This window comes from Cervus canadensis, chromosome 2 (genome assembly GCF_019320065.1).
Source record: "Cervus canadensis isolate Bull #8, Minnesota chromosome 2, ASM1932006v1, whole genome shotgun sequence".
Classification (NCBI taxonomy): domain Eukaryota; kingdom Metazoa; phylum Chordata; class Mammalia; order Artiodactyla; family Cervidae; genus Cervus; species Cervus canadensis.
This window is the reverse complement of record NC_057387.1, coordinates 2,340,905-2,485,083: the sequence shown is the minus strand read 5'-3', so window position 1 is coordinate 2,485,083 and position 144,179 is coordinate 2,340,905. Positions and strand designations below refer to the sequence as shown.

The window sequence follows — 144,179 nt, the reverse complement described above, 5'->3', positions numbered from 1 at the left end:
TTCAGTGGTATTAAGGAGTTTATGGGCACATTTCCCCTAGGTCTTAGAGGAGGAGGAAGAGAAGGGCCTTAGATTGATTTGCTTAGATGTCAGCCCAGCCTGCTTGGTCATCGTCTCCATCAAATCTACCAGGTCCTGGTGGGGCCACCCACATCCTGGAAGGACACCACAGATGTGCCAGGAATGGGTCAGAGGTACACAGAAAGGTCGTTGCTTGTTAAAAATCTTGATTGCTCTCTGCCTATTTGCGTCTGAGTCCTTTTGTTTTTTGTTTCCAAAATCCCTAGGAGTTTTCAGGGCTCTCAAAATGCCTGATGGTTTCGGAGACATGCTGCTCCTGGCAGACACTCTGACACTTCCCTCCAGGCAGGAGGACCTTGGGCCAGGGCTGGGAAGAGCTGCTCCCAGCTGGAGCTGCTGGGGTCAGGGCCCGTGGACATGCCCACCCGGACTGTGACAGTCCTAGGCTTTCACTCACAATTCACCATTTTAGCTTCCCAGGGTTTGACAAAAACCCAGCTTTTACACCACCAGCGTAGTATGAAACTTACTGTTTGAAATATATTAGCAACTGCTGTTATATCCAGCTGGCATGGTGCCAGGGAAGGAAATTAAGCCTTGCATTTCCCCAGCCCTCCCTCCCTACTTCCTGGTAACCCATCAATTCTGTTCAGAATGTGCCCAAGAGAGCCAACCCTTGCCATTTGCCAGAGTCATGGCACTGGGAACTCTCAGTGAATCTGTGTATCCATTTAGCCTCTGCCAACCCATTGACGGGCTCTGAGAATTCTGTTATTCCACGGAGAATCATTCTTGTCTACCCTGAGGTGCGTGTAGCCAGTGGAGAGATGGAGAGGGGGGTGATGCTGCCAACATCCCAATTTGACTTTTCAGTGATAGGAAATAATTTATGAAAGTCACAAAAGGGATATATGTCAATAAATTATGGCTCTATTTATTCTGTGAAACAAAACTGTAATCTTCCACTGAGAGAGAAAATAACAAATTTACTGTCTTCTCTTGGAGATAACCACCACTACCATGCTAAGGAATCTTTGTCCTTCTTTTCCAAACCATTTACCCAGACTGCCTCTCAGCCCATGTCTGGTAGGGGCCACAGGAACGTGGAAGGCCCCTTCTAACACTGGGGAATTTATGGCCCACTTAGGGAGAGAGCAAACATGCTCATTTATATCTCTAACATAAGGCTGTGTAAACACTTGTCTGAGGGAAGAGGCATCTACAACAAACATAGGGCACAGCTCATATCCATTCATTCTTTCAGAAAACATTTACTGAACTCTTATGATGCTCTCAGATTGATTCTTGCATGTGGGATTCAAAGATTAAACATGTTAAAAAAAAGTTTCTATCCTCAAAGAATTCGCCATGAGGAGCCAGGAAAAGAACATGACTTCTGTAGAGAAGACTTGTGCTCAAGTCCTATATCTGCCTCTTGCCAGCTGAATAACCCTGGGCAAGTCTCTTTTCCACTCTGAGTCTGTGTTTCCTCACCAACAAAATAGAGGCGAATGAGAACAATCTCAAAGGGATGGTGAAGATGAAGTGAGATAAAGCACGTGAAGAGCATTGTAAGTACAAATAAATCACTGCATAAATGGGACTATCCTAGGTCATCAGGTGGATTGAGAGCTGGGCAGGCTAACTGAGGCCTCCCGGTTGGACGTTTCATCACCAGACCTGACTGCTCCTCCTGTTGAGGGTCTGGGGACCCTGCAGTCTCAGGGCTCCAGACCTGGAGCCTGGGATTCACCACCTCTGTTTCTCTGCCTGCTGGCCTGGCCTTTTGGGGGATGAGTCCTCTTGGCCACAAAGCTCACCTACCTCTCCCCCTGCCAGATATCTGGAACCCTGGTAAGACTCCAGCGTGATGTGGCATGGAATCTGCTGAGTGCCTTGTCCTTTGTTTATCATTTATAATTTTTATTCTGGAAAATTTCAGACATATATAAAAGCAGAGAAAGTAGTATGACAAACCCTCATGTCTTTTTAATGTCAATAGCTACCCGTGCATATCCAATATTATTTCATTCGTAATTCCACTTGCTCCTCCTGCCCTCCGGATTATTTTAAAGGAAAGCACTTTTTAAAAAATCATAATTGCAATACCACTATCAAACCTAAAAATTAAGAAAAAAGTTTCTTAATATTAGCAAGCATTTAGTAGGAATTCACTTTTCCCTGATTGTGCCACAAATGCTTATATGGAGTAGATTTCTTTAAACTGTGGTGTGAACAAGGTCCAGAGGATGTACTTTGTAGCTATTTTGGCCTGTGTGTGCTGATGGGAATAATCTAGTAGGGAGGGTTAACTTATTAATGCAGGACTGTGAGAGATAATTTCAGTACCAAAGTGCTGTTGTGGATGGAGGGTTCAGGGCACAATCAGAAAAGTTGACATTAGAGAGGGGTAAAGACACTTTCCCATTTGACCAAAGGAGGAGGCAGGGGGTATGGCTTTAAGGCAACAGTCCCCAACATTTTGGCATAGGGACTGGTTTTGTGGAAGCAGTTTTTCCATGGACTGAGAGCGGGGTGGGGTAGATAGTTTGGGGATGATTCAAATGCATTACATTTTTTTGTGCACTTTATTTCTATTATTATTACATGAGCTCCTCCTCAGATCATCAGATATTAGATCCAGGAGGTTGGGGACCCCTTCTTTAGAGGAAGGTGGTTAAGAAGTTGGAGATGATTCTTAGCTGGTTGCTTTCGCTTTCTCAGTTTGGTGTGAGGAGGATAAGAGATTTGATTTGAGTTGGGGAGAGCCTGAGGGCCTCTTTGAAAAACCTTTGTTTAACAGATAAGGAGAGCAAGGTCCCAGAAGAGATTTGCCCAAGATTCCATAGCTAGTTAATGAGAGGTTTCAGAGCAGAACCTAAGTCTCCTGGGTCTTAGGCCAGTGCTCTCTTAACTGACCCTGACTGTTCATAAACAGGAGACTTTGTGGTTTTCCTGTCTCCCTCTAGTGATGGTTTGTTGGGCTCCACTGGGGCTAACAAGGAGTGTGTGTCCCTGGAGATGGTCATTGCTATTCCATGTTGGTTTGGGTGAGTCTGGATATTGAGTAGCACAATTTAAGTCTAAGAGCTTTGCCAAAGAAGGGACTCAAAATCACAGAATCTCAAACCTAAAGAGGCCCCTTCCAGTGGTCCTCAAGTCCCACCACATTTGCTAAAATGTTCCCAAGGCATCCTGTTCAGTTCGTTCAGTTCAGTTCAATTCAGTTGCTCAGTTGTGTCCGACTCTTTATGACCCCATGGACTGCAGCATGCCAGGCTTCCCTGTCCATCACTAACTCCCCAAGCTTGCTCAAACTCATGTCTGTCAAGTCAGTGATGCCATCAACCATATCATCCTCTGTCATCCCCTTCTCCTGTCTTCAATCTTTCCCAGCATCAGGGTCTTTTCCAATGAGTCAATTCTTCCCATCAGGTGGCCAAAGTATTGGAGTTTTAGCATTAGCATCAGTCCTTCCAATGAATATTTGGGGTTGATTTCCTTTAGGACTAGCTTGATCTCCTTGCAGTCCAAGGGGCTCTCAAGAGTCTTCTCCAACACCACAGTTCAAAAGCATCAATTCTATGGCACTCAGCTTTCTTTATAGTTCAACTCTCACATCTATACATGACTCTGGAAAAACCATAGTTTTGACTATATGAAACTTTGTCGGCAAAGTAATATCTCTGCTTTTTAATATGCTGTCTAGGTTGGTCATAGCTTTTCTTGCAAGGAGCAAGCGTCTTTTAATTTCATGGCTGCAGTCACCATCTGCAGTGATTTTGGAGCCCAAGAAAATAAAGTCTGTCACTGTTTCCATTGTTTCCCCATCTATTTGCCATGAAGTGGTGGGACTGGATGCCATGATTTTCATTTTTTGAATCTTGAGGTTTAAGCCAGCTTTTTCACTCTCCTCTTTCACTTTTATCAAAGGGATCTTTAATTCCTCTTCACTTTCTGCAATAAGAGTGGTGTCATCTGGAACCTGAGGTTATTGATATTTCTTCTGGCAATCTTGATTTCAGCTTGTACTTCATCTAGCCCAGCATTTTGCATGATGTACTCTGCATATAAGTTAATTAAGCAGGGTGACAATATGCAGCTATTATGTACTCCTTTCCATTATGTTGTTCCTTGTTCTGTTTTAACTGTTTCTTCTTGACCTGCGTACAGATTTCTCTGGAGGAGCGTAAGGTGGGCCCATCTCTTTAAGAATTTTCCACAGTTTGTTGTGATCCACATAGTCAAAGGCTTTGGAGTAGTTAATGAAGCAGAAGTAGATGTTTTTCTGGAACTCTCTTGCTTTTTCCATGATCCAATGGATGTTGGCAATTTGATCTCTGGTTCCTCTGCCTTTTCTAAATCCAGCTTGGAAGATGGCAGAGTAGAAGGGCGTGTGCTCATCTTTCCTATGAGAACTTCAAAACTGCAACTTGCTGCTGAACAACTATCGACAGGAGAATGTTTGATTCCACCAAAAAATGATACCCCACATCTAAGAGCAAAGGAGAAGCCCCAAGAAGATGGTAGGAAGGGTGAAATAGCATTTAGACTCAAACTCCAAGGCTTCCTACAATCCCTCAGTGGGTGGTTGTCCAGCTACTTTTTGATCACGTGCAGTGACTGGCCAGCCACCACTCAAGCTGTGTACCCTATCAGGGGACATCTTTAATGGCAAGAAAACATCAGGCTAATGTTGGGTTGAAATCTGCCTCCCTATAATTTCTACCCGCTGAGCTGAATTCTGCCCCTGAAGCTATACACATAAACTCATCCTTCTCCTTCCTGACAGCCTTTCAGATCCTTGGAGCCACCTCAGCTCCCCCTGCTGAGAAGTGACGCTGCTTCTGAGCCTGTCCCCAGAGCAGAAGCCTCACTCTGGAACTTAGAGGGTTGATTCTCTCGAGAGCTCAATTTTTGTTACTTGCTTTGTGGAATCCAGGAAATAAACTCTGCTGTCTATTTCATATTCTATTTCTGAAAATTGCTTTCTTTTTTCATTTCAGTGCCCTGGGACCCCAATCAAAGCTGTTTAGTACATCCTACTTCTCTTCCAAGAATGTTGCCTGCACCATCTCATGTGCCTCAGGCACACCACAGGGCCTGCTTGCAAGAGACAAGCTCCTTCCTTCTCCATTAAATTCCAACAAGGAGCTCCAGGGCACCAAGCCTCAATCAGAGGCTTCTCCTCCACCAACTCATTGATCTACAACTAATAGGAAATCTTTGTGGGATGGGGGGAATGCTGCTCAATGCAGCAGACATAGTTGTGGGATCTTGACTGGAATCCTTATACATATCCCTTCTTATTTACATTCTTCCCACAGAATCTCAGATTTTGTTCACCTGAGAAGTCTTTTCAAGCTACTCTAACCTACGTTAACCTTTCTTGGGAATCTTTACCTTAAGACTAGTAGTGTATGGGTAGGAGCCGTCTTTGCCTGTGAGGAGGAATATTCTATCAGAGATGTTATTTAATTACAGCAATGGTGATAATAAAAATCAGATCTGCCTTCAGTGAGTGTTTTGCTTCTATATTCTTTCTGCACAGTATACCAGCTTACCACTTGCACTGGATGGATGCTCCACCGATTAGCCTTGGCATGCTGCTTCTTGACCGTGACTTGTAGCTTACCCTGTGGTTTCTCAAATGTTTTCATGAACCTTGGTTTTCTCCCCCAGCCCAGGGATAAGCTGTTGGTGCCTGGGAGGAATCTGGCTGCTTTTACCCACAGCCTAAGCCTGGCACAGACCTGGGCACATGGTCACCACTTAACACATGACTCCCTGATTTTGTGAGTGAATAATTGGAGTGGTTCCCTGTTCCCAACTCCAGAACAAGGCACTGTGATTTTCATTTTTTCTTTTGAAACATCCCTTCAGATCTGCCTCAAGGAGGAGAGAGACAGGGGTAAGCAAGCTTTTATACTTACCTGAATAAAGAAGAGTGATACACACGGGCTAACCGTCCTGGCTTTCCCACACCTGTCACCCTCAGCTGCCTGACAAGGCAGAGCTCAAGGCTGTCTGGCAGGCGGGGTCCACAGGTTTCTGATTAGTCAGGGGCAGGAATCTGACTTTTCCCTACTTCTCTCATCCTCCTTCTCAGCCCCACCTTCCTTTCCTAATTACTATGATCGGATTTCAAAGACCAGAGCATCTTTTTTTGTTGTTGCTGTTCCTAACCTCAGCAGTCCATATGATTTCATTCTGGTTTTGCTTTGGCTGAGTCCTTGACCTGTTATAATTATTTTCCCAAACTGCCTGCAGTCCCCAGGGCACACAGCTAATTATCTGCGGAGCAGGCCCGGAGTGTTCTGTCTGCTTCTGTTGGATATGGGGCTCTGCATCCCTTGTCTGTTGGTTGGGTGCTGGGTGCCCTGGCTGGACAGCTCTGGCCTATGGGAGGCTCTGTAAGGGCCCCATCCCTTACCCAGGCTGGTTGTCTGTGAGGATCACCCAGTGACCACCTGTTAGTTTCTCCTGAATCTCCATTCCAGCCACAGCCACTAGTCTACTTCCTGGGAATGAGGCCATCCTGGGAAATGATTTCATTCAATTATTTATTCAACTCATTCCTTCATGTCTTCAGCATCTTTTGAGACATGACTATGTGCTAGACATCATTCCAGGTGCTATGTGTCTGATTCAAGAGTCAGTAAGCCATGGCATCCGCCCTAAAGAATATCATTCCAGTTGAGCAAACAAGTACACAAGGAAGTCTTGTATGCTATGAGGGGGGCACAGTTCAAATACTCCCGGAGCTCAGAGGACAGGGGGGAAATTTACTTTTAAATGGGAGAGCAGGGAAGTCTTCTTGGGAAAGGCTATGGTGAAGCTGGATCTGAAGGGTGGATGCAATCTGGACATTGGAAGCAGGAAGTGGAAGAAACCATTTGTGTGAGTGAGTCTGCAGGACCCTGTTGAAGGCCAATCAGGATCCTGGCTTCCCCAAGGCCAGCTGCTGGCTGTCTTCAGAAACTTTGCCAGCCACCTATCTGCCAGCCCCCGTTCTTACTTTCTCAAGTTGGAGCAGTGATGAAGACTGATGGTCAAGGTTACATTCATTCAGTGTCAGGCTCATGACTCCACTATCTTCTTTCTGGCTCATTGCATGAGAGCTGAGGAAGCTCCCCACTTCTAACTTCTACCTTCTTATTCTACACTGCATCTTCTCCAAGTACTGGATGAATTACTCTAGAATGTCAAAAATGCATCACTCAGACTGACGACCCATAGAAGCCCTCATCCCCTGCCCTCAGACCAATGCTATTTTTCATCTTTGTTCCTTAGCATAAGCTAGTCTTCCCATCTCCTCACTCCTCTTGATAGGCTGACTCCTTACAGCCTTCCAGACTCAGCTCCAGTGTTGCCCCTCCTCCTGACTCAGGCTGGATTATGTGCCCCTCTCAGTGTTCCCCTATATATCACCGTTGCCCATAACCACAATACCTAAAATTATGTTTGTATTTGAACCTGTGTGCTATGTTCTGTGAGCCCCTGAATACTGTCTTCTTTGAGGATAGCAACTCTGTATTGTCCCATCATGGTGCATATGTTGTAAATGTTTAGTTGGCATTTGTTGGGTCAAGAAATGCAAGCAGGGTACTCTATAAAGCAGATGTCTCTACAATCTGTATGGTGAGATTTGACTTGAGGAATTAAAGGGAAAGACTGCAAATTTTTTCTTAAAACTGTCATGATATTTAAATTATCTCTGCTCTGGCCATTTTCTGGCTAGCAAGAAGGCTCTGGGAGCACATTCAAAAGCAGGAAAAGCTTTTTGGACATGATGGAAGGCAGTGGTCTAGAGTGGCCTACAGGTCTGGGGGCTGGGGACCTTCTAGGTAAGACTCTTCTTTTACCCAGAGGAGTGGCCTCAGTAGTCGTCAGGAGGTCAGTGGTTCTCCAGGTGTGTTCCCCAGGCCAGCAGCATCGGCATCCCCTGGGACTTTGTTGAAAAGTCAAATTCTCAGGCTGCACCTTAGACCTACTGTGTCAGGGGCTCCAGGACTGGAACTCAGTTATCTGTGACTTAATAAGTCATCTAGGTGACTCTGATAGATGCTAAGGTTGGACAACCTGTGGACTAGCTCAGTGCTTCTTAAATTTCCCTCTGTGTAAGAAACACTTCAGTTCAGTTCAGTTCAGTTGCTCAGTTGTATCCGACTCTTTGTGACCCCATGAACCGCAGCATGCCAGGCCTCCCTGTCCATCACCAACTCCCAAAGTTTACTCAAACTCATGTCCATTGAGTCGGTGATGGCATCCAATCATCTCATCCTCTGTCATCCCCTTCTCCCGCCTTCAATCTTTCCCAGAACCAGGGTTTTTTCAGATGAGTCAGTTCTTCCCATCAGGTGGCCAAAGTATTGGATCAGTCCTTCCAATGAACACTCAGGACTGATCTCCTTTTGGATGGACTGGTTGCATCTCCTTGCAGTCCAAGAGACTTTCAAAAGTCTTCTCCAGCACCACAGTTCAAAAGCATCAATTCTTCTGCAATCAGCTTTCCTTATAGTCCAACTTTCACATCCATACATGACTACTGGAAAAACCATAGCCTTGACTAGACAGACCTTTGTTGGCAAAGAAATGTCTCTGCTTTTTAATATGCTGTCTAGATTGGTCATAATTTTCCTTCTAAGGAGTAAGCGTCTTTTAATTTCTTGGCTGCAGTCACCATCTGAAGTGATTTTGGAGCCCAAAAAAATAGTCTGCCACTGTTTCCCCATCTGGGGTAACTTATTTAGAATGATGATCCCTAGACTGCATCAGAGAAGTACTGATTTGGAAAGTCAGAGATCCCAGGAAGCTGCACCTTTAACAAGCACCCTGGGAGATTCAGAATTCATCTCCAGATCCTGCCTTCAGTTCGTCAACACCACAGGAGATGATCCCTGAAGCCCCTATGGCAGCAGCTGGCCTTTGGTTCTGATTGGCTAGGAGTTCTTGGTACAAGTGGCAGAAAGGTGGGTCTGGGAGGCAGGTATTTGGCCTGCCTTCTGATTGGCCAAGAGAGTCCCTTGGAGAGAAAAATGATGACCATGCAGTGGTCAGAACTCTGAAAGGAAAGAGGCTCTGTGCCTGGAGTAGGATATTCTTTCCCCGAAATAGCCCAGAGGGGTATCGAAGGTAGGGTGTAGCACTTCTGCCCCTTTAAACACCCTTGTATATTTGCATTTAAAAATAGAAAGAAGCTCATGAATAATTTGCGAGTCATGAGCAAGCCCCTTCAAAATACAGTCATGAATAAAATATCCTACTTTGCCTCCTCTAATGGCACCGGCCTTTGATGTTTTATTGATGGTTTGCCTGTCCTGAGTGCTGCTGGCTCCTGGATTAATTCCTGTGATTGAGCCCTCGACCCTCCCAGGTTGGGGGACTTGGCCTCGCTGGCTGTCGGGCTTGCTTACACATAAATACACTGCCCTGTTTTAGACAGTCCAGCAGGACTGCCTCAGACCCCTTCAGAACAAGAAGCATAATTACAGGGTCGTGGGAACCTCTGCCTGGCCCTACTGGGAGCATGGGATGTAAATTACCAGAAACCACTGTTTGCAGCAAGGTGAGTCTTTGGGGCAGATGCGAGTGTGTCTCCCATTTTATTGCTTCCTAAGAAGATGGGTATGGAAAGCAGACATTAAGAAGCTGTAAATAATAATCTCCCAATACCTGTATTGACCAAGGCTCTGAGGCTGTGCCCCATTGGAACAGAGGTTCCACTTGCCCAGGGGCTGTGTGTGTGAAACAAGGCAGAAGCCCCACCAAAGGAGATGGGGCGGGGGGGGGGGGGCGGGGGGGGGCGCTTGGCTTTGTATCAACCTAGGGAGTTGGTGGGTCTGGGCAGCTGTCAGGAACCCTATTTTAGGCAGAGTCCCCAAAAGCTGCCAGGGGTATATTGCTCTCTATACAGGCACAGGAAAAATTGTGGGGGAGAGTAGGGGAGGGGAGTTACATGGCTTTTAAAATTAAAAAATAAAATAAAACTTATAAGAAAGAAAGCTCCATGGATAACAAAGAACACCAAGAATGAAGCTTCTAGACACTGGATGTCCTAGTTGTGGCCAAGAAGTGACCCTGGCTTCACAGAGGATGACCCTGGAAAGACAGGGAGCCAATGAGCTGGGACCCCTAAGGATTGTTGGAAGGTGAGATAGTTTCAGGGTAGGAGTGTGGGGACCCTGCAGATGTATTTTGGCTCAGGCGTTGGATCAGGTCCCCAGTTTGTTGAGAAAGATAGCCATAGGAACTGAGAAAGCAAAGTGAGCATTTGAGGCACCTACAGTGGTGGAGGCAGAGCCCTTTAGAAACCCAGCCCAGCAATGTCGGTAGCTTCAGTCATTGCTGTGGTTCCAAAGAGGACCCTGCCAAGTCTGCAGGGATAAGAGGAGCCCAGGCACTAGGGGCTGTGGCAGAGCAGCTGAAGTCTAGGGAGCAGGAGTGTCTCAATAGCTACAGACTACAGTGGTCAACAGGTAGACCACGTGAGCTCCCTTGACCCCTGACTCCAACCCCCTCTCCCCACTCTGTGACTGCCCATCAAGTCCTGGGCTGGAGTCCCCAGACAAGGTTTCCAATGGGAGAGTGGGACGCAGATCCTGGGCAAGATGCAGAAGGAGGTGGTGGAGGCAGATTGAAACCACCAGGGAGCACATAGCCCTGGTGGGAAGAAGAGACCCCAGAAGACACAGTTCAGGATGCTTGCACCCCCTCCAGGGAGTGAGGGCAGCAAGGAAGTTGCATCAGGTGGGTTCTGTCCTGTTGGGAGCAAGCAGCACCAAGACTAGACCTTTGACCACCGTCTGCCGAAAAGTTATCGCCACACACACACACACACACACCCCTCTGTTGTTTTTCAGTTGCCAAGTTGTGTCTGACTTTTTGTGACCCCATGGACTGCAGTGCACTGGGCTTCCCTGTCTCTGACCATCTCCTGGAGTTTGCTCAAACTCTTGTCATTGAATAGGTGATACCATCCAACAATTTCATCCTCTGTTGCCCTCTTCTCATTCTCCCTTCAATCTTTCCCAGCATCAGGGTCTCTTCCAATGAGTCAGCTGTTCACATCAGGTGGCCAAAGTATTGGAACTTCAGCTTCAGCATCAGTCCTTCCAATGAGTATTTAGGGTTGATTTCCTTTAGAATTGACTGGTTTGATCTCCTTTCTGTCCAAGAGATTCTCAAGAGTCTTCTTGAGCACCATAGGTTGAAAGCATCATCTCTTTGGCGCACCACTATCATAATGTGTAAATGACATCACATGAGTTGTGGAGCATATAGTCCATAGTCACATACAGCACCCATGACAGGGACGGGCTTTCTCACCACCACTTCAGGCTGCCTTCAGAGGCAAGTGTATTTAATAGCATCAAAGCCTCCTGTAAAAAGAACTCGTGGTGTTGCCCACTGGGGGTGGTGATAGGTATTTTTCAAGCAATGTCTTAGTCTGTTTGGGCTGCTATAATACATTGCCATAGATTGAGCATTTATAAACAACAGTATTTGTTTCTCACATTCTGAAGACTGGAAAGTCCAAGACCAAGGTGTCAACAGATTTGGTGTCCAGTGAGGGCCACTTGTTGGTTTGTAGATGACCATCTTCTCCCTGTGTCCTCACAGGGTGGAAGGGAAAAAGGAGCTCTCTGGAGTCTCTAAGAGCACTGATCCCCTTCATGAGACTCTATCCTTATAACCTAATCACCCAAAGGTACCATCCTTTAATACCATTGGGAGTCAGGATTTCAACATATGGATTTGGGGAGGACACAAACATTCAGCATGTAGCATCAAGGGTGCTGGAAGCGGGGTTCCCTGAAGCTCCTGACAAAACCATGCATCTGTCATTAAGTCTTCCACCACGAGAATATAGCCTTGGTTTCAAAGATCTTCACTGTTCATCCAGCTCATTCATTTTACACCTACCCCTACTTGATCAAGAGTTCATTCCAGTCTCTGGAAATAAGTCTAACTTAGTGTAGAGCTGATATTCTGCTGTAAGAGTGTTGGTTTGACAAATTTGAAAGTGGATGCAGAAGTGTGTGTGTGTGTGTGTGTGTGTGTGTGTGTGTGTGAGAGAGAGAGAGAGAGAGAGAGAGAGATGGAGGTAGGGATGGGGTGGGGAGAGAAGCTGTCAATAGAGGCTTGATTTGGAGACACTAAGGAGCTCACAGGAGGTAAGAACAGCTAATTGTTTTCTTGTCCACACAGTCTGGGAGACAACACAAGGTTGGGTATTGCTGAGACTCAGGGGAAGCAAACACCCCAGAAAAGGTAAGTCAGAAAAGAGGAAATGTGTGCAGGCCAGAGGAGGGAGCAGATTGACTCCACTTCCTCATCTGCCTCTTAGTCTGTATTAAACAGAACATCTTTTCTCTGGAACCTTTTCCCAAATCTCATCCAGACCACTTTGTTCAGGATTTACACAGGAGACAAGAAGGTGGACTGACAGGGACTCTGCAGCCAAATGACTGGAATTTTAGGATAATGTTGTCGCTTCCAGACCAGGTGGTCTGGGGAGAGTTACTCAGTGCTGGTGAGCCTCAGCTTCTTCAATGGGAAACCTGTGAAGTGGTCATCTCGTGACCTTGCAGGGTTGTTGTGAAGGTGAAATGAGGGCGTTTAAGCAGTTGTCACTTAGTAATCTCAGTAAATGTAGGTTTCAATGTCTGTTGGAAAGGAAATACATAGGAATGGTAAAACTATCACTGTAAGATGTGGGAAAAGCTATTACATTAAATATGAAAACTTTTGAAAAGCTATTACACATACATAGAAACAAATCAAATATGGCAAAAGGGTGTTCTGTAAGAATTAATTCTCCTTACCCTGTTCTTACTTTCTAAGACCCTTCTCCCGAGAGATAATAAGATCTTTTGTTTTCCTTCTGTCTGAAGGGCTGTGTTTCAGACCCTCCTGTATTTCACTTTTGTGCTTTCATCATCTCTGCTTCCAGGATTTTTTATGCAGCTTCTCTTGCCCTGGAGCCAGTTTTTACCGAAAACATGATTTGAAATGTCTAACAACTAAATAAGCATTCTCCACATTTGCTCTACAAAGGATTTGTTTTCTCACACCTGTTGCCCCAGACAAATACATCTGCCTCACTGGCACCTTGAATGGCAGCTGGTGTGCTTCTGTGTGACGGCTAAGGTGGGGGGCAGTGCTGTGAGTGCACGAGATGTGAAGGACAAATGCCACTTGGGAGTGGGCTTCCGTGGCATTCAGGGTGGTGTGGGGCTGTGGTTGCACCTGAGCTTGTGCCTCTTCATACTAAAATGTAACCTCCACTGGTAACTGGCTCCTGCCAAACAGCCTTTTGTAACAGGGGCATTTGAGAGTAAGCCCCGGACTCCGTGGTGGCTCAATGGTAAAGAATCTGTCTGCCAATGCAGGAGATGCAGGTTTAATCCCTGGATCAGGAAGATCCCCTGGAGAAGGAAATGACAACCCACTCCAGTATTCTTGCCTGGGAAATCCCAACAACAGAGGAGCCTTGTGGGCTACAATCCATGGGGTCGCAAAAGAGTCCGACGTGACTTAGGGACTAAAAAACAAACAAAAACCCCTGGACTCACGAAGCTGCAAATACCATGGCTGAAATCTCACTTTCATGGAAAAAGAAAGACAACTGAAGCCAGTGATGTTTTCTTTATCCCTCTGGGCTCCTAAAAATGGCATTGATGTGAGTTCCCGCTTGGGTTTTCTGTATAGGCACTTAGTACCAATAATGGGATCATCAACTGCCCCCTGTCCCCACTCACATCCCTCACCTTTCCAAGTCTTCATGGAGATAGGGCTGTGCTCAGTTAACTCCAGCTCTGGGAGGCACTGCCCCACACCAAGGATGTTAAGTCTCAGGCCTACAGAGAATGGGACAGATGGCCCGCTTCAAGGACCTACTGCATCTTCCGACAGATGCAGTGGGAGAGGAGAATAACTCAAAAAAAAGAACTGTTTTGCTCCAATATAGATGCTCCCTGGGCTTCCTTGGTGGCTCAGTGATAAAGAATCCGCCTGCAGTGAGGGAAACCTGGGTTCGATCCCTGGGTGGGAAGATCCCCTGGAGGAGGGCATGGCAACCCACTCCAGTATTCTTGCCTGGAGTATCCCATGGACAGAGGAGCCTGGTGGGCTGCAGTCCATGGGGGTCACACAGAGTTGGACACTGAAGTGACTTAGCATGCATGTATGTATATGCTCTTTTCACTGGCTGCAATAACTGCCCTCAGAGAATTAGGTTCTCAAGATAGCTCTGTGATCCTAGAATTCCATACTCATTCACTAAATGAACATCTATTTCATTCGTTACCGAGGTCCTGGGAACACGGTATTTCTCTTGACCTAGAGAAGCTCACAACAAACAAATTGCAGAATGGCTGATGTGAGTTTAGAGGTGTGTGTGGGCAGGTTGGAATGACTGGGCTCTGCAGCGCAAGTGGGGCAGGGAGTGAGGGGCATCTGTAGATGGAGCATCTTGTGCAGAGACACCAAGAAATCAGCATGACATGTTCACAAAGTTCTGTCCAGACATCCATGGTCCTGCCACCATCCCAAGAGTCCTATATTTATTTCTTCTTATTTTCTTTCCTCCTTTCCTTTCTCTATTCAGAGTTCTGAAATCATCTCCATCAGCTGTCACAAGTCTAGGAACCACTGAAGAATCTTCATGGGGAACTTGACCACCCAGCCAGAGCATCCTCACCCCTAATGAAGACCAGTGGGCAATGTCAGTTCAGACTCAGTAAGGCTCTCGAATGAGCTCCTGGCATGCTGGGTCTTAAAAACAAGACTCATTCCACTCTCACCCCGCTGGGCTCCTGCTGTTCCTCAGTCTCATCCATGTCCAGCTTATTCCAGCCTCAGGGCTTTTGCACTGTTTGTTTCCTCTTCCTAGTAAATTCCTTCCCTAGGTATCTGCATGAATCACTCACATTAAAAAAAAAAAATGTAGTCACCATATATTAACTGCCCATCACACAACAGGGGCTGATCTAGCATTTTTTGCATTATCTCATTTAATCCTCACAGTCAGCCCATGAAGTAGGCATATCATTCTTCACCTCCTAAGAACTAGAGGTGGTAGAGACTGAGTGGCTCACACCCACTCTGCTAGGAAGTAAAGGGCTCTGTGTGTCCAGCTCTATCTGGTTCAATATCTGTTCTGTTTCTGCTTTTTCCCACCTGCATCTTCACGGTCTATCCTTATAGGAGTACAGTTGATTTACATGTTGCATTCATTTCTACTGCACAACAAAGTAAATCAGCTACATGTGCAAGTATAGGTCCTCCCTCCTGGGTCCCCCTCCCAGGCATCTTCCCACCAGAGCACCGAGCTAGGCCCCCTGTGTTACACTGCAGTTCCCACTAGCTGTCTATTTTACACATGCTGGTGTATACATGTCAATTCTAAGTCTCTTTTTAAATGCTCCCTTTTCAGTGAAACCTCACTGACCACCATATCTTCAACCCCTCACTAATCTACCCTTCATCTCTTGCTTTATTTTCCTCCAGAGCACTTATTCACATAGATTATATTTTGCCTACAAATTGTCTGTGTCATCTATCTCTCCCCAGTCCCCAATTATATTGTGAACTCCTGAAGGCCACTCCAGGGTCCCTCACTCCTAGAATGGGTGCTAGAGTGTATCAAGAGTGCCCTATGTGTGTGTTGAATAAACAGTAAAGACATGGTTGTTTCTGAGGGCTGAGCAATGAGACTGAAGGGAGGTAGCTGGGCTTACCTTGCACATCTGCTGAAAGGAGCTGGATGATGGCTGTGGGTTACAAGAGAAACTGCTGCTTGGCTCCTCTGTGCCATTTCCAAGCCCTTGTTTCCCTGACTCTGGGGCCCACAGCCCTGTTTCAGACAGGCCTCATGCCCTTTAGGCAGAGCTGGTCACAGCATCTTCGAGATCTCCTCCTCACCCTTGAGAGCTTGGGATAAGGAAGGCAGCAGGGCTCCTCTTCCCATCCCCTGCACAGTAGATGCTGCTCAGATGTTTGTTTATCCCCTCTGCCTCTCCCATCACAGGCAGGATTTTCTTAGTGTAGCTTGGCAACAAAGGTGTGAAACAGAGATATAAGCATGTCCTTGTACAGGCTCTGGTTTCTGCCTGCCTGAGCTCACCAGCAGGGAGATCTTTCACTGGGGGGAGCAGGCAGTCCAGAGCCAGGGTCCCTGATTACCTTTGTTGTTGTGTTTCCTGCTGCTCCTGCGGCAGCCTCCCTGTCCCTGGGATCCCAGGCTGTGTGAGTACTGAGTCACTCAGTTCCCTAGACTAGCCGTACACACACCATCAGTGCGGTGATGCTGGTCTTCATTTCATCCAACTTGAGACCTCCCAGTACCCCTCCCCTGTCTTTAGGGGAGGTAGGGGCTATGAGACAGGAAGGTGAAACAGGAGTGAATCATGAGGGGAGACACTGGGGAAAAATCCCATCATTCCCTCACAGAGCTGGGTCACCCAGGGTTCCCTTGGAATCACCCTTCCTGGGTCAGGGGGATTTCTTCAGGGCTGGAATGGGAGGTTGTCCTCAGCCTTTGTGGGGTCTTAGCAGGACCCCCAGACACAGCTGCTTCAGCCCCCCTCACTCTGCCCACCACAGAGGGAACCTTGGTCCTCAGGAGCCTTCAGCTAGAGGGAGCTTGAGTGGAGTTGGGACCCAGCACCAGACCAAGCAGGCCTGTGTGTTGGTAGATGGGCTAGCTTTCTGTGGGTGTCAGTGGTATTTTGAGTTCTCATCCAAAGGCAGCTGCTTTTCTCTTCCCAATGCTTCTGTAGCTTTAGGCACAGAACTGATGCTACTTGTGAAATAAGTGTCTTGCTGTTATGCCCAAGAGAGCTCCCAGCTAATCCTAACCCTGCCCTGGGGTTCAGAGGGAGAATCCTAGTTCTGCAGCTTGTTCTTGTGATGGAGGTAGACGGTTCCCAGAGGACTGACCTCAGGTGGAAGAGATACATCAGAAAGTTTCCAGAAGAGCACAAACCCACAGGAAATAAGTTGTGGCTTTCTCTGCCTGTCTCCACCTGACCAGGGAGGGAGAAGCCAGAGTTGAGAGCAAGGGCCCTTCTCCTGGTTGGCTGCCTCTCCACCCCTGAACCTGGGGCTAGACCCTGACCAGAGGTGTGTTGGGGATCCAGGTGCCTCTCTTCTGCACTTTGGGCAATTCCTGTGGCTAAGTGAAAAATACAATGACTCCTCAAACCTCAGTGTACTCATTGCTAAAATGGTCTGACTGCATGATAGGTGGGCTTATTTCTTCAGTTCTAAACTTCCAAGCTGAAGCCATGCAAAATGCACTGCGTAGAATAGAGACGGGGACACTCCAATGAAAGTTTCAGGCCAATGTTTACTTTCAATCTCTCTGAGTCTCTGTTGTTTTCCTATGTAAATCCAGGCTAGTATCATGAAGAAGGGGAAAGCCAAGGACGACATGGTTAGATGGCATCACTGGCTCCATGGACATAAGTTGGAGCAAGCTGTGGGAGATAGTGAAGGACAGGGAAGTCTGGCGTGTTGCAGTCCATGGGGTCACAAAGAGTCAGACACAACTGAGAGACTGCCCAACAATTATCACCCTACAGGATTACTGGTAGTTCAAGTACTGTGTGGGACAAAGTTTTGTCAACTTCTAGGTTTTATACAGTGGAACATGCTTAGAAATCTCTGAATTTGGGAATGAGAGGAAACTGCAAGTCAGGGTATGTGAGACCTTAACCCTCCAGGAGCTAGCTCACTTCTCTCTCAGAATAAATGATAACTACAAATGGAAGGCAGCCCTGAGGTCACTCCTTATTTGACACTGAGGAGACATTTGAACCCCACTAAACACTCAAGCGGAGAAGGCAATGGCACCCCACTCCAGTGTTCTTGCCTGGAGAATCCCAGGGATGGAGGAGCCTGGTGGGCTGCCATCTATGGGGTCGCACAGAGTCAGACACGACTGATGTGACTTCGCAGCAGCAGCGGCAGCAAACACTCGAGAGTCAGGTGGCCCGAGACCTCTTGACAACCTCAAATACAGCCTGGTCATGGGCATCCCAGAGTGCTCGGCTTTCCCCTGGGAGGTGGTTCTCCCACTGGAGGCAGGCTCTTTTAGAGAGCTGGCATTTGGGGCGTCCTTCAAGCCGTCAGTTTACCACTGTGGTATTTGGAAGAAAGAGCCAGAGTCAACTCAGACTTGCCCAGGGCAAACCCTCCAGTCTGCTGCATTTGCTGACGCTGTGTGGCCTCCTCTGTTTGGGATGGGAGAGGGATGTTAGGAAGGGAGGAAAAATTCTCCACCAGACACCACTTTTTACTTGCTCAGAATATAATCGATTCCCATCATATTCAGTGTAGATAATCCCACTAGAGTGAAGAGTTGCCACACCACGGATTGGGCTATGGGGCTGAGGCAAAGGTAGGTTCCAGAGTTTTGCAGATTAGATTTGATTCAAATTATTTTATGTACCTGTCTCATTTGTGACACAAACTTTTGGTTTGAAAACTATGTCATCATGATTTTAGCATTTCTTTTTATTTATTCCTGAAGTTCTTTTTTTGTCTGTCTTGGTTTATTTTCTGTTTTTTTGCCATCAAAATGAGATTTGCCTACTTCCTTCATTTTGGACCTGGGCTCACCAAGAAATTTTCGTTTTTTGGGTGATTTTATCCAACTTCTCTTGGAATCTTTTTTGTTTTTCTTTCACTGTTATTTACTTATTTATTTTTATTTTTTAATTTTAATTGGAAGCTAATTACTTTATAATATTGTGGTGGTTTTTGCCATACATCCACATGAACCTGCCATGGGTGTACATGTGTTTCCCATCCTGACCCTCCCTCCCACCTCCCTCCCCATCCCATCCCTCAGGGTCGAACCAGTACACCAGCCCTGAGCACCTTGCCTCATGCATCGAACCTGGACTGGTGATCTATTTTACATATGATAATATACATGTTTCAATACTATTCTCTCAAATCATCCCACCCTCACCTTCTCCCACCAACTCCAACAGTCTGTTTTTTACATCTGTGTCTCTTTTGCTGTTTCGCATATAGGGTCATCGTTACCACCTTTCTAGATTACATATATATGTGTTAATATACTGTATTGGTGCTTTTCTCTTTGACTTACTTTGCTCTGTATAATAGGCTCCAGTTTCATCTACCTCATTAAGACTGATTCAAATGCATTCTTTTTAATAGCTGAGTAATATTCCATTGTGTATGTGTACCACAGCTTTCTTATCCATTCGTCTGCCGATGGACATCTAGGTTGCTTCCATGTCCTGGCTATTGTAAACAGTGCTGCAATGAACATTGGGGTGCACGTGTCTCTTTCAGATCTGGTTTCCTCAGTGTGTATGCCCAGGAGTGGGATTGCTGGGTCATATGGCAGTTCTATTTCCAGTTTTTTAAGCAATCTCCACACTGTTCTCCATAGTGGCTGTACTAGTTTGCATTCCCACCAACAGTGTAAGAGAGTTCCCTTTTCTCCACACCCTCTACAGCATTTATTGTTTGTAGATTTTTGGATAGCAGCCATTCTGACCAGCGTGAGATGGTGCCTCATTGTGGTTTTGATTTGCATTTCTCTGATAATGAGTGATGTTTAGCATCTTTTCATGTGTTTGTTAGCAATTTGTATGTCTTCTTTGGAGAAATGTCCAATTTTTCACCATTGAGGATAATGTTTTCTGTGGGTTTATCATATATGGCTTTTATTATGTTGAGGTATGTTCCTTCTATGCCTACTTTCTGGAAGCTTTTTAATCATAAATGGATGTTGAATTTTGTCAAAAGCTTTCTCTGCATCTAATGAGATAATCATATGGTTTTTATCTTTTAATTTGTTAATGTGGTGTATCACATTGATTGATTTGCGAATATTGAAGAATCCTGGCATCCCTGGGATAAAGCCCACTTGGTCACAATGTATGACATTTTTAATATGTTATTTGATTCTGTTTGCCAGAATTTTGTTAAGGATTTTTGCTTCTATGTTCATCAGTGGCCTGTAGTTTTCTTTTTTTGTGGCATCTTTGTCTGGTTTTGGTATTAGGATGATGGTGGCCGCATAGAATGAGTTTGGAAGTCTACCTTCCTCTGAAATTTTCTGGAAGAGTTTGAGTAGGATAGGTGTTAGCTCTTCTCTAAATTTTTGGTAGAATTCAGCTGTGAAGCCATCTGGTCCTGAGCTTTGGTTTGTTTGAAGATTTCTGATCACAGTTTTGATTTCTGTGCTTGTGATGGGTCTGTGAAGATTTTCAATTTCTTCCTGGTTCAGTTTTGGAAAGTTGTATTTTTCTAAGAATTTGTCCATTTCTTCCAAGTTGCCCACTTTATTAGCAAATAGTTGCTGATAGTAGTCTCTTATGATCCTTTGTATTTCTGTGTTGTCTGTTGTGATTTCTCCATTTTCATTTCTAATTTTGTTGATTTGATTCTTCTCCCTTTGTTTCTTGATGAGTGTGGTTAATGGTTTGTCTATTTTATTTATCTTTTTGAGGAATCAGCTTTTAGCTTTGTTGATTTTTGCTATGGTCTCTTGTTTCTTTTGCATTTATTTCTGCCCTAATTTTTGTGATTTCTTTCCTTCTACTAACCCTGGGATTCTTCATTTCTTCCTTTTCTGGTTGCTTTAGGTGTAGAGTTAGGTTATTTATTTGATTTCTCTCCTGTTTCTTGAGGTAAGCTTGTATTGCTATGAACCTTCTCCTTAGCACTGCTTTTACTGAACCCCATAGGTTTTGAGTTGTTGGGTTTTCATTTTCATTCGTTTCCATGCATATTTTGATTTCTTTTTTGATTTCTTCTGTGATTTGTTGGTTATTCAGAAGTGTGTTGTTTAGCCTCCATATGTTTGTATTTTTAATAGTTTTTTTTCCTGTAGTTGACATCTAATTTTACCTTATTGTGATCAGAAAAGATGCTTGAGATTATTTCAATTTTTTTGAATTTACCAAGGCTAGATTTACAGCCCAGGATGTGATCTATTCTGGAGAAGTTTCCGCATGCACTTGAGAAAAAGGTGAAATTCATTGTTTTAGGGTGAAATGTCCTATAGATATCAATTAGGTCTAACTGGCCCATTGTATCATTTAAAGTTTGTGTTATCTTGTTAATTTTCTGTTTAGTTGATCTATCCATAGGTGTGAGTGGGGTATTGAAGTCTCCCACTATTATTGTGCTACTGTTAATTTCCCCTTTCATATTTGTTTGCATTTGCCTTACATATTGTGGTGCTCTTATGTTGGGTGCATATATATTTATAATTGTTATTCTTCTTGGATGGATCCTTTGATCATTATATAATGTCCTTCTTTGTCTCTTTTCAAGGCCTTTGTTTCAAAGTCTATTTTATCTGATATGAGTATTGCTACTCCTGCTTTCTTTTGGTCTCCATTTGCATGAAATATCTTTTTCCAGCCCTTCACTTTCAGTCTGTATGTGTCCCTAGGTTTGAGGTGGGTCTCTTGTAGACAGCATGTATAGGGGTCTTGTTTTTGTTTCCATTCAGCCAGTCTTTGTCTTTTGGATGGGGCATTAAACCCATTTACATTTAAGATAATTATTGATAAGTATGATCCTGTTGCCATTTACTTTGTTGTTTTGGGTTTGAGTTTATACACCCTTTCTGTTTCCTGTCTAGAGAAGATCCTTTAGCATTTGTTGAAGAGCTGGCTTGGTGGTGCTGAATTCTCTCAGCTTTTGCTAGTCTATAAAGCTTTTGAATTCTCCTTCATATCTGAATGAGATCCTTGCTGGGTACATTAATCTGGGTTGTAGGTTTTTCTCTTTCATCAGTTTAAATATGTCCTACCATTCCCTTCTGGCCTGAAGAGTTTCTATTGAAAGATCAGCTGTTATCCTTATGGGAATCCCCCTAGCAGGTTATTTATTGTTTTTCCCCTGCTGCTTTTAATATTTGTTCTTTGTTATAATATTAGATCTTTGTTAATTTGATTAATATGTGTCTTGGGGTGTTTCACCTTGGGTTTATCCTGTTTCGGACTCTCTGGGTTTCTTGGACTTGGGTGGCTGTTTCCTTCCCCATTTTAGGGAAGTTTTCAACTGTTATCTCCTCAAGTATTTTCTCATGGCCTTTCTTTTGTCTTCTTCTTCTGGGACTCCTATTATTCGAAAAAATGTTGGGTCATTTGACATTGTCCCAAGAGGTCTCTGAGGTTGTCCTCATTTCCTTTAGTTCTTCTTTCCTCTCTGCTTCATTTATTCCCCCCTTTCTATCTTCCACATCACTTATCCTATCTTTTGCCTCAGTTATTCTACTGTTTATTCCCTCCAGAGTGCTTTTAATATCATTTATTGCATTATTCATCATTAATTGACTCTTTTTTATTTCTTCTAGGTCCTTGTAAACTTTTCTTGCATCTTCTCAATCCTTGTCTCCAGACTATTTATCTGTAACTGTATTTTGTTTTCAAAATTTTGGATCATTTTCACTATCATTAGTTGGAATTCTTTATCAGGTAGATTCCCTATCTCTTCATCTTTTGTTTGGCTTGGTGGGCATTTATCATGTTCCTTTACCTGCTGGGTATTTCTCTGCCTTTTCATCTTGTTTAGATTGCTGTGTTTGGGGTGGCTTTTCTGTATGCTGTAAGTTTGAGGTTCCTCTTTATTGTGGAGGTTCTTCCCTCTGGGTGGGGTTGGACGAGTGGCTCGTGAAGGTTTCCTGGTTAGGGAAGCTTGCATTGGTGTTTTGTGGGTGGAGCTGGATTTCTTCTCTGTGGAGTGCATGAAGAGTCCAGTAGTGAGTTTTGAGGTGTCTGTGGGTTTTGTGTGACTTTTGGCCACCTGTATTTTTGTGCTCAGGGTTATGTTCCTGCATTGTTGGAGAATTAGCTTGGTGCATCTTGCTCTGGAACTTGTTGACTCTTGGGTGGAGCTTGGTTTCAGTGAAGATATGGAGGCTTTTGGATAAGCTTTTGTCGATTAATGGTCCCTGAAGTCAGTTTTCTGGTGTTCTCAAGTTTTGGACTTAAGCCTCCTGCCTCTGGCTTTCAGTCTTATTCTTATAGTAGTCTCAAGACTTCTCCATCCATACAACACTGATGATAAAACATCTAGGTTAATGATGAAAAGATTCTCCACAGTGAGGGACACCCAGAGAGGTTCACAGAGTTACATGGAGAAGAGAAGAGGGAGGAGGGTGATAGAGGTGACCAGGAGGAGAAAAGGGGGAATCAAAAGGGGAGAGAGCAAGCTAGCCAGTAGTCAATTCCCTATTTGCTCTCTACACTTGAACACCCAGAGAGGTTCATGGAGTTATATAGAGAAGAGAAGAGAGAGGAAGGAGATAGAGGTGACCAGGAGGAGAGGAGGGGGAGTCAAAAGGAGAGAGACCAGTCTAGCCAGTAATCAGTTCCCTAAGTGTTCTCCACAGCCTGGAACACCCAAAGCAATTCACAGAGTTAAGTAGAGAAGAGAAGGGGGAGGGAGGAGATAGAGGTGACCAGGGGGAGAAAAAGGAGAGTCAAAAGGGGAGAGAGAAATCAAGCCAGTAATCACACTCCTAAGTAAAAATGGGTACTGAAGATCGGCTTCTTAAAGGTACAGAATTGATAACAAATACCAAAAAGCAAAGATTAAAAATCTAGAGTAGAGGTTAGACTCTCAAAAATTCAATATTAAAAAAACAAAACAAAATTGCAAAAGGTATAAAAAAATATGAAATTTGCTTTAAAAATAGGGTCTTTCCCCCCCAAGGTAATAGTAGGTTTTAAAAATGAAAATTAGAGGAGTAATAAAGAAATTTTAAAAAAATTAAAAAATGATAATAGTAAAATATACCTAGAAATTTCTCTGTAGCTGTTGAGGGCAGTGTGGGGTCAGGGTAGATGCCTGGGATCTTTTCATTAAAGGCACCAAACCTACTATGGAGGCTCCTCCCACACAGGCTTCCCTAGTAGCTCAGAGGGTAAAGACTCTGCCCACAATGCAAGAGACACTGGTTTGATTCCTGGGTTCAATAAAACCTCTTTCAAACCTAAGTACCTCCCAAAGACTCCATGTCCAAATACTATCACTTTGAGGATTAAGGCTTCAACATGTGAATTTGAGGAGTGTATAACATTCAGTCCATAACACTTCTCCTCCTATAGTTTGTATCTTCTAAGCTTTCCCAGAAACAAAATTCAGTCTTATTTCTTAGCTTAGATTAGGAAATAGCACCAGACTAGGCTCAGTACAAGCTGCCTTTCAGGCCAATGTGACACCTTTTAAAAAAAATTTACTGGTGGGGATTCTCCAATTGCTGAGATAACAAAGATAACAAAAATGATGAAGATGCCTAGAAGAGAATGAGAAACACAACTAGCTGCTCACAGCCACAACTGTACCCTGGGATGTGTCACAGGAATGTCTTTGTCTGCACTGATGCTCAGGAGCTCCTAACTAGGCCCACGTACCAGTGCTTCTTCAATACATTTAGTGTGATTATCCATGTGCAGTTACAGAATACCTTCAAAGCGGGTTTGCTTTGAATCTCTTTGAATCAGATAATTAGTTTACAAACAGAAAATATTTACTGTTTTAATTTGCCCAACTTTAGTAAGAACTGCTTTGGGAGTTGTGTGCAGTATGCTATAAAAATAACTCCTTTTAATTATATTTATTTACTTAATGAATCACACAGATAGTAGGTGAACGGAGTGTTGAGGCAGCCTGCAGAGTTGTCCCAAGGCGTCACATTTGTACTGCGCCTTATGATTTATAATGTAATTTGAAATCCAGTCTTATCTTATGTTTGCAGGGAACTTTTCAAGGTTTCATACACCTAGTTAAGACACAATGCTGGGTCTCAGTTTTGGATTTTCTGGCTTCATATCTTGTGCTCTTTACACATGCTTTGAGAAAATCACACAGTGGAGTCAAGAGAGACTTACTGGAATTCTTACTGTGACAGTAGCTATGTGACCTTGGGAAGGTCACTTAAACTCTCTCAGCTGCAATAAATTAAGTCCTCATGGGTTAAGATAAGAGACAATAAACCTAAGACTGCTTTGGAATATATAAACTGTAGATCTCAAGCTTTAAGTGGAAAAAGATGCCTGTTAATGCAGAGATTAAATAGGGTGTCTACAGAGGCCATAATTATTTGTTGTTGTTATTAGTAAGTGCTTTTGACACTGTTTCTTGGTATATAGCCTACACAGAAAATCACCTGGAAGCAGATCTTCTAGAATCTTGATCCTCTTATCTATTCTTTCCCCCTCCCATAGTACTTCTTTCCATCTAACTACTGTACAGTGTCCTTATATATTGTATCTACTGTCTGTCTTTCCTCCCACTAGAATGGAAGTACCAGGAGGGACAGATTTTCATCTGTTTGGTTCACTGAGGAATGTCCAGCATCCAGAACAGAGCATCTGGCACATATTGGTCATTAATAAGTGTTTGTTGAAATAAAAAATCTTTTTTCTCTGAGGATCAATCCAGTGATCTCCTTCACTTATGCAAGAGCAGGCTTTCAAGGGAGGGGGCATGGAAGAAACACATCAACTTGCAAAGAGAACCTGGGCGTTTCTGTGATACAAGGAGCCAACTCCTCCTCTACAGGCTAGAAGCTGGGATCTCCAAGGGGCCCCCACCCTGGCTCAGAGCAGGATGAGTTATGAGACTGCTGACCCAGGGAGGACAGGGCTCAACTCCTTGACTTGGGCATAAAGCAGAGGCATAGAAATTTGTGATGAAGGTGACTTTGGCATAAGGTAGGACTGATTCTGGAAGGTCACCTACAGAAGTGAGAGTGGCCCTGCCAAGCTCCATCCTTAGAAACTACATTCTCAGCATCAAGCCTCCCTGGTTTTGAATTGTGTCTGTGAGCATCTGTGCTTTATATAAACTCATTCGGTGCATCCGTTAGCAAGATGTGTCCTAAGGTAATTACTTCTTTGCTTTATGCCATCTTGATTAATGAAAGGTTTCATTGGCTGCTCTGCTTTCAGATAGTGGGAGAGACCCCTATATATACATACATTCATACTTGGTGCATTCAGCCTTCGCCAGTGCATTGTTTATTTCTTAAAATGAATGACATAGAAAAAAAGTGTAAATTGCCCTTTCTCAGAGACTGTACCTCAGAACATGCTTTCTAGTGGAGAAGATGCAGAAATTCTTTCCTAAAACGTGTCCACAAAGCTGCTTCCCATGGAATTGAGGATGTGCTGCTTGGCTGACTTGTTAAGGTTGCGGGGGTGTGTGTCTTTGATTAAAAATACATGTGCTTAAAAATGCATTCCCCTCGCCTCATGACATGTATGATAGAGAAATATTTTTTCCAGGAATGGAAACCACTATTTGCCACTATTTTTATATCTGGGCTTCCTTTCTTGCTCTCCCTCTTTTGAGTGGTGGTGGTGGTGGTATGTGTGTATGCATGAGAGAGAGAGAGAGAGAATTAAAGAGAGATGAGAGAGAGAGAGAATGTGAACTAGTGACTCAGCCCTCTTAAAACTGCTGATCCCACAGAATGGTCACAACTCTTATTTAAAATAGCCAGGACAGATTTGAATAAAAGTTGCAGTAGAGAGAAGGGCTGGTACCTAGATGACTCCAAGCTCTTACCAGCCAGGCACTGACTTCCAAAGCAGAAAAGCAGGTTCATGGCTAGGTAGTAGGGAGAGGCGGGGTGGGGCTGGGATTCTGATGGGCTGGGTCATCAATTCCTTTTATCTCCATTGGGTTTCAGAATCTAAGAGGTCCATCCCCACTACACCTCCCACTCTTGCCTAGCTGCCATCTGATCATCTGAAAATGCAACTCTGAGACAGAGAAGGCAATATCCCAGAAGGTTTAACTGCCTTCAGGAACCCAGACTCTTCCAAATATCTTGTTGTAGTCAGAACTTGGGTAGCAAGTGTTAAGCTAGAGGAAAATCATTTAGTAAAAGGAAAGTACAAACTGGTCAAAGAGTGCTCCAGGGAAGAGTGAAGGTGGAGAGAGGATGGAAGAGCAAGGTTTGCCCTTTGTGTTTCTAGAATGTTCTCCTTCCCCTAATTTCACAGCACGGAGTCACAGACTAGGATAGAATATCATCAGGGAGAAGGATGAGGATCCCTTTCTGTTCCTCACTCAACGTCATCCAGCTTCTTTCTCAACTGAGACTTGCCTTCTGGACCAACGATGATTGCATCACTTGCCTTAGTCTGCCAGATCTCCTTGCTGAGCAGGGCTCCTGCATCTGCCTCTGTATGCCCCAGGGTCTTATTCCTGGAGCTTTCCCTGGGTTTTTTGGAAAACCCAGCACTGCATCTTTAAGAACCAAATTACAGAGAAAAGATACATTGTTGTTGAATACATACTGTATTTAACATTTTTTAATCCCAGAGAAGTGAAATGCAACATCTGTTTGAGTTTATGTAATGTCCAAAGATTGACAATTCAGAATTTCCTAATTAAAGTCATTTTTAAGGCACTCTGCAGAGCCAGCTTTCATTCTCTTCCTTCATTGGGTTTTCCTCCAAACTGTAGCAGAATACCTGGGTTCTCTTTCTTCAGAGTGACACACACATGCTCATGCTTCGTACCTGCTCTTTGTCCTGACGACACAGAAAACAGCACAATTCCAATTGGGAAACAGGAAAGGAAGGAAATACGTGTGGTGAGGTGGGTCAGAAGAACATGGAGAAGATGTACAAATCGATGAACTGACACAGTGGGAGCAGAAAGGAGAAGGAGCAGAAGGGAAATGGGACAGGGTGGGGTGGGCCAGATGGCTGGTGGCCAGTGAAAAATAGGCTACATTTCCCAGTGAGGTTTCAATTAATTTAGCTGGTTCCTTTTTTTTTTTTAAGATGTGGCCGATATAAGGGAGGTGTCCCAGAGTTATGGAAAGTGTATATACATTCAGTGTGCTTGCTTGTGCTCATGCACTGAAGAAGTTTGATTTTAGACATAGGCATGATTTAGGAGCTCTAAAAAGCCCCCTTCTGATAAAAAATAATATCCCTTACTGGCCCACTACTGTGCCTGAAATTCCCACCACGAGAGCCACGCTTTCGGATTAAGGCAAAATCTATAGCCCCTATTAAAACATAAGTGTCACCTGATAGGGTAACACTGAACTCTTTAGCACCCACTGACTGAACTGCCTGTCACCTATCCAGAGTAGGACCCTGAGAGATGGGATGGAGGGGTGGGCACATTCTGACTATTGGGGGATGAAGGCTTGGTGACACGGGATGCAGGAGAGGGACAGGTTGGGCAGCTGAGGGTGTGTGACGCAGTATTAATAGTTGCTCCAGGAGGTTTCTCAGGGGCAAGAGAGTAACCCTTGGAGGGATGGGGTAGCAAAAACAACTCCTCCCACACCATAGGTTTCCTTTGTGTGTGTGTGTGTGTGTGTGGTATATCTAACAGTTTGTAAATATTACAACATTCTGGGTATATACCCAATATATTGGGTTGGTCAAAAACGTTCATTCAGGTTTTTCTGTAACATATTATGGAAAAACCCAAATGAGCTTTTTGGCCAACCCAGGAGAATTCACTTGGGCCTGTGAAGAACAGGGTATATCTCTATGCATCGTTATGGTGTGTATACAGTTTGTGCACATGTGCACACACACACACATTTCCTCATAGTCCGCAGTAAGAGATCTTATAAGCTGTCTGGGATTTGGATGGGTCCAGTTCTCGGGGAAAGGACTGGCTTGGGGCAATATGACTCCTTTCTTCATCATCAGCAGACTTTCATTCACAGAAATGGCCAAGGCTTGGGTTATAAAGACTGGGCATGGACCTTTCCACCTGGACTGGGACTTGAAGACATTCATGTGGAGTTGGGGAGCCTGGGGGAGGGGAAAGTGGAGAGAGGATGTGGCAAAGCGTAGGTCTGAGATCAGCCCCCAGGCTCCGCAGGAACCATTCTTGGGTACAGCTAGCGGGATCTGCCAGGCTGGTTGACCTAATGGGGGAGAGTCAGAAATGGGGAAGGCTCAGGGCTGGAGGAGTGGGACGAGAACGTGTCATTCCTCAATGGCCTTTTCCTATTCTTGGCACAGGAGAAAACTTGGGAAATCACAGATGAAGAATGTGGGCGGGGGGAGGGCCAAAGGTGGGAAGACACTAGAAGCGCTTCTCAATCCCAGTCTCACATTAGGATCATCTGGGTGACTTCCTAAAAACACCTGTCCCAGGCCCCACCCACAAAGATTCTGCTGGAATGAGTTGGGGCGGGGATCAGACACGGGTTTTCTGTAAGCTCCTCGGTGTCTCAAATGTACATGCTGCGTTAGTTAAGAAGACAGCACCAGAGCAATTGAGAAGTCTAGTTCTGAGAGGGCCAGGCTGGAGCTGACTGGTCAGTCCCCATCATCACATGAAGGAGAGGAGATGGGTTGATATGAGGGGGGACATCTGGGGGCAGTTCTGAGAGCTTCTATTTGGACAGTCAAGCCTCTACTGGTTTGTTTGGCTTTACAGCCTCACTAGGTCTCTAACCCACTTCTGGTTTAAAATCTGTCTGAGGTGGAGGTGTCTGGGCACAGGGAGAGAATTTCCCCCTGTTTCCTGTCACTTCAGAGAGGAATAATTCACTGTGCTGTATGGGGCCAAGAAGACAAATTCTGGGGTGAGATGGGAGTAGATTTTTCCATTATATAATAAACACAGGTTTCATAAATAAATAAACAAACCAGTAAGCAAGACAATAAACAAAAAAATGCACACATTTTTGTTCTCTTAGAGTGGTTCTCTCCTCACCCCATTGATCCTGGTGACGTACACTTTGCCCTTGGTCACCTGAAGGTAACCAGCCCAGTCGTGTGGAGGAAGTACGACTGCTTTGGCCCCGGCTCTGCAAGGATCAGAGAAATCTGGACGGAGTATTAACATTGGCCACCCATGTGGAGGGGGGAGAAAGAGAGGAGATATATATTCCCTCTGTTTTTCACCCAGAAGTACAGGGAGGGAAGTTAGGGCTTGGGAACCAATGCTGGAGCATTTTAGGTATCTGAAGCCCAAATTGACCAGCACTTCATCCCAGCTTCACTTAGAGCTGTGGGAATGGACTTGAGATCTGGATGGACCCAACCGTTCCACACAAAAAGATACAGCCAGCACAACTCCCACTTCAACACAGCTCCCCAGGAGCCAACCAGCCAGCCTGTGGAGAGTGCTGCGTGGCGTGTGGGGGGTGGGAAGGCGGACGGGTCATGGGGCGAGGGAATGGGAGGATGGCGGGGAGACAGGCAGGATGGCGCCCATTTTAATGGGAAGTCAGCTATCCAGGGCTTCAGCTTCTGGAGCCAGCAGCCATTGCTCACTTCCTCCTCTTTAGTCTCTGCCATGTGGTTCTGCTCCTGGGCGTGCCTTGTTCTACTAGGTGACCTGTATGTGGACATGGAAACATGTAAATAAAATGGGCATTAAGACAGTGGCCAAAGAATGTCATTCCTTAAAAGCAGATGCTTATAATCTGGGCTTCGTAAATAGAATGCAAGGGGACAATGACCCTGAGATTTTTATGCAAAATTATGAGTACTTATTTACATGTGCATTGCTCTGTCAAGACAGTCTGTAGTATTTATGTGGTTTTTAAACAAAAGCAATATTAGATTCTAGATCATCTGTAAGTGTAACCCATTAGCAAGGGACAAAAGGGTCTACAGAAATGGGTGGGAATTCCGGACCCTCCATGGCTTTGGTTCTCAGCATCCAAAGGCACTGGTGATTTGTAAGAATTGCTGATTCACAGAACTCCACGGCTCTCCCAGTATACCTGTGCATGGGCATATATTCGAGCTGTGCTAAAACATTTTGGATGTGAGTCTATATTACTCAACTTGAAGTTGTTGATCAATTTTTCTTTTTTATTTAAAGACTATTTTGGGGGAGTACTTGCATATATGGTAAGTTGTGGTCCTAAAGAAGAAGTGAACTGAATTTTTTAAAATAAAAAGGGTATTTTTGAATGCATGAAAGGAGTTGCTTTGAGGTAAATCCAAGCATTGGACATCCTCCTCTTGCTTTCCTGATCATTTGTTTATGCTTTGTATCATTGGATTGTTGATATGTGGGGTTGGTTATAGCAATGTACTACTATAACGGCACAATGAGTTTTTGTGATTCCAAATGAACACTGTTGCATTCAGATTTTAGGCATGGTTTCAGTTTCAGAAAGAAAAAAAAAAATCTCAAATTCTTATAGAGATGGTGAAATAAACCTGTTCCAATTGTTTGAAGTTTGCCGACAACCCCATTATATATTACAAATGGGGACTTAATAGCCTAGTAGCCATTCTGGAAACTGTCCCTCCCTTCATCTTGTGCTCTGGAATAACTGCCACGCTCTAGTGTCAATGAATGCCAGTTCCCCTTCCTGCAGTGAGAGGCTGACTGTGCTGGGCTCTGCCAGTCTTTGATGTCACGCATGCCACAGAGTGACACATATGGTGGGTGATGGGAAAGAGTGGGGTACTGAGTGGATACAGGAGTGCAGAGGCTTGGAGACAACCTCGGAATCTGTCTACTGTTCATGGACCACAGTGGAGAGATATCTGTGTGCAAAAGTCACATCATCGTGATGATCACTTTATATGACTATTATATTTATTATCATAGTCCTATTGTATTAGTTATACAATAAGGATGCCTTTAGATTAGCATAATTTTTGCACAAAAATTTTTTTCAACTACATAGTTGAGTTTCATCTATCAACTTTCCCCAAGGCAAGGCACAGGAAGCTTAGAGTTCTCTGTCAATGTGCTCCCACAAACCCAAAAACTTTAAGGGAGTGACTGTGGCACTGAGGACAGGTTTTCTTCCCATTTCACAGATGGAAAAGTGCAGGTGATCTGCATGAGAAGTCTTGCCTAATAAAGTCAATCCAATATTAGGCCTTAGGGATTCTCAAGTTTCCGCATACACAAGACCTCCTGAGCACTTGAAATAGGCTTGGTAAATGACTCTTTCTCTACTGAAGAGGAAAAGACAAGATTGTTCTGGCTGCAGGAAGTTTGGAATCCAACTGAGTTTAGAGTTGCTTATTCTCTCATAAGAAATGACCCATTTCCTTTCTGATAAACATGCCCAAAGGTAGCATTTCTCTTGGCTATTGTGAATGGCTTTTCAGAGGTGGTGTTTTCTTGTTGTTTCTTCAGGTGAGATAGTGAGTCTTTAGTCCCTGATGTGTTTATGTGTGTGTGTGTGTGCGTATGTGTGCATGTATGTACACTGTGCATGCGTAAGTGCTGTGCCTGAAGAGGTAGGTAGGATAGTGCCTTGGTCCCTGTTCATTGGATATGCATACACAAAGTCCTTCTTTATTTCCTAATTAATTAGTAATAATAGCTTTCTATAGTTTCTGGTATGTGAGGGAGTGAAGTGGGAAATAATGTAATTGGCTGTCTTGCTTTCAAAGCCCAGTTTAATGAAATAGTTCTCAGCCTGAAGTGCATGTATTATCTTTCCTGTTATTTTTCCAATTAATATTTCATTGGATCATGTCTGTGTGGAATATTCTAATTGGTTTGAGGTGGGGGGTGAGGGGATGAGAGCAGATGGAGAGATGACCAGCTGTTCCTCTCATCACCAGGGCCATGTATATACTGATGCAGCTGTAGGTTTTCCCCAATGCCTTTCCTTGGAAGAGCTCAAAGAGCTTGACAGAGTGCTGCCTTGTCACCTTAACCATCCTCACTGATCTCTTGGGCCAGACAGACAGACAAAGGGACCTCTTGCCAAGCTCCCTGGGTTGGCTGAGATGTGTGACTCCAAAAGGCAAATGAGTAGCTCCTGAAGTTTTCTGTGAGCATTGTCTACCTGCAGACTGTTTAGCCTAGAAGAGTGAACACCTCTTATAAATACTTGTTTTAAGAGTGAGTCTCCAGAGGGGCCTCACAATACCTTCCCATATCTGCTCTTTTTGTGAAGAGAACGATGCATAGAAGATGGCATGAAACAGGGCTGGGCCTGGGGTAAGGCAATCCAGGTGCCCAGGGCAGACACTGAAGGGACCTCCCTCTCAGCAGATGCAGAAGCAGTGTCCACAAACAGGAGTGAGTGCCTTCTTAGATTTTCCAGGGCAGGCACCTTGGTTGGTTTATATCTGGCCTGAAGCAAAGCATGCTGTCCTCTCTCCTGTCTCCTCCTTGCTCCCAGTGATGTTGGGTCTCAGGCAGTCTGAGTTCAGTCCCCAGGCTTAGCCATCTCTCTATTCAGATGCTTCATGTGCACTATCAGAGCCCCTCACAATCCCCAGGGAGGCCTGCATGCAGCTAGGCTGCTGCTCTGCGTCTTGGCCTTCTCCCTTCATTGCTGTAAGTTGAACGTCTATTTTCCCTTCTCTTGGGCATTTCTGACCCAGTATTCAGCTGTTTTAAGGGTCAGGCCACATTTTCTGGGTTAGTGAAGGACAGATAGGAGCCGGAGGCAGAGAAGAGCCTCCTTTGTGTGGCCATGTGACCTGCTGCCCAAAGGCCTGACTTCATGTTTGTCTTGGTAAGAAAAGATAGTCGATTCTCTTTGGGATCACTCTCCAGCTGGGCAAAATTGCCTTTCTTCCCAGAAAGTCTGTGGTGCGGCCAAGCTGGGAGTGACGCACAGACTGGGATGTGGGGGCGGGGGCCTTGGGAAGCAGCGCTGAAGCCAGTGCTGTGGCTGGTCCGGGGTGGGCAGGCAGGGAAGGATGAGAAAGGGGCCATAGCCAATTATATTTCCAGTGTGCTGAGACAGCCTGGGGTCGGGGGCAGTGTAGGAAGAAGTATTTCTTCCTTTTACGTGCACCCATGTGACCAAATCTGTAATGTTACCTACAAACTTGTAGTCCCAGCCAAGATCTGGTGCATCTTGCAGAGATGGGAACTGTGTAGAGACAGACCACAGAGGCCAGTGGAGACCCACATAAAGATATGTATACATATAATAATAAGAATAATTTCCCCCTCTGTATTTCTTGCCTGAGCCCATGATAGAAAAAATGTAGCTGTCCTTTGCTGGCTTCTCCAGGAGGTTTAAATAGGCAAGTCATTTTGGGATTTCAAGTCTGGCCCAGATCTGATCAGCCTCTTTTCCTTTCTGAAAGATCTCTTGAAATTCCAGCTATAAATTCTTCCTGGAGCTGCTTTCTACAGGGCTATGTAGAGGTCTCCTTTCTTTCCTTGACTGCCAGGGTCCAGGCCTCACCATCAAGGTATCCTGGGGGCAGGGTGAACTCGGGACCCCCACCATCCCCCACAGGGCCAGGCCTCCTCTGGCAGGGACATTGGGTTTCCCTGAGATGGTCTTGGGCTTCCAACTTGATGGGGCTTGAGGGCCTGCAACTCATCCTGGGCCCTGTGATTCTACTGACATGACAAGACCTTACATCAGGCAGCACTTCAGACATTTTGGAGTGTTTCCAGACATCACATCACTGTGTCTTCCTGACTACGATGCTGGCTGTGTCAGTGGCTCAGTTAACAGAGGAGGAAACAGGCTGAGATGAATGACAGGATCTGTTGAAGGTCCAGTTCATCAGCTGGGTTTAGAAGACTCAGGTCATTCGGAGGTCCTGGGCTCTGGCCTCTGACCTCAGAGTGCCCAAGTAGCCCTCCCTTCCAATATGGAAGAAGAGAGAAGTCACCTGAAAGCACAGAGCCTAAGACCACCAAACCCAGATTCCTCAGGAGAGCGTACTCTGCCTGGTCAAAGTGCACCAGAGATCAATCAGGGCAGCTGTGCACAGACTTCCTCTTAAGTGAGTCAGCCCTGCCTCAGGAACAGTATTGGAGAAAATGCTCCACCAGAGTGGAGGAAAGGCAAGGAGCCAGAAGACTGAAATTCAAATCTTAACAGCACCATTGGTAGTAGTGTGACCTTGGGCAGGTCACTTGACCTTCAAGTCTCTCATCTGTAAAATGGGGATATAAATTAGATCTCACAAGATCGTTGAGAATCAAATCAAAAAGCATTTGTGTCTGTGCTATGCAAACTGCAACAAACTAGTCAGATGGGAATTATTGTTGTTAATAACAATAAGAATATAAGGATTAGGCCAACACTAAGAATTTCTATCTTGAATAGAGATGTTTCATACTCTGTGTAAAAGGGAGAAAATAGCCTGTAAGCTGTAAAGTGCCGTAGACCTCACAGGGATTGTTAGGAGGACTGAGGTTAAATAGCAATGTGACCCATCATGGGAGGGAGCACGGCTGACCAAGGTGGGCAGCAGGACTCCATCTCTCCAGAGGCATTCTTGTGAGTGTTTAAAGATCACCAAACAACCTTGGCTGTCCTCTAGTCACTGAGCTGGCAACTCTTCTGAAGGCCTTCCACAGGCAGATGTCCTAACTAAGAAACTGGAACCAGACGTACTCAAGATCTCAAAAGAAATTAATGGCAATAAGACTCTGGGGTAAAAATATCTCTGGGCCCTGAGCTAGCTCACTCCACTCCCTTTCTGTCTAAGCATCGTTTAGGCTTAATTATAGAGTTCAGGCATTCATCGGGGTTTTGATTAATTTTCTTTTCAGCTTGAAGCATGTGTGAGTGTAGCAGGTCTGTGTGTGTGTGTGTGTGTTTACATCTTTTTTTGCAACTCAGTTGGGAGCTGGCTCTGGCAATGTTTAATTGCGCCCTCGGTTCTAACAAGAATAGTCAATGTGCCAACTGGAGCTTGGAAAGCCATTGTCTGCAATGCCTCCGCCCCATGGGCTGCTCCTGCTGCATTGAGGGGTGGCGGGTGGTAGGGCCTTGCTCAGCTGGCACCTCGGCTGTGGGATGCTTGCTTTCCTCCCCTTTTTGTGCTCTTGGTGTTTCAGGGATTCTGGGACCAGGAGAGTAGATTTCCTACTCCACTAATTACCAGTACTGTGCTAAAAGCTGGTGAGTGACAGCCAGCTCACCCACACTGCAGCCCCTGGCAGGATTTTTTTCTGGGCAAATCTCCTTGTGGATTACACAGTTTTCTGCATAAAAAAACAGTGCTATTTCTCTTATTTTATTATGCCCACTTAGTTGACGGGTAGGGACTACATGAATGTGTAGGTGAAAGTGACTTGCTTCTCCATCCCTTCCTTCTCTTCTGAGCTCTCTAGGCAGGGAACAACTCAAGAGGCACCACAGTATAGTATAGCAAGAGATTTGGAGCCAAATGGCTCAGTTTGAATCCTAACTCCTCACATTTTCTATTTGTGTGCCTATCCACTTAACCTCCGTGGATCTCAGTTTATTGTTACACTCATAAGACTGTCTGGGGACCAAAAAAATGCATGTGGAGGCCTTTGGTAAATGACTCCATAAATCATACTTCTTTTATTTTACTGCTCAGAATGACTGCTGAGAACATGATTTTGACCTGTCAGATATTCCTAGCTCCAGAAAAGAAGGAATTGGAAAAAGGCCCATGGAAAGGAAGACAGAGAAAGAGCTAGCTTCCAACCTTCTTGGGTGCTGTGGACCAAAGCAACAAGCTGGGAATGTAAGATGCTGCAAAGACCCAGATTAAGAGTTCAAAACAGTTGGTATAGATAAAACAGAATCAGGAACATTCATTTCTTGGGCATAACTGTTCTTTAAAGGATGGATTTGATTGTCTCTAGTGCTAAGAGGGTGAATGGCTCAAGGATTGTGACCATGTTTTGCCTGGAGCCAAGAGGAGAACTATGGGTCTCAGGTGGGAGTGACCATGCTGTGATATGAGATATGGGGACCCAGGTCTTCTCTTGGCTCTGCTGCTGATTATGACCCTGAGAATGATGTGACCCCGAATAGATGAGACCTCAATTTCCTTGAGATTATGGAATAAAAAAATCTCGAAGGAATCTATGAGGAATCTATGACTTAATAAAATGCTCTTTTCCATAGGAATTAAAAACTCTTGTGCCACTAAGAGACTGTTGTGGTATGTATGTGTGTTTAGAATCCAAATATAGTAGTAAGACCACTCAACTAAAACCTGATCGAGGCACCACACGGACCCCTTTGAACTGACGGCATCTGGTGTCAGACACAGGGGCTGTCAGGGGAAGAAAGGCCTGATGGGGGGACGGAGGTGACCTCACTCTTGTTGGAGAGCCTTTCACTTGGCAATATCTGACGAAGCTGAAAGGTAATGACCGAAAGGCACTATTTCCTTGTAAAGCAACTCTAACTCTAAAATAATAGGCTGCAGAGCAATAGAACATTCTGCCAGGCTGACTTCAGAATTGAGAGACCCAACTACAGATTTCACAGCACTCCCACTGACAATAATCATAATGTATATTTGCATAGTACCTTTAACTTTTATAAGTACCTTCCTATCTATTTCTCTCATTTTTTTTTACTACCTAATTTTCCAGAAAACTTGCCCAGGGTAATTTCTTTTAAAACTCTAGAAAATGTGAGTTTTCAGTGGGAAAAATGTCTAACTAAGTATGTAGCATTTATAAATATAGATATGCCCATAAGGTTATGCTATATGTAAACATACTTGTGTAAGTCATATCATATTTTCATGGTCAGAAATCTTGTGTAGCATTTTGTAATGTAAAAAAAAAAAATCTTTCCTCTTTAACCTTCTGTTTGTCACAATTTTAGATTTTTAAATATCAGGTTTTCTTAAAGTAGGGCCATAAGGATTAGATTTCAGGATCAGTATCCACACTCCAGAATTCCATAAGGGTAACATCTAATTCAATCACAGGGAGAGATTCCTAATTCTGATGTCAACATGGAAAATTAAGCAGCTTTGTATTTAAACCATGGAGCTCTCTGAGACTACCTCTCCCATAAAATAAGGAGAAATAGGAAAGGACAGGGAAATCCAAATGTAACAGTTGAACTGTTTCTAAATGGAATGTCTCCAGGTCTTCTGTGAGTCACTGATGTGTCATTAATGTGGTGTTATAAATAACTCAGCTTGCCATCAATAACTAGTCTATAAGAGAGTAGTTGGTGGTTAGGGTGTGAGGTTAAAATTTGGAGTGGGTCTGTTAAACCTCTCATGTAAATAAGCACCTACTCCTGTGTCCTGAAGTAACCTGAAGTAAATGAGACTAAACTTAATTTTTAATAAAAGTGATGGACAAGTCTTCCTGCTTTTTTCTTCTCCATCTTCAAACTCAGATAAAAGATAGATCCGTGGAGCCAACCATGGGATTATAATAACTGCATGAACCTTAACTCTCTCATCTCTGAAATTAGGCTGGCAATATCCACTCATAAAATCCACAATGGTACTGTGGGAGTTTTAGAATTATTTTGCATGGAGGGTTTTGAACAAGGATCTATCTATCTATCTATCTATGTATCAAAATTAGCACTATCAAGAATAAAAGGAAAATCTCTTTTGTAATGATTTAAAAGTTCTTTTTGTGGTGATCCTTATGGCAAAGATTGGATACCTTTAAAAAAGTATACTGTCCTGACTAGAGGGAATATAGCTTCTCATCCTTATTGGTTGGATCTCACCAATACAGGTTTGTTTGCTGTGAGTAGTTCAGCTTTTCACTGAGAGTCTGAAGTTAAGCATGAAGAAGCACTTTCTCACAAATGCTCAAGCAGTTAAAGTTGAGCTTCTGTGAAACTGAGCTAAAATAAACACATAGAGATACACAGCATATGTACTGTGTATGCATGAAGGCTACAAGCATGCATGCAGATACGGCCAGCAAGTCTGCCAGCAATCATGCTGGCACATGTGTCTGCATGTGTGGATGTGTTACAGTAAAACACTGTTCTTACTTGTTGAAATGTTCTCGAAACTCTACATGGGTTCATGTTTTATAAACAATTATCTTTTTGTAAATTTAGGGCTGGTAATGGAAAGAGAAGCAGCAGCTGTAAACAAAACCACAATTTGGGTTTCAGTAAAAACATGGTGAAGGCCCCAAATATCACAGCTATTGCAGAATTCAGAAACTATCTATCCAAATACTGGGGTTGAGGATACTCTAAATAAACAGATTTTGAAAAGATGTGGGTAGATGGAATCATTAGGGTCATCATCGACTAGAACCACCGTCAGCACCCTGGACAGTTCCTAGGAGGCTCTCCCGCGGAACGGAACAAAAGTCTTGTTTTCTTAGCGTTTCTTTCATTTCAGTGAATGTGTTGATGATCTGATGGCTGACTAACACATGCACAGGTATTACTTTGCAGTAACAAAGTTACCCCCTCCTCTTTCCATTGCCCATTCACTTTCATTCCGCCCCATTCCCCAGCACCCTCCAGTTAGACAATGGGACATATGTCTTACAAACACCTGGTGTGGATGTTTTCACTTTCACTTCTAACTGGTTGGGAAGCAGCATTTGCCACAGGCACTATTTAATTTTGTTTCCATCCCCTGCATCTCACAGGAAAGAAATGGCCAATAGTTCAGATAAAATAATCATCCTGGTCAGCTCCAAAATATGGCTACTTGCATGGTAATCACAGCAAGTCTCTCAGAGCAGTGATTTTCTTTATTCCTAAAAGGAAGGGATTTTTTTCCTAAGGATTATGGTTCTACCACCCAAGGAGCAGCTCTACTCTTCACAAGTGGCTGCAAAGGCTGGCAAACCACGAGGTCTGCTTTGGCTCAGAAACTCAGTTTGGCTCCTGCCACTCCTGGCAACCTCACTGCGTGTCTCAGCGGCATATGCTCCGCACACAGTCAGGCCAGTCTGCTTCTACTTAGGAGGGATCACGACTAGAGGTGGCCCCCGCTTGGGCCTCCACATGAGGACCTGGGCATCGTTGGCATTGGGCTTCACTAGTGCATTGGGGGGTATGGGTTCCATCCGGCTCAGGATCCGGGGCTGCTCCTGCTGAGTCCTGCCCACCAGCCGGGCCCGTTGCCCTAAGAGTTGCAGAGGGTCCACCTCAATGTCCACCCTCATCCTCCACTTGATGGTCTGCAGAATGATCTTCTCTTTCGTCGTCGTGTTCATGGCCACCAGCCAGGTGGTGAAACTTTGGTCCCTCTTGATCCTGGTGAGCAGTGGCACATTGCTGTCGCTCACTGGCACTGCCCATGTCACGCTGGGGTAGAAATTGTCATTCATGCTGACGGAGAACCTGGAGATCTTGTTGGTGGGGCCAACCAGGGTCACAGTTTCCGTGGTGTTCCCGTACCAAGGGTAGCTCACCCCATCTGAGTCACTGATGGCTTTTACTCGCCCTTCCCTCAAGTCAGGCAGTTCCCAGCTTGACCTGGCAAAGCAGAAGAGACGCACAGAAGAGAAGAGGCTGAATGAATTTTTTAAAAGCTGGAGAGGTGCCCACCACTTACTAACAGTCAATTTGGGCAAAATAGGAAGTTTAGAGGGGAGTTCAGGTAAAAAATTTCTATGCTGTCCTGCTTCAGGATTAAATGAGAACAAATCAAAACAGAACAAAAATAAAATGCAACACCAATGCAAATTAAATTAAGCCATAAGTAGTTCAACAGAGAGCAAAAATCTCAAAGAAGCATTTGTGAGATCCACAAAGGCACCAACTAGCTGCAATAGTATAATTGTAATGAACTATCTAGAGGTATTCAACTGAATAAAAATACCTTCTCAGGAAGTATGAGCTTATGTAAGGTTTGCTTGTTAAGAAAAGATGGTGGTTGAAATTTGACATACTTGTAAGGAAGTTTCAGGTGGAAAGGAGGGCAAAGAGAGTTAAGGTTAAGGTTACACTGATTTCATATGAAATCCCAGTAGTAGAATTTCTACTCAACAGAGAAAAATGTGTACATTCTAGTCATTGGCCAGTCCAGTGTTTAGGAAACCTGCACACAGAAACTCGTAACCGGAGATAATGGTCAGCTCTGGGAAGGCACCTCCGTGAGCAAGCTGAGCCACGGACGGGCATCCATAGTCTACTGTGCTCTTCTCCCACCACCTCTGAGTCCAGCCTGGAAGTCTAACTGCTTAGCTTAGCAATCTCGCCATTCTGGGCACATTGCTACTCCTCCTGGCTGCTTCTAACTCTGAACAGAAGGAAGGAGAAGATATGCCCATATTCTTAGCCCATGTTTCTCCCCCAATGCTATGGAACATTCTCCATCATCATCATAACTGATACTTATTGAGTGCTTACTCTATTCCAACCTCTATGCTGAGTTTTTTATGTTATCTCAGTTAATGCTCAGAATATCCCACAAGATAAATATATCTTTATTTCCATTTATACTTGAGAAGATAGACACAAAAATATTAAGGCACATGCCAAGAGTTCTACAGGTTGTAAGGCGTGGAGCTGGGAGTTGTCTGACTCCAAAGTCTGTGATTTTGACCACTAAGCAACAATGCCTTCTGAAGTGTCATTACATGATGCTGGAAGAAGCCAGAGTGGAGGGGATTCAGGTTATCCAATGATCCAGCAGCTCCCAGAGCAGCCACAGGAAGCTGGACTGGACCCCACTGGGGGGCAGATAGTTAGTCAGCAGAGTCTGGCTATGCAACCTCCATATATCCTTTCCTGGGACCAAGAATAACTCTCAGTAATGTATAAGGATTTATTAATTAAGGAAAGAAAGGAGACTGCGCCACTCATCAGCAAAGAGGTGGTTTTGTTCAATATAAAGTTCTTCCTCTTATGAAGTGACAGAAGAGCCTGCAGGACTTTATACCAATGGCCTGAAAGGGAGCTGCATCGCCAGGTTAACACTGAACTGTCTCAGAATCTTTCATACAAGGACACTAACTGCTGCCTCCTGCTGCCGCCCCCGCCCTGCCCCCCGCCCCAGCATTCCCTATGCTAGTCAGACCCAGCCTGAAGGGAAGGGAAAGCTGGATTGCCTGGAGAGGAGGTGAGCCCACTGCTTCAAGAACCTATTATCTTGCCTCCATGCCCTTAATAACTGCTGGCAATAACTGCAGTGTATAATGGCTAGCAGAAACTAAGTAATATGGATTGACTTGATGCAGAAAGTTGGAGATTTTGTTACCATTTTGTTACCTGTGCTAGCTGTAGCTGGACCAAGGAGTAGCTGCCAGATAATTCTATAGCTGCTTCTTACTGTACAAAAGGGAATAAGTGTTGTTTGAGTGGGATATAACCATACAAGGGTCAGGGCAAGGGAGAACCGAACTGCTTGCTGGGTTGACGAAACAACCACCCTGGAGGTAGCTTTGTGTCCCAAGTCAAAGGGTTGCTACAATTATTCAGTCACAAGGCACTCATTTTCTGTGTTGCTCCAACCCGCTTCTTCACTTTGGTTACAGTGACCAGGCTCTGCTGGCCTGTGGTTCCTCTGTGGGACTGGAGGACAGGTATTCTCAATAGTGTAAAACTGTACTCGCTCTCCTGCCCTAAACACTGGGCCGACTGTGGCATGTTGTTTGGGGAATTTGGCTTGTTATAACACTGTCCTTTTCTGGGCTGAATATCTTGCCATTCAATTATTTTTTTCTATAGAGTATTTACAGTTCATAATTTGCCTCTATTTTCCTACACAGAATTACGTGAGCAGAGACTTGGGCCCAAAGCTTAGTTTGGTCTCAGATTTTCTGAAAACAGAGATAATAAAATAAAGTTGCACTCTTGTGCCTGTCTTGGAAGAGAAGGAAGATACCCTTGTCTTGGAAGATTCTCTGGATCAGAGAAATGAAACAGGCTTCTTAATCATCACAATGGACACGAACTTGAGCAAATTCCAGGAGACAGTGAAAGACAGGGAAGCCTGGAGTGCTGCAGTCCATGGGGTCACAAAGAGTCAGACATGACTCAGCAACTGAACAACAATCATCACATCAAAACAAAGGCATCTGGAAAGTGTAGCCGGTGAATGTGGTGACCTTGGGAGGTTACACACTTGTTCATTCCACCCATTGCTGTGACTTTGCCCACTGCTCTATGGGAATCCCTCAGGTCTGAGGCATGGTCTCTTTCACAGCCCCAGATACCCCAGGACTACAACGGTTAAGGAAGAGTTTGATTTTAGAAGCAGCCAAATCTCATTGTGACTTAAGCCTAGTGATTGGGTGTAGGTTTCTTTCTGAAAGGTATCATATCATTTTTATTTCTTTTATGAAAAATAGCTATTAATGTGCACTCCAAGGTAGTGGTTTTTACAAAAAGAGTTATGCCTATAAAAGGCATAACTGGTTAATGCAGTTTTTAAAATAGTTTTCAAAGAGATCCCTGATAAGTTCCAAGGACAGCACCACAAGAATCATTCTATGACTATTACAACTACTTTGAATGAGATGCCAGAATCACTTCAAATTCCACATGACCCAAACTAAATCCGCCACACCCACCAAAAATTTGAGCTTCCCTGATAGCTCAGTTGGTAAAACATCTGCCTGCAATGCAGGAGACCCCTGTTCAATTCCTGGGTTGGGAAGATCTGCTGGAGAAGGGATAGGCTACCCACTCCAGTATTCCGGCTTGGAGAATTCCATGGACAGTACAGTCGATGGGGGTCACAAAGAGTTGGACACGACTGAGTGACCTTCACCATAAACTTGGTCCTTTCACCCTGTCTCTGCTGCAGGCATTGGTCTGCTGCTCATCCCATCTTCCAGGCCAGAAGTGTGATCATTTTTGGCTCTTCCTCTGCCCTGTCCTAGACTGCCACAGCTACTGTGTGACTGCATATTGTGAATTTTTCCCCATAAATGATGCTTGACTTTATCTCCCTTTCTCCATCAAACTCTCACTGCCCTCATTTAATCCGAGCCCTCAGGATCTCTGACCTGGTCTACTAGAATGGTCCACAACTGGTCTCTCTGCATCCAACTCTGATCCCTCTTAAATTCATCTTCCAGGCTGCACTGATGTGCAAATATGCAGATATGATTATGTCTTTTCTCTGCCTAAAACCCTTCATAGTCTCCTTTACATGGACATCACTGGCATCACCTACAGGAAAAATTCCAGTTCCTTAATAGGACGTTTGTCGCCCTCCTTGGTCTGGCCTTCCTGTCCCCATAAACCATGCTGTTTCTCGCCTCTGCCCCTTTGCTCATGTCGTGCCTTCTACCTGCACTGCTCTTTCCTCTCCTAAAGTCTTACTGTGTGTAACTACCTGATATTTGAGAATCATTGCACGCACCACCTCCTCCAGGAAGCTTTCTTCTGCACTTCCATGGATATCTCCAAGTCCTTATAGGTCCCAGATTTTAATTATCTGGAAGGCTTGCCCCTTTGCCCCCATCATTCCTGGCAATCTTTCATGATTTCTTGAATCTCAATGCAATCTTTCCTGATCGCCATGTTTAAAATCAAAACTTCCTGCCCCAGCCCTCACCACCCCCCATCTTTGCTTCATTTTTCTCTATAGCACTGTCTAATATAGTATACTGGCCTTCCCTTGTGGCTCAGAGGGTAAAGTGTCTGCCTGCAATGCAGGAGACCTGGGTTCGATCCCTGGGTCAGGAAGATCCCCTGGAGAAGGAAATGGCAACTCATTCCAGCACTCTTGCGTGGAAAATCCCATGGGAGAAGTCCAGTGGGTTGCAGTCCATGGGGTCACAAAAGTGCTGGGCATGACTTAGCTCCTGAGCATGGGTAAGGAAAAGAGAACTATGCAAAGTCACATAGATGGGAAGGGGTGGTGCCAGGATTTAAAGACAAATCTCCTTGACCTCAAACTCTGCCTTTTCCACTGCATCACACTTGTGGGAACAGCTCCTTTGAATTCTGTCTCTCACATTTCCTTCCTTGAAGTCTTGGTGTGATGGATGCAGGAAGCACCAAGGCTGCCCTCAGGAGTCTTGGATATCAGTCCCAAGGTGGCCGCCAGCTGACCTTAGCAAGTCAGCCTCAGGCTGTTCATGTGTAAAATGGGAAGAAAAAATAAGCCCACCTCCTTAATCTCAGGGCTATTTCAAGGATCAGATGAAGTGATGTGATGTGTGAATAACTGCTTTGTAAACTGTAACACACTAAGTCAACATTAATTCTTATCATCTCATTCCCCTCCTTCTCCAACAACCCATCTCCTCACTGTGATAAACACAGTGTTTTTGTTTTAGACAATCAGCCATTGACCCAAAGCTCACAGTTAATGGACTCGCCAATGGAGCTAATAATGAAAACATCGATTATTGCAACCTTCATGCTTTCTGAATCCCGTTTCTAGAATAAAGAGGCAAATCTCAATCAAACAAGCTTATGTGAAGAATTTCATTCAAATAAGCAGTCCCTGGGTTTAGGTACAGGCCTCCACCCAGACCCAGCCGGTTTTCCCGGTGTCCATGAGGGCCAGAGCAACCTCTCTGAGGGAGCCTGGCTTTGCTCTCGTGGAAGCCCTGTGGTCATCAAGTGGATGGGGGCAGGGGCAGCAGCCTTGTTGAAGGTGGGGAGGGGCCGGTGTGCGGGATGCTGCTGACACTAACGACCTCTGATGGAGACTGGAATGGGAGTCAGAGAACCACACTGGAGAGGACAGATGGCTTCAAGCCTGTAGAGCTGCCAGGGAAGGCTCCGAGATCCTGGGTGATTTTACCCACCAAGCCTAGGTAAGAAGAGCCCCTGCCTGGCCCTACACTTGAGAGAGACCCACTCTAGTATCTCCTGGCCATGCCCTTACATGGTGGGCAGGGAGTCTGTGGGGCCAAGAGGGCATGCCCACCTATAACCTGGGCCCCTCCTTAAAGATCCTCCTCTGGGTATCTGAGATTCAGCTCAGATGGCCCCAAACTTGCCTTCAGGGTCTACATAGGCCTTTTTCCTGGTCTATTTTCCTGACGGTAGTCCACGCCACCTGTGTGTGTACCCCTGGACCCAAGGTGTTTGTACTCATGGAGTTTGCACATGCCTCTGTATGATGAACCACATCTTGATGTGATACAGAGCACGGGGAAGGAAGAGCGATGGAACTAGGTCCTGAGGGTCGGGTATGACACAGAGCAAGGGGAAGGAAGAGCCGTGGAACTAGGTCCTGAGGGTCGGGGACACCTATGCGGCTGTATCTGGCACAGAACTTTGGGAGCTTAAGAATTCTAAACCTGAACCTGGCTCTCCAGGTTGTTATAAAGATACATCTGTTAAGGTCAGAGGATAGAACTTAGCATTTTGTTAGTATGACTTTTACATTTAGCATTGTTAGTTTGACTTAAAATTAATATTCAAAAATATGGTATGTGGGCCTTCATGCTTCTCTTGGACCATGAAAATATTAGGGGTAGGTAAGAGGTGGGACTCATTGGAAAAGATTGTGATACTGCGAAAGACTGAAGGCAGGAGGAGAATGGGATGACAGAGGGCGAGATGGTCGGATGGCATCATCAAATCAATGGACATGAGTTTGAGCAAACTCCAGGAGATGGACAGGGAAGCCTGGTGTGCTGCAGTCCATGGGGTCACAAAGAGTTGAACAAGACCGAGTGACTGAACAACAGCAAGAGGTGGGAGATCTCTAGTCACAGCTCTGGAACCATGGACAGTTCCAATTCTGAATTTTCTCTGGGTATGTGAGTTTTATTCAGATCCATTTAGTCTTAACTCTTGGAAATAGCGTTGCATCTACCTCTTACATGGACTGCATGAGGTGGACACCATTCCACTTTCCATTATAATAATAAAAAACCTGCTTAAGGTCATCCAGCTAGTGCTGGGCAGAATTGAGTTGAGAACACAAGATCTTATTCTAAATTCCCTCCACTGACTCTCTAGTATTAAATGAGTGCTCCAAAGGCTCTGAAAAATAATAACAGTCATGGATGATAATGACTGGCACACACACTATCAGCATACCCCTTGCTAAAATATTAAAACATTTTGGGAACAATTACTAAACTGACTCCCCTCTCCCTAGAAGCGCCCTCCCAGGCTACCCAGGTTCTTCCTTGGGCCCTGGTTCTGTCCAACAACTGAAGGGTTAGTGCAGGCATGGCAGAGGACACATTTCGCTGCTGATTCTCCGTCCTGGTCATGTCACAGGCCGTGTTCTGAGAGTCTGTGGCCTAACCACCATGACAAGCCTGCTCTTAAAGGAAGTCTGACCGCTGTGTAAACGTCACTGCATTTAGATGGTGGAAAAGAGACCCCTACTTGTTTCTCATGGTTTGAACCTATGGAGTTACCAGTCAGGAGTTTGGAAAGTTTAAAGAGCACACCAGGTTTTCTGAGAATTCAGCTTTCCTTCTCCCGACTGTGTTAGGAGCCCTGTGCCCATGTCCCAGCAAACCTCCTGCTCTGCATCACTTCTGGCAGATGCAGCACCCAGCATCTTTCCTCCCCCCAACCCCCTGCAGAAGAGGCTCTGGAAGCAGCAGTCCAAGGCAGGCAGGGAGGTGGAGAGGGAGAGGATGGAGAAAGCCCAGTGGGGACAGGGCTCACGGCTGGAAGAGGGCTGAGGTGGGGGTGGGGTGAAGCCAACACCCTGTGTCACCCAGGGGAGTTATGAAGCCACGGCCCCTTGGCTCCCACAGGCACCAGTCCCAGCCCGGGTGCTGGAACACGTACTGATTCTCAGATGGTCTGCACCATGATTACAGAGTAAGTTTTAAAATTAGGTTTTTCCTCATTCTGCTCTGTTTATGTCAGACTCTTGAGAAGCCTGTAAATACCACCCTCCTACCTCCCCCTCCGCCCTCTTCCTTCCTGACCACATCCTTTTCTTTCTGGCACACAGGGAGGCATTTTTTCCCCCACAGCAGAAAAGACAATTTCCAGTGTTTTTAAAGAGTCATCAGTGTTGGGCAAGACTCCATGTTTAAGTGAAAGGCTTCTTTGGTCAGTCACCCTCATGTTCTGTTTAGACTGGGTTTCTCTACCACTGGAGACACCTTCTTAGTATGTACTTATCCTTCACCACTTGGAGGTCAGTGACCATCTCAAAGCCCCTGTCTCAGAGGCCTCTCCTGGGCTGGCTTATTTGACAGCTCTGAGGTCTTGGATCAGTGGCCAGTTTTCTGGGTCATGTCTGAGGATGGTTTGTCTCTGACTCCAGTTCTGAGTTTCTTGGAGCAAAGTCCTTTCCCCACGGAGCAAGAGTGAGCTGCAGGCCAGGGTAGCTTTACCTGGGAGATCCTCATGCACCTGTGGGGTGGGAGTGAGGAGCTATGTCTCTTACAGAGCTGACCAGGCCCTGCACATGAGGGTCTGTATCCACCCTCAAAGAGCTCACAGCAAGCCTGAGGTGACAGACCACACGTCCTGATGAGCTGGAGACCAGAATTCACATTTTCTCTCTGTGTGCGTGGCCCTCATCCTGCTCCTCATCATTTCTCCTCTCACTGGGAAGCTGCAATGACCTCCTTGCTGGGCCCCAGATCTAAGCTTGCTCTACCCCCACAAGCCACAAATGTGGTTTTTAAGAAATGTAAGTCAGGTCATGCCTCACTTCTCTGAAAACTCCTATGATGGTTTCTCTTACACTTAACATCCACAATGCATTATTTGCCCCCTGTCAGTTCTCCAGCCTCATCTCCACTGCCTTCCCCAGCTCCTTATACTCCACCAACACTGGCTGTCCTCATCCTGGAACAAGACACGTTCCCACGTCTGGGCCTTGGGACTTGCTGTTCTCTTTGCCCAGAGCTCTCTTCTCCCAGTTCTTTCAATGCTTGGCTCCTTTCCATCCTCAATTTGCAGTTACAAGTCACCTCCTGAGAGGGGCTGCCAACAGCATGTGAACTTCCGTGTGCTGCATCTGCCTGTCCCCGCGCCTGTCTCCCCACCAAACCCGAGCATCTTAAAGATGGGGACGCTGCATCTCCAGGGCTGAGCCCAGGGCAGGAACTTCCTTCAAGCTGCTGCAATGAGGGGCTGAGTGTTCCCTGTAGAATAAGCAAAGCAGGCTAATGAGGTGAGTTCTAGAGGGCAGCAGAGGGGATGAGATGAGAAAGGCTCTTCAAGAGACCAGGGGGACAGGCCAAAGGAGTGCAAAGGGATCGGATGAAGATGTATTGGGACAAGTGTCCTGGGGCTTCTGGCTCGGTGCTGAGTGCCCTCCTTCTGACAGGCAGCCCTGCCCATGGGCCCGGCCCCCCAGGCAGTGGGAGAGGCCATAGGAGACAGGTGGCGGGGGTGCACAATCGGGCATGGCATCCCTTGAAGCAGACAGATGGTGGGCCAAAGAAGAGGGAAAGTGGACATGTGTTTTTTTCTTTTTATTTTGGAATTCTGCTACTACAGGGAGAATCTTAGTTAAACTTTAAAAAAGACATTGTTGGGTGGAGAGCATCAAAATGTTAAAAGTATGATGATAAGATTATGGGTATTTCCTTTTATTTTTATTTTGTATGCCTTCTCATTTAAAAGAGAGGTTTCCCTGGTAGCTCAGTGGTAAAGAATCTGCCTGCAGTGCAGGAGACCTGGGTTTGATCCCAGGGTCGGCAAGATCCCCTGGAGAAGGAAATGGCAACCCACTCTAGTATCCTCACCTGGAAAATCCCATGGACAGAGGAGTCTGGCAGGCTGCAGTCCACGGGTCGCAAAGAGTTGCGCATGACTGAGTGACTAACACTGCGTCACTGGGCTTATATAAAAAATAATTAATGTGTATCTATTCTGTAATCAAAAGTGATGAGATGCTTCACAGGATTGCATGTCATGAGCATGAAGCATTTGGGGAGAAAAAAGAGGAAGAGGAGTGGAACAAAATGTAAGATGAATTGAGCTGGGCAGGCGAGTGGCGACTGGAGGTGACATGGGGAGGCAGTGGGTGGGGCTGACACTGACCTATGGGTAGCTCTGGACAGTACTTTCTGAAGCGCCACACAGCCTTGGGCAAACAGCTAGGCTTCTGGGGTTTTCAGTCTCCAACAAGGATGGGAATAATAACAAAACCTATCTTATAGGTTGCTTTTAGAAATAAATGAGAAAGTTTTGCAAAGCAATCTCTTTAGTGCCTGGCACAGACTAGGTGCTTCATGAATGGGAACTGTTATTAAAGACACAGCTCATTTAGGGAGAATGTTGACTGGCTGGGACCCAAGCATCCTCAAAGGGTAAGAGGTATTTCCTCCTTTTATGCAGGTGATGTGGGTACCTGAGTATATCCCCTCCATCCCAGCTATGGTTTTTCCAGTAGTCACCTATGGATGTGAGAGTTAGACCATAAAGAAAGCTGTGAAAGTCACTCAGTCGTGTCTGACTCTTTGTGACCCCCTTGGAATTCTCCAGGCCAGAATATTGGAGTGGGTAGCCTTTCCCTTCTCCAGGGGATCTTCCCAACCCAGGGATCAAACCCAGGTCTCCTGCATTGCAGGTGGATTCTTTACCAACTGAGCTATCAGGGAAAGCTGAGTGCTGAAGAATTGATGCTTTTGAACTGTGGTGTTTAAAAAGACTCTTGAGAGTCCCTTTGACAGCAAGGAAATCAAACCAGTCCATCCTAAAGGAAATCAGTCCTGAATGTTCATTGGAAGGACTGATGCTGATGCTGAAGCTCCAATACTGTGGCCACCTGATGCAAAGAGCTGACTCATTGGAAAAGACCCTGATGCTGTAAAAGATTGAAGGCTGGAGGAGAAGGGGACGACAGAGGATGAGATGGTTGGATGGCCTTACCAACTCGAAGCACATGAGTTTGAGACAGCTCTAGGAGCTGGTGATGGACAGGGAAGCCTGGTGTGCTGCAGTCCACGGCATTGCAAAGTGTTGGACATGACTGAGCAACTGAACTGAATTGAACTTTCTTCTCAACATTGAGTCAGACTTTGTGGTTAACACAGAGGACCAAGGACACCAACGCTCTCAAATTTTGCATACAATTTCACGGGAGAACAGTTTTCAATTTAAAATACCTCTTTTGGAAGCTACTAGCCTGGTGAGAGACTACCCTCTCATGCTCTTCTGGGATGACTTGTGGGGCTCCTTCTCCAATACCAGCCCTTTCATCCTCAATTTCTTCATCTGTAAAACTGAGAGAATGAAACAAACAGCCTCATGAATAAGGCCATGTTCAGCTCTTATCCTCTTTGACCAAAGACCTCAGTCCTTGTGCTGATGGCCAGTGGGGTTTCCAGGGCCACAGAGGAAGAAGCTCTGCTTTCAGAAGAGAAGTGTTGGGGGTGCTCCCCAAGGACAGGGAAGAGCACTGTCCCAGAAGACAAGATCCAGCACAGATTGTCCTCCCTGAGATCCAAGGACCCTGGGGACTTACGGTGGCTTCCCTTCATCCACACTCCACTCCAGGGTCTGACAGCCTCCTGACTGAGGTTCCTGAACTACCTGCAGCTGGGGAGCCACTGCAGTTCTTGAGCCCTGATGGGTGTCTCTGACTTGCCAGTTGGCAGGCTTCTAACCTGTGCCTTGGTGGTGGAAGGAGACACCATACCTGCCTTCACATGGCCTGGATCCCAGCCCCAAGCCAGACAGGCCTCCCCTATAGTTCCCAATGGAGCCTAAAATCTGGGAGCTTTGTGATGATGAAAGGCCTTTGACAGTGTGAATACCCAATCTCTTTCTTTCTTTGCATTTTTCTTCTTGTTTCTGACTGGGAGGAGGTGTGGTTCACTTCTTTCTTTTTCTGTTACTTAAGTAGGATTCCTAGTATGGAATCTTTTGTTGATCCTGGGGGTGGACATGTTGAGGTCCTCCCATTTACTCCATCTCAGTGAACTGACACCATCTGGCCCTGCGTGCTCTGCAGTCTCATTGACTCTTTTACCCCAGAATATATGCAGCTTTAACTGTTATTTATACAGATACGGCTAGTTTTCTGGGGGCTGAATCTGATGGTGGCACATATGTATGATGAAAGCAATAAGAAGAAGTTTGGCTGGGAGCCCTGGGCAGCCCAGAGGAGGAGACAGACACTCTGCCACCCCAGTCTGTCATCTGCACCTAACATGGATGGGGGCTGAGGCCAGAACTCAGACGTCTTCCTATCTGTTGGCCTGGACAGCAGTTATTGTGATTTCTAGATTTCCATCTAATTTGAGGACTATTAAGGGGAAAAATTCTTCAAGATCAAGGAGATATGGGTAATGACACAATTGCCAAATCTTCCCCAAGATGAACAGGAAGTCACTAGACATTCACCATCTGAGTGAATGAGTGAACCAGAGCAGGACTCCCGGGCACAAGTCTCTGTGCAGGCTTGCAGGGGCACCGCTCACCCTCTGGTGTTAGGGAGCATCCTCACCTTTCTCCTGCTTCTGATTGCAGAGGTCTCAGGGACCAAGTGAGAAATGACCATGATCTGGACGCGTCTGCTTGCCATTTGTTTAAACCTAGCTCCTCGGACCAGAGCCGCGTAAGGCTCAGTGATCCCAGCCTGGCAAGGAGGAAATGTGGCCCCCTTCCACTCTTGCCCACCCCACCAGCTGGCCCTGAGGAACAACCCACAGAGGTCTGGATGCTTTGGGGGACTAGAGTTAGGGAGGCAGGTAGAGAGGCTAGCAGACTGTGACCTGTGCCACTGACCCAAGGCTGGGGCTCAAGAGTGGCCCAAGGATGTGGGTGCGAGGGGTGGGCGGCCAATGCAGGGTTTTGGGGGGCGGGCTCCCTGGCCTCAGTGGTCTAGAGGAGGTAAAGTCTGGAAGTTGGGAAACAAAGTCAAAGTTAAAAATACATTAATTGGAGCAAGAACAAGAGCAGGAGAATCAGATTGAGCAAAACAGCCACGCTGACGAGGTTGAGAAGATCAAGGCAGACAGAGGGGAGAATCTCAGAAGTCAGGTCTTACTAACACCCCTACTACTCATAAGCGCTGGAGGCTTACTGCGTGCCAAGCAAATCTACTAGATGCCTGATACATCAGCTGCAAAGGAGGCACTGCCACTCCCTGCACCCTTTTTCTCCCCACTTAAGGGAACTGAGGTTAAACCACTTGGCAAAGTCACAAAGCAAGTAGGCGGCTGAGCTGGTGTGAACCTAACTCTCTAGTACCTGTGCATACCTTTTGCCTGGAACCAAAGGTATTGACCACCGTTCCCTAACTTGATTGCTTGAGTGGCCCCCAAACACTGGTTCTCTGTACAGGTGACACGTAGCTGACACTGCAGGTCCCCAGGGGAGGCATGATGGCAGAAGGACAAGAGTGCTGGCTGCTGCCGGCTGGCTGCTGGGACCAGTCCTCTCTCCCCAGTACTGGGCCAGGTGCGGCTGCGAGCCACATTGGCAGAATATGGATATGCCTGTTCCCCTTCTCCCAGCTGCCAAATCCTTCCACCGCTTCTTCAGGGAGCTCCTATATTCTGCCAAATAATGGCCAAGGTATTATTAGTAGCTGAGTTGGTAAAGAATCTGCCTGCAAAGCAGGAGACCTAGGTTCAGTCCCTGGGTCGGGAAGATCCCCTGGAGAAGGAAATGGGAACCCACTCCAGTACTGTTGCCTGGAGACTTCCATGGACAGAGGAGTCTGGCAGGCTGCAATCCACGGGATCGCAAAGAGTCGGACATGACTGTGTGGCTTCCTGTCACTTTCAGTGGCAAAGGAGGCAGAGGGAAGGGTCAGCTTCACCAGGTTCAGCCAAGGAGAGAGGCAGACACAGAGACACAGAGCAGACCAGGCTGAGGATGGAGGTGGGGCCGTGCAGCCGCACAGCTGACTGTTCTCATCAGCTTCCCACTTCGTGTTCACCCCCGGCCACATTTCACCACAGGCTGATCAGGGCAGCAGATGTGGGGAGTTACTGGCAGCAGCTAAGCTGGGGGCAGACCATGAGGATGCTAGCAGCTTAGTGTGTGTTCTGGCGACAGAGCCATGAAGACAGGCGCCTGCTTAGCACATGGAAGGCGCACCTGTGTGTGCAGGGGTTTGATATCTGCACACATGTGGGCTCAGAGGGCTTCACGTGGGGCGTATCGGTGTTTCCCCAGCGCGGCATGTCCAGGAAGGATGTCCCTCCGGGCTCCAGAGGAGGTAAATGCTTCACACACTTGTCCTCGTTGCATCTGTATCACTACCAGGTGCTCTCTGTTGGGTTGATCAAAAAGTTCGTTCGGGCTTTTCTGTTAAATGTGACGGAAAAACCCAAACAAACTTTCTGGCCAACCCAATATTGCTCTTGCTCAGTCACTTCAGTTGTGTCTGACTCTCTGCAACCCTATGGACCACAGCCCGCCAGGCTCCCCTGTCCATGGGATTCTCCAGGCAAAAATACTGGAGTGGGTTGCCATTTCCTTCTCCAGTGATAAAGTGTGAAGTGAGTGAAGTGAAGCCGCTCAGTCGTGTCTGACTCCTTGCAACCCCATGGACTGTAGCCTACCAGGCTCCTCCGTCCAAGGGATTTTCCAGGCAAGAGTACTGAAGTGGGTTGTCATTTCCTTCTCCAACCCAATGTTATTGCCATCCTATGTTGCAAAGGGGGAAACAGATGTAGAAAGATTCAGAGGTGCCCAGGATCACGTGACTGGTAACCATGAGGCCAGGATTCACACCCAAGCAGTTCTCTCCACGGCCCATATTCAGGCACTTGGCTCTTTAGAGACAGAGAAAAATACTTTTTTCTTGAGCACCTCCCATGCTTCAGGCAGCATGCTAGGTCCTTGGTCAACTTGTCCAGGCTTCATAATTGTCCTTGTGAAGGAGGCAGAGCCCTGACTTAGAAATGCAGCAACTTAGATTGACAGAAGTTGGTAACCTATCTACATCCTCCTGGCTAGTAACTGCAGAGCTGAGATTTAGCCCAAGAGAGATGCCTCGATGCTGTGCTTTCCCCTAACGTGGGAAAGAGCATGGTGTGCCTCCTACATGATGGTATAGTGTTTCCAATTTTAAGAAGTTACACTACAACAGGCCCTCGGCATCCAAAGGTTCTGCATCCACAGATTCAACCAACAGTGGATTGAAAATATTGGGAAAAAATTTTCAGAAAGTTCCAAAAAGCAAACTCAAATTTGCCACTGTTGTTGTTCATCAGTCATGTCTGACTCTTTGCAACCCCATGGACTGCAGCATGCCAGGCTTCCCTGCCCTTAAACGTCTCCTGGAGTTGGCTCAAACTCAAATCCATTGAGTCGGTGGTGCCATCCAACCATCTCATCCTCAGTCATCTTCATCTCTTCCTGCCAACTATTTACATAGCACAAATGGCAACCCACTCCAGTACTCTTGGCTGGAGAATCCCATGGGCGGAGGAGCCTGGTAGGCTACAGTCCATGGGGTCGCAAATAGTTGGACACGACTGAGCGACTTCACTTCACTTCACTTCTACATTGTATTTACAACTATTTACACATTTATATTGTGTTAGGTATTACACCTAGGCATAAGTAACCTAGAGACGATTTAAAGTATATAGGAAGACTTCCCCGGTAGTCCAGTGGTTAAGACTCCATGCTTCCAATGTAGGGGCCACAGGTTCGACCCCTAGTCAGGGAACTAAGATGCCATTGAGTGTGGCCAAAAAAAAAAAAAAAAGTATACGGGAGAATGTGTGTATGGTATATGCAAATACTATGCCATTTTATATAATGGACTTGGGCATTCCCAGATTCTGGTATATTCTGGGGGTCCTGGAACCAATATCCTATGAATATTGAGGGACAACTGTATTTATTGACACTGCTTTGCTTGTTGATTGTTTAATTCCTTTAACATGTAATTTTTGAAGTCCTCTGTGTCCAAGGCAACATGAGGGAGGGAACCAAAGCTGGCTGTAGTCTGGCTCCCAGTGGGTATGTGAGGAGGAAGGAGGAAGGTGAGAAGTGCTGCTCAAACAGAGAACATTTTGGGGGTGTTGGGGATGTACTTAGTACTTTATTCTTGATGCTACTGTAAATGGGATTGTTTCCTAATTTCCTGTTCAGATAGTTCATTATTAGTGTATGGAGATGCAGATGATTCAGGGAGCACCTGCATCTGCCACTGTTCCTTTCTGCGCCCTGGGGAAGGTGGCTCAGGAGTCAGCCTTTCCCAATGTGAAGTCCAGGCTTACACGCTTTGAACCAGTTCCCTTCAAGCCATGGATCACCTCCATCAAACACTCAGGGGACTGGCTCTTTCCCTTGGATGGATCATCTCTGCTCTGATGATTCTGGTGTCAGCCTGAGAGCCAGGAGGAGAGCTAGCTTTCAACAGAGGCCTCTGGAATCTCATGCTTTTTAGAGGGTCAGTTGAAAGCAGGAGCTTTATGACTTTTCCTTTATTTGAGAGCCCATCAAAGCCATATGGGAGCTACTGTGGATTCAGAAAGAACACCAGCATCACACCTGCATGGACTGTAGGCCCACCATGTTCCACTTCACTCTCCTTCCAAGGGAATTTTCTTTCTTCTGCAGACCCTGCTGGGTGGGGCAGAAAAAACACTGGGAGGCAGAAGCTCCAGGTCCACATTCCCAGCTGTCACTCAGCGGCTTGACTCTCATGAGTCACATTCTCCTAGGCCTCAGTTGTCTGAGCTGTAGAATGGAGATAATAACGCCGTCTTGTGGATCCACCATGTGAGTTACATGAGAAGTAAGTGAAATGCTAGATTTTATGTCCATTACAACTTCTAGGTTTCACCAAGTAACTTTCAGCTACAGTCAAGTCATTTCCACCCTCTGAATCTCTGTGAAGGGCTGCTTGATTAGTCTAGCCCACCTGACTTCCAGAGGGCTGTGTGACTTCTTCCCAGATGCACGGGCACAGGAAGCAGATGCCGGATTAATCTGGGGTTTGGGTTTTGCTAGGCTGGTGGCCTCCCCAGTTTACGACACTTCAAAGGCTTCCTATCACAGGTAGAATAAAACGAAGAACCCTGACTTGCTCCACATGGCCTTACCTACTCTGGTCTCTGACTCTCTCCCCAGCTTCATCTTGCACTGCACTCCCTGTGCTCCCAGCTCTCCATCCCCGCCAGCTTCCATTATAGTTCTGAAACATGCCTTCTCTTTCCTGACTCAGGGCCTTGGCACATGCTGTTGAGAAAGCCCTTTTCCCACTGTCAATGTGGATAACTGAGTAATCTTAGCTGTCAGTGCAAGTATTACTTCCTCTGGGATCTTCTGGTCTGCATGTGATCGCTGAACTAAACTAGGTCTTTTATTGAGCCTAGATTAATAGAACATATCACCGTTTGCAATTACATATGTGTGAATGCGTTTATGGCTTAATCTCTGCCTCTTCATGTTTGACTGGACATGTAGACTCTGATGACTGTTATAGACTCAGCAGCTGCCAGAGTCCGGCTCATGTTGCTTTTTCATGAGTTTGTGGAAGGGTGAACGTCTGCAGAAGAGGCAAGAGGATGGAGAGTGTTGCAAAATGAGTGATGATAATAATGCACCTGAGAGGTGAGGAGGCAGGGAGAAAGCAGAGGGCTCTATGAGATGGAAGTTAAGTCCAGGGGAAGATCCGAGTGTTTGAATTTAAGATTTCATAGGAGCAATCTTGAAGGATGGTCTGTTTTGAAGCTTCCAGAAAGGGTACGTGCTGCCTCCTGATTGGGTCTTGTGCAGCTGGGGCATACAGAGGCCCCAGGAGCTGAGGAACAGACTAGGAAGCGAGCTCCTGTGTTGTCACGACCCTATGGGATGGGGCAGCCCTGTCTCCAGGTATCTGCGTGAGTTGGGATTTCACGTGTATCCCTTGGATTCAGCAGGAGGGAGCTCTCTCTGGGAGGCAGGGGTTCTGGGAACATAACTGCAGTGGGGGCTAAGTAGCAGTTTTCCCTCATGGTCTGGAGCTGTGTGGCCAAAAACGCTGCATGGACTCTGTGAGTCTCAGCTTACACTGCCCCTGGGCCACACTGGGGCTCTTCGTCCTCTTGGTGGCGATGATAAAGCTGAACAGCAGAGGAGGGAGGGAAGGCCAGATAGGAAGCTGGTAACAGCCTCCTGCAGAAGCAGCTCTTCTGTAATACAGAGGTTCATACCAAGGTCAGTTATACAACCCTCTCCCTGTCCTGCCCAGGCCTACAATTCTTCTCAGTGTCCACTTCCTGACCTGATGCTCTCATGTGGATTGAAAGGTGTCAACATGAAAACTGGGAAACAGGAAGCCCTGTCCCGTGTGTATCACTTTTCAGGGCTCTTGAGCATACAGCTGTGGGGTAAATCTACATTTTCCAAACCAGGATCATGATAACCATCTGCTTGTTCACAAGCCCTGCCCCTAGACAGACAGACCACATTCCAGAGCCGCTGAAACCGACCCTCATGCAACAGGAAGACAGGCTGAATAAGTAAAGGTCATCAGGAGAAGCAGGTGCCAGAAGCTGGCCACTTTGATGAGGACAACAGAGTCAGAGCCACACAAGGGTATAAGGTATAAGGGTATAAGGGTTAAGCCCATCTGTCCATGGCTGTGACTAGCTCCACTGAAAGGAATGTTGTTCCAGTCAAAATCGATAGTAAAGAAAAACCACCCCAAGCCAACAGATGGTAACCAGACATTGTGGTGGTCATTTTCTAATGTATAGAGATATTGAATCACTATGTTGTACACCTGGAATTAACATAGTGTGGTAGATCAAGCTATACTTCAGTTAAAAAAAACAATCATGATCAAATGGATATGGAGGCAGGGAAGTTTGCCAAATTCCTTTTAGCAGCATCCTGCTTGCACACCTAATTAGATAAATCATGGAAAGAAGTTACACCGAAGTCCCACCCAACTCTAGTCTTCATTCCAGACCCAAAGCTCAGATGCCATTAGACAGGACAGAAGTCATTCTGAGAGTGGTGGTGAGGGTGATTTTATTTTCTGCCTTATATGCTTACGTATGAACTACTTGTGTAATAAAAAATGGTATTAAAGAAAAAAGAAAAACCACCACAGGGATATTTGAGATCAGTTCCATGATTTCTTGAACCTGTACCTCGTGCCTGGCTCTGTCTGGGTGCAGAGAACATCAAGACTTATAAGACAGGGTACCTGTCCTCAGAGAATGTCAACATTATTTAAGGAGGAATTAGAGGCAGACCACTTCAACACAGTGTGGTATATTTGGGGACAGAGACACATCATCATGGGAGAAGGAGTATGTGGGCATTGTTCATGGCCCTTCACATGTATTATCTGATTAATCTTCACAGTCACCCAGTAAGGCTGGAACTAGCCTTGTCCCCTGGGAGAAGGAAAGGGAAACTCACTCCAGTGTTCTTGCCTGGAGAATTCCAGGGACAGAGGAGCCTGGTTGGCTGCCATCTATGGAGTCACACAGAGTCAGACATGACTGAAGTGACTTAGCAGCAGCAGCAGCAGCCTTGTCCCCATTTTATTAATTTTTTAATACTTACATTTATTTATTTGTTTGGTTGCTCTGTATATTAGTTGTCTCATGCAGAATCTGTAGTTATAGCATGTGGGATCTAGTTCCCTGACCAGGAACCAAACCTGGGACCCCTGCATTGGTAGTGTGAAGTCTTAGCCACTGGACCACCAGGGAAGTCCCAGCCGTGTCTCTATTTTAAAGGGGAAAAACTGAGGTTTGGGGAGGTGAAGAAACTAGTCTTAGGGTAATGCAGGATTTGAATGAAGGCCAGCTGCCTCCTGAGCAGAATCAGGAGAAAGAATGGGTGACAGAAGAGGAAGCAGTGTGAGCAAGGACCTTGATGCGTGGGGTGGGCGGAAAAGGTAGACGAAGTAATTTCTGTATCACCTGAACAGATGTTGGGCTAAAAACAAGGAAGGACGAGGCTGGAGGGGGAGGTAGTGGCCTTGACAATTGCCCCAGGGCTGTCTGCTCAGGTTGGTACAGGGAGGTGGGGTCTCAGGAACGATTCCTTGTGGTCCTGTCACCTCCTGCTGCCACAGAAATGCTCCACAATGTTTGGTGACTGAACGGGAAAACAACCACAGCCAAATATTGGCTTGTGCTGTACTAAGTCGCTTCAGTTGTGTCTTACTCTGTGTGACCGCATGCGCAGTAGCCTGCCAGGCTCCTCTGTCCATGGGATTCTCCAGGCAGGAATACTGGAATGGGTTGCCATGCCCTCCTACAGATGATCTTCCGCATCCAGGGATTAAAACCCACAGCTCTTCTGTCTCCTGCATTGGCAGATGGGTTCTTTACCACTAGCTCCACCTGGGAAGCCCAACAAATGTTGGCTTAGCCTTCTACTTCTCACAACATCCTTTCCTTTTTCTTGGCCATGTCACGTCGTTTGTGGGATCTTAGTTCCGTGACCCCAGGTCAGTTGCTGGGTTGGGAAGATCCCTTGGAGAAGGCATAGGCTACCCACTCCAGTATTCTTGGGCCTCCCTAGTGGCTCAGATGGTAATGAATCCACCTGCAATGCAGGAGACCTGGGTTTGATCCCTGGGTGGGGAGGATCCCCTGGAGGAGGGCATGGCAACCCACTCCAGTATTCTTGCCTGAAGAATCCCCACGGACAGAGGAGCCTGGTGGGCTACAGTCCATGGGGTCTCAAAGAGTTGGACACGACTGAGCGACTAGGCATAGCACAGTTCCCTGACAGGGGATCGAACCTGTACTCCCTACATTGGAAGTACAGAGTCTTAGCCAGTGGACCACCAGAGAGGGCCCAAAACATACTTCTCTAATAAAGGATCTTGATTAATCCTCATGATAATCTTATGAAATAGACAGTATACCCTCCATTTCATAGACAGGGAAACCAAAGCTCAGAAAGGCTAACTAATTCTTCTCAAGGTTCAATAGTTAGTCATCGATGGAGACAGTTCTTGAGCCTACATATACATTCTGTGTGTTTCCTACCACACTCCCCATAGCCATCACTGAGACAAGATGGAGGGGAACGTAGAAACTCTGTTGTTGACACAGTTCAGCGATCCTTTTTCTGAAAGACAGAGGGATGAGAGCCTTACCTATCAAGCATCTATTTTTTCTGAAGAATTTTCCAGTACTTGACTCTCAGAAAGATGTGTCCAAATTGTCAGTAATACACTTGGTAAACATGAACCAGAAATAATTAGCTAATGAGCTACCATCAGTGCTAATCATCTGTGCCAAAAGAGACAGGCACTGAGGAAGGAGGTAAAAAGTCACAGGAAACCATCTTTTAGATGGTGGGGCCATAGCCCTGCTCCCCAGCTGGGGGTCCTGGGCTGGCCTGCCCCCCAAACCTGCCTAATGGCCCTGACCCTACTCTCTCTGGGGGCTTTGCTTAAAGGGACCCCTCCAGGTGGTCAGTGGTCCCAACCCCCCTCCTGCCTCCAGTTGGTCCTGCTCATCTTTTCTTCTGCAGACCTTTCACCTTGGATTCCATTCTGGTTCTCTACCTATTCTCTGCCTTCATGCTTCCTTAGCCTGTTCTTGTCAATCAGGATGCAGACCTGGCTTCTCCTTTACTCCATGACCCTTAGTTACAAGCCAGTCTTGCCCACCCAGAACTCCAGTCCTGACACTTGGGAGCCATGGGCATGGGCTCCCTAAAGTGAATTTTGTGTGCACAGCAGAGTTTTTTCTTAGGTCCAACCATCCCAAACATAGTCTCTTAAATTTGCTCACATCTGCCACGTTCTTTTTGTGTGAAACAGTAAAGGAGTCTCTCAGACATGCCATTCTAAACCACACTTTTGATGAGTGAAGTGATAAGGAAATTGTTTAATCCTCTCAACAATGTCCACTCTACAGATGAGCATGTAGGATCTTGAGGTCTTCTAACTTGCCACTAAGTGGCCAGGCTAGAATTAAACCTCCACTCGTTTGAGCCCCAAGCCTATACTCTTAAATCCACTTGGAACTTCAACAGTAGTTAAGGATATGTAAAGAAATGAATACATTGGGCAGCTGCTCCTTAAATGAGCCTCTCAGGGAAGCATTGTGGAACAGAAAAAACCTTTATGTAATATAAATAAGCACCCGTTAGTTTTCCAGTTTTATAAGTTTCTCTAAATATATATGTCCAGTTCCTTAAAGTGGGGCATGTCAGTTTGTGAGAAATGACCTAGAAAAAAGTATTGGGCAGAAAGGGGTGGTAGGAAGACATGGCCAAGTCGTGTCTCAAGTCTAGTCATGAATGGTGGTTGTGAACAGCAGGGAGAATACACAGCTGATCATGAATTCTCATTTTCAAGCGGCTATTCTAAGTCCCTGCACTTCCTACTACTCTTACCAAGAAAAAAAGGGGTCCTACAGAGACTTGTGGTTGTCAAGGGGGAGAGAGTTGGGGAAGATATGGATTGGAAGTTTCGGATTAGCAGATGTAAACTGGTATTTATAGAATGGATAAACAAGGTCCAATTGTATAGCACAGGGAACTATATTCAATATCGTATAATAAACTGTAATGAAAAATAATATGAAAAAGAATTTATGTGTGTTATTCACTAAGTCGTGTCTGACTCTTTGCGACCCCATGGGCTGTATGTAGCCCGCCAGGCTCCTCTGCTCATGGAATTCTTCAGGCAAGGATATTGGAGTGGGTTGCCATTCCCTTCTCCAGGGGATTTTCCTGACTCAGGGATTGAGCCGGATCTCCTGCACTGCAGGCAGATTCTTTATCATCTGAGCCACCAGGGAAGCAATGTATATATATGTATGACTGAATCACTTTGTTATACAGTAGAAATTAATACAACATTGTAAAGCAACTATGGGCTTCTCTGGAGGCTCAACTGGTAAAGAACCTGCCTGCAGTGAGGGAGACCAGGGTTCTATCCCTGCATTGGGCAGATCCACTATACTTCAATACAATGATTTTTTTTTTTTTTAAGAAAGAATTCTTGACGCAGGTGTGTGGTGGGGGGAGGGGCATCTGTTGCTTTTTATTTTCTTTTCCTCTGGGCCAAAAGCAGAAGGAAAGAGGTTGATATGATTAAAATACTTAGGAATATATCTACCTAAAGAAACAAAAGACCTATATACAGAAAACTATAAAACACTGGTGAAAAAAATCAAAGAGGACACAAATAGATGGAGAAATATACCATGTTCATGGATTGGAAGAATCAATATAGTGAAAATGAGTATACCATCCAAAGCAATATATAGATTCAATGCAATCCCTATCAAGATACCAATGGTATTTTTCACAGAACTAGAACAAATAATTTCACAATTTGTATGGAAATACAAAAAACCTCGAATAGCCAAAGCAATCTTGAGAAAGAAGAATGGAACTGGAGGAATCAACCTGCCTGACTTCAGGGTCTACTATGGTAGACCTCAAGACAGTATGGTACTGGCACAAAGACAGAAACATACATCAATGGAACAAAATAGAAAGCCCAGAGATAAATCCATGCACCTATGGACACCTTATCTTCGACAAAGGAGGCAAGAATATACAATGGAGAAAAGACAATCTCTTTAACAAGTGGTGCTAGGGAAACTGGTCAACCACTTGTAAAAGAATGAAACTAGAACACTTTCTAACACCATACACAAAAATAAACTCAAAATGGATTAAAGATCTAAATATAAGAACAGAATCTATAAAACTCCTAGAGGAAAACATAGGCAAAACACTCTCTGACATAAATCACAGCAGGATCTTCTGTGACCCACCTCCCAGAATATTGGAAATAAAAGCAAAAATAAACAAATGGGACCTAATGAAACTTAAAAGCTTTTGCACAACAAAGGAAACTATAAGCAAGGTGAAAAGACAGCCTTCAGAATGGGAGAAAATAATAGAAAACAAAGCAACTGACAAAAAATTAATCTCAAAAATATACAAGCAACTTCTGCAGCTCAATTCCAGAAAAATAAATGACCCAATCAAAAAACGGGCCAAAGAACTAAACAGACATTTCTCCAAAGAAGACATACAGATGGCTAACAAACACATGAAAAGATGCTCTACAGCACTCATTATCAGAGAAATGCAAATAAAAACCACAATGAGGTACCATTCCATGCCAGTCAGAAGAGCTGCTATCCAAAAGTCTACAAGCAATAAATTCTGGAGAGGGTGTGGAGAAAAGGGAACCCTCTTACACTGTTGGTGGGAATGCAGACTAGTACAGCTACTATGGAGAACAGTGTGGAGAGTCCTTAAAAAACTGGAAATAGAACTTCCATATGACCCAGCAATCCCACTGTTGGGCATGCACACCGAGGAAACCAGAACTGAAAGAGACACGTGTACCCCAATGTTCATCACAGCACCGTTTATAACAGCCAGGACATGGAAGCAACCTAGATGTCCATCAGCAGATGAATGGATAAGAAAGCTGTGGTACATATACACAATGGAATATTACTCAGCCATTAAAAAGAATACATTTGAATCAGTTCTAATGAGGTGGATGAAACTGGAGCCTATTTTACAGAGTGAAGTAAGCCAGAAAGAAAAACACCAATACAGTATACTAACACATATATATGGAATTTAGAAAGATGGTAATGATAACCCTGTATGGGAGATAGTAAAAGAGACACAGACATACAGAACTGTCTTTTGGACTCTGTGGGAGAGGGCGAGGGTGGGATGATTTGGGAGAATGGCATTGAAACATGTATATTATCATATGTGAAGCAGATCGCTGGTCTAGGTTCGATGCATGAGACAGGGTGCTCAGGGCTGGTGCACTGGGATGACCCAGAGGGATGGGATAGGGAGGGAGGTGGGAGGGGGGTTCAGGATGGGGAACACATGTACACCCATGGCTGATTCATGTCGATGTATGGCAAAAACCAATACAATATTGTAAAGTAATTGGCCTCCAATTTAAATAAAGTTATATTAAAAAAAAACAAATAAAAAAAGAATTCTTGATGTGGGTGTCTGTGAGTGGGGAGGGGCATCTGTTGCTTTTTATTTCGTTTTCCTCTGGGCCAAAAGCAGAAGGAAAGAGGTTGATATGTCACTCCCTGCCAGGTCTTATGGGACCCAGAGCTCAGAGAACCCTTTTAAAAGCAGGGAGCTTGCCCTCTTTGCTATCAAATATCTTTCTGGCCCTTTCCACATGTACAGCCTCTAAAAACCTGTGCCACATGAACAGAGGACAGACTCATGAGAGAAAAGTGTGTCAGAGCAATTCTTTGCAGAATAAAAGATTTCTGATCAGCAGAAGCTTTTCAGGGCCCTGGCAATGGCAGGCAAGTGGGTCATGTGAAAAGAGTGCTTTATTATTTATTTTATTTTATTTTAAAGAAAGGGAGAGCATGAGCAGATGTAGATTAGGCACTGGAAGTAAGGCAGGCATTGATTTTTAGGAAAGATTTGATGCCTCCTGATTGGCTCGGATAATAGAAGAATAGGGCTGCAAGGAAGAGACTGTGTATCTTGGGATCAATGTCTGCACAGGGAAGAGGCAGATGTGGATGTGGGGAACAGGTGAGGGGGGCACATGAGTGTGTGTGGGTGTTTGTGTGTGTGTGTGTGTGTGTGAACTCTGGAGTCCACGTTCTACAGAGCCAGAGGGCCGGCAGAAGGAGGGGAAGCAGGAGGTTGGGACACAGGGCTGATCTCAAACAGCAAATGTTGAATTCAGTCCCACATAAGAAGCCATTTGAGGGGGACTGTGCCTAGGGAAGTACCCACACCCAAGAGAAAAATGGTGGCAAATGAAGAGCAAACAGGGCTGGTGGGAATGAAAGTTGAGTTGGTCCTGATGGAGTGTGAGGCTGCAGCTGGGAGGAGGGGATGGAAGTGGAAGGCCACCGCCCCACTACAGAGGCAGGAAACGTCCTGTGCTCCCTGTGGGTCAGCCTGCCAGCCTCACTCCCAGAGGGGTGTGCCATGCTGACATCTGTGCCCCACGAGAAGGCTGTGGCAGGCCTTTTCCAGTCAAGGTGGACCCAGCGTTCACCGCCCTTGGCCAGGCTGCACTGGGGCTGCAATGAGTCTGTGGATTCCTGCTGTTGTGTTCTGTCAGAGAAGACTTCCCTCTGCTTCAAACAGCCTGTACTTTAGCTAGAAGGCTGACGGGGCAGGAATGTCCTGTAGGAATGGGGACAGAACGTGCCTTAATTCTTCTGAAGTGAACATTATGGTCCCGTATGGATGCTGCTATAAATTGAAATGGTCACATATTCTGGGAGGAGCCCTGAGAGGAGAGGAGGATGGTCAGGGCCACCTGAGCTGAGAAGTGCAGGGGAGGGACAAGGCAAGGCTTCTGTTGCAGTAACAGCAATAGGAGTGGTACTCGTTACTGTGGTTTATGCACCTGTGACATGCCAGAGGGTGAAGAGTGTTTTATAGACGTTTCTTCCCTTAGTACTGAGAACCATGCTTCTGCACAGTGGGTATTGTTAGAGCCATTCAATATATAAGAACGCATGCTTAAGAAGCTGGTGAGTCAGAGATGGCTGAGCTGGTAGGTAAGATGCTTGCCCTCCTCATTAGGCAGGGGACCTCTGTCCATCTGCACCTGCCCTTGGGACCCTGCAGGAGCAAGGCTGCCAGCACACCCGGGGGCTCGAGAGGCCGGGCCTCAGGTGGCTGTGTTTTCCCATTCTCCAAGGGCTTGCCAGGCCCTGTGGCAACAGTTTCCTTTCCTTTGAGCATGGCAAACTCAGTGCAAAGGCTTCTCCCTCTGTCTCAGCCCCTCTGTGGTGGCAGGCCAGGCCCGGAGGGACTTGGGTGGGGGAGTGCAGAGGTGAGATCAGGGTAATGGGGAGGCATCTGGACAGTTTAAATAACAGCCAGAGAGGCAGGTAGAGGCAGCAGTCCAAGTGGCCAGTGGGCCTGGAGCCAGGCCAGGCAGGCAGGAGAGCTCGTGGAGATGCAGGAGTCAGAACACACACAGAGGCTGGCCCCATGCTGGCCCGAGGTTCAGGCACACTGGGGGCATGGGCACACTTTACAGCTTCCTGATGGGGCAGCGGGGCTGTCAGGAGCTCTCAGGAGATGGGAGGTAGGGACTTCACAGGAAGGAAGGCCACCATGAGCATTTTCAGTAGAAGAGGTACAGCTGGAGCCTCCAGGCACAGACTGCTGGGCAAGGCCCTGGCAGAGAATCCTCACTCCCTGCCTCTGCCCCACAACTCTTGAGCCCCGGAGGACCCTGGGCCACTCCCCCAGTTACCCCTCTCATCACCCCAGCCAAGACAGAGGCGGGGGAAACAGGCAGCGCATTGCCCAAGTGATAGATGCAGTTAGTGAGGCACAGACCCTCCCCAGAGAAGGCCTCTGGGGCTGCAGCAGGGGAGGGAATCGGGAACCCTTGTGGGTAGAGACACTCCACCAGCAGAGAGGCGCAAGGTGCTGGCTCTGGAAGACAGGTGATGGTTAGAAGAAGCACAGAGATGATCAGATCCTAAATGCACAAGCTGCAGACAGAAAGGTAATTCCCCAGCTGGCAATGACAACACCTAAAAATACTGACCTGTGCTTCTCACAGGAATGCTTAACGGCCCACATTCAATCTACAGCGGCTTCTGAATTACAGGTTAGAATAAGTAAAGAAGATCAGCTATGCAACATAACCATAGGCTTTTAGCTTAAAATGACGTCTGGTACCAGCAGAGTGTCTGTTTCTAAGAAACTCAAATTGCCAGTCATCCCAGGAGACTCTCTGCTGCTCTCAGCAAGTTTTCATCCTGACTTGTTCTGACTGGTGGGAAGAACACAAGTCTGGACCTCCAGCCTTCCTTTGGGTTCCTGTTGCTTGTAACCCAGGAGAGACTGCTGGGGATGACTGGCCACTGGCCAGCAGGTGGGTTGGCAGGTCCGGCAGGGGCAGTGAGGTGGGTCTACTCCCACCTGTGGGCCAGAAGCTCACCCCACTGGGCAGCCCTAACAGCCCCCCATGCACCTCATTGTATACCTGCCTCTTCTCCAAGAGAAGCAACTTTAAGCACTCAGCTTCCTGATGGCTGCTCAGTGGCAGCATTTTCTTTGGAAACCAGGAAAGTCACTCCATGATAGATGTAGTTCCTGGTTCTACAGTGTCCTTCCCATGTGACCTATGGCAGGTCACTGAGCTGCTTAGCTGGTTCAGTTTCATCATCCAAGATGAGGACTGAGGAGAATATCTCTGGCTGCCCTGAAGTCATCAGAGAGGACTGCTTCAGTGTTCTCATCCTCTCTTCACTCAGTTGGGCTTCCTGTCCTGAACACCCATCACAGCAGGTCTTTCTGCATCTTACTGCACCCTGACCTCTGCCTCTGGAAGCCAGTCTAGTCACCAGGGAAACCAGGCTGGAGTCCCAGGATCAAGAGACAATGAAGAGCTGTCTTCAAAAGGAAAAGAGCAGGATTTATCTCTGGTCCTGACCCGGGGTATCATGAAATCCTGACTTCACATCCTTCCTCTGCACAGCTGGGCATCTTTGAAGAGTCAGGCAGTGAGAGACTGTAACTGCTGTCTTACTTCTGCTGTTTTGGACGTTATTCATTATCTTTTCTTCCTGTGGCTGAGGCCAAGGTAAGCGGTGAGCAATGGCTGGCTTTTCCTCCCATGAGCGGCTACCCAAATCCCAGCGAGCAGAGACCTTCCCTGCTCCTTTCTTGCCTGCTGGCCACTGACACCCTGAGCCCATCCTGTGCACACTGGCTGCTGGCTAGGTGGGCATCAGGCACTTCAGATTCCACAAAGTTGGGGACTCCTCTGCTTTGGGAAAGTGGAGCCTGTGGCCCTCAACGATGAAAGATTCATCTTCTGCTATCTCGTTGGGCAGAGCTCCAGGAAACTGAGCATGCCTGGACTTGTGAGGAGGAAGGCAGGAGGTGGGATGGCATGGCCTGGGACAGGCACCAGCTCTGAGCCTCCAGTTTCTTTTGCTTACAGTACTGAGAATTAAGAAGCTACAGTTGTGAGCTTGGGCTGGCACCATACCATCAAGCTTTGAGAGGTCCTGTGCCCTACAAGTGTCAACAGGAATGACCAAGAAATCTGAAAGGTCCCTGCAGAGCAAGTATGATGAAGGACGTCATAGCTGGGCCAAACCCAGTGACCAGGATGAGCTGTCTTTGATGACCACAGCTGGAAAGTGGAAAGAATTAAGCCTCTTCATGAAGACGACTGATGGGGCCACTGCAGATAAGGGTCTCCTGACCAGCCATGAAATTAAAAGACTCTTACTCCTTGGAAGGAAAGCTATGACCAACCTAGATAGCATATTAAAAAGCAGAGACATTACTTTGCCAACAAAGGTCCGTCTGGTCAAGGTTATGGTTTTTTCCAGTGGTCATGTATGGATGTGAGAGTTGGTCTGTGAAGAAAGCTGAGCACCAAAGAATTGATGCTTTTGAACTGTGGTGTTGGAGAAGACTCTTGAGAGTCCCTTGGGCTGCAAGGAGATCCAACCAGTCCATCCTAAAGGAGGTCAGTCCTGGGTGTTCATTGGAAGGACTGACGCTGAAGCTGAAACTCCAGTACTTTGGCCACCTCATGCGAAGAGTTGACTCGTTGGAAAAGACCCTGATGCTGGGAGGGATTGGAGGCAGGAGGAGAAGGGGATGACAGAGGATGAGATGGTTGGATGGCATCACCGACTCAATGGACATGAGTTTGAGTAAACTCCGGGAGTTGGTGATGGACAGGGAGGCCTGGCGTGCTGCAGTTCATGGGGTCGCAAAGAGTCAGACACGACTGAGCGACTGAACTGAACTGAACTGACCACCTTGAAAATGCTGGTCTGGACCTGACCCTTCCCTTTCATATGTCCCCTGGATCAAGCAACCATGGGATTTAAGCAGCTGAGATCAGTCCAAAGAATGCACTTTCAGTGCATCTGCTCCTTCTGTATTAGGAAACCCCACAAGTATGTTTTGTTAAAAGTAGGTACTCTCTCTAGCACTTACGGGCAGAAATAGGAAGGATAAGATTATACTGGGTTTCATGTTTGTACTCTGCACCACAGTAAATGTTCCTCTGCATTCAGAGCTTGCTTGTCAAGTCAAGATGCCTGATATGGTGGTCTCATCAATGCAGACAGAAAACTAGAAGTCTCAGACAAGTCCAGGACAACTTGTAACAGAAGCTAGAATAGCTGTCATCCAACAAGGACACACTGACTGTGGTTCATGAACAGGCTCTGATGTACCTACAGTTTGTTCTGGAAATGTAACCAGTCTCTGCCTTTATAACAAATAACTGGGAATTGCCATTTCTTTTCGGCCACCCGAAGTGGGAGAAAAGTCAAGCCACAAGGTCCCAGAATATGTCTTTATAACAGAAAATTGTCAAGTGCTTACTAAACCAGGATGCCTCCCGCACAGGGCTTTTAGAGGGGATCCAGTGAATGCAGGTTATTTGAAGTACAGTTCTTAATACATAATAAGAAAAAAAAATACATAATAAGTACTTGGGAAATGTTCAATTATCTAATTTCCTATAATATTTAATATATAACCAGCCAGAAAATAGGGCTCCTGGTTTTCCAGAGGCTAATTCATTACCTATGGCTTTCCATTTTTTAATGCTCTCTTGCTAAATTTCTATCCAGGTCATAGTGATTTTGCCTAAGAGAATATAAATTGAATTCAGTAAGTTGCATGATCCATGTTCTCGGAGACTTGATTAATATCAGGAATCATTACTCAGCACTATGAACTTCCCTGGTTATATTCTGTAATCTTGTTTCCAGAAGCAGCCAGGTCTCTCTGGCATTGCTGCTTCTGTCTAAATTCTTGGGGTGTATCACCCCACTGGCTCTGTCTACAGTCCTCTTTCAGCTTAGTCATTCCTTCTCCTGAATAGACTTACTAGAGATTAACTTTCTTATTTATCACATTTCTATTATAATCATACTCACAACCCCAGTCCCCTGGATAGACACAAGACAGAGAGAAAGGCCAAGGGAAAATACAGGCCCAAGCCCCAGGCAGGGTTCTGTGGGGTCCAGCCTATCTCTTCTCTTTTGTTCTTCACCTCATTTGTGTGTGCTCAGTCACCAACTCATGTCCAAATCTTTGTGGCTATGGCCTGGAACCCGCCAGGCTCCTCTGTCCATGGGATTCTCCAGTCAAGAACACTAGAGTGGGCTGTCACTTCCTCCTCCCGGGGATCTTCTTGACCTAGAGATCGAACCTGGGTCTCCTGCATCAGCAGATGGATTCTTTTCACTGAGCCACCTCACCACTGAAGCCCAATCTTCACCTCACTTCACCCAGTTTATTACTTTCTTTTCCATTATGGTTTATTACAAGATATTGAATACAGTTCCCTGTGCTGTACAGTAGGACCTTGTTATTCATCCATCCTATATCTAATAGTTTGCATCTGCTAATCCAAACTCCCAAGCCATTTCCTCTCCTGCATCTCTCCAACCTGGCAACCACAAATCTGTTCTCTATGTCTGTTAAGCACCAACCAGAGTTCTTACTTAGGTCAACAATCTGAATTACCTTGGACAGAAGCCTCTGGAACCCAAAAGGGTACTTTTCCTCAAAATCCTCCTTTAAATGTTGTCAGACCAAGCTCCCGGCCCTCAGTGCTCATGGCACTGCCTCAATGATGTACCTGAGGAAAGGTCCTGAGGGAGATGTTAATTCATGGATTTCCCTGAAGAGCAGAGCACGCACCAATGTCCCACTCCTCTGCAGATGGCTCAGCATTCAAGGAGCAGCTAAAATACAGTAGGTGATCTGTCACTGCAAGAGGCAGGTACTGTTTGAGCTCCTGTCCTCAAATCAAGAAGGATGGGGATTTGACAACGACCATCTACAATTCTGGGAGTGCTTCCTATATGCCAGGCCCCATGCTAAGAATTCTATACAGTCACCTCATTTCATCTTTGCAACAATACTAAAAAGCACAGACTAGGTCACCCCTATTTATCCATGGGACTTTCCAGGCAAGAGGACGGGAGTGGGTTGCCATTTCCCTCTCCAGCGGATCTTCCTGACGCAGGGATCAAACCTGGGTCTCCTGCATTGCAGGCAGATGTTTTACCCTCTGAGCCACCAGGGAAGCCCATTTTATAGATGTGCAAAGTGAGGCCCAGAGAGGTTATGTAATTTAACCAAAGTCACTAATATGCACCAGAGCTGAGACATGAAACCATTAGGCTGTATTCTTGGGAAGCCCACTCAAAGTACATTGTTAAATCGGCTAAATTAGAGAAACGAGAGATTAAAAACAAATATGCTTCTTAATTAAAAAATAAAACTACAGAAACTTACTATCATTAATCAGGCTTGGCTGTGCCCTGCCTGATGGTTATGAGCCTGAAGACAATCACTGGCCCCCAGACCCTGCATGCCCTGTCCTGGTCCAGGGGTGGGTGTGGGTGTGGGTGGGTGGGCAGCAGGTGAGCAAGCTGACTCTCATGATGAGCCTCTCTGGACTGCTTTGCTGTCCTCAGACAGGATTCCCCTGCTGCGGACTCTGGACTCAGAGCCCTTCCCCACCAGGGTCCTGCCCCCCAACAGGTCTCCTTGGAGACAAGAGACAAGTGGGGGCCGGGGAGGGGGAAGGGGGAAGCTGGATTTGAAATTCCATCTCTCTTATTTGTACCTACATGTTCAGATGACTTGGCCGCTCCAGTTTTGGCTTCCTCAGCTGTGAAGCAGAGCTAATCGGTCCATCACAGTTGTGAAGATCACATTAAATGTGTGGTGACAGAACACAAGGAGAGCTTTGTAAACGTTAGCAGTTAAATATATAACAAGATTCGTTTTCATCAGGGTGTGAATGACCATTAGGAGTTTTGCATTTTAAAGCGCACTTGCATTTTAAAAGGTGAATCTGACGAAACAAATGAGGCTCAAAGCCCTGGATTGTTGGTGTGACACCAGGAATCCAAGAATTCCATTTATTTCCTCCAGCACGCAGGCCTGCTGTCCTTGCTCCAGAAAGGCTCGGGCCCTGCTGTGTTGTTCTAGCTGGCCTCTGTGCATTCACACTCAAGTGTGTTTCCTTGAATAGCCTGGTGCACCCACCCTCAAGTGTGTTTCCTTGAACAGCCCAGGGCAGAAGTGAGCAGGTGTTTCCTGGTATAGAGGGGCTGCTGGGATGGGCAGTAGGGAGTGGGGCCTGCACGCAGATGAGAGCAGCTGTGAAACCTCAGCTCTGTCATGTGAGATGGGGAAGCTGGGGGAAGATGCCACCTCTGGCAGGAGCTGTGTCAGGATCCAAATGTATAATTCTTTTTTTTTCCAAATGTATAATTCAAAGGTCAAACACAGGCCAAAAGGAGGCAGCCCATCATAACCTCTAACACCTCCTACCATCCCAAGATTCACCACCCTGAGGATGCTTGTTGGCATGCAGACTCTTTATGTAACAAGATGCAGGGCAGTAAGTAAATCAAAGAGACATTGTTTATGCTCTTAATATTCAGGCAAAGACCCACTCTGTGCTCACTCTGTGTTGGGTACCATTGGGGGATATGATATATGATATAAAAAGGCATTTCTAATGCACATTAGAATTTTTAAGGTGCTCACACGTGTTTTATCTAACTGAGTCCTTGCAAAAAACTGCAGAACATAGTCTAATGCCCATTTAGAGGTTGGGACACTGAGGTTCAGAGAAGGTACCCTGAATCAAAGTAAATAACAGAGCTCAGGCTAAAGGCCATTTGTTCATTCATTTATTCATCAGTCACAAAGTGGCTGGGATTTTTCTTAATTGATTTTGGTGTAGATCTGTCATCTTTTAGAAAAGACTGACTGTTGAGGCCAGAGAATCCAGTGGCCTATGAGAATCAGAGATGCCTGTTCAGTTAATGTGGTCTTGCTAGGACAGTGGCTGCTCTCTTGAACACAGAGAGGGGAGTAACAGGTAGAAAACTGAACTTTCACCTGCTTCAAACTGTGCCTCTCCTTTGCTCAGCTCCTGTGGGTCCAGAGACCATGACACAGAGGATACAGGAAGCCCAGCATCACAAGTCACGCTGGCTGGTGGTCAGCAGCCATGTCACACACTCTTTTCCTCTCTATGACATCTGTGGGAGGAGGTGTGAAAACCCCACTTTACAAAAGGGGAAAGCAGGACAGGTACAGGAGGCAGAGAGCTGCCGCATCTGCCCACTGCTCTGCAGGTTGCCAAGAGCTCTGACCACTGCAGGGCTGCCTACCATCTTGCAAGTCCTCTCCTTCCTTCCATCCTCCTGCTGTCACGACTCTAGTTCACCCAGACAGACCCTGATTTCGTCTCTCTTGTACTACTGCAATCATTCCATCTGACATTTGCTAGAAAAAATATGTGTACAGTTAGTGAGTACCAACAGTGTCCCAGGCTCTGTGCTGGACACTGGGATAGAACAAGACACCTAAGTCAGTGCCTGCTGCTCTAGTGAGGATGAGTGCTGTCACAGGGAGACGTCCAGGTACCGCATGAGTGCCTGGCAGGTGCACCTGGTCCAGCAGGTGGAGGCAAGGGGGTGGTGCTCATGGTCAAGGGAGGCTCCAAGATGAGTCCAAGTCAGCCGTCTTCCTAAGAATCCCCTTGGAGAGTCCTTTTGAAGATGAAAAGCTAAGCAAACCACTCCTCTTTTCAAAACATTTCAGTGGCTCCCCGTCAGCTACAGAATGGAGAACAGGCTCCTTAATGAGGCTCCCAAAGTTCTCCATGTTCTGACCTCATCTCCCACTGTGTCCCGATGTACCTACACGTCTGTCTCCTTCAGAGTGGGAACATCCTGGAGGCAGAGTCTATGTCCAGTTGTTCTTTGTACCCAGAACAGGGCTGCCATTTATTTAGCTGTGTGATGGACTTATTCCAACAATGAAGACACTCCTGAGGTCTGAGTTATTGTCCCCAGTAAGAATCTTTACCATCTGAGCCACCAGGGAAGCCCATTGTTCCCAAAGAAAAGGCCAATTCTGCTTTCCTCTGGGACTGCAGATAGGAATGGTCTGAGCCCCCTGCAGTTTTGGTCCCTAAGGGAAGAAAAGTTTAATAAGGAATGCGGCATGTGGCTCCTCTGGGATGTAGATCTGCACCCCAATTTCTTGACCTCAGCCTTACAGAAAGTTCTTCTTAGCCTTGACACAGAGGAATCCTGGGTCAGTTTACATGTCCCTGAGTCAGACCAGAGTCCATGGAAATTCCTTTGAGTGGCCTGTCCCTTCCCCACATCCTTGGCATCCTACCCCTAGGAGCCCCAGGCCCCTGCACAGTGCTCTGCACACACCAAGTGTTTAGGAAGTTTTGTGTGAATACTGAACACTCTTGTCACCAGGACGAGGTTTATAATGGAGACAAATTCTCCTGTACTAATTTTCAAGGAGAAAAGAAGTGCACTTCAAGCAAGAAAATTGGACATCTGGGAAGGTTTCCAGCCAGGAGATTTCCAGCAGGACTTGAAAAAAATGTAGTCCATCCGCATTATAATAGAGTGGGGGTGGGGCGGTGGCCTTTACCACCCACCGCCCCCACCTTTCTCTGGCCCTGTGATAGTCCCCTCAGAGGACACAGAAAGAAAGGCGTGTTGTCAGCTCAGGAGAGTATAACAATGTGGATTCCTTATTTCAAAAGAGGCAATATGCAGCTTAGGTTCTTTGTGGGTTCCCCCCACCCCAAAACTCAGAAACTGTAACTGTGGTGGCCGATGTCTTAGCAATGTCAACTTTAGGGCTCCTGACTCCCAGGGAGACAGTCTAAGTGAAAGTTGCTCAGTAGTGTCCAACTCTTTATGACCCCATAGACTACACAGTACGTGGAATTCTCCAGGCCAGAATACTGGAGTGGGTAGCCGTTCCTTTCTCCAGGGGATCTTCCCAACCTCGGGGTCAAACCCAGGTCTCCCACTTTTCAGGTGGATTCTTTACCAGCTGAGCCACCAGGGAAGCCAAGAATACTGGAGTGGGTAGCCTATCCCTTCTCCAGGGGGTCTTCCTGACCCAGGAACCTCCTGCATTGCAGGCGGATTCTTTACCAGGGAAGCCCTAGGAAGACAGTCTGGTCCTGTACAGAAGGTTACCCTCAGCATTCTCTAATCGTGAGCATGGAGATGGAGATTCTCCAATTTTGGGGGGTGGGTGGGTGGAAGGATGGAGGATGCAGATGAGGGGTGAGGAGGGGCATGGGGTACCACTATGCTCTCCAGATGTAACAAGAAAGCAAATTTTGGTGCCTCAACATGGAACAGTAGGGCTTGTTCATTCATTTGACAGATGTCTGCTGAGTGCCAGGGACTGTTCTAAGTTCTGGGGTCACAGTAGCAAACAAAACAAAGCTCCTGCCCTCAGGGAGCTTACGTGGTAGGAGAAATAGATAACAAATAAACAAACACGATAGAGGTAATGATGAATGGGGCTGCTTTTTAAGACAGAAGTGCAAGGAAGGCCTCTTTGGGAATGTTGTCCCATTGCCATTTTAAGCAAACAACAGAATGAAGTGAGGAAGACAGCTGCTTGTATATGCGAAGGCAAAGGGGGGGGGGGGGTTTCCAAGGCCAAGGCCCCGGGAAGTACTTCATGCATTTGAGGGGCCTTGGCCTTGGAACCAAGGTGAGGCAGATGTTATGGGCCCTGGAAGCCATTTTGAATGGACTCTGGTGCACCCGAGTGTATCTGGTTCTGGGTCTGCTGAGCATCTTCTCTGTGGCAGTCATGTCCTAGGACCTGGGGGTACTCTGGTGAACAGTCACGGCCCCCACTTTCATGCAGCTTATGGTGTAGGAAGGGTGACAGACAGAGAGAGGGAGTCCAGGACCCCACTGTCAGTGCTCAGCGGGCACTTGAAGGGGCCAAGGGCTCAGGAAAGACCTTCCAGAGATGTCACTAAAGCCGGCAGGAATCCAGTGTTCTGTGTTCTAGACCCAGTTTTGCTCATTTGCTATTTCCTTCCAATGCCTCTCTGAGCCTCTACTTTCTTGTGCATAGAATGGGAATAATAATACCTGTTCTAAAAAAAAAAAATAATAATAATACCTGTTCTTTAATGAAAAAAATGGCAGAGGATGAGATGGTTGGAGAGCATCACCGACTCAACGGACATGAATTTGAGCAGACTTCAGGAGACAGAGAAGGACAGGGAAGCCTGGGGTGCTGCAGTTCATAGTGTCACAAAGTGTCGGTCACGACTAAGCGATTGAACAACAACAATAAAACAAACAGGGTCATAGATGTGAAAATGCTTTGAAAACGGTAAAGCCCCAAACAGATGTAAAATACTGTGTTCCCTCATTGCATGGTTCTCTTTTCCTGTGTATTAGGATTGTGCATGTGAGCACACAGGCTCTTGGGCTCTCTCCCTCCTCGAGCCCAACCAGAGCTGGAGGCTCAGTCTGTGAAGATCTAAGCCAGGCTCCTCAACCAGAGGCCTGGTGGAATCCTGTAGACTCCTCACATACTGTGGACACCAGTGGGGCTGGAAACGGCAACCGCCTCCAGTGTGCCTGTCTGGGAAATCCCACGAACAGAGGAGCCTGGTGGGCTACAGTCCATGTGATCGCAAGGAGTTGGACACAGCTGAGCGACTAACACACATCAGACTTGGCTCTGTCCAGAGAGGCAGTTCTCTGCAGTAAGAGGCACTCAGCCAGAGAAAGGGCAGAGCCTGCTCTTTTTATAAAGAAGGTCCATCTTGGGAGTAAATTTTCATCAGCAGATTGGCAAGGTCATAGTTTAACTCCAAACAATCCCCAACGAACTTAGAATGAAGTGCTTTCCACAAATCTTATTCCATGATTAAAAAGCTCTTTTTCCTAGATCCCTTTATGAAGAAGAGAATTTCCTTTCAATTATTGTGGGCTTTATGCACCTCATGTTCCAGGGTATTTTCTCCAATCAGAGTTGTCCTATGGAAACCTCACCCTCCTCAACTGAAACACCCATTCTTGATTCATAGGGGAATACTGGCTGGGTTTAAGTACTGGTTCTATGACTCTGAGCACCTGGGCTTCAGTGACTGTCTGTGAAATGAGCGGATGAGACCAGATGACTCCAAGGTCTCAAGACTCTTCGTTTTCAATGAAACCTCCCTGCCATCTTGTCCTGTCTGAGAAGTCACTATGTCCCTTGAGTTCACCTTGACTTTTCCCTTTCCATGGTCTCTTTCTGCGTCTTCCCTGGTTTAGGGAAAGACACAAGTCCCTGGAGAGGATTCCTGCCTAATATGATACTGTATGGAGCATGTAGTTAACTGTTAGTGCTCAATAAACACAACAGCAAAATAACAGACCCCCAAATAGCAGGTTTTTCTTTGTTCATTTAGACGCTCAGCCATTACCACCTTGGTACTCCCAGCACTGTGCTTCCTCATCAGCCAAGCTTCTACATCTCTGATAGGAAAAAACATAAGTGTCCATTTATTCCCATCCGAGAATCGAAGTTCCGACGGCTGCTGCTTCATTCCCAGTTTTAATGGCACTTATTTTTCAATGGATATATGCTTTCATTAGCTTGGATTTCTGTTGAAAAGGCAGTTAGCTTTTTTTTTCAAAGCAGGAATGGCTGAACTGTGGGTTTGTAGGTAGACTAAAGACACTAGGGAGTCTGCTTGGTCTGAAAAAGAGTGAACTTTAAACATCTAAAGAGTTATCATGTATTCTACATGTTGCTGGGTAATGGGGCCCAGGTGCTATCCAGGCAAAGCTTCTGGATATCTGGGAAGGGCACAGGGGCTGAACCAAGTGAGGTCTGAGAAGTAAGGGATGGAAAGTTAACATGCAGTCTTCCTGGAGCAGGAGTTCTTTCCCCAGAAGTCTGCACCTGGGTGAGCCAGCCTGACATGTGGCAGCTGGGAAGGTGTGAGGGGCCAGGGATAGTGGGCCAGGTTTTTACTGGAAGGAGGCAGCACTGAAATGGTCCTTTGAGGCAAACCTCTTGGACTCGAAAGAGGAAATGAAACTCATCTGTGGGGGTTGAGGGCAGAAAGAGAAGGTAGAAGCAAGAAGCACGCACAAGTGGGACTAATGGGGTAAGTCACAGGGAAGGAGGGTCTGCCTTCGCTGAGAAGTTACTGACAGCAGGAAGGGCCTGTGTGGAGTGGGCTATCTCCTGAGATGAGGAGCTCAGTGCAAAGTACTGGTAACCATGAATCAGGAACTCATGAGGGGCTTCCAGGATGAAGCAGGTGGTGGTCCCTAAGACCCTTTAAGAGTCCACCATTCTATGAGATTTTTAAAAGTGCATACCAGATAGTCATCTAATGTGTAACTCAGCTAACCACATACCAAATAAAATCATGAACAATTTCACATTCTAATGGGTTTGTGCTTTCACAAGATAAAACCTGTAACTTTATTATTAGCTAGAACCTTACTGGTAATGTTTATTACCTTGATTGAGGTGATGGCTTCATGGGTGGATGCATATGTCCAAACTCATCAAATTAAATATTAAATATGTGTAGTATATCAGTTATACTTCAATAAAGTTGTCAATTAAAAACTTGTAAATTAAAAAAAACAGGACCTTATTGGTCATCTAATCCATGGTTGGCCAACTATGGCCTGCTGGTTGTTTTTACAAATAAAGTTTTACTAGAACAGTCATGCTCATTCACTTACATATTTTCTTTGACTGTTTTCATGTTATAATGGCAAAGCTGAGTAGTTGCAACAGTGACCAAATGGACTGTGAAGCCTAAAATGCTTATTTTCTGGCCCTTTAGAGAAAAGGTTTGCCACCCTTCAACCTAACCCGGGACTTCCCTGATGGTCCAGACAGGAAAGAATCTGCCTACAATTCAGGGGACTAGGGTTCTATCCTCTGGAGAAGGGACTGGCTATCCACCCCAGTATTCTTGCCTAGAGAATTGCATGGACAGAGGAGCCTGGTGGTGTACAGTCCTCAGTCTAATCGAACCCCCCATTTTATAGGTAAGGGAAAGGAGGCTGGGCCTCCCTGGTGGTCCAGTGGTTAAGAATCTGCCTTGCAGTGCACGGGACACCAGTTTGATCCCTGGTGTGGGAAGATCCCACGTGCCACAGGGCAGTCAAGCCGGTGTACCCCAAGTACTGAAGCCCACGCGCCTAGAGCCGGTGCTCTGCAATGAGAGAAGCCACTGCAGGGAGAAGAAGGCACATACAACTAGACAGCAGCCCCCGCCTGCCGCAGCTAGAGAAAGCCTGTGCCCAGCAACCAGGACCCAGCGCAGCCAAAGATTAAAAAAAAGGAAACAGAGACCGACGTAGTTAAGTGACTTCCTTTAGGTTGGGTGAGTTGGTGACTGAGCTGGGATAAGAATCACAGCATCTGACACCCAAGCTTGTGTTTCTCTGCCTCAGTCCATACTTTCCAACCCTGGCTGTTCTCTGTACAAGCACCTCTTCACGTCCTGCCACGTTCATATCTCACAGACCCAGGGCTCCAGGGCAGAGGTGGACTGACTGGCCATGGTCACTCCGCCCACCTGCTGACCACGGGATGGGTCTCACGCTTGCAAGTTCTGACCCGATAGGGCTGGCTCCAAACTGCTCCTCCAGGAAGGCTGAGGCCTTGGGAGGCAGTGTGAGCTTCTGAGAGCTTCTAAGACAAGCACTCATCTGGCTCCCCGAGTCCCTCTCAGCATTAACATTCACCTTCTGTTATCCAACAAAAGGACACATTTACAACTGTCTTGAGTTCAGCCTGAAAACCCTTTTCACAGGTTTCCAGGGAAATTACTCCAAGCAGCCCTGATGGGTTGAATTGATTTTAACACACTCAGTTGCCTTCAATTTCTTTGGTGGCATCTGCTACAAACAGCAAAACATATGAGTACCTGATATTTACTTTCTTTTGAAATAAGATTCCAAAGGAGACAATGCAAAAGGAGGGGGAAAGAACCACAAGCCCTGTGTACCCACAATCATATTTAAAGGAACAAACAGGCACTCTGAGGCCCAAGTCAGGCCTCCACTATCCTTGTGGGAGATTTCCCAGAGTGACGAGGATCAATCAGACTCTTAGGGTGATCTACATTTGTCCAGGAGAGTATAAGCTGAAAGCCAACCCCCAGTTTGCCTCCCTAAGAGGGCTATTTTCCTCCTCCTTGCCATTTATAAACCTTTAAATTTTCTGCATTTCCACTTCTATTACACATCTCTCTTAGACAGATAAGAAAGAATATTCATGCAGGAGATTAAAGAGCATCAGCAGCCCTGACATAAGTGGTCAAGAGAATAAAGGACGAGGTTTGTAAGTGGCCGCAGGAGACCCCGCAAGCCTTGCCAAGGCGACACATTTGACATGTGTGTGGTTCCCTGGGCCCACAGTACTCCTGCCCAATTCCAACTTGAGCTCGAATTTCAAGGGTGACATTTTCTAGCCAAGGGAGGAGAGCTAATGACTGAGAGAGAAGATGGATCAACAGAGGCAGCTGTGCTTGGGGATCTGTGCTAGTGGATCTGCTGTTCCTAGTACCTTTAAACTCAGTTCACTCCTCTCAGCAGAGTCAGCTCCTAACAGCTTAAAGAAGAGAACCCACATGTATTATGCCAGCCATTGGGTGGGGTACTGGGAATCAAAAATAAATAAGGTCACTGCCTTCACATTTATTGAGAATTTATTTGTGCCAGGTCCCATGCTAGGGGTTTTACATGTGCCGTTCTTTAAATCCTTGCACAGCGCTCAGGTCAGCATTATTATCCTCATTTTATACAGGCAGCGCTCGCAGCTCAGAGAAGTGAAGTAACTGGCCCAAAGATACACAGGAATTAAGTGTGGGAGCTGGGCTTTGAACTCATGGCTGTGTGTGGGTGCTTCCAACCGCTCTGTGCCACCTCTGACATCTGGGGACTTTCTTTCACAGCAGGTGCTGGCTGACTGTGCCTCACGCACTCCGCAGGATACTCAGCAGCGGCAAGAACCTGGGTCGAGGAACGAAGGGCACTGAGTTGCTCTGTGTCATGTTGAAACCGGAGCTTCTAGAACTTCTGAAGGTCATTTGTAGAGGGAAGGCAGAGAGTGAGACAGGGAAGAACAAACCCAATCTATGTAGGAATACAATTGTTTATGTTGGCGTGACTTATGTGAATTATCTTGGCTGGCGAGAGCACCAGATGTACAGACAATCGTGCTAAGTCAGACCCTAGGGCTCCTGAAGAGCGGTCCCCGAAGGCCTCCGCCAGGGGTGCTGAAGATAACAGAAACACAAGATTCCAGCTGATCTGGAGTGAGGTGGGTGGAGAAAACAGGAGGAAAGCTGTCTCCAAGAGAAGGGAGAGTGGGATCCCCACCGAGAGCTCCCAGTTGACCAGCGCAAACAGATAGGTGTTTGAGGCAGGAGGGCCCCGCCTGACTCCAGGAGCCCGGCCGCGCCTGTACACAATCTTGTTTTGTTTGTCACTCCTAAGTTTCCAACACCTCCGCCTTCTCTCTACTGGGCCAGTTAGCAGAGGGAGGGAGTGAGAAAGCAAATCAATACATCCTGCTGTCACTCCCAGGGGCTGGGCCCAGAGCATCAGCTCGGCAATCACTCTCCATTTCCCCCTTCACCACCAATATCAGCAGCACATTCCCTCAACTCCCCTAAAATTTTCAGGGTCTGGGACAAGATTTTTTTGTTGTTTTTAAAGAAAAGCCCACATTCAGTGTGAGTAAGTATTTTAAAGTGAGAGGTCAATCTTACAAATTGCTAAACAAAATATGTGCTCTTCTCTGACCCTGACAACTCTAAAGCTTCATGTCTGGAAGACTGGATCCAAATTTAGAATTATCAGACTCCACCAAGTTCTGCAGGACCACGGTGGTGGGACACCACCAGCAGTCAGACACATGGATGTGGACACTGCAGTCCATGAGGAGCTCACCCACATCCCCAAGAGACATGAGGGGCCACAGACACATAGGTGCAGACCCCACAGTCCACTGAGAGCTGATCACAGCCAGGTGGGGACACCGAAGTCCACAGGCCCAGGTTCCATCCACACCTTCATCTTCAGTTACTTGGGGCCTCTGGGCCCCAAGGCAGTGGAGTCCACCCCCAAGAGGCAGACGTGCGGAAAAGGTCTACAGGAGTTCTAGAAGCAGATATGAGGCTGTTTCAGTGGAGATTCTGAAGTCATGGTACTGAAGCTTATGGTCTAGAAAGAGGAGTCTGGATGTGTCTTCTTGGCCCTTTAGAACGCGGCACATTGTGGGGTGCAGGGTTCTCTAAGGCATGGGGTCTAAAGACGAGGGTCTAAGAGTGATAATGATCTTCTTTGATACGCACTGAGCATCACATAATAATAGTTGTCCTAAGCACACTATGGGCCTTAACTTAGGTAATTCTCACAGCTCCATGAGCTAGGTACCATTATCACCATTTCTCAGATGAGGAACCTGAGACTCAGAACGGACAGACTACCTACCCAGGGTTATATTTGATGGAGTGGGCTGTCTGGCTATAGGTCTTCACTGTTATCCGTCACTCCATGTCCCTCCTCACATGGTAGAGCCCACCTTCAGGGCACATAAGGCTCTTAGCACTCTTAGACCCTTGTCCTTAGACCCCATGCCTTAGAGAGTCCTGCACCCCACAATGTATGGAGTTCTGAAGGGCCAAGAAGACATGTCCAGGCTCCTCCCTCCCAGAGGGATGCATGACCCTCAAGATAACTTCCAATCAGGCACTGTGGAGCACCTACTATATACCTGTTTCCCATACGCCTGAATGTTTGGAATAACTTTTTGTCACATCCCTGCATCTCTGATGAATCACAGATTAATTCCCAGGTCTGTGTGGTGGAATTGCTGAAGGATCATTTTGAAGAGTTGAAAGTAACTTAGAAGATGGATCTTTTTCTTGACTCAGCTGAGATAAGGAATTGAATCTTTCCTAAGGAAGGGGTAAGCATGGTTTGAGGGCACGTGTGGTTTGATGCCATAGCTGATAACCAGAAAACAGTTGCTCTGCCCAGGACACGGATCTGCCTAAAATGTGAGAGGTGGAAAACATCCCAGATGAGTGAGGTTTCTAGTAGCCAGTGATGGTACCTGCTCTGAAATTGGGGGAAAGTACAAACCAACAAAAAGAAAACTTCTGTACCTCAACTTGGTTCTTTTAAAAGTGCAACTCATCTCTACTTAAATCAGATAATTAAAGCGAAGAAAAACACCATCAGTTTGATATTATATTTGTAAAGTTTATTATCCAACACTATATCAACCAACTCACATCTTAGATAATCATAGTTGCTGGACTTGAGATAACAGCAACCCACTCTAAAATGGTTTAAAGAAAAAAAAAAAAAAAAACTGTCTAAAGGTGAGAATGGCCAAGGAGCTGGGCTCCAAATTTCATTTTTTTTCCCTTAGCAGCTGCAAGATGCTGTTTATATTATTTGATTTTCCTGAACGTTGGCTTTCTCACCTATAAAATGGAGTAGAAAGTATCTACCAAGGTATTGTGAGAATTAAATGAAATGATATTTGTAAAGTCTCTCGTATATATAATGAACTTTTTTCTTAAATTTTTTTTAATTTAAAAATTTTAAAAACTTGAATGAAAGGTTCTTCAAATTCTGTAGTGCTTTACGATTTTATAAGGTTTCACATACATGATTTTATATAATCTCACAATAACCATTTTTTCTTTTTTTCCTTACTCCCATACCCTCTCTCTACTGGAAACCACTTGTTTGTTCTCTATATCTGTGAGCCTTCTACTTTCTCATATTCACTAGCTAGTTGTACTTTTTTGGTTCCACATATAAGTGACATCATAATACAGTATTTGTCTTTCTCTGTCCAACTTCTTTCACATAGCCTAATGTCCTGCAAGTCTATCCATGTTGCTGTAAACGAAAAACCTTCAATTTTATTGACTAAATAGTATTCCATTTATAAATATATACATATATATATACCACATTTTCTGTATTCACTTGTCTGTTGATGGATACTTAAGTTACTTCCATAGAATGTACTTTTAAAATGCTCTTTCCCTGACTCCTAAGCCATTTCCCCTTCCACTCCTCCATCCTGGCAAGCCTCTCTCATGCCGCCTTTAGGCTCCTGTGGGGTGGTCTGTCCACAGCTCCAGGAGGCCTCTTCTGTGCGGCGGAAATAGGGTCAGCCTGGGAGCCCCAGGAGGAAGGCACAAAGGCAGCAGAGAGCAGGGCCGACTTCTGATGAGGAATCACTCTAAGACAGATGGGAAAGCGGACAAACACATTTAAAAGGATTCCCTTGGCAGTGGCAGATAACAGAGCACTGGGGTGGGCTGGGTTTAGGGGCAGGCCCGACATGGCCAGGTGATGGTGTGTCGAGCAGAAAGGGTTTGCTGCAAGGGGAGAACAGAATTTCTCCCTGTCTCTGCCACCACCTGGCCTTGACCTTCCAAGCCAGGCCACCTGCAGCTGGTCGAGAGACCTCAGGCCCTGGGCCTCACGGACGGGGACGTGGCTGAGGGTCAGTCAGCTCCTGGTTCCTTCTGCTCTGGGCCGCCTCAGGTATCCGCCTCGTTTCTGGGATCAGCCTGTCATCTCCATTCCTACTTCAATCCCCTCGGGTCAGGCCCTCGCCGCTTCTCTCCTGGTTGAGGATGACAGCCGGTACCTGGTGTCCCCATCTGCAACCTTTCTCTCTAATTCATCCTCCACAGTGCTGGCAGGGCGATGCCTCTGAGAGGCCCAACCGACCCCAATTTAACACCCTTCAATAGCTCCTCACTCTCAGCAGATGAAATCCCAGCTCTTCGGCGTGGTCTATTAGTCAGGCCTTTTTCATTTGCAAATATCAGAAACTCACTAGAAGAAGCTCAGATTCTAAAAACAGGTTTGCTGGCAGGACAATGGGCAAGTTCGCAGCACAGAAGGAAAGCCTGCAGGCACCTGGGCAGTTCCAGGACCTGAGAGGCCAGGACTGGGGACCATGTCACAGCGGGAAAGAGGCCTTTAGTTCCCCAGAACCACACTCCTCCAGCAATATGCCACGAGGGGCCCTGGGCTGGTCCTCCCAGGCCCCAGTGGAAATTCCAGGGGACCATTATGATTGGCCAGCTTGGGGCACACAGCGATCTCTCCAAAACTCTTTTGGCCAGTAGTACAGGGAAGGTGACTGCTACCTGGATCTGGAGGAAGTGAGAAGAAGAGTGGGATCTGTGCTAACAGAATTCAGAAGAAGGTGCTGAGCTAATAAAACCCACCATGATCTGACCTTGCTTCAGCCTCATCCCTTAGCATCCTGCTTTGAACCTCAACACAGAAGCAACACTAGTCTCCGTGAAGTTCCTAACACACTCGGGAATGTCACACTCATGGTTTACCAACACCCCTTCCCTGCACCACCTTCCACCTTCTCAACTGGGGTAATGCCTACTCATCGTTCCAGATTCAGGTCATTGCCACCTCTTTCAGGGATCTTTCCCAGATTAAACTCTCTTTTTGGACTCCTAGAACCCCTGTGCATCTTTACAGCACTTATTACAGAATAACACTAAACAATAATAATGACAAGAAAAACAAACATTTACCATATGCCAGGCACTGTTCTAGGCACTTGACATTCATTTGCAGCTCACGATAACCTGATGATATAGGCACTATTATTAGTCCTCATTCCCCAAGATGACAGAGCTAATAAGTATTACTGCATGCTAAGTAGCTTCAGTTATGTCTGACTCTGTGTGACCCTATGGATTGCAGCCCACCAGGATCCTGTCTATGGGAGCCAGGTTCAAACCCAGGTTGCTCTGGGTCTGTATTTCTAACTATTGTCTCTAGAAATGGCTTGAAGAGCCTCAGTTGGCAGTGTTGGGCTGGAAGCCCTGATTCAGGGACAGTGACAGGCATCCTCACATGCTGAGTGATGGCTGAGTGGGCCTTCACAAAACACCGCCAGACAGAACTCAACAGAACCTTCTCTGTAGGGAGACAAAAGGAAGAAGAAGGGAGAAGAAAAGGCTACTTGGGCCCCTGGGAGCTGAGTTTGCAGGGCCGAGGAAGGAACGGGATCAGAGTCCAGTCTCAGATCACGTGTGTCCTGGAGGTCACGGGCTCGGGCACAGACCCCACACAGGGTGGCCGGGCCCTGCCGCCTGCCAGGCCCTTTCTGTGGAGTATCTCTGGTTGACTGGGCCACACTTTTTTTTCTCCAATTTGTCTCTGTATTCTTTAAGCAAATTGGGCTTCTCCTACGGTCTTCTGAGACTTGTCTAGTGGCATAAGAAAGGAAGCTTCTGCATTGAGCTCTCACAGTTGCTTCTTTCCCACACGTAACTTGGTAAGGCCAGCACTGGGGGGCACTACGCTGAGGGGGTGCTCCCCCAGGGCTGAGGCATTCCTCAGTGTAGCTGCACTTTCCTACGGTTGCTGGATGACCACACAGTCAGGGATCTGACTCACCATCTTTCCTTAAACAAGCTACCAGAGGCTCCCTGACTGGGCTTCTCCAGGTGCATACTGAAACCTTCACAAAATGTTCTCTCCGTGTCCACTAGGAAGGTGGGTAGCAACAGGGGGCCTCGCCTACAGTGGATGGGCCTGTGGAACATACCCTGAGTTTCCCTCTAGTGGGACCTCAACCCAACAAATTAATCAGCATGAAGGCTGGATACAAGAGCAGCCTTGTATAGAGTCTTTGCTATGGGTCAGGCTTTGAGCTCAGTGATTACGAGATACTCTCTAATTTAATCCGCACAAACTGCGTTAATCATTTCAGTGCTATGACCTGAGCATCCGGATATGCCAGGCTCTGTACTAGGCACTGGAGCCACAGTTGGGAACAAAACAAAGACCTTTACCTTGCATATAGACAGCAAGCAATAAAGATAATAAACAAGTAGCAAACTGCAAGGTCAATATGTAGTTGGTTAGGGAAAAATACGATGGATAAAACAGAAGCACAGGCAAGAGGGACGGGCAGTGCTGGGGGATGGTCTTCATTGAGCAGATGGTATCTGAGCAAACATTTGTTGAAAGCAGAGGAATAGGCTGTGTGGCTAGAGGAAGATCATTCTAGACAGAGAGGATGGCCAGTGTGAAGGCTTGGAGGTGGGAATGTGACGGGGGTCTTCAGGGAGCGGTGAGGAGGCCAGAGAGGCTGGGAGAAAGTGAGGTGGGAAAGGTGAGGCTGAGAGGAGCTTTGTAGGCCATGAGATGTAGGCCGCTATTATCTCCATTTTACAGATGAGGAAACCAAGGCAGAGAAATTTATGCCCAACGTGCCACGATTTGTATTAGAGCCGGGAGTTAACCAGATTTAACCACAATCACAACCTATGTGCATATCCTAATACTATATACTCCCCTCTTCACACATGGCAAACCAGGAAGTTTCTTGATATCCTCCCATGTCAACCAAGTTAGGCTGAGTGGGATCCGAGATTCAGAAGTTTCTGAACTTGCAAGGAATGCTAGAAACCTTCTTGTCCAATTCTGGTATTGTGGAAGGAACAACAGACTTTGTGGCTGAAGCCTGGGTGCTCCCTCTTGCTGGGTGACAGGTCATATGACATTTGACAGGTATCCTTACCTGCAAAACAGAAACAATCACTCCTGCCTCATATAGTTGTGCACATTAAATGAAATGATGTAGGTACCAGGGCTTTGAAAAATGCTTAACAGTTCATCTTTTTTTTCTATCTCCTCCCCCCGCTTCTTGGAACTGCAGTCAGTGGCAATCCAATCTCAAAGTTCAACCCTGTCTCAAACAGAGACAGGATATATATTTTAAATTTTTTTATGGAAGTATAGTTGATTTATAATATTGTGTTAGGTTCAGATATACAGCAAAGTGATTCAACTATACATATATGTGTATCCATTCTTTTTCAGATTCTTTTCCCACATAAGTTATTTCAGGATATTGGGTAGCGCTCCCTGTCTTATATAGTAGGTCCTTATTATTGACAGAGGAATGGATAAAGAAGATGTGGTACATACACACAGTGGATTATTACTCAGCCATAAAAAAGAATGAAATAATGACAATTGCAACAACACTGAGACAAAGGATATGTATTGGGAGCCTGCCTGCAGTCACTGCCAGTGTAGTGGGAAGCTTGGTGTTTCCCTGGGACTGTGGGGCATCATCCCCCTAATCTGTCCTGTGTGTGGTGTGTCCACTCTCCTCCACCCTCACTTGGTGCTCCAGAGGGCCCCCACCTTGAGCCCCCGCAGTTCCTCTCCTATCAGCTGGGGCCCTACTGTATGCACTGGCAGCTCTGTTTAAAGTGTTAGACATGCAGTAGGTACTCAATAAACGGTTGTTGCTATTACTAGTAGAAATGGAACTCACTGCCACCAAAACTGTCTTGCCAATTTGAACAGACATTGGAAAAGGAAAACTTAATGATGAAAGAGACAGATAAATTGAGTTCACAAATCTGTCTGAACAGCCATTACATTTGCGGGCAAGTGAGTGAAGCAGCCTCACCCAGAGGCGCGCGCACGTGGCCTGCCTGCCAGGGCCGACTCTCGGGCCTCACCAAGGGCACGCCTCGCCTGCGGCAGCCCCGGCCCATCAACTGGCAAGTGGGTGATCTGCAGGGAACTACTGAGTGTGCACCTTGATTAGCTTCAAAGTAGCCAACGTCAAATGTGGAACCATCATATCAGACAAGGCATGTTTCTACCAGATAAAAACCACGTGTGAAGCTGGCCTCACTAGTATACACTTTACTGTAGGAACCTCGAAAACACATAAAACAAAAGCCCAGGACACAGGGGCTAAAGGAAATGGGTAGACCGAGAATTAGGAGAGCTCGGCCAACAAATATCATTTTGACGCCATGATTAGATCTACTCCCAGGCACTACACTTTGCTTCTCTGTACATCTTATCCTTTCATTACTTTATTTATTCCTCTAGTTAATTCATTCCTCATTCATTTATTCACTCAAAGTATTATCTGAGTACTATTTATTTATTATTATTTAATTTATTATTTATTATACAAAGTATTATTTATTCATCCCCAAGTCACTTATTTGATGCATTTATTTTTTTCCTCCCTTGTTTGTTCCTCACTCCATGGCAGCCCCAATCAGCAATGAAATGGACCAGGGGAAGCCTGCAGCAGGAGAAAGGAAAGCAAAGGTGATGGACTTGACAGAGGTCACCAGGGGGCCGGAGCCTGGACAGAGGACTGGGTCTTTGCTCTGGCACAAACGAGTTGTGTGGCCCTGGGTGAGTCATGCACCTCTCTGTACCTCAGTCCCCAACAAAGCAGGGGCAACTTACTACCTGTGCTAGTTTCCATCATGCCAGCTGGCTGGGCTAATGCAGATGAAAATGCTCGATCAATTGTGAAAAGTTATCCACAGGTAAGGCGTGGTTTTTTGGTCATTGCTGGAGAACAGAGGGAAGAAGGTTCACAGCTGGCTCCCACTGCCAACTTCTATAAACCAGAGCCAGAGGACTTGGTCCTTGGACCTCTCCTCCCACTGTCCTCCTGAGAGTGAACTGAACATGGGGCTGTCAATGAGAATGGCTGAAGCAGGATGACCATCTTTCCTGTGATAGTCCCACATATGCATGAAGCATCTCTTTAGCTGATTAGCAGATAAATATTAATGACTAAACATGTATGTAGAGTGGAAGACGGATGGGTGTCCTGGGAGCCATCCCTTTGATTGTCCCTTCTTAGACGCATTTAAGAATCTCAACATCGTAATTGCAGAGTGTGCTGAAATAAAATAATATAAAGGGTGAAGGTGGGGTGGGGGTGGGGGCAAAGAAAAAATAAACCAAAACCGTTATCACCTGCTGACGGGGCAAGATGGGAATGTGACAGAGGAGCCCCTGGGAAGGGTGAAGCCTTTTGTGGCAACATAAGCATGGGGATACCTGCTCCAACACTCAAGGGTCCAGGCTCTGTTTTCCTGACTGTGTGAGCAGTGGAAAGAAGCCCACCCAGCTGGACCAATTCAAGCTCAGAGCCCCTGCTGTGGGCACACACTTGTGTATATGGATTTAGAGCGTCCCGGTGTACTGTTAGAATATTAGGAAAAAACAGCATATGGCATATACTCTGCATGCAATTCTGCTCCTACTGTTACTTAGTAAATTCCAAACTCTGATTCTTTTTGCTTATAAAAGATGCTTTGCACAGGGACTCAGGCCCTAAGCTGAGCTCCCCCACCCCACCTCTTTTCACTGAATGTTAGGGACATAAGTAGTCCCTCAAAAATGATAAATGGATTTGAGAGGCCCATCTCCATTGAGAAAAAAAGCATTGAGCAAATGACGGTGTGCCTTTTCCCACATGAAGTGTGCTAGATTGCATCATGCATGGATGTGGAAGGATTTGGGAAACACATGCATTTAATGCTTTTCCCTGGCCCCTCTCCAGTGCCCAAAGTTCCTGGTTCCTGGGTCTTCCTCCATCTCTTCTTGTTCTATTAATGGAAACCTCTTTCTCAGGGATCAGATTCAATGTCCTCTCTGCCTCCTTCATTTCCTCCTTCACCTCCTACAAGTTCTGTTGTTTCTCCCCCTGTACCTTCTTCTCCACTTCCTCGTCCCCCACTCCAACCACTATCACTCTAGTCTGGTCCCTCAGGCATCTTGTACTAGGCCCCTCCTCACTCAAGTACATCCCTGACACTACTGCCAAAGTCCTTCAATACAGCTCTGACCCTGCCATCCCACTGCTCAGAAATTTTCCATGGTTCCCCCATCAAGCTAAAGACAATATGCAAACATGGCATTTGGAGCCTTCATGAACAGGCCACAGGATCTTATCTCCTGCCGCCCTGTCGTCTAATCCTATGTGCTTCTCTGCGCTTAATCACACTGCTCCCTACTGAAATCCCATTCGACCCTCAGGATCTGTCCCAAAAAGTGCCTCTTACTTGAGTATTTTCTCTCTGCTACCTGGGTGCCTCTTTCTGGTCTTAGGTATGTATACTCTGCATTCCAGTCATTTCTGTGTTTAAATATTCCTCCCACTGGAATTTATCATTCATGAAAATAGGCATGGCTACTCATCTTTCTGGCTCTTCACCTAACACACAGTTGATACTAAATATGTTGAAAAAAGGACTTCCCTAGTGGCTCAGATGGTAAAGTGTCTGCCTATAATGCGGGAAACCTGGGTTCAATCCTTGGGTCAGGAAGATCTCCTGGAGAAGGAAATGGCAACCCACTCCAGTATTCTTGCCTGGAAAATCCCTTGGACAGAGGAGTCTGGTAGGCTACAGTCCATTGGGTGGCAAAGAGTGGGACAGACTGAGCGACTTCACTTTCACTCATCTTTCTGGCTCTTCATCTAACACACAGTTGATACTAAATATGTTAAAAAAAGGAAACACCTGAATTGCATGAAGTAAAGAATGGACTTATCAAGTTACTTGTGGGACCATGTAGGGATATGGTACAGAATATGTGGTTCCTACTTTCTGCTTCTGGCTTCCCTGGTGGCTCAGTGGTAAAGAATATGCCTGCCAATGCAGGAAACATGGGTTCAATCCTTGGGTCAGGAAGATCCTCTAGAGAAGAAAATAGCAACCCACTCCAGTGTTCCTGACTAGGAAATTCCATGGACGGAGGAGCCTGGCGGGTTACAGTCCATGAGGTTGCAAAACAGTTGGACATGACTTACGATTAAACAACAACTTTCTGCTTCTGCAGTTCAGTTCAGTTCAGTTCAGTCACTCAGTCGTGTCCGACTCTTTGAGACCCCATGAACTGCAGCACACCAGGCCTCCCTGTCCATCACCAACTCCCGGAGTTCACCCAAACCCATGTCCATTGAGTTGGTGATGCCATCCAACCATCTCCTCCTCTGTTGTCCCCTCCTCCTCCTGCCCCCAATCCCTCCCAGCATCAGGGTCTTTTCCAATGAGTCACTTCTTCGAATCAGGTGGCCAAAGTATTGGAGTTTCAGCTTCAACATCAGTCCTTCCAATGAACACCCAGGACTCATCTCCTTTAGGATGGACTGGTTGAATCTGCTTGCAGTCCAAGGGACTCTCAAGAGTCTTCTCCAACACCATAGTTAAAAAGCATCAATTCTTCGGTGCTCAGCTTTCTTTATAGTCCAACTCTCACATCCATACATGACTACTGGAAAAACCATAGCCTTGACTAAACAGACCTTTGTTGGCAAAGTAATGTCTCTGCTTTTTAATATGCTATCTAGGTTGGTCATAACTTTCCTTCCAAGGAGTAAGTGTCTTTTAATTTCATGGCTGCAATCACCATCTGCAGTGATTTTGGAGCCCAGAAAAATAAAGTCAGCCACTGTTTCCCCAACTATTTGCCATGAAGTGATGGGACTGGATGCTATGATCTTAGTTTTCTGAATGTTGAGCTTTAAGCCAGCTTTTTCACTCTCTTCTTTCATCTTTATCAAGAGGCTCTTTAGTTCCTCTTCACTCTCTGCCATAAGGGTGGTGTCATCTGCATATCTGAGGTTACTGATATTTCTCCCAGCAATCTTGATTCCAGCTTGTGCTTCCTCCAGCCCAGCGTTTCTTATGATGTACTCTGTTAAATAAGGAGGGTGACAATATACAGCCTTCACGTACTCCTTTTCCTATCTGGAACCAGTCTGTTGTTCCATGTCCAGTTCTAACTGTTGCTTCCTGACCTGCATACATGTTTCTCAGGAGGCAGGTCAGGTGGTCTGGTATTCCATCTCTTTCAGAATTTTCCATAGTTTATTGTGATCCACAGAGTCAAAAACTTTGGCATAGTCAATAAAGCAGAAATAGATGTTTTTCTGGAACTCTCTTGCTTTTTCGATGATACAGCAGATGTTGGCAATTTGATCTCTGGTTCCTCTGCCTTTTCTAAAACCAGCTTGAACATCTGGAAGTTCACGGTTCACGTATTGCTGAAGCCTGGCTTGGAGAATTTTGAGCATTACTTTACTAGCGAGTGAGATGAGTGCAACTGTGTGGTAGTTTGAGCATTCTTTGGCATTGCCTTTCTTTGGGATTGGAATGAAAACTGACCTTTTCCAGTCCTGTGGCTACTGCTGAGTTTTCCAAATTTGCTGACATACTGAGTGCAGCACTTTCACAGCATCATCTTTTAGGATTTGAAATAGCTCAACTCGAATTCCATCACTTCCACTAGCTTTGCTTGTAGTGATGCTTCCTAGGGCCCACTTGACTTCACATTCCAGGATGTCTGGCTCTTGGTGAGTGTGAGTGATCACACCATCATGATTATCTGGGTTGTGAAGATCTTTTTTTTGTGCAGTTCTTCTGTGTATTCTTGCCTCCTCTTCTTAATATCTTCTGCTTCTGTTAGGTACATACCATTTCTGCCCTTTATTGTGCTCATTTTTGCATGAAATGTTCCCTTGGTATCTCTAATTTTCTTGAAGAGATCTCTAGTCTTTCCCACTCTATTGTTTTCCTCTATTTTTTTGTACTGATCGCTGAGGAAGGCTTTCTTATCTCTCCTTGCTATTCTTTGGAACTCTGCATTCATATGGGTCTATCTTTCCTTTTCTCCTTTGCTTTTTGCTTCTCTTCTTTTCTCAGCTATTTGTAAGGCCTCCTCAGACAGCCATTTTGCTTTTTTGCATTTCTTTTTCTTGGGGTTGGTCTTGATTCCTGTCTCCTGTACAATGTCATGAACCTCCGTCCATAGTTCATCATGCAGTCTATCTATCAGATCTAGTCCCTTAAATCTATTTCTCACTTCCACTGTATAGTCATAAGGGATTTGATTTAGGTCATACCTGAATGGTCTAGTGGTTTTCCCCACTTTATTCAATTTAAGTCTGAATTTGGCAATAAGGAGTTCATGATCTGAGCCACAGTCAGCTCCCGGCCTTCTTTTTGCTGACTGTATAGAGCATCTCCATTTTTGGCTGCAAAGAATATAATCAATCTGATTTCAGTGTTGACCATCTGGTGATGTCCATGTGTAGAGTCTTCTCTTGTGTTGTTGGAAGAGTGTGTTTCTGCTTCTACAGAATTATAGTCAAATTAGAAAACACCAAAATGTCAAAAGAATGATGATGTCAACTATGATGTCCTGTATTTGCACACATTGTTACCTCATATATCCAGATAATCTTATGAGTTAATGCAGTGCCTCTCAACAGGGGGCAGTTTTGCCCACCTGGGGACACTAGGCAATGTCTAGAGACACTTCAGGTTGCCACAAGGTGAAAATGCTACTGGCATCTGGCGGTCAGAGGCCTGGCCTTCTGCTATACATGCTGCGATTCCCAGGACAGTCCCCCACTCAGGCCCCCACCAAAGAATTATTTGGGCCAAGATATCAATAGTGTTATTGTTGACAAACCTGGGATTAATGTAAAACAGGCATATTAAGCCCATAATTCAGATGAAGAACTGACAAGACAGATGATTTCCCCAAGATAACACAGCAGTTTAAGTGACAGTAATATTCCTCTGTCTAAACTCCAGGTTTCCTGTTCCCCAGCCCTACATTCCTTCCCTTAGATTATGCATCCATCTGCAGAGCAGACACCGTGGCAGAACTCAGAGGCACCAGGCCTGACCAAGATGCTATTATTAAGCCTGGTTGATGCCAAAACAACCACACGGGTAGGCCCAGGTTGGATAACTTGGTCTACCACCCACTCCTGCTCCAGGATGCTCTTCTATAGATCCTCCAAATTGAACAAGATAGTAGAAGGCACGGAGAAGGCAATGGCACCCCACTCCAGTACTCTTGCCTGGAAAATCCCATGGATGGAGGAGCCTGCTGGGCTGCTGTCTATGGGGTCGCACAGAGTCAGACATGACTGAAGTGACTTAGCAGCAGCAGCAGCAGCAGTAGAAGGCAATGCCAGCAGCCCAAAGGGCAGTGGATCCCCATCCCAATAGGTAGGGCCAGATTGCTCTGGGGTTGATGCAACTCCACTGTACCATGTTGGGAAGGGTGTCAGAGAGAGGAAACTACTGGCCCTTCCCATCAATAGATGGGAACCCTCCATCAGACAGTGGCTTTGTGGAGACCAAATAGCTTCAAGGTCGGTTTTCCTTGCTCCAAGTGTTGTATGAAGTCTGGGAAGAGGCCCAAGGAAAGTCAATATCCAGTGACGAAAATGTCATGCTGGGAAATCCTCCACCAAGGCTTGTTTACTGCATTCCTTGACTCAAGAGAGGCAGCTTGCTGGCATGGAGGGCATGACAGACACAGATATCACTTTTTCTTAGCATTTGGGCCCATGTCCTGAAACCTACCGTCAATAGGAGAGCAATAGGATGGAAAGGGGCTGAGGAAGGCTAATGGGGAGAGCAGAGACTTGGTGGGTATGACCACTTCTTCAACAGCCATGTGGATCTCTGAGAAGGCATTATCTTGGGGGCTCTTGTGGGTAGAACTGGGATTCATGGACAGGATAAAATTTGACAGATTTGGGCCCAATATGACAGAGAATAGAGACAAGGTATACAATTGCATGAGGTTCCATATCACTGGGATTCTGAGTAAGCTAGATGATCTCTAAGAGATGTTGAAGAAGTTCGCAATTAGATACCTCCAAAATCCTGTGCGCTTCAGGAAAGAAAAAGCAAGGTTATGTGACAATGTGCCAATTGCAGGGTCTAAGCTTATGATCTGTCTGGGATGGAGACGCGACTTGAAAAAGCCCTGCCCCCACATAGCAGGAGACGTTCAGCTGAACTCAGAAGATCTAGGTCTTAAATTTTGCAGGGACAGGGACGAATATGCATTGCTTTCACTCTGATCAAAGCTGTTGATTTCAGTTGAGAAAGCCTTCTGCTTCAATTTGAGACTGAAAGTCAGGAAGGCCATAAAAACTCACCTAAGTACAGTTTTCTCCAGTTTTTAAAATTTTTTAGCAGGTGTCTCTATGGTAAGTGCAACAGGCTATGAAGATTCAGCATGTATTAGTTACCATTATGAAAACTTATAATAAAGTGGGTATGTTCAGTGATATCTTATTACTTTTGTGTACCATGGGGACTAAGTGGCTCAGTAAACAATTGAAAAGTGGTTTTTCTGTCCTCACTTTGTTGCTGGGAGGGGTGGTTCCAATTCTCTTCCCCCCCAACACTCAGAGTATGCAGAGAATGCCACCTGCCTGAATTCAAAATCCAACACTGCAATGTAACAGTGTGACCCTAGGCAAGTGATGTAATTTTCATGTTGTGGCTCCCTCATCTGTAAAATTGGGATAATACCACTACTTACCTTTATAGGGTGACTGCTGAGGGTTAAATGAGATGGTCGTACAGGGCACAGGAAGTGTGGTCACAGGAAGTGGCTGCTGAGTGTCAGCCATCATTACAAAGGGCTTTCTCAAGTCTTCTCCCTATCCTTGTACCACTGAAGGCGCAGCAGAGGAAGAATCTCCTCTGCCTCCCTCCACTGCACCGTTCTCCACCTAACAGCTGTTCTTCTCACCAAGTTACTCTGCCCAACTAGACAAAGATTCTCATGTTGAGATGAAGGCACCGAGTTAAAAAGCCACACGCTTCCAGTTGTCTGCTGTGAAGGAACCACTATAAAGTATAGTATAATTCATCAACTATGTGAGCCAGGAAGGTCAGTTTTGTTGCTAATGGCCCCCAAGTATTATTAGATAAACAGTGACCCGAGTTATAATACTGGCTTCTCAGTGTGATGAAACAATATTTCATAATATCTGCTGGCTTTTTAAGATGAAGCATGATGAAAGCAGGAAGAGCAGTTTGTAAGGATGTCCACTGTCCTATGTATCTCTTCAGGGGTATGGGGACAATCTCTGGGGCCAGTCCTAGGTCATCAGCAGTACTGGGTATTTGCTGGGCAACTGTGCTTCCAACAATGTGAGAAGGGGTGGGTTGTTTATTAAATTGGCAGGATCTTGGCATTGCTGACTCTAAGAAGGACAACGTGGCTTCCTTCTCATCTTTGAGAACAGTATTTCTGCTGGAGTCTGGACCCTAGTGTTCTTCTCTTGGCATTTTTTATGGTGAATAAGGGCTGAGCTTTGCAGAGCTGAATGTCCTGATCCAGGAGCTGAATGCAGTGCCTGAAACTCCTAATAAGGCCCTTTCATTTCTTTCTGAAGAGCAGGTTACATCTCAGGAAAGGTTGATTGTTGTTCTTGTGTAACTTTAGGTTTATCTTCCCTAAAGATATACCCAAAAGGTACAATTTCTTGAAAGAACCTGCAATGTACATACTCTGCCAGTAGATGACAATGAAAATGAAAGAAAGTGAAAGTGAAGTTGCTCAGTCATGTCCGACTCTTTGCGACCCCATGGACTGTAGCCTGCCAGGCTCCTCCATCCATGGAATTTTCTAGGCAAGCGTACTGGAGTGGGCTGCCATTTCCTTCTTCAGGGGATCTTCCCAACCTAGGGATTGAACCCAAGTCTCCTGCACTGCAGGCAGACGCTTTACCGTCTGAGCCACCAGGGGGGCTGTAGATGACAATGACGTGAACCAAACAAGACATCTGCTTCTGTGGAGATCTCTCCCCAAACTCCACAAGTGTATAACAGTTATGTCCACTGATTTATTAAAATGTGTACAACTTTTGCATAATGTTATATGCAAAGCTGAGCAATCTTAAAGAAAAGAAAACATGGATATAATGTGAAACACTGAATCTGACTTTTACTGGTTAGGAATGTTTCCCATTGCTAATTTCATGCCTAATTAATTGCAGAAGACTTTGTACAGCTGTGGATTGCAGGCTGCAACTTTTCCCAAGCTGCTTCCTTCAGCTGCACCAGCTTCTCCTTCCCTGAAGGAGCTTGCCACTATAACTGTTCTGTTTTGGAACACCTCTCTCCTTTCTCTAAACATTATGATTTATTGAGCACTGACTCTATACGAGAAACTGGACAGAACACTTTAGGCCACTAACCTCATTTCAGCCTCAAGTTCCATCATAATGCCACAAGTTCCATTCTATTTCCATTTTACCATCGAAAGGCTGGAATCTGCTGGTGACTGGGCCACATTAGAATTCAGATTTTGCCTCATGCTTACACACACTGTGAGTTCCCTCCTCTCTCTGTCTCACATCATCTACCAAATTCAAAGAAAAGGAAGTTATGAGTTTCCTGGTGCTGACACCGGCTTCCTTGCACCGCCCTTACAATGTCCACTTCCTATCAGAAGGGGGAAATTCTCTACTTTATCTCTATTGTAAAATAAGACAAAACAGCCCTTCCACCCCACTATTCTTTTACTCTATGAATTACCTGAATGAATGTGCATAACATACTTATTTATAGATTCAGAGAATTTCACCAGCAATGGGACTCAGAGGCCATTTGACTGAACTCCCTTTCTTTGAGAAGAAAACCAGGCAGGAGAAATCCGGTGACACTCCAGGGTCAAGCACCTAGTTAGTGGCAGAAGCAGGGTTGGAGCTCAACCGTCCTGTCTTATGGTTGGACTGTAGTACCCTGTAAGCTTTTTTTCTTTATTCCTACTTAGAATTTTTATGTTTTCTCCACTAATCCCCTGTAGGTTTTTCAGACCACTTCAGAGAATTCTGAAAAAGCGGCTGGTTGAAACGATCAGAACATCATAATCATCAACAGCAGAAAGAAAGAAAAGAATGAAAAAAAAAGAAAAAAAAAACAAGAGGTTCGATTGGTTAAAATGGCTTAAAAAAAAGAATTGAGTATGAGAATTTAAAACACCTCAGTGAGTCAGACCAATATTCACTCCACCTTACCCGGAGCCCCTGATAGTGGTGTTACCAAGGGTTATGGGGAATATGGGAGACTCATCTCTAATGTTAACTTAAGCATTTGGAAAATGTTCCCTAACTTATCCGGTTCCTTAACCCAATTTATATTTGTCATCTATGACTCTAAAAGTTCATTCCTGAATCTATTTATAATTTCAGCCCATACTGTTTCTAGGAGTAACGATTTTCACACATTTACTACCTACAGTGTACTTCCTTTTATTGGCCTAAAACTATCAGGTTCTCTAGCTGTGCTCAGCAGGTCAGGATGAGAAGCCATTAACATCTTTCACCCGAAGAATTATTTTTAAAGCAGCTAATTAAGTCTACAATGAAAACAGGTATATTTACTACGCAAAAACATTAATTAGGCCAATTTTGAGGTTCCTACAAGTTTCCTGAAAGAGTTCAGTCCACCTACAGGGCTTTATCTTCTCCAGATGTCTTCTGGGTAGAACCTACTTCAGTAGGAATTTTCTTTACATGCCTGTGTGGATGTGGTTTGTGCCTTCCCCAGAAGAAAAATGAAAATAGGGAGTCTGAGGGGCAGGGATATATAATCTATAACTAGAGTCTTATAGCAATGACATCATGAAAATGCATTCTTTTGTTTTCAAAGTCCAAAACTGAAAATAACTTCTCTCTGAACAAAGGTATGTTGGGAATGGTTAACCGACTGCCATAGCTAAAGCTGGGAGATGTGATAGCAGCAAACACCATTTTGATGAAGATTCAGGTTTCCTCACCTGAATCCTTCCAGATCACGATTTAATGAAAGTATGCATTGCTCCTCCTCTGTTTCACTAACAATAAGGAATAAGCTTCTGTTGTTTTCTATTTAGCTCATAGCATGAGACGTGTTGGGTGAAGACATTTTCCTTAAAGACTCAAAGAAAGAGCAGAGAGATGGCACCCTCTGAGTCTCCTTTTGTGGTCAGGGCAGGAAAGGGGTGGAGAGGCAATTGGGCCAGAGGGGATTTCAGACGGAGTGGTTTCCACTAGGGTGGCAGGTCCTGGGTTACCAGCCCCAACTGACACAGGCACAGAGTGCTTCTAATTCAGCACCAGGGCACTTGTCCAGAGGACAGGGAGGCTGGTGCCCAAATGTGTTCCCTCTCCTCTAAATAGATTTACAATCTGTATGCATTCCACAGAGATAGTGCAAAGGTTAATAATCTGAGGTATTTTAGAATCAGTATAGACCAAACCCACTTTCCAAAAGCTGGTTTTTGATGTATTAAGAAGAGATCTAGTCTCCCAAGACCCAGGAAATCCCCAGAGGTTCCTGCATTTGTAAGATGGAGCAGAAGGAATGTATAAACATAGCAAGCCTCAACACTAAATCTTTTGAAATAGCCCCTTTGAGGGGGACTTGTCAATCACCAGTATTTAAAGATGGGCTAACTACAGTGTCTTAACCAAACCCTGCCAGCAATTGGCTTGTCTATGAGACCAGCTGGCAACTAGCAAAGGACACGGGAGATGCAACAGAACAGGGCTCTAAGAATTCTAATGCGTGGAGGGTGTCAGAGATTTAATGAGTTCAATCTATACCAATGTCTGAATTCACAGCATGGCTTATTCCAAGAAGTGCCAAGTGCTTTAAAGATGACACGTTAATCTTCCCAGAGCCTGGGCAATGGAAAGCCTGAGCCTTCAGGGACAAGATGTAAGGTTGGAGAAGCAGACTTGTAGCTGTGTGCTGGCCCCCAGAGCGGATCAGTGCCGTGGGCACCAGGACAGCCGTATCCAGACGCCTCCTCCTTCTGCCCAGATTGCTGCTGCCCGTGCCGCCAGCTCTCACTGCCAGTGTTACTCCCGACTGTGACTCTTTACTTCTCACTTTCTTTATGGCAGCAGAACTTTATTAAGTGATAACCAAAAATAAGAGAGCCAAAGAGCAGATGAGTGAGTAAAGGGGTAACAGAAAGATGTGGCAAAAGGAAAGAGCAATGAGCACATGGAAAGTGTGGGGTGGACAAACCGACCTCCTGCCTAAGGTCTCGGGCCACCCTGCCCATAGCTGGGAATGTGTCTGGTCCAGAGAGTCTAGGCTCTTTGTCCCTGGGCAGGAAGAAGATCTAGATGCCTGGTGGGGTGCTCAAGTTCCTGGCCTGACCCAGTACAAATAAGGCTGTACCCCATGTGTCAGCTGAGTGCCTGGCACACAGCAGGTGCTCACTGTTAAGTGTCTGTACATGTACCGCATTCTATAGTTTAGTAAAGGGCTCGCTCACTGCTTCCCCCTCACTTCTCATAACCACCATGGTGCTACTGACCCTCAGATTAAACTCAAGAACACTGCGTCTCTAAAGGAGAGAGAAAGCGCCTGGACACAGATGGTCTCATTCCATTACTTCTTCTAAATGTCTATAGAAAAGGAATGTTCCAGGCTGACTTAGTAGAAACAGCATGAGTTGGAAGGGAGGAGGCCAGAACGTTAGGCTAGAAAAGAACCCGGCGAATCAGCTGGGGCATGACAGGCAGTCTCCCTCTGTGCAAACTCAGATGCTCAGTGGTGGCTGCTGACACCTGGGAGCACAGCCCTGAGAACGCTGGGCTGCTGAGGGCAGAGTGTGCTGCGATTGATTAGCCATGTCTGCCACAGGTATGGAAACGGTGAATAGAACCAAAGATGTTATCTGTTGTCATATTTTCTTTTCCTGGCCTACCTATTTATATTATAGATAATAAAGCCTACCAGAAAATTAATATTTTCAAAGCCACACAGGTGGACAGAAGGGAGGTGAAATCTGAAGCCAGGACTCTTGACTACTGGTCCAGGACATTTTCACTGTTTCATAATAATATCCTGGCCCCAATACTTAGTTCTAGCTCTACAAATACAGACAAATGAGTCCCCTGTGACTCTTCTTTCCTCACTTGCAGATTAGAGGAGATAAAACCCTGTTTTATCAGTCTCTGAATTACTCAAAACCAAATGAAATGCCAGAATCCCAGAACTTGAAGCTTCCAGGCCCACATTCTTGCTACTGCACCATGATGCTATCAATAGACATGAAAACAGTGAAAGGCAAGAGCAGCCCTAAAAATGCAAAGCAGTATTATTGGAAGTGAGGAGTCTGGAGCCCTAGATTCTCTTCAGCTGCATCTGCTCCACACCTGCAGGCTTTCTCTCTATAGTCCCACGTGCTCCTGTAGGCTTTCTCTCTAGAGCCAAACGGGCTCAGCTCAGGAACAGTCAAGATGGGAGAGAAGCAAGGCTAACAGGGAAGCAGCCCTCAGTCCCCTGGGAGGCTGTCCGTCTTGTGTATGTTGCAGAGGAGAGCATGGGCCTGGAGGTAGAAGCTCTGTCCTCTTATATCCCACTCATCCTTCTGGCCTACTTTCCAGAGTCCATGTCAATGAACATGAGTTGTGTGACTGGAATTCCGGACTGCAGGTAGCCTCCCCACTTGTCAGTATTAGGGCTTACAGGGGAGTGAGCTGGGATTTCTGGTTTTGCATTGAGGGGTTTCCTCTCTCTTTCTTACTTCTGCTCCCATCTCACTCTGCTCATCAAAGGTTCCATCTCTCCGGTTTGCTAATTCCTCCTCCTTCTGACTCACTCTCATTGGTTCTTCAACCGAGTTGCACAGCCTCTGAAGTCCTCCTTCTTCAGCCTCAGTATCACAGTGATATCAAGAAAAAGCACCCACCCCTTGCCATGCATGTTTGTGAAGTATTGGGTTTGCATGCCTTTCATAAAAACAGCCACGGCATCTACCTTATCTCCTAGAATGAAACTCACCAGAGTAGAGGCCATGATTAAGCCTAGAGGTGTTAGAATACAGAGAGATCACTCATCTTAACTAGCCTTAGATTCATAACATTGCAGAGCTAAAAGGCATTAAGAAGCCCTGGTCTAACCAGTCACTGGAAACAAATTATAAATATTAAAATTAATGTATTTGAAGTCACACAGCTGGACTGTAGCAGAAGTGAAATCTGAAGCCAGGACTCTTGACGACTAGTCCAGTATGTTTTCATCACATCGTATATTCTGGTCCCAACACCTAGTTCCCCCGTGCTACAGTCCATGGGGTGGCAAAGTGTTGGACATGACTGAGCGACAGAACTAACACTCAGTTCCAGCCCTATAAATATGCATATATGAGTCCTTTGTGACTCATTTATAAACGTATCCCTGAACACAGCAGACACTAGCTCCCAGGCAGCCCATTTTGGGAGTCCAAGAAACTCCACCCAATACATTTATTTTACTTTTGGATTGCCACTGCTCACTAGACAGTAAACTCCACGAAGGTAAGGATTTTTGTCTCTTTTATTCATTACTGCATCCCTATTGCCTAGAACAGGGCTTCCTTGGTGGCTCAGCAGTAAAGAATCCTCCTGCAATGCAGGAGATGCATGTTCAATCCCTGTGTTAGGAAGATCGCTTGGGGAAGGAAATGGCAACCCACTCCGGTATGCTTGCCTGGGGAACCCCACACATAGAGGAGCTTGGTGGGCTACAGTCCATGGGTTCTCAAAAGAGTAGGACATGACTTGGCGACTAAACAACAACATTGCTTAGAATAGTGCCTGCATATGGAAGATGCTTAATAATTATTTGCTGAGCAATAATTGGTCTTTCTAGCCCTTAGGGCCTTTTGAGAGAGTCTGATCCTTTTTATCTTATATATTATAGCACCTCCTGTAATTCAAGACAACTAGTATATCCCCAAGTCTTCTTCCTCCATCCCTAAATACTGACAATCCCTTAAATATTATCTAAAGAATATCCAGACCTTTTACCATCTTGGGTGTTCTCTGAACGTGCTCCAGAATCACAAGGCAGCAAGAGGGACAACTGATGTTTTCCGAGCTAATCCATGTTCTCATTTTAGACACAAATTTGGAGACCCATAAAGGCACAGCATGGAGAAGGCGATGGCACCCCACTCCAGTACTCTTGCCTGGAAAATCCCATGGACGGAGGAGCCTGGTAGGCTGCAGTCCATGGGGTCACGAAGAGTTGGACACGACTGAGCGACTTCACTTTCACTTTTCACTTTCATGCACTGGAGAAGGAAATGGCAGCCCACTCCAGTGTTCTTGCCTGGAGAATCCCAGGGACGGCGGAGCCTGGTGGGCTGCCGTCTGTGGGGTCGCACAGAGTCGGACACGACTGAAGCGGCTTAGCAGCAGCAGCAGCAAAGGCGCAGCAACTATGCTAGGAGGAGAGGCCTGGGCTCAGATCTTTATTAAGCAGCAGGTAGGCCAACATAAGGGCTTCCCAGATGGCACTAGTGGTAAAGAACCCACCTGCCAACGCAGGAGATGCAGGAGACCCAGGTTCAATACGTGGGTCAGGAAGATCCCCTGGAGGAGGGCACGGCAACCACTCCAGTATTCTTGCCTGGAGAATCCCATAGACACAGAGCTTGGCAGGCTACAGTCCACAGGGACGCAAAGAATCAGACATGACTGAAGTGATTTAGCATGCACGCACGCAGGCCAACATCAGAAACAACTGATAAGCTCCATGATGCAGAAACTTCATAGGTAAAACAGATCCCAACGTATTTCCCAACTTTTTGGTGCTATCCCTGTGAGTGGCATAAACAGATGTCTCTAAAAGGAAACTAACAACTACGGCTCCTTATTTAGTCAGACTTTTTATTTCTTCAACGAGCATTGTTGACAAGTCAGGGTGTGCTATGAACTGTGTTGGGCTTTGAGGCTACAAAGCTGAGGAAAAATCACTTGACACACGTCTATACACTTGACACTTACACTTCTATATCTATACACTTGATATTTACAGTCTAGTGGAGAAACCCAAGCAAACACAATGGCCACAGTGATACAGGGTCAGAGTTAATAGGGAACAAAGAGAGAGGGGCCACTACATCAGTGTCAAGGGGGTGGGATAGGCTTCTTGGAGGAGGAAGCAGCATGTGAGCACAAATAAGCACCACAAGACATGCCTGGTCTGGGTTTGAACTCTGATACATACAAGATGTGTAGCTGGCAGAGGGGTGCAGGGCTGGTCTCAACCACACTAGCACATCCCATGGGCTACTCTTCCTGTGGACACCATCGGCCAGACTTGTGTTGCCCCAGAAATACGTTCTTTCAGCCAGAGAGCTGAACAGCCTGTTCCTGGTGCTTTCTCATGCAAGTCCAAGGTGGGCTGTCCTACTTTGGGGGTGAAGGTTAGAGGCTGAGCTCTACTCTGATGCAGAGCCAGGTTGCAGCCTCCCTACCACCGTCGCCAGGGGCCCCTCAAAGGCAGGATGTGATGAAGGCCATACAGGATGTGGGGCAGGGTGGAGGGAGATTTCTCCAAACCTTTTTGGAGGGCTGCTTTAAATGACCAGGGAAGAGAGCTGCGGAGTACATGTGTTTCTGACACCATCCAGCAGGACTGGACTCTTCTTAGCTAGAAGATAGCCTTTCTATTCCAGGAACAGAACTGCTACCTACCCATCGTATCCCCCTCCCCACCAAGGCTTCAGATATGAAGATTCCTTACTCATTCTTTCGTCCACCTTACAATCCACCGCCAACCCACGACTCCTAAGGGTTGCCCCCATCCTGGAGAGAGGAGCAAGAGCAGAAACCACAATTAGGGGAGAGAGCCAGCCCCAGCAGACTGCGGCCTGGGGGATCTGGATTGGACAGTGAAAGTGAATATGCAAATTAGACTCCAGACATTGTTAGGGGCTAGAGACTGACTATAAATCTGGGAAGTCAGACAGCAGCATTACAGAGCACCGGGCCTTCAGAAAATGATAGTTAGGGCAGCTAATGAATCTGAGCCAGAGGAGAGAAAGAGGCAGCCTCGTCTCTGCTCTAGGGTGGGATGAGGAGACTGGCCTGCAGAAGGCCTCCGTCCTTTTCTAGGTTGCCAGTGATAAGTCATGTGATGTGCCTCAGTTTCCTTCATTGCAAACAGTGGGCGAAGCTGCTGAATATAAGGAAACACTGGACGTTTCTAAGAAAATGCTTGACAAGAAAACTACAAAGAAGACTTAAAAATTTTTTTTTTATTTTGGCATGGTTTGTATCAGTCTTGACCACTGGTTTATAGCAAGAGAGGAGGGGCAGTGCTCTGAAATTTACAAAATCTTCCTATTCCCATCATCCTATTTACTCTCAGAACATCCCCATGAGGCTGGGGTCTTGCTATTAATGTCCGTGGTGGCTCAGATGGTAAAGCGTCTGCCTGCAATGCGGGAGACCTGGGTTTGATCCCTGGGTCGGGAAGATCCCCTGGAGAAGGAAATGGCAACCCCACTCCAGTACTCTTGCCTGGAAAATTCCATGGATAGAGGAGCCTTGTAGGCTACAATCCATGGGGTCGCAAAGAGTCGGACACGACTGAGTGACTTCACTTCTACTTCTTCTACTTCTCTAGATGAAGAGACAATGATGGCTTAGAAAAATCAGGCAACTTGCTCAGAGTTTATGGTCAACCAGTAGCAGAGCTGTGACTGCAATCTGACCTTCAGACACTAAAGCCAGGCTGCCTCTGTAAGTGACAGTAGCTGAATTAGAGGGGCATTTAGTGTCCAAAAAGGGGACACCTTTATGTGTTTGTGAAGCTCCCTTGATATTGAAGGCTGGATCAGTGAGCAGGCAAAATGCTCATAAATGGCGCACCTGCCATGGGCCAGCAAATCTGCATGATGTGCCCACGGGGGCAATGACATGTAAGGTGCACAGAGACAGTCTCTGCCCTCATGGTCTCTAGTGCAACAAAGAGATAAGTCAACACACAGTTACACCATAGTCAGACAGAAGACTGATGGCCCAAGTGCCCCAACACAAGCAGAGGTTTGGAGACATGGAAATCTCTGTGGGATTTACTCTAGTTACCGAGTAAGACACCCTATTTCCCTGCATATTCTAAGAGCATCAAACAATTGAAGGAAAAGAGTTGGAATATTGCTACCTGTGCGTTTTTCCATGTTGTTGTGAAACCACTTTGTCTAAGACAGAATTTCTTAAAGCTATTACATTTGAGTGTTTACTATGTACTGGAAGCTGTGTCCCTAATAGGTACTTAAATATCTGTTAAACAAATAGCTGCAGAATCTTCACAAACACTCTGCAAAGTAGGTATGTTTATTCCCATTTTACAGAAGAGAAAAGTGTGCTCCTACTAGAAGCTGACAGGACTTGGATATCCACGTGGGACCTGGTAAAGAGTGACCTATAGAAGAGTGGGCAACCCTCTGGCTGTCCGCGGTGCTCCTAGAGGCAGTCCCCGACAGCGTGCATTGTCTTTTAATCCACACGGAAGGATGCAAAGCTATACAAGCCAGGGATAGACTGCAAGTGCCCCTGACTCTGTTAGAGGGAAACTGTTCTGGGCTGGATGAGGTAGAGAAGGGGAGGAGGCAGGCTGATAGGTAGTGAGCTGTTCTCACAAAAATGTGGTGTTTTCTGCAATCCTGGCAAGATGTGCCAACTGTGAGAGGTCCTCGGTTTCCCTGCTCTGAGAAGAGTTTCCCTGTGGTCAGACTGGCTATGGGGGTGACTGACACAGTGGCAGGCAGTCCTGCTCTGCCCTAGGGCATGTCTGCATGGATGGAGGCAGCTGCCTTGTAGAGTCTATTGTGCAATGGAGAACAACTGGTAATGAGTGGAGGGGTCAGACTGTGCTTACTGAGGCTCCAGTGTCCCGAACAACTTGGCTCAATTGCAGCTTGGGACTCTTGTGCCCAGAAATTCACTTTCAACCTGGAATCTCTCAGATGACTGTGTATTGTGAGTGACCTTTATTACTCAGGCCTGGGAAGACTTCGTAACTGAAGCTAGGACACAGTGCAGCTGAAGAAGCCTTAAGTTCACAGAGAAGCACTTGCTGAGCATTGGGCACTGAGCTGCAGTTCATTGGCTCTCTTTTCAAGGGACTTGGGATCTAGTGGGAGACAAAGGGGACAAATGGGAGACTATTTTTACACAAGGACTGATGATAAAACAAAGAAACTGATTTTGTTTGTGATGTGAGGAATCAATATCATTACTTTAGGCTTGCGTATAATGTTCTCTATCTCAACCAAATTATAAGTCTCCCAAGGGTGCAGCTGCATTTTCTGTGTCCCTAACTCCAAAGTTTTAGCACTTGAAAGCATTCTAGACCTTTTTCTATGGAATAATGCAGGGGCAACTGGTGGCAAACTGGGTTAATCTACTGAGTCCCACAGACTTAGAACGATGGTTTGGTGGAAAGGCTACCTGAAAAGGAACTGTGCTTACACCCTGAGTGCGACAGTGGGACAGGCTCCAGGATCAAATATGCATAGCACAGGGCCTCTCAGGTCAAGGTGCTCGGACCAGAGAGGACTGTGGTTTGGCCAACAGCACTAGAGCTGACAGAGCCCAGTGGTCACAAGTGTAGACTTGAGTCATTAAGTTCATTTGGGTTCAAATCCCAGTTCCAAAGAGCTGTGAGATCTTGGACAAATCAGTTAATTTCTCTGTCTCAATTTCCTCATCTGTGAGTGGCCACAGTAACAGTGCCTAGTTCATAGGGTTGCTGTGAGGATTAAATGTTTTGTTGTTATTGTTCAGTCGCTAAATCATGTCTGACTCTTTGTGACCCCATGAAATGCAGCACTCCAGGCTTCCCTGTCCTTTACCATCTCCTGGAGTTTGCTCAAATTCATGTCCATTGAGTCAGTGATGCCATCCAAACATCTCATTCTCTGTCATCCCCTTCTCCTCCTGCCTTCAGTCTTTCCCAGCGTCAGGGTCCTTCCCAATGAGTCAGCTTTTCGCATCAGGTGGTCAAAATATTGGAGCTTTGGTTTGAGCATCAATCCTTCCAATGAATATTCAGGGTTAATTCCCTTTAGGATTGACTGGTTTGACCTCCTTACAGTCCAAAGGACTCTCAAGAGTATTCTCCAGCACCAAAATTCAAAAGCATCAATTCTTTGGTGCTCAGCTGGTCCAACTCTCACATCTGTACATAACTACTGGAAAAATCATAGCTTTGACTATATGGATCTTTATCAGCAAAGTAATGTCTCTGCTTTTTAATATGCTATCTAGGTTTGTCATAGCTTTTCTTCCAAGAAGCAAGTGTCTTTTAATTTCAGGACTGCAGTCACCATCTGCAGTGATTTGGGAGCCCAAGAAAATAAAATCTTTCACTGTTTTCACTTTTTACCCATCTATTTTCCATAAAGTGATGGGACTGAGCCATGATCTTAATATTTTGAATGTTGTTTTTTTTTTTTTTTCTTTTTTGAATGTTGAGGCCAGCTTTTAAACTCCTTTTTCACCCTCATCAAGACGCTCTTTAGTTCCTCTTGCTTTCTGTCATTAGTGTGGTATCATCTGCATATCCGAGGTTGTTGATATTTCTCCCGGCAATCTTGATCCCAGTTTAAATGTGTTAAGATATATGAAGTATCTGGAAACACATAAGTGCTAGTTATTAACACATAGGAGAGGCTGGGCCGGTGGAAGGGACACTGAATCCAGGCTAGGGGAGGGTGCAGGGGACTCTCTGGGCAGATGACACAGCCTGGCTGGGAACTCTATGTAATGTGGGGTCTCAGCTCTGGCTGAGGGGGTCTTCTCTGGTGGTACTAGGGGTAAAGAATTCACTTGCTAATGTAGGAGACACAAGTGATGCAGGTTTGATCTCCGGGTCAGGAAGATCCCCTGGAGAAGAAAATGGCAAACCACTCCAGGATCCTGGCCTGAAAAATTCCATGGACAGAGGAGCTTGGCAGGCTATAGTCCATGCGGATGCAAAGAGTAGGACATGACTGACTGTGTCCATGGGACCTGGCGGAGGGACCACAGATGAGATGGGTAAGAGATGCCTCGGATTTTCTAAGTGGGGAAGGTTTGGCATTAGTTGCTAAGGAGTTTGAATTTTATCTTGAAGGCCATGCAGAACCTTAGGAGGGGGTGACCTGATCAGATTTATACTGTGAGATGCTCACTCTGACCGTGATGCAGAGGATGGGTGGTAGAGGTGAAGAGTGTGGAGATGGGAGGCAGGGAGGCCAGTTACGAGGCCATGGCAGTAAGGGAGATGGGAAGCTGAGGTTGGCACTAAAGAAGTGGGGACGGAGAGACAAGGACAGACAGATCCCAGAAAGATTAAATAAGTCGTGTTAAACAACAAGACTGGCAGATACTAAACCACCACCAATAATAATACATATGGAGCCCTCAACAACGTGTCAGGTCCTGGGCTTAATAGCTGGCATGGACCATCTCATTTAGTCCTTACTCATACCCTACAAACTTCATAGGGGTGCGGTGGAGGGGTGAGGGAAGGACAGATGCACTTAGGGACTGGAGGACCGATAAGATACTACCTAGTAACTTACCTTTGATAGAAATAAAAAAGGAAATTTTATCAAGGAGTGAGTAATCATGAGGCAGCCAAAACAGCTGACAAAAGGCACCAAAGAAATCCTGAACACACATTAGTGGATACAGTAACCACGGTTCCCAAGGGATAAAGGAATCGGTGGGTCTCTACTGCTAATTATTCAGGAAATAAATATCAACATGTAAAATTGCCTGATAGTCTGCAGTCTGTCAAATGCATGTGCGTGTGTGTGTATGTGTGTGAGACAGAGAGAGAGACTATGTTTTCACAAATTCAAGCATGCTCCAGCATTTGGATGGGAAGAAAGAGCTGTGAGTAAGGGAGGGGTCTAGGAATGAGTCTGATTCTCCTTATGAATGATCGTGATGTGGGTGTCACTGGAATGAAATCAACAGATGGCAATAAATTTGTAGAAAATGAAAGAGACAGATTTAAATCCAGGATCACAGGAACCTTAAACTGCTTCTATGCAAGGGAGGCATACGAACATTAAATATTTCCTGAAGCATAAGCTCAGTTCTGGAAGGTGGGAGGCAAGGATGGGGAAGAGGCGGCTGGCTGTCCCCATGATGGAGCAGGAAGAATTAGAGAGTAATGGGGCAGGCAGAGACGGGAGCAGAGGGAGGTCTCCATTCATCTTCAGCTGTATTGGCTCTTGACAGGCAGGGAGTGGGTGGCTGTTTATCTCTCAAACCTCAGCTATTTTCTTCAGTAACAAGGTGTAAACTAAGTTTGCTCAGGGCAAAATCTGCTGCTGCAAAGGGGAAAAAGCACATCAAAGGTACAGAGCCTATGGGTGAAGGACAGACCTTCCAGGGAAGGCCCCTCTCTGTTCTCTAAGGAGATACCTTGCCTGGAGGCTTCCTTAGGAATTCATTCATCTTTCCATAAGAAAAGCAACTCTCTTTTCCAACCTCCTGCCTGGGAAAGGGAGAACTTTGGGGTTTCTTTGAAAAAGCCAAAGATGGGGTGGGTATTGTGAGGACTCAATACCTACCAGACATGACTATCATTTGAAAGGCACACATCTGCTCCCAGTTTCCTAGATCTCAAACTTTTTCAAAGAAGACAGGAGCCAGGATGCCCTCAGGTTGGGTTGAGTCCATTATAGTCAAAGTGAAGAATGTGCCTGGGGACAAAAAAAAGCGGAACCCTTGTCTGACATCCTCAGGAGGCCAAGGACTGCAGGCATAGCCATCCTTGCCTCAGACCCTCATCTGTTCCTTCAAGGCTGTCTCTGTCATGTTCATCTCTCCAAGTGAGAGGTGCCTCCTAGACAAGGAACGGAGGCAAGATTTTACATTTTGGAGGATTTCCAACCTGCCTCACTCCCCTGCCCAACCTGGAGCACATCTGGCACCCTGCTGGTTGGCACCAGGTGCCATCCTGGCCTTGGCACTATGCCTGTGCTTTAAAAGGCAAAGGGGGCTTCCTAATGGGCAGGGGGAATGTGTGGAAGGGCCTGCATGCTACCGGACATCCACCTGTTCTGCACTGTGTGGAGGAGGGGGAAGAAGAGACAGATGTTTTCCCCAATTCCCTTCCAGTTACTTCACAAATTTGAATGAGGCCACAAAGCATTATCTCAGAAAAAGTCAGCAGAGTGTCTGGTCTTGGGTCTGTATATGATCAAAACCAATCTCCAGTCTGACACATTTGTGGCACCCAAGAGGGCCCATCTAGGCAACTTTTCCAAATGAAAGGGGACTGACTCTTTTTCTTGGTTGGTGGCACATTAAACTGTTTCTCAAATTCAGGACCCAAAAGGCTAGCAGGATGGTAAAGCGGACAGTGCATAATAAGTCAGAAGACACTTTAGTCCATCTGCACCTTCTGGCCTTGGACAAGTCACATAGCTTCTGAGTCTTTGTTTCTTCATTTGCAAGAGAAATGATACTTTCTCTACTTTTACTTTCATAGCTACTGTGAGAAGCAAAAGAAATATTATAAGCAAAAGCACTTTGTAAGTTTTATTACCAGGATGGAGGATGGTTAGTAGTAACATGGCTTGCAAGGGCCAGAATCTTCCCTGAGGACAATTCAGAGGTGTGCTTTAGGCCTTTAGTCCAACAGACTAATATCTCAGAGTTACTGCCACCACCATTTTGTTGAAAAGGCTTTTGACCTAAATGGCCAATTTCTAACTTCTCCATTCAGGGTTTTATGGCATCTGGGACCACAAAACATTGGCTTTATTGAGGATCCTGTCTGAGTTACATTTTCTGTCTCTGAATTAACCTTTTGGATTATTGGGCCAGGGGTGGCACATTATAAAGCCAACAGGATGTCAAAGTGGACCGATAGCAGGGAACATGTCTTGGGGGACATTTCCTCCAACCTCTCAGCAGAGGCAAAGAGCCTCCCGGGGAACTGGTATTCATTTCATTTGGGCTCACAGGACCTGGAATTCTCCTGGGCTTCTGTCTGTGGAAGCATTAGTTCCTTAGCTGTCCCCAGTAGTCAGTGCTCAAGCTCAGTTTACGACTTTGTGATAATGACCTACAGTCCCTCTTTGCTGGTTTCACCCCCTGCCATCAGGGCTCCTAGAAATTCTGAGCTCATAACCTAATTCCAGGGCTTTGAGCTCTGGGTCTGGATCTCACCTGCCTGGGGTTTAAGTGAGACCATGAGCAGAGAGATGTCAGGAAAGAACAAAGTGCGACTTTGCAAGCCAGCAACTGACACAAGGAAAAGAAATTTGTTCAAACCCAGGACAGGAAAGACTGGCTGTGTGTGAAGTGAGGACAGTCAGCAAAGTCCTAGGGGCCGTTGAAGGTAACAGCTGGTATCTCTTACTGGAATGCTATGGTTCCAGACATAGGAAACAGGAATAATGCTGGGAAAAATAACACCCAGATGGAAATCAGTAAACAGGAGGCCTGGGGAAGTCTCTCATGGCTGCTGCCTGCTCCGGCTAGATCTTCTCTGAGAACAGAGTCCAGGGATGAGCTAGTTAGACCCCATAAGGATGCTCTAGGAAACTGGATGCCTAGAAAAGTTGGATGAAAAGGTGAACTAATGGTGGTTGTCAACTGGTTTTTACACATCTACAGGGATCTCCCTCCTCTGCATGGGCTTCCTGGACCCAGCACAATGCCAAGTACCAAGGCACTGCCTGGTACCAGCAGGTTGATCTTCATACTGTGAAATATTTCCCAGCACAGTTCCTGCCACACACCAGGTATTCAATAAATATTTGTCCATTTAATTATTTGTTCACCCATTTTAAAAAATGTAACAGAAACATATAATGCCTGTGACTCATCAGGCACTGTTCATTCAGTCCAGTTCAGTTTCAGTTCAGTTGCTTAGTTGTGTCGACTCTTTGCGACCCCAGGGACTGAAGAACATCAAGCTTCCCTGTCCATCATCAGCTCCCTGAGCTTGCTCAAACTCATGTCCACTGAGTCAGTGATACCATCCAACCATCTCATTCTCTGTCATCCCCTTCTCCTCCAGCCTTCAATCTTTCCCAGCATCAGGGTCTTTTCCAACGAGTCAGTTCTTTGCATCAGGTGGCCAAAGTATTGGAGCTTCAGCTTCAGCATCAGTTCTTCCAATGAATATTCAGGATTGATTTCCTTTAGGATTGACTGGTTTGATCTCCTTGCTCACCAAGGGACTCTTAAGAGTCTTCTCCAGCACCACAGCTCAAAAGCATCCATTCTTTGGTGCTCAGCCTTCTTTATGGTCCAACTCTCACATCTGTACATGACTATCAGAAAAACCATAGCTTTGACTAGGTGGTCCTTTGTTGGCAAAGTAATGTCTCTGCTTTTTAATACACTGCCTAGTTTTGTCATAAATTTTCTTCCAAGGAGCAGGCATCTTTTAATTTCATGACTGCAGTCACCACCTGCAGTGATTTTGGAGCCCAAGAAAATAAAGTCTGTCACTGTTTCCATTGATTCCCCATCTGTTTGCCATGAAGTGATGGGACTGGATGCCATGATCTTAGTTTTCTGAATGTTGAGTTTTAAGCCAGCTTTTTCACTCTCCTCTGTCACCTTCCTCAGGAGGCTCTTTAGTTCCTCTTTGCTTTCTGCCATAAGGGTGGTGTCATCTGCATATCTGAGATTATTGATATTTCTCCCAGCAATCGTGATTTCAGCTTGTGCTTCATCCAGTCCAGCATTTCACATGATAAACTCTGCATATAGGTTAAATAAGCAGTGTGACAATATATAGCCTTGACGTACTCCTTTCCTGATTTGGAATCAGTCTGTTGTTCCACGTCTGGTTCTAACTGTTGCTTTTTGACCTGCATACAGATTTCTCATGGGACAGGTAAGGTGGTCTGGTATTCCCATCTCTTGAAGAATTTTCTACAGTTTGTTGTGATCCACACAGTCAAAGGCTTTGGCAGAAGTAGATGTTTTTCTGGAATTCTCTTGCTTTTTCTATGATCCAATGGATACTGGCAATTTGATCTCTAGTTCCTCTGCCTTTTCTAAAACCAGCTTAAACATCTGGAATTTTTGGTTCATGTACTGTTGAAGCCTAGCTTGGAGAATTTTGAGCATTACTTTGCTAGCATGCGAGATGAATGCAATTGTGTGGTAGTTTGAACATTCTTTGGCATTGCCTTTCTTTGGGATTGGAATGAAAACTGACCTCTTCCTGTGGCCTGTGGCCTGTGGCCACTGCTGAGTTTTCCAGATTTGCTAGCATATTGAGTGCAGCACTTTCACAGCATCATCTTTGAGGATACAAAGATGGAATTTCATCACTTCCACTAGCTTTGTTCGTAATGATGCTTCCTAAGGTCCACTTGACTGCACACTCCAGGATGTCTGGCTCTAGGTGAGTGATCTTAGATTTTCTATTGTTCTTATGTGTATCCTTGCCACCTCTTCTTAATATCTTCTGCCTCTGTTAGGTCCACACAGTTTCTGTCCTTTATTGTGCCCATTTCTGCATGAAATGTTCCCTGGGTATCTCTAATTTTCTTGGAAGAGATCTCTAGTCTTTGCCATTCTGTTGTTTTCCTCTATTTCTTTGCACTGATCACTTAGGAAGGCTTTCTTACCTCTCCTTGCTATTCTTTGGAACTCTGCATTCAAATGGGAATATCTTTCCTTTTCTCCTTTGCCTTTTGCTTCTCTTCTTTTCTCAGCTATTACTTCCATCACCAGTCACATCCACAGCTGGTTTCACTTTGGCTCAGCCTCTTCATTCTTTCTGGAGCTATTTCTCCATTCTTCTCCAGCAGCATATTGAGCACCTACTGACCTGGGGAGTTTGTCTTTCAGTGCCATATATTTTTGTCTTTTCATACTGTTCATGAGGTTCTCAAGGCAAGAATAATCATGTGGTTTGCCATTCCCTTCTCCAGTGGATCACGTTTTGTCAGAACTCTTCACCTTTACCTGTCGGTCTTCGGTGGCCCTACATGGCATGGCTCATAGTTTCACCGAGTTAGACAAGGCTGTGATCCATGTGATCAGTTTGGTTAGTTTTCTGTAATTGTGGTTTCCATTCCATTTTAAAAAATGCAACAAAAACATATAATGACCATGACTCATCAGGCACCGTACTAAGCACTCTATAAATGTGAATTCATTATATCTTTCTAATAACTTTATGATGTAGGAAATATTATTACCTCTCATTATGGATGGGGAAGCAGAGGTGTAGAGAGGTTAGTTATGTTGCCTGAAGTTACACAGCTAGTAAGTCGTGGAGGCAGGGAGGGGCTTCCCAAGTAGCTCAGATGGTAAAGAATCTACCTGCAATGCGGGAGACCCAGGTTTGATCCTGGGTCTGGAAGATCCGCTGGAGAAGGGAATGGAAACCCACTCCAGTATTCTTGCCTGAAGAATTCCATGGACAGAGAAGATGTCCATGGGGTTACAAAGAGTCACACAAGACTGAGCAACTCTCACGCACACACAAGTGGTGGAGGCAGGATTTGAACCTGTGTACAGAGACTGCAAGGTCAATGCTTTTTAATACTACAATGCTTCCAGCCAGAGAGGAGTAAAGAGCAATGCATTTTCAGTGACCAGCGGCTACGAACTCCATGCTCTTCTCCCCAGTGGCTTTGTCTTTAACAATAATAACTACAACAATGAGTCTCCAGTGCTGTGGTCCACCCACACAGAAACACCAGATGAATGCAAGGTAAGATGTAAGGGGTCTAGACAGCTGGTAACACAAAAAGAACTGAAATCTTTGATACTATTCTGTTAAGGGTGATTTTTTGCCTTACAGATAAATCTTGAAATACCTTTCATATGCATGCAGTTTGGTAAGAGTGTTTGCAATAGTTTTGTTATCAGATGTTCAAATTATTTCTGTTCCCAGCATTCTCAACCACTGCCTGGAGTTTGAATTTTTCTTTCAGGTGAAGCAATAATATACTAATATTGGTGGTCAGAGCATATGTTTGGAGTCCTTTGAACCTGGTGTTAAATTCCAGTTTTAGCACTGTGAGTTTGGGCAGGTTACATGATCTTTCAAAAACCTCAGTTTCTTTATGTGTGAAACAAAGATAAGATGAATATAAATAAACTTTAAATGAGATATGACTTGTGTACCTGCCTCCTGAGAAACCTATATAGGTTTCACAGATCAAGAAGCAACAGTTAGAACTGAACATGGAACAACGGACTGGATCAAAATTGGGAAAGGAGCATGTCAAGATCGTATATTGTCATCCTGCTTATTTAACTTATATGCAGAGTACATCACATTAAATGCTGCACTGGATGAAGCACAAGCTGGAATCAAGATTGCCAGGAGAAATATCAATAACCTCAGATATGCAGATGACACCACCCTCATGGCAGAAAGTAAAGAGGAACTATAGAGCCTCTTGATAAAGATGAAAGAGGAGAGTGAAAAAGCTGGCTTAAAATTCACTATTCAAAAAACTAAGATCATGGCATCTGGTCCCATCATGTCGTGGTATACAGGTAGGGATACAATGGAAACAGTGACAGACTTTATTTTCTTGCACTCTAAAATCACCACAGATGGTGACTGCAGCCATGAAATTAAAAGACACTTGCTCCTTGGAAGAAAAGCTATGACAAACCTAGGCAGCACATTAAAAAGCAGAGACATTACCCTGCTGGCAAAGGTTCATTTAGTCAAAACTATGGTTTTTCCAATGGTCATGTACAGAGGTGAGAGTTGGACCATAAAAAGGCTGAGCACTGAAGAGCTGATGCTTTTGAACTGTGGTGTTGAAGAAAACTCCTGAAAGCCCCTTGGGCTGCAAGGAGATCAAACTAGATCCTAAAGAAAATAAAATCATGAATATTCATTGGAAGGACTGATACTGAAGCTGAAGCTCCAATACTTTGGCGACGTGATTCAAAAAAATGACTAATTGGAAAGGACCCTGATGCTGGGAAAGACTGAAGTGAGGAGGAGAAGGGGACAACAGAGGATGAGATGCTGGGATGGCATCACCAACTCAATGGACAGGAGTTTGAGCAAGCTTCACGGATGGTGAAGGACAGGGCAGCCTGGCGTGCTGCAGTCCATGGGGTCACAAAGAGTCAGACACGACTGAGCGACTGAACAACAACAATTTACGTGAAACACTTAACATCTCCTGTTCATCTTGTGCTTACTAGCTGATGAATCAATAACAGATATCTGGGTTAGGAAAGCACCTACACTGACAGCCAAGTGGGTTACACAGCTGAGATTTCTGATGGGCACTGAATGGACGTGAGGGGGGAGACAATTCATTCGACCAGCTGGGAGTCAGGAGGCCCAGCTGACAATTGCGGTTCAGGACCTTTCTTGCCAATACAGTTGTCTATTTGGCTAGGCCATTCCTGTAGCCTATCACTACATTATGGAGTGTATTTCCCAAAGAAATGATAAGCTTTCATAAAAAATGAAGTTCACTGAATTGAAATGCTATCAGAAACACAAAGTTTTAAAATAAATGCAATCCTTTGAGGATTGCTAAGTGGTCTGCCACTTTACTTTTTGTATAACCTTGGACAATTCCTTTTACCTCTTTTTATGTTTGGGTTTTTTGTTGTTTTTTTTTTCTCTTCTTTTAACCTGCAAAAAATTTAAAGGAGTCAGAGCAGGGAATTTCAACATCTTTCAGCTTCCAAAGTTCTATCACTGTTTTTTCTTCCAATATCAGCTACCTAAAAGGAACAATCAATTTGGAATCAGGTAGCAAGTGTGACCACTTCCTCACTTAACCTGCCAAATCACTTACAACTTGCATAGCCTTGGTTTTCCCCTTGTTATATGGACAATAATATCATCTCTAAGAGTGAGCATGAAGTTCAACAGAGGTAACATACTTGAAGGCATTTTTGTAAACGCTGACATGCTAGCTTTGTCTTTCATTATCAAAGTTGAGCTCTAAGTGGCCCCAACCACCTTGAGATCTCCACAGCCCTAGATGGCTCGATACAGGGAATCTCCACCCCCAGCTCCTACCTCTGGAGAGAGTCAGCCTGCTGAGTGCCAGGGCCATGCCAGGTATGTGTGCCTTCTCAGGGGCCCCTGGGTATGCCTTCCAAATAGCAGACAGCTTTGCCTCCCCGCTGCCCTCCCACCCTCCCTCCTCCTGTTGGTCCTTCTCAGAGCCATCTGGAGCAGAAGGAGGTAAAATAAGCCCACTACTTGCCAGAAGCCAAATGCCAGTGCAAAGTGAGCTCAGGGGGAAGGCCCAGGGGAGGACAGTGGGGAATCTTGGAGCCAACTCATGTCTCTGCCACTACAGAGAGTCACTGAGGGTGCCTGTGCTTGAGTGGGGCCTTGAGGTTTCTTAGGAAAGCAGCTTCTTCTCCAGCAAAACATTCTGTCCTCTCAAGGCCATCTCAGGGCCCTGAATTGTGTACAAATGGTTGGCAAATGCAGTCATCATTCAGCGGTCGCTTACCACGCTGCAGAGGCACTGGGTCCACTGAGGCAGTGGTTTGCACCTGTCATTCATGCCCAGTACAGAGCAGGGGTCTTGTTGGACACTCTTGCCCTTAGCTGTGGACCCACGATCCTCACAGTACCTTGGCTCCCCTCTTCACCCTCAATGTCAGTGCTAAGAAACTTCAGCTGTTTTTATCAAAGCACCTTAGCACCTTGCCTAGACAGGCAGCTTGCTTTGAAAGGCATCTATTCAAACTGGAAAAAGTAGCCACTAAAAGCTCTGTCTATAGTTGAGGAACAGAAGAATCTAGCAAGCAAATCATAATTGTGGTAGACTAGATATCTTGAAAAACCCTCCGTTACAAATTTCTTACTGAATCCACAGTTGAGGTTGCAAAACAAATCCCCAGGAGTCAGAAATGAAGAGCAAACTGAAAATCAAACAGGTAAACAAGTTCAGGCTCAAAATGTATAAAATGACAGTGGACAGCCCTGCAGGAAGGGTCATGAATACACAAGCAAGAGAGAAATTTCAACAGACTTTCTCAATCATTGATAGATTGAGCAGATAAAACTTGGCAAGAATATAGAACATTTGCATAACACAGCTAACAAGTTTGAGCTTATGGACATAAGAAATAGTAAAAATACATTCATTTAAAGCATACATAGAAGCCCGTCGGGAATGTTCAGAAGCTAAATGGAGTAGCCTGGTACTGGGGTTTTGAGCTCCTTTGAAAAGTGATTTCTGTAAGGGAGACCCACCTCAGTTCTGTCCTGGGTCATGTAAATATCCCACTGTTGACAAACAGGGATGCATCCGAAGAAAACAAACACTTGATACTGGAAACAACTGCATGTAGACTTGTTCAAGAGTTCGCTGCTACCTTGTAAACTGGTCTGCGCTCTTGAACTGTAGATATATGCTTAGCCAATGAAGACAGCCTGACCATCCCACCCACTTCTTTCTCTCTGGCTACTCTGCTTCCATTTAACCAGAGCTATTTCTAGGAGAATACTTTTTCAGTGTCTTTGTTCTTTCAAGATGGCATGACAACACTCCAAGATGCTTTTCCTTTTCATGGACACAGACACTAGCATGTAATTCTAGATACCAATTCTGACAACCAGACATTTCAGGAAGCACCAGACGCTGAGGGTAAATCTTGAAAAAAACCTCTTGGCATCCAAGTAGGGGATTTCTTTCTCGGAATAACCACATAAACATGCCTGTGTTCTGATCTAGAAGCATCCCCACTATTCTTGGCTCAACAGTGGTTGTTTGTCTGATTGTAGGGGTACCTGGCCTGTGACTCCTCCATCCCAAGTCTGAAGGCATTGATACAAACTGCAGAAACTATGGCCTCTGTGAGTGGAGAGGAAACCATCTTCAGTTCCAAGTGGACACAAACAATCCTCCATGAGGGCTGTACCCACGTCTCAGCTTTGGGGTGGGATCCACGCCACTATTCAACCATTCGGCGAAAGACCATTGGCCACCTGATGGAAAGGTGACCGTGCACAGATCCTCAGGTTGACAGTTTCCATGAAAACCTTCTCATGTCGACAAATTCTCCCCTTCCATTCAGCGGTGAGGCCTGGGGGCTGCTGCGGGAGAGAGGGGCCCTTGTCTGCACCCCTCTCTGTCAGCCTTGCTTTGGGTCCAACTCCCTGTCTAATCATGCATCAGGTCCATTTCTGAAAGTCTTTTCAACAGTGATTTAGCAACCCCACTAGTAGCCAGATAGTCTAGGTTCCCGGTGGGATTTAGGCCCTGAAAAGACGAACTCTTCCAGAGACATCTAAGAGGAGCCGACACTGGCCCGGGCAGAGGATGTTTGCCTTGGCTGCAGAGGGACCACTTTGGAGTTCCCGGCTCCTGTCCTCCCTTCCATTTCAGAAGCCTCTCAGTCGGGGCCACTCAGCTCGACTACCCATGTGGACAAAGTTACCTGAGGGGGCTTTTCTGCAGGGAAGACTCTGAGGGTGGTTATTCTCTGGCATCGGTCGTGAGGTAGGGTGGTGGCCCAAACAAGGACGGGCCACTCCCCTGCAAGTTCACACCTGGGAGGACAAAGGGTCAAGAGCTTGCTTAGTGCGCTGGGCGGGAATTAGGCTGACTGTGGTTTCCCTGGACTCTGTCCCTCCCTGCCGGTCGTCCTCTTTATCTGAGCGGCTGCTCGACACCCACCTTCTGATGGCTGCTGAGAAGCCAAGGGCTGTAAAGCAGGTTCTGAACCTCCTTTCATGCCTCCTCTCTGCTCCAGACTGTGTGCCGACTAGACCTGAAAGTGTGTCAAACTGATCCCCTCATCCCTTTCCCCAGCTGCTCTGAGGCTGTCTCTGGTGCTGTGGTTCTAGCTGTTCCAGCTTCCTCACCAGACCTCCAGAACATCAGCTGCCCACTTAAGGCACAAGCAGCTTTCTTTACAGAGACCATGCTCACTCATGAGATGGAGGAGGAAGTCCAGGACAGGCTTAGAGGGTCCAAGGAGGACAGAGGGGTGTGTGAGCTTCTCTGGCAGCAGCCCCCTCTGCATTTGTGTTCCCCCCTCAGAGGGAGAGAGTAAGCCTGACAGGGAGGGCCAGGAGGACAGGGGGCCTGGGAGCAGGCATCTGGCTAAAGCCCAACAGCTTGAAAGAGCGCCTGACCAGAGACAGGGTCAGAGGGCAAGCAGAGAGATACTGAGATGGACACGAGACAGCACCAGTGTTGGACAGCGATGAAGGCAGGCAAAGCCTTCCCAAATACAGGCTGATCAGACAGGAGACCTAAAGGTGCCTCCTCCTCCAGGGAGGCCTCTAGAGAAAGCCAGAGGTAGGTCACTAGTACAGGTTTTGAAAGGGAGGGCTGAGGCTGGAATGGGACCATGTGTGGAGAAAGCAGACTCCCTGACATCATGCTGAACTTCTAGAATCTTCCTCAGGAGAGGCAGTCTGGAGTGGTGCAAAGATCTCGGATTCAGCCAGATAGGCAGAGGTGACAGGCCGCATGGAGGCACACACTCAGCTCCCGCTTCCTCTAACCCATCCCTCAGATCCCAACAAGGCAAAGCAAACTGTTCTGTAGCCCCGCCTGCTCGCTCCTGCTCCTCCCCCCACCCACCTCCTTTAGAGTAAGCAGACACGGCACAATTGGATCAGAACACGATGCTAAACTGTATCGAGTTCACAAAATATAAAAGGAAAAAAAAAATGAGAAAACCCAACTAAAAGCCACAATAGAAACAGTCTCCAGGCTTCCAGGATCTCCCTTTCAGACTCCCCATCTGCTCTGCTCCACAGGGGCCACCCAGCTGAGCCCCGCTGTCAGGGGAGGGCCCTGGCCCCCACACAATCTGTCATCTCTGACATCACTTGGATCTCATTTCTTCTGGAGCTGCCAGGGGCCCTGGAGCTACCCTGCCGCCTGTGGGCAGGGGCCCAGGGGCCCGGGGATGGCCTCGGCACCTGGGCTGGGGCTGGGGAGCATTGAGGGGCGGAGGAAATGGTTTCTGGGTTGTTGGGCATCCGAGCTGAATCTCAATGTTCAATTTTCCCATGCATGCCTCCTCCCCTGGCTGCCAAGTCCTCCTGTTTCCTGCCATCTGTGATGGGCGTCTCCGGGGAGCCCCTCTCCTTTCTGGTTTGCTAATCACTGCCTACGGACACTGGGAAGAGGCTGGTCTCTGTGCTCCTGGCAACTGGGTAGCCATTCCCTGGGGCCCATCTGAGTTCCTCTCTGTGCAGAAGGGCTGTGCTAGGTCCTCCCTTGGGCGGCCCACAGACTCGGAACCTCAACAAACGGGGGGATAGAAAAATAGGTGGCGCTGACTCCTGATGACTGCATTGCAGAGCAGGGGTGCCCCAGCCTTGACATGGAGTGAGCTCTCTGCTCCCCGTCAGGCCTGGTGTGGCCTGGTGATGAAGAACATTGGCTGTGGAGGCAGAGAGACCTGGGTCTCTTCCTGGCCCCAGCACTCACTCGCTGTGTCAGGGCCCCTCTCTGGGGCTCACTGTCCCCGTCTGCAACATGAGCAGCTGGGCTACATGATTTCCCACACGGCCCTAACACCCCCAAGTCAAGGGTGACTCTGTTGACCCGCCACTCGAATTTTCCCGGCTGTGCCTCTGCCCTGTAACCTCGAGTCTGCTCTGACTGGTACCTGGAAGCAGTCTTGTGCGAGGCAGCTGGAAAAGCAGAGCGCTGACCTGGGTGCTGGGAGGGTCCCCTGGGTCTGACCCCAAGACCCTGACCTCATTAACATGCCTGGACCAGCTGAGCAAACCAGTGGGGAGGTGACGAGACTGGCTGCTTCCAAAGTGATTTAAGCCCTTTGTTCCCCAAGTCTCCACAGTAAGGACAAAAGCAAGCACTCAAGAGCATTATCTTGAACGCTCTCTGCTCATCCATGCGTTCATTCGTTCACTCTACCATTTGGCCTTAATGCGGCGGTGAAACATGGTAAGGAGTCACTGGAATCGTGCGTTCTGATCCTAGCTCTGTCGCTTGCGAGCTGGGTAATGCTGGGGAAGTTACCCACCCTCTCTGGGCCTTGGTTTTGTTGTCTCTAATATGGGCATAGTATGGTACCTGTCTCAGTGCATATGAAGCATCTAGCACTGGCTAAGTCTTCAACAAATGGTGGCTGCGATCATCATTAAGTTCAATACACTGTTTACAGCCTGTGGGGAGACAGACAATAACCTAATGCCTGCCCATTTCTTAAAGTGCGCATGTGTCCCAGGAAGACAGGCTCCCTGCCTCCAAGGGCCAGGAAGAAATCTTCAATAGGAATTTGGGTTTCGTTCTTTAGCATAAATCTCTTATCCTTCCTCAAAAAAAAAAAAAAAAAAGTGAAGTTTATTTGTGGAAATTTGAAAGAGTCCCAGATATTTGAGTCAGTTAAAACCTGGTCTTGAGGCGAGTTGCCCAGGCTTTGGCGTGAAGGCTGTCATTTGCCATTTTGGAATGGAGGCTCAGCTGGTGGCTCTTGGGAGGAGGCGGAGGGAGAAGCCACCTCTCATTCTCTTTCAAGTCTTCCCTCCCGACACACGCCAGATCCTGACTCACTCCCCTTACCCATGCCCAGGGCAAAGGAACATTTCATTTGCCTGTTTCTGGCAGTTTCCAGCCTTGCCAAAGGCTGTCCCTGTCACCACTCATGCCCACGAACCGTGACCTCCCTGGCCTGCCTGTCCCTTCAGAATGCTGTTGAGCTTGCTGACTGAGGATGCCGATTTACTGCTTCCCATCAGCCAGACTTCTGACAGCCTCCAAGCACCCTGGCCTGACACAGCCGACACCCCAGCTTGGAAAGGTCAGGTCTCAAGAGCCAGTCAGCCAGAGGCTTTTTGAGCCAGGCCTGTCACAGTAACCCCACCGAGGTGCCATCAGGTGGCACACGGCCGTATTTATTTTGCTTAATTGGAGAGCCTGAAAATTTCTGTTTGCCTTTTTGGAACACATTTAGATATTCCTATCTACCCACTCTCATCTTCAGAGACCATAAACGATGCTGTCCAAAATGCCTGTGTGCCGGCCAGCCCTGGGGCTCCACCCACACAGCCCTGGGGATGAGCTCTCTCATCCCCACCTCCGGTACAGAGGTGGCCAGGAGGGCAGGAGGGAGCCAGGATTCTACCAGTGCCTGCCACAGTGACTTTGAGCACATGAGTTATTTAATCAGCTTGCTTATCTGAAATAGGAAAAATGACTGTCCTAAGTAGGTCTCATGATTTCAGGATTATGTGAGGTTCTCTTCTAAAGAGACAAATTCATGAAAGTATATGTTAAAGATTTACTAAAGATGCATCAGGAAGAATGTATTAGAAATAGTTTTGGACACAAATTATTTCAGGTGTGGGTCTCATTGTCCACCCAGGCTGGAAACTCCAGGCCTTCCTGAAGAGGGTCAGCACAGCATCACTTCAGCCCCAAGTCCCTGGCTCCTCATCTGGGGCCTAACTGACACTTACCCCAGGGGGTCTGTGGGCAGGGCAGGCAGTCTCCACGAGGACCTGGCTGAGATGCAGCCATGGCGCCAAGGCTGGGGAGCGGCAGGGTCCTGGCTGCGGCCCAGTCCACAGCTCAGAGCAGCTCTGGGAGGGCAACCTCTGGGTGGGACAACAGGTAGTAGCTACTACCCCCGTCCTCTGAGTGTGAATGAAAACAGCCGGGGCTCTGAAGTATAAAGTGAGACTTTCTCCTCCCCTCTGACTCAGAGGGGACTCTGACTCCCCTCTGATCAGCATGGCTGATGCATGAGGGACCCTTCCCCAGAGTGTGAATGCTTCTCTCTGCCCGGGAAGCCACAAGCTCCCTATTCCTTGAGGCTGATCCAGAGCCACCCTCTAGTAACAACAGCCAAGTTGCTGTTTAGTCGCTCTGTCATGTCTGACTCTTTGTGACCCCATGGACTGCAGCCCACCAGGCTCCTCCATCCATGGGATTCTCCAGGCAAGAGTACTGGAGTGGGTTGCCATTTCCTTCTCCAGGGGATCTTTCCGACCTCTTTACTGCTGAGCCACTCGGGAAGCCCAATAACAGTCATGCTCTATAAAAAAATAAAAAAAAAAAAAACCACACATGTGCACAATACGCTAGTTTGGAGAACACTTTCACAGTTTTCATCTCACTTGATTCCGGACCCCCAGCCAAGTAGACAGGACAGGACTTCTTGCTGTCTATTTACATGAATGCAAACTAGACATTAGAGTGTTAAGGAATCCGCCAAAGGTCATATGGCTGGGAATCAAATCCAAGGTCTTCTGACTCAAATCCCTGTGCTGGAGAGATAGCTGGCATACCCTTAACCGGCACAGTGGACAGTTCCAACTGACTTGTGTCAGAGCTGCTGAGGGAGCAGGGTCCACACAGCTAACACAGTGGCCTGAGTGAACCTTGCAATAATAGTACAAGAATTCCTAGGAGCCAGCGGAATGTCCGATGAGCTGAGGGTAGAGCCAGGGGTCCTTCCCACTATCAGAAGGGGGTCCTCTTTTTCTTCTTAATCATCTGTCCAAACAGCAATTGTCTGGAGAGTTTGAGGGATGAACGGGCTCACAAGTCCAATAACTGAGGGGTCTGTGTGACTGCTGAGGTCCAGAGCTGCCCATCTGGGTGGACATGTGAGCCCCAGGGAAGATCCTGGAGGAGCCAGCACAGGACTAAACCCTGCGGTCCCGGCCAGCTTGGGGTCCCCGAGAGGTGAGGAGGTGTCCCCCTGCTCCCAGGGAATGAGCTCAGCAGTGGATGGACCTGGTACTCCACCCTCCTGGCCCCACACTCTCACAAAGATTCAGCTCAGCCACTGACTAGATGCATGGTCTCAGGCAAGTCCTCTGACCCCGAGCCTCAGTTTTCTCAAGAGATATAATCAGAGCATCTAGCTCCCAGGGTCATAATAGAGAGGGTGAGACAAGATCAGAGCACTCCACAAATCAGAGGGAAGGGGATGTGTGGGATCTTGCATCTTACACTAGGTTCTGCATTTCCTGACTCGACTGGCAGCCTTCTTTAACCTGGAACACGAAGCGTCTGCAGACCTGACCCCGCACACAGCACCTACCGCTGCGGTCGTGTGGAAGGTCGCTGACGCCCTGCAGGCCCACACCTCCCAGCTCACCCATCCCGCTTTCTCCATGCAGGGCAGCTGTGTTTTATCATCCCATGCTACGCGAGCCACATTTTGTTTTCAACTCCCACGTATTGCTCCCCTTCTTTTTCTGAATCATGTTTCCTTGCCTGTTCCTCCAACCCCCTCCAACTCCAGAGTTGTGCTTTATCTCCAGTGAGATTAATGCTTCCTGATAAGACCAGCTAATCTGCTGCTGCTCCTCTTTTGCCGAGATGGAGAAGATTAGAGGCAAAGGGTTAGGCCGCCTCCCCTTCAAGGGCACTCAGGACTTTAATAAGGGAATTGGATCCTGCCTTCCCATCTGATGCTCTGGGACAGGGGTCCCCATTGTTTCTGGTGAGGACCAGCCTTCACTGCTTCCAGATAATGAGGGCCCTGCCTGGGGGTGTCATGGGAACGGGGGATGGGTGTTGGTTCTGGTCTCCACAGGGAGACTGAGGACATGGCAGCCGGCCGCTGAGGAGCAGTGAGCCTGGCGGGACACCGCACCAGCACGCTCATCGGGATCCTGGGACGCATGAGGCGAGCTGGTCCGCAAGAGCAAAATGCCTGAATGACCGGCGAGGGCCACACTCAAAGCTAGGCTGCACAGGCCGCCCTGAACAAGGGCAGTGTTTGCTTTCGGGGCAGTCACCCTATCAGGACAGGTGTTTAAGTGCTGGCTAGGACCATCACCTCCAGAAGTCCTGAGTTCAGGCCGTGAGTTAATGATGCGGGCAGAATTGTGTTACCACATGGTTTCCATGTCCCATCTCCTTGGGCAGACGCTGAATGCCACTCTGCGGCCGGCTACGTGAGGGGACTATGCTTACTGAGACCCACTCCTGGTGTTCAGAACACCACAGGGAGACAGAGGATGTGACAGACACGAGCCCTGGGCTGAGGAGCAGGGAATCTCGTGGGACAATGTAGCTCAAGATGACACAAAAACACAGTGGAGCTCAACTGCTCGTGTGTGAAGCGACTGCTGGAGTGTTGGGAGTTAGAGAGATTTGTGGATTAGCACCAGGTTTTACACGAAAGGCTAATTTTTCAGAGAGACATGATTTGTTGAAAGGGACACAGACTATTTGAGGTTAGAAAGATGGCTCCTTTATTTTGATCAAATGTTTAACACCTGTTATGGGCCAAGCACTATTCAGAGAAATAAAATGTATATAACACCTGCTTTAACGGGACTTACAGTCCTGTAGCTAAATCAGAAGTTAAGTAAACATATAAATACCTGCTTACTAACCGTAACAACTAAAAGAATAGTGTGCTACTCAAGAGAACAGGAGAACCCTAATATAAACTATGAACTCAGGGTTGCCCCTCTGAGGTATCGGCTGAGACCTGAATGAGGAATAGGAATTTGCTAGAAAAGGGTAGGTGTGTAGAGCATTTCAGACAGAGGGCAGCACGTGGAAAAGTTCTGAATCAGGATGAAGCTCATTCCTCTGAAGAAATGAGAAAAGGTTGAAGGGGGCTTAAGAACAGAAATTCAGGGTGGGAAGAGATTTTCAAATTTTATCTTGGGATTGTAACAGGAAGCCATTAAAGGGTTTAAGCAAGAAAGCAACAGCATTTATATTTCTAAAACATCACTTGACTATCATATGGGGGATAGACTGGGTGGAGGGCAAGAACAGAGGTGGCAAGTTTGGTCAGAAGTGATAGGGGAGCAAGTGATAGGGGATGATGACATGTCCTACGGTGGAAGAGGGGGATACAGAAAGTGGTGGTTGGATTAGAGTTACCTGCGGGATGGGATCAGCAGGATTTGATAATGGAATGAATGAATGGGGAAATATCTAAAGTGACAAACAGATTTTCAGCTGAAGCAACCCAGGGACTGAAGGTGCTACTAAGATGGGAAAGAATGGTAGAGGTGTAGCTTTTAGGTGGGAGCTGTAGAGGAGATCAAGAGTGCAGGTTTGGATACATTTAGCTTGAGATTTCTTTCAGCCAGCCAAGTGGAAACTGTGTGTGGACACATACGCCTGTACTGCAGGTGACTCTGTATCCCAGAGACCATCTGGTGCCATTGGGGTGGGTGAAATAACTATCCATCCAGTACAGAATGGGAAATGTCCCAATGAACTGCATTTTGAGGTCAGATAGGAGAACAGCCAGGAAAGCAGCATGAGAGCTAAGTGATGGAAGTGATTCAAGAAACAGGAAGCTGTCAACTATGTGGAATATTGATGAAAAGGTAGGTGTCCGCTGGGTCTGGCAATGTGGAAAGCCCAGACGAGCTGAGTAAGCGCAAATCTGCAACTGAGAGAAACCAGCTTGGAATAAACTGAAAAGGTAACAGAGGTGGGTGGGTATGGTCAAACCTTCGATAATGACCCTCTGCGGGAGCAGGAGAGAGACAGGCAGGAGCTGTGTCCTGAAGGTGAGGAGTGCGCTCTCACCTCCTCAAGCTTCACCCAGGCCAAGGTTCTCCAAACCCTACACCATCAACCCTAAGCTGACCAGAGCTGACCCTCACAGCTCTAGAAGACACCACACCGAGGCTCAGAGGGGAGTGGGAAAGCTCTTCAGCCACTGCCGGCTCTCCTCCGACCTCAGACTTGCCTGCATCTTCGGCACATGAACCCTATTCCTTATTCTTGGGTATTGTACTCTAGCATTCAAAACTTCCATCATGGGGTGGGGGGAGGGATGGATTGGGAGTCTGAGATTAGCAGATGCAAACTATCACACATAGAATACAACAAGGTCCTACTGTGTTGTACAGGAAATGTGCTATATCCTGTGATAAACCGTAACAGAAAAGAATGTATGTATGTGTATATCTGTGTGTGTGTGTGTGTGTGTGTGTGTAAACATATATATGTGCTTGTGCATAGTCACTCAAGTCATGTCTGACTCTTTGTGACCCCATGGACTGTAGCCCACCAGTCTCCTCTGTCCATGGGATTCTCTAGACAAGAATACAGGGGTGGATTGCCATGCCCACCTCCAAGGGATCTTCCCAACCCAGGGATTGAACCCAGTCTCCTGCATTGCTGGTGGATTCTTTACCGGCTGAGCCACCCCATATATATATATATATACATATAGGCTGAATCACTCCACTGTACAGCAGAAATTGGCACAACACTGTAAGTCAACTATATCAATAAATTAGAAAAAAAAAACCTGTTCCATCATAAAGGTCTTAAGTCTCTACCGAAAAGCTCCTGTATGCCCAAGAGGCATTGAAAAGGTATGAAGCGCTTCCTCATACTCTTTTGGTTAAGAAGATCTGATCTCAACCTTCCCGTTTCCAGATCTACTCTTCTAGGCCTTCCCAACAGACCCTTTCTGACTTTATCCCCCACTGTTCTTCGCCTTGAAAATTCCTCTACTGCCTATGTGTGCCCCCTTGTAATTTCCTACCTCCGTATATTTGCTGTTCTTGCCCTTTAGAACTAGTCCCTCCTCCTTGCCTTGTTGAATCTCACCCATTCCTTGCATCTAGCTTGAGTCTTTACACATCTAGAACACCTGGCCTGGTCCCTTTCTCTGGCATTTCTCCTATACTGCTTGGGAGCACCGGCCTTTGCTGCCTACCGGCCTTTGCCTCCTTACCTCCTGCACTGAGGAACACTGAAGCTGCCTGCTTATTCCTTTGTTTTCTTTGCTGGCGCTGGCACATCAGAGGCAGTTGGTAAAATAAACATTTGTTTATTGATGGGTTGATTGAGAAAATCCAGTGGTTCTTCCTCCCTGTAGGATGAAGCCTTGCAGCAGTCTTGGCAGGGCTGCAGGAGCAGGTTCATCAGGGACAAATGAGAAAGAAATGGGGGCCACAAGCATTAATAGTCTGCTTCCGACAGAATCACTAGAGGGAGTTTCAAGTCACTTGAATTCAAGTTCAAATTAAGCTCTGGCTATCCTGACCATCAGCTATTTCAAATGCTCCTGTAGAAGCCTTCTCTTTCTTGGAAATGTGGAGAAATTTAAACCAAGAAAGCTCATGTTTTCTTTAAACCTATAGATAAAGTTTTCTTGGCATTTTAAGTTGCAGTTTTCCTCTGGCATAGTCCCTTTTAAACGTTGAAAAAGGCAGTTTTATAACCTATAGTCTCTCATCATACCATGCTTCATGTAACAAGAGCATTACACAAGGGTGAAAATTCAGCCTGCAGTGTTTTCTCCACTCAAGGTACTGGCTAAAATGGACATAATAACTAATAGGTTGCAGTGACTTTCATGCAATAGGGGTTTCTATCAGAAAGTTTACACTCGCCAAGTTTTCAGGGCCGAAACATTTCGTGGAAATTGGTTCAATCAAATCCAGGCTCCAAACGGGCCTTAAACACACACAAGCCATTGTTGCAGCCACAAAGACAGGGGGGCCCCTAGAAACAAGTCTAAAATAATATGCTTTACGATTTCTTGGGGACTATTTTTGTCCCCCGCCAACAACAACATGAAAACCAAGAATCATAAAATATTGAAAGTGGTAGTTTAAAGGCAGAACTTTCTTCCCCCTTCAAATCCCAAAGGCAGGAACTCAGCAAGCAAGGGTCAGGGAGAATGTGTCCCTCGGAGCAGACACCAACTCACACCCTAAAGCGGGTGCCCACGTGGACACATCTTCTCACAGAGTCAAGGAAGTTCAACTACCATGTCCGTTTATACCTCACCCTGGCTTCTCCTGAGGTAGAATATATTCTCTTTTATGAAAGAACGATTTATTTACTTTCAGATTACTAATTTACAGGAGATGTGAGGCAACAGAGAGTCTTGGCTGCGAAGTCTTGGGAAAAGTAAGACTTTCAGCTCAGTCTCTCCTAGTGTCTCCCAGAGTGGCCCCAGGCTGCAGTTACTGTCCCCAACCAAGGCTGCACACTGCCGCCAGGGCCAGGCCCAGAGAACAAACTCGAAGGTGCCCTTGCCTGTCTGGGGCTTTCTCTGATTTAGCTGGAAATAATGAGTTTCTTTAAAAAAAAAAAAAATCTTTACTAGACACACATGTTCAGATATAATAGTTCTTTTGAGGGTGTGTATGTTCTTAAATGGCATGTGTGTTAGTTGCTCAGTCGTGTCCAACTCTTTGAGACTGTAGCCCACCAGGCTCCTCTGTCCATGTGATTCTTCAGGCAAGAATACTGGAGTGGGTAGCCATTTCCTTCTCCAGGGGATCGTCCCAACCCAGGGTCTGAACTGGGATCTCTTGAACTGCAGGCAGATTCTTTACCGTCTGAGCCACCAGAATTCACCCCAAATAAGATTTCCCCTATTTCTCACATCCAGCTGCCTTCCAGAAAGACAAGAACACTCTGGGTGCAGAGACAGAGCAAACCGGGCTGTCACACATCTTCCCTGGGAAAGAGCTTTCTCCAGCATTGAGTTTTTATGATTAGAGAGGAAAGTTCAGACTCTGCAGGGTGGGGAAAAGGGTGGGAGTGGGAGCCGGGAGAAACAAAGCAACCTGTCAAAATTCCTTTTAGCACCTATGACTAGTGTTAACTTACATGCTCTCAAAGTGCAATAAAAAGCCTGCAAACTGCTGTTAAAAAGATAGTCTGACCTTTTAAAATGGAAACTCTCCCAACTTATATCCATATCCAAAAGATGAACCTTGGGAACTCTGGAGTTTTAGATTACTAATGAAATGAGGCTGACTTTTCAGAAGAGGGTTTCCCTATGGGCTGCAAGCTAATTAGGGTGCTCTAGACCTACATTGTAACAGCAGGCGAAATGCAGGCCCCAAACCTTTTAGCCATTGTAGTTGCCAACTGCGCAGAGTGTACTTCTGAAAGGAGGCTGGCAGGGAGTTATGAAAATTTAGTTAATGAAAAAGTCCTGGACGCGACTGTCAGCAGCCTGCGGTTCCGGGGCAGGTTGTCGGCCCCTGGCGGCAGAGGAGTCGCCGCGGTCCCGGGTCTCCACCGCAGCTGCGGAGCCCGGCGCGCGCCGAGCGGCGCTGCTGAAAGAAGTTGGAGAGCTCCCAGCTCGCCGACAGAATTCGGCGGTGGGCGCTGGGGAATCCCTCCCAGCGCCGGAGAATAAAGTTTTGGAGTAAGTAAAGACCCTAGACCGACACGAGACCCATACTTTCACTGAGCAACGACACGTATCGCACCGCGCCAATCAGAGGCTGCTCGCACAAGGCCATCAGCCTGCTCCGCTGGGACGCGCCCGGTGCCTTCCCACTCCCACCACCTCCGGTACTCTTCCGGAGGGCGCTGAGCCAGAGAGGTGGCTGTCGGGTGTGCGGCTCCGGAGGGAAACGCCTCCAGGCTTTCCGGTTCGGGGGACAAGGGCTCGAAGTCAACAGTCGAAGGAACAAGGGCAGACCAAGTCCAGGCTGGACGCCTGGGACCTTCCTCTCCAAACCGGCTCGGGTTTCTCCAAAGCACGCGCGGTACAGCCCACGCGCCCCCGGCACTCCACTACTCTCTACAGGTCCCCCCAAACTCTTCCCCAGAAGCCCTGCAAAGCACAGACGGCGCCCCGAAACTCCCAGGGCACTAGCCAGCCACCCCCACCTCCGTCTCTTGAACCCTCCTCAGAGCGTTCTTCCCGCCCCGCACCGTGCTCCTAGCATTCACAGGGAATCAGAAGCAAACCACGAGAAAATGCCTTCGCGAGGAGCCTCCCTACACACATCAGCCCTGTCACTGAAACAAAAGCGTAGGGAGGAGGGAGATGGAAAAGGAGGCGGGAGGAAGGTTTATAAAAAGGATGGGGAGAGCAGTAAGAAGCAGCTGGGGAGGAGGGTAGGGGTGAGAAGAGACCAGGGCCACGGACCCCGCTCCTACTCCGCGCGGCCGGTCGCTTACATGCCCAGGTCGCTGTAGGTGTTGAAGAACTCCATCTGGTTGCACGCCTGGATCCAGCCCACCACCCAGGTCTCGTGGCGGGGGATGGGGGGCATGACCACGCGGGCCGAAGCTTTGAAGTAGGGGGTCTTGTAGCGCAGGACGATGGGCGAGGTCTCTTCGATGCGCGTGGGGCACTGGTCGATGGTGGCGCACACATCGTACACGACGATGTTCTCGCGCCGGATCCTCGCCTTGCAGGTAATGCTTTGGATACAGCCCATCCTGCCGCCCGGCGCCGGCGCGGCGCGGCGTGGGGCAGCGCCGGGGACCGCGCGGGCAGCCGGGGGCGCCCGTCACACCGGCATGGCGACTCGCCGCCCGCTCTGGGTCCGGCTCAGCTCGCGCCTAAGAGCGGGGAGCCGCCGCCGGGCATCCTCCGAGGCAGCCCCCTCCTCTCGCCGCCTTGCGGGGTCCCGGCTGCCCCGACGCCCGCCCGCCCCCGCCCACACCCGCCCCCTCTTTCCCGCAGGGCGCGCGGAGAGCGTGCGCTCCTAGAAGGCAGCGGGCGCCCCCGCCAGCTCCAGGGCCCGAGCGGAGGGCAGGGTGGGGAGCGGCGCTGCGAGGAGTGGTGCCCACCCCGGGCCGGAGCCCCCCGCCCCTCGCCGGAGAGGAGGAGGCGGCAGCGGTGGCGGCATGGAGCCGGGGGAGGGCGGCGGCGGCGGCGGCGCCCGGTCTGTCTGCCTCCGCGGCGGCAGCAGCAGCCGCCGCCGCCGCCGCCGCTGCCGCTGCCGCTGCATGAACCTCTGCACCGCGGCTGCCCCCCGCGTGCAGCGCACCCAGCGGCGGGCGAGCGGGCGGCCCTCGCAGCAGGCGGAGGCAGCCGTGGCAGCGGCGGAGACCTGCGCTCCCGCCGGCCCCGCCCCGCAGCTGGGCCGCAGCGACACTCCTTGGCCGGGCCGCCGCGGGCTTGGGGCCGCCAGGGGCTGTGACCCAGAGTGGAAGGCCCCACGGGCCGGGTGGTCCGGGACGAGATCCGCGGCGGAAGCTGGCGGAACGCCATGAGTTTTGTCCCTCTCCGGCTGCCGTTCGGGTCGGGGTGGGGGGGTACTGTGTAAGGGTGGGGGTGTTTAAAGGGCCGCCAGCGCCGGGGTGGGGCCGGACACGTGGGGCCCGGGCGGGGCGGGGCTGCAGTGGGTAGTTCTACTGGGGTGGGCTCGGCGGTTGTGGGGACCCCTCCTGGGTTGGGTAGGTGTTTCCGAGAAGGGCAGGGCGCTGTCCAGAGTCTGGGTGGGAACCCGGCAGTGAACCTTTGGGGCAGCCTAAGGGTGAGGGGAGCAGCTATATCGGAGATTGGCCCGTCATTTATAATGTAGTTTGTTAAGAATTAGGCTTGAGCTCCCCTAGTATTTACCTTGAAGGAGGCCGAAGTCTGGGCCCCAGTATGGTGCTAAATGCAGTGGACTTACGTCTTTCCCTGACTGGGTTTGCCCTGGAAGCGTTTCTTTCCACCACTCTCCATGGCGAGGGTATCCAGAGAATTCTTCCATGCCCTAACACGCCAAGAGTTTTAGTTGAAGCTCGAACTCAGCTTCACTCATCATCTGCCTTCATCCAAATCTTTTCCTTCTTAGAAAACCGTCTTTCAGCAAACCTCTACCCATTGGGAGATTAGAGCAGTAGTGAACTTACCCTAAACGCTGCATTTTGAATGTAGATGTGTCCCGAGACAGGTTATTGCCTTGCGATACAGACTGGCTGCATTAGAATGCTTAGCAGCCTTCTTGAGGTTACCCAAGGTAACTTGTGACCTGTTAAGTACAAGGAGAACTTGAGAACATTTTTGGAACCGGGCTGGATTTAAATAGTAACTGCTTAATGATACAAGCCCAGGGCCATTTGTAGTAATCCATCTGTCCTGTAGAAATCCTGGATCTCAGGGACCTGTTCTTTCCTTTGCTTTTGCCGTGGTGACTGGCCCGCAGTAGCTGCTCAGCAGTTTCTGTGAGTGAATGAATGAGTGAACAAAAAAAAGCATCACAGTAGCTTGTCTGTGGGAACTGCCACCACAGATATTAGACACTGTGTACAGTATGACGCCCTGTGTCTGATACCGTGCTCTGAAATGCCAAAGGGGGGGGAGGAAGCACGTGGTTTTACTGGGCATTTTTTTCCCATTTGTTTTTTTAAAGCCAATACCTTCTTTTTAAGCATTTCTTCCATGGTCATTGAGCATTTGTTGGATCTAGTGTCCAGCTGTGAAATATTCTGACTTAGGCTGCATAGGACTCTGGTTAGCGTTAGTCTTTAGCTAAGGACAGATGAGTAATTTAAAAGTCAGTTGAGGTCTAAAAGTACCCTATCCTTATTTTAACTTTCCTGGCACCTTGAGTCAGTTTAGAGTTAACAAAAAATGTAGTTTTTGCCCTTTGATAACAGGCTTCTCTCATTTTACCATGTAACCCCCAATTTCAATCGCTGGTCCTTTTGTTCAGCAAACACTGACTGTGTGGCCGGAGCCCAGCATTGTGCTAAAGACTAGGATTCAAGACAAGAGCTTGTGGACCACTGGAGAAGGTAACTTTGTTACCACGTTCTTGCTGTAAACTGTGACACGTGCCTTAGTAGCATGTTTTCAGGGCCACAGGAGCCCAGATAGGAGAGCCACTGAGAGGTTTGCACGTCGCTTTCCTGCAGCAGTGGCATTTGAACTGAATCTAGAAGGTCTGGTAGAGATTCGCTAAGAGTACAGGAGTGAAAAGGCCGTGCAGCACAAGAATTGGATAAATACAAAAATGCATGGAGGTATGAAAGAAGACAGCATAATTAGGAAGATAAGCAGCTCACAGTCAATGCTGTTCTCAAAGTGTTATGTGTAGACCCATGGGCAGCAGACTCACTGGCTAGGAACCAGTTATTGATGGGACCGTATTTTTATCTTCAGTGGCAACTAATGAATGCAAGATTTGCATTTTGAGAAAAATTACTCTCTGTCAACTTGGGGGATAGAGGAAGGACAGATTAGAGGCACTGTGTCAGGATATTGTGATGCCAGAGGATTTGGGTCTGAGCTAGGGCAGTGCCATGGGCCTGGCGAGGCCCAGCTGCTTTTGAGAGTCATTTAAGAGGTCAAATCCATTTACTTGGTAACTGACTAGATATTGAAAGAAGAGTCTGGCCAGTTCTAAATTTTCCAGCTTCAGCAATTAAGTCCATGTGATCCTAGTAGCCAAAACAAGGTGACAAGTGGAAGCAGAGTGAGGTTGTGTGCTGTCATGTTAAGTTTGAGGTATTTTGGGGAGGGGGCCAGATTGAAGTTTCAGTGGTTATTAAGTTACAGGAAATAGACTAAGGGAAAAGCATTCAGTTGGGGGAATTTAGTTATCTATGTTGGTTTGTCAGGCTAAAATTTTGTGGATAAATATTCTTTGTCTTCTGGTAATACATACTGAGCCTTCATAAACAGGGAAGGGCAACAGTAGTCTTCTCCAAATTTTAAGAAAATCATATTAAAGAGAATATATCTTATTTTTCCAACTTAAAATGAGAGCATGTTATATCCAGTAGAGTGCCAATAAAATATAATTCATTATTCACAGACGTGGACCCCTGACATTCTCAAAGGGTTCATCCATGACCTTCATGAGTCTCCAGAATCATGAATATCACCATGACATATAATTTCCACTATAAAAAGCAGTAAAATGTAACTGAAAAATGTAAGGGATCTTTTTTAGACTCTTAATGGTTCTATAAATATGGTGCCAAGGTAATTTCTAAAGCTTCTTAAATAAATTTTGCCATTAAAATAAACTTTTTACTTCATTACATCTGTACCTTATTAACTCCATATTTCTCTGACTCTGCAAAGGAAAAAAAGTTAATCACAGTGTGAGAATTACCAATGAGAAGAGAAGAGGTAAGCTGTGCTGGGGCACAAATGCCAGATGTGAGGTGTGATCCATTCACCAGTAAATGGCTGGCAAGTACACTCTGGTCTCCTAGCAGACCATTCAAATTTGTGTCTCAGGAAAGTATCTAACTACAGGGATGTTTCAGATCACTCAATAGAGACTATTTTCATTCATGAACATTCAGTCTGCAAAGAGCAATGGGCTGCTACTTGTAGTTCAAACAAGAGTCCTCAGAAGTGCGACAATGCCTCTGTGCTGCTCTTGTAAATTTCTCTTTCTGTCTTGGTGAAGTCTCCCCTGCCTCTGTTAGCACCATGTTCCTGCCTCTATTAGAATCTTTTCTGCTGTTTCATGGTGGTTTGCTCACTCTTGTCTCCCTCAGCAGGCTGTACACTTCTCAGAGGGATGTGTTGTCTGCCCTGTTGCCCAGCCTAGTGCCTGGCACCTAGGAGCTGCTCAATAAATGTTTGAATGACTAAATTTATTTTTTTAATCTGATAAAATACTATTTCCCATAACTTAACTATGAGCACTATCTCTTTACTTACATTGAGCATATATATATATATTTAATTCATTTATTTATTTTTGGCTATGCTGGATCTTTGTTGCTGCGTGAGGGCTTTTCACTGGTTGCGGTGTGTGGGCTTCTCACTGTGGTGACTTCTTTTGTGGAACACGCTTCTAGGGCGTGCGGGCGCAGTAGTTGTGGCTCAGTAGTTTTGCTGCATGAGCTTTGTTGCCCCGTGGCATGTGGGATCTTCCCAGACCAGGGATCAAACCTGTATCTTCTGCATTGGCAGGCAGATTGTTTACCACTGAGCCACCAGGGAAGCCCAATGAGCATATATTTTTAAATCTACTTCTTTCTGCATGGCACCTCTTTGTCCCCCCACCCGCTTTGTCTTTCTCTGTCGAGCATCCCTACTTGATGTAAAGTTGACGTCTTTTGTCTTTGAGCACTATTATCTCCTCTCAAAGATTATCAGTCCTAAACACCAAGAAATGGAACAACTTTAATGGCAAGACCTCGGTGACAATCATTCCTTGTGAATAACTTCATTCGAGTTTATTCTCAGGGCACACACAATTCCTCCTTTGTACTTCATGCTTCTGATGCTCTTGTGCATGACAGAGCCTCTCAGTTCCCCGAGTTAGAGCCCTAGAGTTCACTCTCCAGGATGCTGGCCTCTGTATCCCCTTTACAACCCCCTCCCTCAGCCTCCAGTGACCCCACACTCCATGTTTCCAGAAACTGGTCAATCTCTGACTTTATTTTTCCTATCAGTTGACTCATTACTCAATTTGTCAAGTGAGCTTTTTGGAAACTCTGGGTCACAAAGGCCTATTTTCTAGTTGATCTTGGTAAGAGTTTTCAGAGACTGTAACAGACCATCAAAAGTTGTTGAGGAATTACCCTTGGAACTTCTTAAAAGGGAGATAATTTCTATCTGACTTAGACGGTTCGAAGGCAAGCAAGCGGTTAACTGAATCCTCAAGGTCTTAGAGAATATGATTAAAGAAACAACTCTTTTGGGGGGTAAAGCCCTCCTACCGCCACTTCAAGTCAGAGTAACCAGTCTCCTTTCCAGGCTCGGCTAAGAAGGCTTACAGGAAGTGGACCCTGGCAATGGACGCAGCCTGCTTTGCTGAATGCGTTCAGCCCAAGGTGCAGCAGCTTCTTCAAGTGGTCAATATTCATCAAGTTTTTCTAGCAGCCTCACATTACAATAGGCTGCAGAGACTACCAAGGATGCCCTAGTTGGTCAGCTGTCTTGCTGAATGTCACTTGTGCCTGTCTTTGCCACGAAATCCTTTTCTCAGTCCTTATATGCAGGGCTTGATGCTTTTCTTCTTTTTTAAATACATAAAGCATGTGCTTTTTTTTTTTTTTATATTTATTTATTTGGCTGCACTGGGTCTTAGATGCAGCATGTGGGATCTAGTTTCCTGACAAGGGATTGAACCTGGGCCCCCTGCATTGGGAATACAGAGTCTTAGCCACTGGACAACTAAGGATAACCCTTGAAGCCTTCCTTTTAATTCCAGGATTCTGCAAACCCCAGTTCTCTTGGCTTCTCTGACTCCTCTTACTTCCTGCCTTCCCCCAGGGTATATTTTCTAAGGAGCCCTCCTCCTCAGTCTGAACTCCCTCAAGGCATTTACCCATGTTGCTGGTTTTAACTATTATTTTCAAAAGTATTTATTATTCAGTGATGTCTTCCAAGTTCCTCCCTCCAGCCCAAACATTTCCTGATCTCAACACCAGCTTGTCCATCTGCCTCTAGATGCTTCTGTGTGGATATACTGCCAACTTCTTCTCAGTGAGTTGACACCTGTCTTCCTGCAAGCCAGGGTCTCCTCTTGATGACCTTGTTTCTAGGTAAAGGTTCCTCCCTCTCCATCTTTTCCATTCTCCTCCCACACATCAAGGCAGAGCAAATTTTGATCCTAATCCCCCCTATTTTAGAAACTTCTGGTATTTTTTGTTATTATTTGAATTCACCACAGATCTTTTGAGTTGGTATTGAAGTGCTCCATTGATGGAACCCCAAGCAATGCTTCTAGCCTTTTTTCCTCTACTTCTTCTATACCCTGGATTTCAGGCCAAGCAAATGGCTCACCTGTCCCTCAAGAGGTCTCCACTCTTTCCTCTTCTCACTTTGTAAGTTATGTTGTTGACTGAATGTTCATATCCCACCCTGCTCCACACAATCATAATAATAGCAATGGTGTATGTCTCATTGATTCCTCCTCTAGGTCTGTGAGGTAGTATCATTATCCTCTTTTACAGACAGTGGTGTAAAGAGAGTAGGGACCTGCCCCAGGATCAAAACTAGCAAGTGGTTGTGCCAAGATTTAGATCTCTGTCTGACCACACACTCTGACCCCCTGACTCATGAGAACTTCTGCAAGCACTTCAGCTAGATACGATCTTTTCATCCCCTGAACTCCTGCTCAGAGTATACATTGGACACTGAATAGCTCATATATGAATGAATAGAATAATAGCAATTTTAATAGCTTTATAAGATTAAAGGAGAAGAAAGCATTAAGGATAAATCCAGATTTCTAGGCTAATTTGGGAGAAGGCAATGGCACCCCACTCCAGCACTCTTGCCTGGAAAATCCCATGGACAGAGGAGCCTGGTAGGCTGCCGTCCATGGGGTCGCAAAGAGTCAGACACGACTGAGTGACTTCACTTTCACTTTTCAATTTCATGCACTGGAGGAGGAAATGGCAGCCCACTCCAGTATTCTTGCCTGGAGAATCCCAGGGATGGGAGCCTGGTGGGCTGCCGTCTATGGGGTCACACAGAGTTGGACACGACTGATGTGACTTAGCAACAGCAGCAAGTTAATTTGAGAGAAGGAGAGTTTGGTGGGTTTGGGGTTGCAGTGATCTTAATATCGGGATATATCCACGCATCCAAATGGGGATGGGGAAGTCATTGATGAGTATATCTTGTCCGAGCTGTCATTTTAGAAATTGCAGTTTATTTATGTATTTTAGGCCGCACAATGCGGCTTGTGTGATCTTAGTTCCCTGGCCAGGGATCGAACCTGTGCCCTCTGCAGTGGAAGCACAGAGTCCTCAACACTGGACCGCCAGAGATTTCCCTAGAAATTACAGTTTAGTGCAATGCCTTCTATCGTTTTCCCTTCCTTCCTTTTATGTCTTTTACCTTCCCTCCTTTATTTTCTTTCAGAAATAGCATTGAGCCTTTTCTTAGTATCTGATATTATGATGGTGCTTAGAGTTAGATATGTAAGATACTCATCCTGTTCTTATCTTGTTCATAGTACTCACCCTTTAAAAAATACTATTTATTATATATCTTTCTCATGAATGCATTATCATCATCTTAAATTTGTGCCTCATATTTAATTTGATTTTGTGTCTTTAGTTCTAAACAGTGCCTGGCATGTAGTAAATGCTCAAATGATATTGAGTGAAGAGTCGTATGGTGCAGAACAAAGGAAAGGATATTTCGGGTTGAGATCAGTGCTCCTTAAATTATAATGCATGTATAAATCCCCTGGGGATCTTGTTAAAAGATTCTGATTCAGTAGGTCTGGGGCGGGGTGGGGGGGCAGGGAGGGCAGAACTGAGATCCTGCCTTTGTAGTCAGTTTCTGTAGTCAAAATGTGGTTTGTGGACTCATAGCGTTGGCATACAAGTTGAGAAGCACGATGGAGAGGATGGTGTGTAAGGGAGAAGCAGGAAATTTAGTGCGGCAGAGAATAGCCCCTGAGAGGGCAGGCATGGGGATTGATGAGCCCAGAAAAGGGATTGGGACCAGAGCCCGTGGCTCCCAGGTATAGTGGAAAGCAATGCAGTTGGAGTCAGACCTGCTGTGCTATGCTGGACTTGGTTGCTCAGTCATGTCCGACTCTTTGCAACGCCATGGACTGGAGCCCACCAGGCTCCTTTGTCCATGGGGATTCTCCAGGCAAGAGTACTGGAGTGGTTGCCATGCCCTCCCCCAGGGGATCTTCCCAACCCAGGGATTGAACCCAGGTCTCTGGCATTGCAGGCAGATTCTTTTTTTTTTTTTTTTTTTTTTGGCAGATTCTTTACCATCTGAGCCACCCAGGAAGAACAGAGTCAGACATATTTGGGTTCTAATCTCAGTTTGGACAAGTACTGGTGGTACAGTGTCATTGCTCCTAATCCTCACTTTCCTTGTATACACGTGAGAACAGGGAAAGCAAAATGTCTCCTTCACAAGGCTGCTGTGAGCATTAACTCAATGTAAGTTTTCTAGGTCAATGCCTGGCACATGGTGGGTACTCAATAAATGGTAGTGATCATCATTACCAGGGTAGGTGATGGACAGTGTGAGTCTGGGCAGATGAGTGGATGAATCATCAGTATGGTAGGCCTTCTGGCTATTGTCTCTGCCTTCTCCATTTTGGTCTTACTTCCCTGGTGGCTCAGATGGTACATGCGTCTGCCTACAATGAGGGAGACTGGGGTTCAATCCCTGGGTCAGGAAGATCCTCTGGAGAAGGCAGTGGCAACCCACTCCAGTACTCTTGCCTGGAAAATCCCATGGACGGAGGAGCCTGGTAGGCTCCAGTCCATGGGGTCACAAAGAGTCGGACACGACTGAGGGACTTCACTTCTTTAGAGGCTTCTCTATTTTGGCTTCATGACTCAAGGAGATAAACTGTAAACTGATTTCATGGCTTGAGGCCTCAGGTGAGATTTCCACTCACAGTAGATCAGGTCAGTAAACACCCTCTGCAGAAGGCAGGCACCTGGATTTGCTTTGTTGTCAACAACATTTCTTTTAGACAACTCTCCTTTTCTCTTCTTAACTCACTCCCAGGTTATCCTGCCAAATACCAACTAATCTTGGAAGAGATGTGTCTAACCAAATTCTTTCATGTGGGTCAGATAGTAGAATTTGTTGGAGCAACAATTCAGTGCCATTGTCTATCCACACATGATCTTTCTCATTAGTTGCTGTCCAGCTCTTGGGCTGTTTGGAAAGCAGACCCCTGCTTGTCCTCAAACACACCCTTCTCCACCTCCCTTGTCTCTATTTATGTTCAGCCCTCATCATGCAGAGCACTAGTCTCCAGGACAATCTCCACTGGAGGAGAGGAAGAAAATAACAAAATTCCTATTTTACTTGTGTTTTATTAATGACTATACAGTATCAGTGTTGTGGTACTGATGGATACCATTTATAAATAAACAGGCAAACACATATGGCAACTACTGATCTTTTATCTTTGCAGTTGTCTAATTGCAATTCCTTCTAACTGGTCTTGGCTCAATCCCATCTTGTGTATTTCACTGAGGATTATTATTTTTTTCAATCTCTTTTTAAAAATTGAAATCAGTTAATTGGCAATGTGTGTTAGCTTCAGGTGTACGGCAAAGAGATCTGAAAAAGAATATATATATTCTTTTCAATTTTTTCCATTATAGGTTATTACAAAACATTGTATATAGTTCCCTGTGCTGTATAGTAGGTCCTTGTTGTTTATCTATGCTGTGTGTGTGTTTATCTATATTGGATATACTATGGTAGTGTATATACGTTAACCCTAAGCCCCTAATTTATCTCCCTTATACCAAAGATTGTCTTTCTAGAATGTGTTTCTCATTGTTCACCGGCCTGTCTACAGCCACTCGTTCACTCACGTGCTGAGCAGCTGCCAGCAGTCAGGCACTGTATTATATGCTCGACTCACAGAGATGAGTGAGATGCTGCCCTTGCCTTTACAGAATCCAGGGAGGTAGGGCCCTTGTGATCTCATGGTCCACCATGTGATGAAAGACTTTGTAATCTGCAACCTAACTTCCGAACTCTCCTGTTTACATTTAGCCGCACCGAGGTGATTAGCATTGCCTAGTTTTCCCCCGTGTGCTCTCCGCTTTCACATTCTGCAAAAATGTAAGCTCCGTAAGGGCAGGGAATTTTGCCTTTTTGTTCACTAGTGTATTCCAAATGCCAGTTATATAGTGGGTGCTTAATAAATACTTATTGATTGCAGGCCTACTCAGTGTGTGTTGGTTTCCTTCCTCTTTGAGATCTTTTCTCTCTGTCACTTATCTTTCACATAGCCAACTCATCCTTCAGATCTCAGCCTAAATGCCGCTCCTTCAGTGATGCTTTTGACTTCCCAGACTCAGTGAGGGCTCACTATTGTGCATCCTTAAATCCTCTGTACCTTTTCCTCACAGCATGTATCATGTTAGTAATAATCATTTCTGGGATTTTTTAAATTATGATCTTGCCTTCATCACTAGATTATAAACTC

At 46.4% G+C, this 144,179-nt stretch overlaps 1 protein-coding gene across 1 annotated transcript; it reads right to left on the bottom strand.

Annotated features, from left to right (window-relative positions):
• Positions 1-39,382: 39,382 nt before the first annotated feature.
• On the bottom strand, positions 39,383-134,307 carry FAM78B (family with sequence similarity 78 member B). The gene is made up of 2 exons (XM_043450404.1): positions 133,507-134,307; positions 39,383-40,132 (listed from the first exon to the last, which is right to left on the bottom strand). The coding sequence occupies exons 1-2, from the start codon at positions 133,767-133,769 to the stop codon at positions 39,610-39,612; spliced, it is 786 nt and encodes a 261-aa protein (XP_043306339.1). The 5' UTR covers positions 133,770-134,307; the 3' UTR covers positions 39,383-39,609.
• Between the last annotated feature and the right edge of the window lie 9,872 nt (positions 134,308-144,179).

Excerpts from the sequence above, each read along its gene's own strand:
- FAM78B (XM_043450404.1), bottom strand. The coding sequence starts at position 133,769 with ATGGGCTGTATCCAAAGCATTACCTGCAAGGCGAGGATCCGGCGCGAG. Across the intron at positions 40,133-133,506 it reads ACCTACAGCGACCTGGGCAT|GTCAAGCTGGGAACTGCCTG; the intron begins GTAAGCGACCGG and ends CTGCTTTGCCAG.